The 122,553-nt window shown below is 42.6% G+C and overlaps 4 protein-coding genes across 7 annotated transcripts; 2 read left to right on the top strand and 2 right to left on the bottom strand.

The window, feature by feature from the left end:
• Positions 1 to 6,700: 6,700 nt before the first annotated feature.
• On the top strand, positions 6,701 to 16,428 carry GNG13 (G protein subunit gamma 13). Of its 2 annotated transcripts, XM_075831452.1 has the most exons (5): positions 6,702 to 6,812; positions 6,948 to 7,215; positions 14,400 to 14,645; positions 14,826 to 14,962; positions 15,714 to 16,428. In XM_075831452.1, the coding sequence occupies exons 4-5, from the start codon at positions 14,865 to 14,867 to the stop codon at positions 15,817 to 15,819; spliced, it is 204 nt and encodes a 67-aa protein (XP_075687567.1). In that variant the 5' UTR covers positions 6,702 to 6,812; positions 6,948 to 7,215; positions 14,400 to 14,645; positions 14,826 to 14,864; the 3' UTR covers positions 15,820 to 16,428. The 2 variants fall into 2 exon arrangements, with proteins under 2 accessions (XP_075687566.1, XP_075687567.1); XM_075831451.1 differs by having other exon boundaries at positions 6,701 to 7,215.
• A 4,150-nt stretch (positions 16,429 to 20,578) lies between these two features.
• Positions 20,579 to 64,357, bottom strand: CHTF18 (chromosome transmission fidelity factor 18). 3 transcript variants are annotated; one of them, XM_075830588.1, is made up of 22 exons: positions 64,210 to 64,357; positions 63,275 to 63,502; positions 62,062 to 62,203; positions 60,800 to 60,995; positions 60,579 to 60,677; positions 57,229 to 57,281; positions 56,700 to 56,841; positions 56,399 to 56,611; positions 50,696 to 50,793; positions 50,460 to 50,583; positions 48,719 to 48,861; positions 44,465 to 44,558; positions 43,280 to 43,378; positions 42,146 to 42,276; positions 41,877 to 42,045; positions 40,948 to 41,172; positions 39,644 to 39,793; positions 31,357 to 31,487; positions 27,596 to 27,740; positions 22,705 to 22,833; positions 22,014 to 22,071; positions 20,579 to 20,923 (listed from the first exon to the last, which is right to left on the bottom strand). In XM_075830588.1, exons 1-22 carry the CDS (start codon positions 64,328 to 64,330, stop codon positions 20,790 to 20,792), a joined length of 3,024 nt encoding a protein of 1,007 aa, XP_075686703.1. In that variant the 5' UTR covers positions 64,331 to 64,357; the 3' UTR covers positions 20,579 to 20,789. The 3 variants fall into 3 exon arrangements, with proteins under 3 accessions (XP_075686703.1, XP_075686704.1, XP_075686705.1); XM_075830589.1 differs by lacking the exon at positions 63,275 to 63,502; XM_075830590.1 differs by lacking the exons at positions 20,579 to 20,923; positions 22,014 to 22,071; positions 27,596 to 27,740 and having other exon boundaries at positions 22,711 to 22,833.
• An 84-nt stretch (positions 64,358 to 64,441) lies between these two features.
• RPUSD1 (RNA pseudouridine synthase domain containing 1) lies at positions 64,442 to 72,809 on the top strand. The gene is made up of 6 exons (XM_075830587.1): positions 64,442 to 64,490; positions 65,189 to 65,397; positions 65,557 to 65,680; positions 65,757 to 65,859; positions 66,593 to 66,694; positions 69,855 to 72,809. The coding sequence occupies exons 2-6, from the start codon at positions 65,216 to 65,218 to the stop codon at positions 70,235 to 70,237; spliced, it is 894 nt and encodes a 297-aa protein (XP_075686702.1). The 5' UTR covers positions 64,442 to 64,490; positions 65,189 to 65,215; the 3' UTR covers positions 70,238 to 72,809.
• Positions 72,810 to 74,086: 1,277 nt separating this feature from the next.
• On the bottom strand, positions 74,087 to 106,791 carry LOC142656665 (uncharacterized). The gene is made up of 34 exons (XM_075831590.1): positions 106,703 to 106,791; positions 102,534 to 102,621; positions 100,175 to 100,336; positions 94,792 to 94,953; positions 94,208 to 94,413; positions 94,008 to 94,102; positions 92,973 to 93,088; positions 91,906 to 92,067; positions 91,596 to 91,801; positions 90,792 to 90,886; positions 90,374 to 90,489; positions 89,802 to 89,957; positions 88,693 to 88,898; positions 88,462 to 88,556; positions 87,747 to 87,871; positions 87,228 to 87,349; positions 86,751 to 86,904; positions 85,850 to 86,062; positions 85,608 to 85,769; positions 84,822 to 84,968; positions 84,583 to 84,632; positions 83,943 to 84,063; positions 83,667 to 83,752; positions 83,064 to 83,193; positions 82,325 to 82,515; positions 81,814 to 81,904; positions 81,302 to 81,413; positions 79,206 to 79,390; positions 78,501 to 78,647; positions 76,804 to 76,937; positions 76,586 to 76,719; positions 76,401 to 76,495; positions 75,766 to 75,943; positions 74,087 to 74,786 (listed from the first exon to the last, which is right to left on the bottom strand). Exons 1-34 carry the CDS (start codon positions 106,789 to 106,791, stop codon positions 74,713 to 74,715), a joined length of 4,605 nt encoding a protein of 1,534 aa, XP_075687705.1. The 3' UTR covers positions 74,087 to 74,712.
• Between the last annotated feature and the right edge of the window lie 15,762 nt (positions 106,792 to 122,553).

The raw sequence follows: 122,553 nt of genomic DNA, 5'->3' as shown, positions 1-122,553 counted from the left end.
AAATGACTATAGTTGCCACCAATGTCTCAAAAATCTAATTTGCTGACCCAGTAACGGTTTGTCTGAAATGCACAGAAAACCATGCGGCAGATTACCTCTAGTAGGTGATCCATAAATCCAGGGGAATGGTCCCTGAATCAAGAAATCTCGTTCGGACCTGGGGTTTGGCCCAGATAGACCTTTTTGCTACCAAGGAAAACTCAAAAATGAACCTGTTCCTTTCCCTAGAGGTGTTCTGGGAACAGTCGCCCTGTCTCGGCCTAGGAACATGGGTCTCGCTTCTCCATTATCTCCTCTAGGCCTGATTCCGAAAGTGCTGTTGAAATTTTGCCACAAGAAAGCGACCGTCATCCTGATAGTCTTGTATTGGCCAAAAATAAGTTGGTTCTCCCTGATAAAACATCTGGCTTTGGAAGATCCCATAATGCTCCTTTTCAGACAGGATCTTCTCTGCCAGGTCCTCTCTATGGTCAAGGACTGGAGCAGCTGAAGCTTTCCACCTGGATCCTTTAAGGGTCTCTTAGAAAAGATGTTAAATGCCCTACGATCAAGCGGTGAACCGGTAACAGCCTTTTACCCCAAGAAATGGAAAAAGTTCTCCTCCTGGTGTGACTGATATGCCTGATCAAAGTAGACCTGTCCTTCAAAAGTTCCTTGACGTTCTGCAGAGCAGTTTAGAGTTGGAGCGTCGGCTCCGCACCCTAAAAGTGCCGGTATTCAAGGCGTATACTGGCACTTTACGGGTGCTGAGCCTAAGCCCCAATTCTAAACTGCTCTGCAGAACGTCAAGGATCTTTTGAAGGACCTCCTTTGACCTACTATGATGCCCCCCTCGTTGAACACAGGTGGGTAAAAAGATTTATCGAGACACCTTCTAGATTTAGACCCACAGTCAGGCCCGTTGCTCTTTAGTGGAACTTACGTTTAGTTCTTAGGGATCTGTCCAAACCTCCTTTTCTATCCATATAAAACATCTGTCGTATAAGGTTTCTTTCCTCATTGCAATAACTACTGCTGGAGGTTTGGGAGAGATTCGGCCCTCTCTACGATGGAACATTATTTAAGGATTCTGAAGTATCATTTTGCAACTTGATCCCAATTTTCTTCCCAAGGTTGTCACAGATTTTCACGGGAACCAGATCGTACTACCATCAGTCTGTGAACCCAAAAACTTAAAGAGATTTACGCTGTTGAATGTAAAATGAGCCGTCCAACAGCATCTAGAGACTCCTGTTTACTGATCCAGTTTTCTGGAAAAAAAAACAGGACTCCATAGCAAGATGGAGAAGATCGACCATCATGGAATGCTATATACTCAAGGCGTTCAGATTCCTTCTAATATTCGAGCCCATTCAACTCCGGCTACAACTTCTTTCTGGGGGCAGAGAAGTGGGATCTGGTCTAGCCCCCATTCATTTGAAAAACATTACGGTCTAAACCTCATGTCTTCAAATGACGCAAAGTCCTCCCGGCTGTTGTCCCACCCTATCTCAACCGGTATTCTCCGGTGTGCCGTCGTGGGGGATGTAATGGAAATATAAGAATTAGTCTAACCGGTAATTCTGTTTCCATGATTGCACCACGACGGCATATGTTTTAACCCCCTCTTTTTTTACACTTCCTGTTTGTCCCTTCGTGAGTAAATAAAATGGCGTTGCAGATCCCTTCCGATGTAGTGATACAGAAGCCCCGGTGCGAGGCTGACGGATGGGGTCTTTTAATCTTTCTCTGTTCCTGTCCCTACAGAGGTCGCGGGTCAGCCGCCAGTGTGCCATCGTGGTGGACAACTGGAAACTGAAATACCGGTGAGACATTCTTATATTTTACACCTTGTTACTTTTTATGTTGTTGGAGTAACGGGGCCTGTGAATTCCGGAACAAAAGGAATCCATCAGCAGGAAGGCAGAAAACAAGACGATGTGGACAGGGGAGCTCAGGTGAAGGGGGTGGAGTGAATAGTGTTCATTAATATAGTGCATGGAGAGGTGAGACCTTTTTTGATCTGTGTGTGTGTGTGTCCCCAAACCCAAGGTGGTTTAGCCTGGCAGCGGGGGTGCAGTTGGGTTACTTGGCCTACGGGTGATGTGTGGCGGTGGTCACCATGTAGTGCTGCACCTAATAGAGTAGGGACCCGCTTAAGAGAATGCCGTGAAGTGGCAAGTGGGCTTATAGTTCGACCAAAATGTTTACTAAAAATATCATGTTTATTTTGAATAACGGCAATAGATTAATGAAGTCCATGTGTTTTGTTCCACAGTTTTGGGACATCAGTGTTAAAGGCATTGTCCACATTCAACAATATTTGTTAGAAGGTTCCACCGATAATATGCGGATTACAGGATGTTCTGCTGCTGGGACCCCCTGCGATCAGCGATAATAGTAGGTGTTCGATTTTCCTGCAGCGCCACCACAGGATAAAGAAAGCATTACAGAGTGTTCATTGAAATTAATTGGTTGTCTGTGTAATTCAAGAATCCTTTAACGAGGGACCCAACCCACCCCTCTAACACATATTTCATGTATCTGGTATTTAGGCAGCTCTATAATGGCCTGTGTTTGATCTGCAATGGGAAGAATACAGACCACTGCTGTAGCCCAATTCTGCTGACCGTATTCCAGGGATATCACAGGAATTTGGTTTCCCTACAGCAGCTCGCTCCTATTATTAGCGAGTCTAACGGATATACCTCATGTACAATTCTATAGGTTCATCATAGGACCTGTCACCAGCTATATATAGCAGTCTGTTTGCCTCCTTATTGGCACTGGGTTTATACTTATCAGGACTTCATATCTTCTTGATCGACAGATGTCACTAATATATTAATATTTGACAAACCAAAGTAGTAATCAGCTTATACTAGCAAACAGAGCGGGATCCATGGTTTACGTGGGATAGAAAATAAATCTCCATATCTAGGAAGGATTACATGTTACTAAAGGGAAGGTCTGTTTTATCCCTCTAATACTCCTGCTGGGTAGTAAGTAGGAACCCCCTCTGAACTCTTCCCATATGCTTGTGAAATATGAATTTTCCAAGTATTATTGTTTATATCCCAGGAGGCGGCGAGAGACATACTGTATCCAACCAGCACTAGATATATATTTCCCCCACGTAACGTGTTCTTTGTGCCGGGACAATAACAATATATAAACGTACCGGTGTATATGTCATAGCTGAAAAATAAACAGATTTCATAATCTTCAAGTTATGCTTTTGTATGTAATAGTAGTTATATTCTTGTATATAAGTGGCAGTATTATATTAGTTATATTCTTGTATATAGGGGCAGTATTATAGTAGTTATATTCTTGTATATAGGGGCAGTATTATAGTAGTTATATTCTTGTATATAGGGACAGTATTATAGTAGTTATATTCTTGTATATAGGGAGCAGTATTATAGTAGTTATATTCTTGTATATAGGAGCAGTATTATAGTGGTTATATTCTTGTATATAGGAGCAGTATTATAGTAGTTATATTCTTGTATATAGGGGGCAGTATTATAGTAGTTATATTCTTGTATATAGGGGGCAGTATTATAGTAGTTATATTCTTGTATATAGGGGGCAGTATTATAGTAGTTATATTCTTGTATATAGGGGGCAGTATTATAGTAGTTATATTCTTGTATATAGGGGCAGTATTATAGTAGTTATATTCTTGTATATAGGGACAGTATTATAGTAGTTATATTCTTGTATATAGGGAGCAGTATTATAGTAGTTATATTCTTGTATATAGGAGCAGTATTATAGTGGTTATATTCTTGTATATAGGAGCAGTATTATAGTAGTTATATTCTTGTATATAGGGGGCAGTATTATAGTAGTTATATTCTTGTATATAGGGGGCAGTATTATAGTAGTTATATTCTTGTATGTAGGGGCAGTATTACAGTAGTTATATTCTTGTATATAGGGGGCAGTATTATAGTAGTTATATTCTTGTATATAGGAGCAGTATTATAGTGGTTATATTCTTGTATATAGGAGCAGTATTATAGTAGTTATATTCTTGTATATAGGGGGCAGTATTATAGTAGTTATATTCTTGTATATAGGGGGCAGTATTATAGTAGTTATATTCTTGTATATAGGGGCAGTATTACAGTAGTTATATTCTTGTATATAGGGGCAGTATTATAGTAGTTATATTCTTGTATATAGGGGCAGTAATATAGTAGTTATATTCTTGTATATAGGAGCAGTAATATAGTAGTTATATTCTTGTATATAGGAGCAGTATTATAGTAGTTATATTCTTGTATATAAGGAACAGTATTATAGTAGTTATATTCTTGTATATAGGGGCAGTAATATAGTAGTTATATTCTTGTATATAGGGGGCAGTATTATAGTAGTTATATTCTTGTATATAGGAGCAGTATTATAGTAGTTATATTCTTGTATATAGGGAACAGTATTATAGTAGTTATATTCTTGTATATAGGGGCAGTATTATAGTAGTTATATTCTTGTATACAGGGACAGTATTATAGTAGTTATATTCTTGTATATAGGGAGCAGTATTATAGTAGTTATATTCTTGTATATAGGGAGCAGTATTATAGTAGTTATATTCTTGTATATAGGGGCAGTATTATAGTAGTTATATTCTTGTATACAGGGACAGTATTATAGTAGTTATATTCTTGTATATAGGGGGCAGTATTATAGTAGTTATATTCTTGTATATAGGGAACAGTATTATAGTAGTTATATTCTTGTATACAGGGACAGTATTATAGTAGTTATATTCTTGTATATAGGGGGCAGTATTATAGTAGTTATATTCTTGTATATAGGGGCAGTATTATAGCAGTTATATTCTTGCATACAGGGACAGTATTATAGTAGTTATATTCTTGTATATAGGGGACAGTATTATAGTAGTTATATTCTTGTATATAGGGGGCAGTATTATAGTAGTTATATTCTTGTATATAGGAGGCAGTATTATAGTAGTTATATTCTTGTATATAGGGGCAGTATTATAGTAGTTATATTCTTGTATACAGGGACAGTATTATAGTAGTTATATTCTTATATATAGGGGGCAGTATTATAGTAGTTATATTCTTGTATACAGGAGGCAGTATTCTAGTAGTTATATTCTTGTATATAGTTGGCAGTATTATAGTAGTTATATTCTTGTATATAGGGGCAGTATTATAGTAGTTATATTCTTGTATACAGGAGGCAGTATTCTAGTAGTTATATTCTTGTATATAGTTGGCAGTATTATAGTAGTTATATTCTTGTATATAGGGGCAGTATTATAGTAGTTATATTCTTGTATATAGGGGGCAGTATTATAGTAGTTATATTCTTGTATATAGAGGGCAGTATTATAGTAGTTATATTCTTGTATATAGGAGCAGTATTATAGTAGTTATATTCTTGTATATAGGGGCAGTATTATAGTAGTTATATTCTTGTATATAGGGAGCAGTATTATAGTAGTTATATTCTTGTATATAGGGAGCAGTATTATAGTAGTTATATTCTTGTACATAGGGGGCAGTATTATAGTAGTTATATTCTTGTACATAGGGGGCAGTATTATAGTAGTTATATTCATGTATATAGGAGCAGTATTATAGTAGTTATATTCTTGTATATAGGGGACAGTATTATAGTAGTTATATTCTTGTATATAGGTGCAGTATTATAGTAGTTCTATTCTTGTATATAGGGGGCAGTATTATAGTAGTTATATTCTTGTATATAGGAGGCAGTATTATAGTAGTTATATTCTTGTATATAGGAGCAGTATTATAGTAGTTATATTCTTGTATATAGGAGGCAGTATTATAGTAGTTATATTCTTGTATATAGGGGGCAGTATTATAGTAGTTATATTCTTGTATATAAGTGGCAGTATTATAGTAGTTATATTCTTGTATATAGAGGCAGTATTATAGTAGTTATATTCTTGTATATAGGGGCAGTATTATAGTAGTTATATTCTTGTATATAGGGGGCAGTATTATAGTAGTTATGATACTGTGAGCTGTCACTTGCCCTTTTCTTCTGGGTTAAACTGGGTCAAGTGCATTACTCAGCAGGGGGGCACTAATGAACCAGGAGTCCGCTCCTCCCAGGGTAAACCGGATATGAAATCTTGGTTTCTTCTTGAAGGCGTTATCGGAATATTATAGAAAAGAATCTGGATCTATATTCATATTTTTTTTGCCATGTGATATGACTTTGTCACTATAATTGCTTGTACAGTGTAGTTGCTGCGGGAATACAGTGTATTCGCGGGCGGTAAGTGATAGCGGTGTCTATAAATAGACCGTTCTGTGCAGAGAATCGCACAATATTTATTAACACAAGTTGCGATGTCGTGTGGCCCTGACAGTCGCTTTTCAGTTTTCTCCATTGTTTACTTGATACTTTAGTATTTGTGGCTGCTGAACATGGCGGCTTCTGAGGCGTTGTAACCTGGCGTACGTAAGCGACCTCACGCCATAATACATACGTAGCACCGGTACAATGAAATCTGCGCGCAGCCGGCAAAAATTGCCTAATTCGTTAATAAATATCAGTCATTTTCTACACCGCATTCCACAATGTTATCCCACCATTTTTATTCGCCAAGTTCGATATTCCCTTTTGCCAAATTTGTGAGAATAATAGGTGCGCCAATTCTCCCATTGTGTCCTGTGAATCGATTTGGCTCCTCTCTACATGGAAGCTTCTTTGTCTTCTCCGGGTGACAGCGACCGTATCCTAAACACACGAGACTCGGCCATCGTCTGCTTTTCCTTAGGGAAGCAATTAAGGCAGAATCCCCGGGACAGGTATCTATGGCAGCCGAACATTGGATGTCATTAGCATCCGCCAGCGATAAAACGGTCCAAATATACGGGTGACTAATGAGTCCATCTAAGGCCAACCCTGATTTTTTTTTTTTTTTTTTCTGATCCTTAATGCAGAGTATAGTAAGTGGTGATGAGGAGACGGCAGACCCGGCTCCCTCTCTCCAGAAAACCTTCCTGTTGGAGCAGCTCTTAACCCATCCCCAGAAATAAAAGGCCATCGCTGCTATTAATCCTCCCTCTGCTGCAGCTGGATTGCTGCTACATTAACAGATTACACTCTGGGCAGATTTAGCAGGATCCAGCCTGTATAAAGGCCACCGGAGACACTTCCCCGCGCCGTCCTGAGCTCTGCTGCATCTCTCCGACCATTCTGCACCATCCGGTAAGAATCTCGTTTTCTATTTTTAGGATTTTTGCATCTATGGGGTGTGTAAGGGTGCAGCAGGCAGGGGGTTAATGACTGATGCTGGTTTCTGCCTGTCCGGGCGCAGTCATTTATTCGGGGTGGGGGGGTCTTTATTATCCATCACCCCAGACAAAGTTGTTAGACGCATTGATTTGGTATCACAGGGATTTGTTTTGTTGCCTCTTCTCGCTGTTTCATGATATATTTAGTTATATGGAGAAATTTGTCATTTTATTCTTTTGAGCACCATGACGAGTCGCTCTGTAGGTTTTCCTGCAGTCCTATGTAAAAGCACAGAAAACGCAGTGGGATATCGCCAGGAGTTGTAGCTGAGCTGGTCACATTTGTAGGATCACGCTCTACTTGTGTCTGTGTATAGCTATAATATAACTGGGCCTCCATATTATACATACACCCATAGACCTCTCCGCAAACTAGTGACCAATGGTCAAGGGGGGCAAATATATTCAATAATATTATGTTAGCAACATATTATAGGAATTATTGTATGTCTATCATTTGGTATATTCCATTTATCAACATTATAATGGATTTCGTGTTCTCCTCGCATTCTCTGGATTTCCTCAAATAACCGATAATCACGCTGACGGTCAATTGGTTTCTTTAAAATTGTCCCAAAAGTGAGTAGTCGCCCGGAATGGGGAGTTCAGAGGGATCATGTATATTGTATATACAGCGCAGCCCGATAATGGGTTATTATACCGTATATCTGATAAATATAGACAGCTCAGATCCCTAAAATCTGCATAAACAGGTGCAGCAGAGCTGAGCTTGTCATTTGGTGTTATCACAATGTGTGTTCTGTGGGTTTACATAGGACTGCAGGTAATCCTACTGCATTGTCTTAATCATAGAACGAAATGAGTGGTTCAGCTCTGCTACATCTGTAGCATTTTGTCACTGGAGAGACCTGTCTGGCTGATGCCTCCGCCTCTAATAAATCTACGGCTGGAACTTCCCGGCTGTGATGCACTGCACCATTCTCTCCTTGAGATGTTGGTGAGATGATCACATCGTTTGTATTCTCTGGGTATAGACGCGATGAAATCATCCAGAACCGACGCGGAGATGTCCCTGGTGTTACTGCTGCTCACCCTGCGCACCTTACACCCAGCCGCCTAGTGTGCGGACCCGGCATGAAAGGCAGAGCTGGACTGCTTACATATAGGGGTTGTAAGTCATAATGTCCTATAGTCAGAAGAGAAAATAAAGCCCCCGTCCCCTACTCTGGCTTTCTCACTGTCAATATAGATTGTAAGCTCTTGTGTTCAATTGCCTCCTACTAGTCATACCAGTGTAAATCCTGCTTTTCCCTGCATCGCTGCTTCACAGCTCACCTATTAAACCCAGTGACCCTTCATAATTTGAGGTCCTCCAGAGCTAAAACCCACATCCAGGTGACACCGAACCCCCCTATCCCACCCCCACGAGCGCAACATGGCCAACTCTGGAATCAAATCCCTGTCCCAGTGCGACAAGGAGGCCGCAGGATACAACTTCCACCTGATCCCCAATCGCACAACTTTTCTGCAGTCAATGGGGGGCTCCATGTCCCTTAATGGTGTCCTTATATGTGAGACCATCTGACGACGCCGCTGCAGAATATCTATATATTGATGAGTATATAGATTGTCTAAAATTACTGACATCTCCTGCCCAATGCCCCCAGTATAGGATGTCCCCCTCCTCAGGATACTTGGGTTATTAGGCGATCTCCTCCTGTAATTAGGTGCAGTATCCACCACGTCGGGTTGCGATCACTAATCTCGGCTCTGATTTCAGTCACTGAGAGGAAAAACGACGTCTATTAAAACCTCCCTGACAATTTATAGGCTTTGCATTGTGGGTAATTAAAGGGCTCGTCCAGTTTTGTGTGAGTAAAAGCCTAATCATTGTGTGATAAGTTCTGAAACTTTCTAATAGACTTTTCAACTTCCGTTGCTTTCTGTCAATGAATAGGAACCTTCGTGTTCGCATCCAGAGGCTAAATACCTGTCCAATAGATGCGGGTCCCACCTTTTATCTAGAATGGGGCCCCCTGACCCCCGCCCTACCTCTTGCTCTCCGGCCACTGACTGACAAGGTGGTCGGGAGTACGGAAACAGCCACGATCGCTGAGCAACGTTGTGTCCGTATTCCCCATCACCTAGTCAGTTGCTGGAGAGCAGATATGGGGGGGGGGGGCGACCCACATCTATCAGACATTTATGGGATATGCAATAAATGTCCAAGATGAGAAGCGCTGGGGGTTCGCTACAATTGTACCCAGTTTAGACCATCCTCTGTGAGGTAAAATCTATCAACAACACATTTTTCTTCTGACCTCCGTTTGCTACAATGTATCAGGGCAGGTAAAATATATCGGGACTGTTCAGCTCGCAGAGGATTGTCTAGACTGCATACAATTGTAGCAAACCCTCAGCTGTGAGAAGTATTAGATCTTTACATCCAGAGTCTGAAAAGCGGTAAACAAGAATGTTCCCATTCAGTGACAACAAACACAGATCTTGAAAGTGGTAAAGAATTATAAAAGGTGTCAGAACTTTTATTTTACAATGACTGAGCTTTATTTACATGAACCGGGACGTCCCTCTACAATATAAATATAAGTCGTCCTATTCTGTTTCTGGGAAAGCTGGATAATCAGTCTGGCCGCCATTATATCTTATGAAGTAGTTACATGGGTCAGCAACCATCGGCACTCCAGCAGTTGTGAAACTACAACTCCCAGCATGCCCTGACTGCCAAAGGCTTTATTATTCAAGCCAAAGGATATCAGGGCATGCTGGGAGTTGTAGTTTCACAACAGCTGGAGTGCCAAAGGTTGCTGACCTCTGAAGTACCGGTTACCCAGCTTTACCAGACTTCTGAATGGCAAATCTGCATTATTATAGTGACAATCGAATCCAAAGCCTAGAAAAGTTGTGACAAATCCCAGGGAGAGCGGCCGTATTGTTTACCACCCAGCTTTCCGGGACTGAACCTACACACAGACCTGAGAGAGAGGCTGAATTTCTAGGGCAGGATAGCCATTCAGGACTCTAGGAAAGCTGGGTGACAACCCCTGTAAACCCCTCAATGCCATTTTTAACAGTAAAAGACGTCTCGAATGTTTATATTTTCCCGGGATGTTTTGTTCTTTTACTTTTTGTAGGTCGGATGGTGGCAGTGACGGGGTTAATGGCACCTGCATGCTGCTCTCCCTGTACGACGTCCGTCCGTGGGTTTGTAAGAACAATGTCTACATCCAGTATACAAATACATAGACCACGGGGGGAGGGGAGGGCGGCGAGCAGATGGGAGCCTTACAGCAGAATTTGCATTGGGTGATGTGATGCATTAGTGGCCGCAGTGATGAGACGCCCCCTGCCCCATATGTCCCGTCTCTGCAGCGTGGATGAGGCCTGGCCTATATATCCCTGAACAAAGGGACCGGCCAGATGACTGCACCGTAAACAGATTTATGTCGGTTATATCTAAGGGGGGCATCAGGTTCTTCACCCCTTTTTATCCCCCTCCCCCGGCCTCTCCATCTGTCCGGACCCCTGCTCCAGCCCCTAAGCTCCAGAATAGGGAGATCAGTTTTGATCCGGTTTCCCTGCAGGAGGCGGTTTTTTATTTTATTTTGCAGTAGGTGACAGATGTGATCGCCCCCGTCCTCCCCAATTATCATCTTGGCATTTTTAGGTCCAACATTCGTGCGGCCAGAGCTCCATTATTCTGATACAAAGCTCCAAATCTCCTGCATACATATAGCATTAAACAATAAAATATTAGCTACCTGCAGCCACCACTAGAGGGAGCTCACTGCATACTGTATATACACTACTCAATAATAACACAGTATGCAGCCAGCTCCCTCTAGTGGTGACTGTAGCTAGCCAGAATTGTATCCTTTTACAGGGATATTCTTAGTTTTTATAAATTGCATTGGATATGGCCTAAAATTCAAATCTAATGAACAGGTCTCCCATTTACTTCCTGTTGTGGTCATGTTCCTGCCATAGTGAGGAAACGGCGGGAGATTTGAGGGTACTGATGAACAGGCAATAATCTTACGATGAGTCCTGATATCCCTTTATCTCTAAAGATGTTGGAAAGGAAGCCGGAGATTTGTAAAAAAAAAAAAACAAACACAGATCAGCAACCCCCAAAAAGTGAAGCAACTGTAGAAAAATCTCTTACCGTTTTATGTCTACAGCTCCTATGCAGACCTATGTGTCTCTATGGTAACAAACTACAAACAAGTCATGTGAAGTCTGATCCTGCAGTCCTGTATTACTCCCTTCGGTCGTCTCTTCTACCGTCTGTTTTTCAAGGAGGAGGACAGGAGTAACACAGCTGCGGCATCAGACTAGACCGGGTTTGCACATACACTGCATAGGAGCTGTAAACACAAAACGGTAGGAGATTCCTCATCAAGACTCTTTGCATAGTTGCCATTTTATTTTCGAGATCTGTTGTCGTCAGCATAAGAATATTCTTGTTAATAATCAAACGCCACCTGTACAGACCTAATACTTCTCACAGCTGAGGGTTTGTTACAGTTGTATCCAGTCTAGATAATTCTCTGTAAACTCTGCAGCCCGAATTTCAAGCTGATACATTGCGGCAAACTAAATGTACAGGAAAAAGATCTGTGCTGCTGTTATTGATAAAATTGTAGCAAACCTGCAGCTGTGTGAAGTATTTGGTCTGCGCATATTTTAAGCCTCTGCTTGCCCTCAGTGAATGGAACATTCTTGTTTACATCCCAGAGTTTGGTGAAGAAGTAAAACACCAAGTATATTGGGCAGTGTTTCTGCTGTATCACCTAACAATAGACGATCCTTACAGGCGGAGCGCCACTTTATAGAACGGGATCTGCTTTATGACAAACTCTGCTTCTTTGTGAAATGAATACTGATGGGGTCAGAATGTCACTTCCACATACACGCTGGGAGTTGTAGTCTTGTAATAGCTTGGAGACCACTGGTCTATGGTCTAATGATTAGAATATTGTTTGATACATGGGGGGGGGATTGGGACCCTGATATCAGCGGGGAGGCCCCCTCATGTATAAGTCACTATGGTGGAGTCAGAACATTTCTGGGGTCCCGGTTCTTTGTGTGGGGGAGGGGCCCCATGTGACATTTTCCCGGTTGATTGACAAGTCACATAATACTCGCCCTCAATGTACGAGATATTCCCAAATCTGATCCGTTGTTTATATGAAAACACCGGCAGAACAGGACGATCGTCTCATCTGCTCCAGATTTGTTTTATTTTGTGCCTGTCGGGCCAACAGACGTCTGAGCCGGGTGTGTGAACGTGAGCATCGCAACCAGAGACTACAATCCCCATCGTCACACTTCATTATCATTTATATTCTCTCCGTTAAATGTCCCTTGTCTGCTTAGAGTCGTATCACGTTCCTGTCCAGTGGTCGGGTCCTGTTTGGGATTGTAGTGCTCTATGTATAAAGTATAATATAATCATGTCCAGTGTTGGGGGTTGTAGTGCTCCAAGTAAAGAGTATTATAGACTTGGATTATGATCAGGTCCAGTGGTCAGGTAATGTTGGGGGTTGTAGTGTTCTATGTATAGCACAAATTATAATTGTCTTTCGGTCATGTTGGGGGTTGTAATGCTTTATTTACAGTATAACAGAATTATATTAGTCATGTTGGGGGTTGTACTGCTTTATTTACAGTATAACAGAATTATATTAGTCATGTTGGGGGTTGTAGTGCTCCATGTGTAAATTATAATTTATTTGTTAGGGTATGTTCACACGGCCTATTTTCAGGCTGTAAATGCCCGAAAAACGGCTGAAAAATGGGAAGCAGAACGCCTCCAAACATCTGCCCATTGATTTCAATGGGAAAAACGGTATTCTGTTCCGACGGGCCGTTTTTGAAAAACGGCCACATAAAAAAAAAAGGCCGCGAAAAAGAAGTGCATGTCACTTCTTGGGATGTTTTTGGAGCCGTTTTTCATAGATTCTATTGAAAACCTCTCCAAAAACGTCCGTAAAAAAAAAACGCTGCGAAAAACGCGAGTGGCTTAAAAAACGTCTGAAAATCGGGAGCTGTTTTCCCTTGAATACGACTCTGTTTTCAGACGTTTTTGAGTTTGTGTGAACATAGTCTTACAGTAGTTACCTGTGGTTGGGAGGTGTAGTGCTTTATAATAGAATTGTATTGTCCTGTTGAGAGTTGTAGTGTTCTATGTATAGTATCTAATAGAATTGTATAATGATCATGTCCAGTGGTCCGTTGGTGGTTGTAGTGCTTTATAGTGTAATATAATTCTATTCTGGTCATGTTGGGTTTGTAGTGCTTTATTTATAGTATAATGGAATTGTATTATTGTCATGTCCAGTGGTTGGATCATGTTGGGGGTTGTAGTTTTCTATGTATTGCGCTTAATAGAATTGTATCATGGTCACGTTGGGGGTTGTGGTGCTTTATTTAAAGTATAATGTAATTGTATTATGATCATGTCCAATGGTTGGGGGAGGGGGAATTGTACTGTTCTATGTATAGCTCATAATTAAATTCTGGTCCTGTTGGGGGTTGTAGTGCTTTATTTATAGTATAATGGTAGTCTATCATGGTCATGTCCAGTGGTCCGGTCACGCTGGGGGTTATAGTTCATATTACAATTGTATTATGGTCATTGGGGGTTGTAGTGATTTATTGATCGTGTAATCGTATTCTATACTGGTCATGTTGGGGATTGTAGTATTCTATGTGTAGAGTTCAATAGAATTGCAATATGGTCATGTCCAGCAGTTGGGTAATGCTGGGGGTTATAGTGCTCTATGTATGGAGTATAATAGAATTGTATTGTGCTCAAGTAAAGTGGTTGGGGGTTGTAGTGCTTTATAGTACAATAGAATTGTAATATGGTAATGTAGGAGGGTGCACTGTTATATTATAAACTATAATTAAATTCTGGTCCTGTTGGAGGTTGTAGTGCTTTTATTTATAGTATAATAGAATTGTATCAAGGTCATGTCCAGTGGTCTAAACACGTTGGGGGTTGTAGTGCTCTATGTATAGAGTATAGTAGTGTTATGGTTATGGCTGTAGTACTTGTATTAGTAGAAGTCGTTTTCAGTTTCCTCACTTTGTCCTACTTTGTGTTCCCCGCAGGCTCCTGTATGGGCCACAGTCTCAATCCTGCCCTACATGACAATTAGGGCCGCCCTCGACTGCTACTTTAAAAGTCCTTCCTCGCGTCATCTTTATAAGACGCCGACTGGAACATTCAAATCCTATTCAAATCCTGCCGGTGCATCGTTTACTTGCTTGGACGTACATGCAAAGCAGAACATAAGCAGAGCGGATAAAAGGCTCCAATAACATCACTGCTGTCCCACGTCTGCTGTCCGGCGGCAGGTAAGAGGCTGCCAACTTCTTCGCTACTATCTATTAATATGCACAGGACATGTCATACACCACTGGCGAGATAGGGGGTGCTAGACTTAATCACGTCTCATCATAGAAGGGGACGGCAGGGCAGAATATCTGATCCACTATATATCATGTAAGCTTGTTCTCTGTTGGGTTCTGTTACAGCACATTCTCCTCGGAGTCTTTCCCTCTAAATCAGCAACCATGGATGAAATGGACGCTCCCCAGATGAAGAAGGAGGTAGAGAGTCTGAAGTACCAGCTGGCCTTCAAGAGAGAGATGTCTTCCAAGTCCATACCTGAGTGAGTACAGCGGATGGGGGTGTTTGTCCTGCCACCTTATGTGCATGATGAGACTAGGGGGACAGAGACTGCAAAATTCTAAAAACAACACCTTATACTTACCCAAGGGTCTGTGTTTCTTCCTCCAGGCCAGCTTCCTGCAATGTTTCATTCCATGTGACTGCTGAAGCCAATCCCAGGCAAAAAAAAACCTGCACCAGTTTGGTTTGTTTTTTCACCTGGAATTCCCTGCAGCACACGGGGTATATACACTGTGCTTTAACGCAGCATATACACCCCATGTGAACTCAGCCTTAAGATACTTTCCTAATTTGCAATAGATACTGGTACTTCTTAACAGGAGCAGAAACCTTTTTCACTATAAATGCTATATCCCTTTCTAACGCTGTTGTTTATTACACATATAACATTTGATTGGACTTACAACCTCTATACCAGTATAAGACAAATAATAAAAATAGACATCACCACCTGGTGGTTATAAGTGGTATTGCCTTTACACTGTTATGATTAGTCCCTGTTGCTTGGCTATGCTATATGATGGTAGTCTGAAAGTCATGTTCTGTCTCAGATGCCCAGACTGCAGCTATATCCATTCCTCCATACTTTACACTGCAGCTCTGCTTGTTCAGATTGTGGAAGGGGAGATCACTGACACTTCGGCAGCTTGTTTCTTACCAGGAAGCTCCTTTGTAATTTATCATTTCTTACAATTTTTTAAAAACATTTTTTCCTTTGTGTTTTCTTTAAGGTTATTAAAGTGGATAGAAGAGGGGGTGCCCAATGATCCATTCCTGAACCCAGAACTGATGAAGAATAACCCGTGGGTGGAGAGAGGAAAGTGCAGCATCCTGTAAGGCTCCGACGCCAGGCACTGCCCCCCTCCCGATCTTCTCATCTGCTCTGAATGTAACCAATACTGATTATAGGGTACAGATAGGAAGCTGATCAGATCTGTAGGACTGCACTGCATTGTTCCACTTCAGAGGGATTCCTAGTCACCCGCATTCCTACATTTCCCGTGACCAGTAGATAGAGGGGTGAGGATGAGGACTCTCTTTATTTTCCACTTTCCTTTTAGGTTTACCAGGTTGGCAAAACGCGTGAGAATGCCTGTGCTTTAGTTTAGTGAGATGCTCTGCAGTGAAAGGTTCTGTTGTCCTCCGCTGGGCAGGGGCTACGGTTGCTCGTCACAACTGTATGACCGCAATAAAACAGACACTCATGGCCTTTCCTGCACTGTAGCAAGCATGGGAGGTCCCCAACAGCGCCCCCTGACTGTACCTTCCAGATTATGCACTATAATAAAACAGTCTATGCTTTTCAGGTTGTAAACTAATTAATTTATAGATAAATCGGGGGAAACCCTGCAGACCCCATTTGTATTTTTCTGTCCAAAAAAATGAATGCAAAGAAACTAGAACTGAATAGAAAATTCATATCTAATAAAATCTTGGTGCATTTTTCTTCTACTGTCACTGGTGTCATTTATTCCCTCCAAATATATCATCCCGAGGGGCCGCTGTAAATCTGTTCATATGTGGTAATAAGAAACTTTGTTTAAGAGCAAATCTAGTCTGATATTCTTATACATAGGAGCAGTATTATAATAGTTATATTCTTGTATATAGGAGCAGTATTATAGTAGTTATATTCTTGTATATAGGGAGCAGTATTATAATAGTTATATTCTTGTATATAGGAGCAGTATTATAGTAGTTATATTCTTGTATATAGAGGCAGTATTATAATAGTTATATTCTTGTATATAGGGGGCAGTATTATAGTAGTTATATTCTTGTATATAGGGAGCAGTATTATAGTAGTTATATTATTGTATATAGGGGCAGTATTATAGTAGTTATATTCTTGTATATAGGGGCAGTATTATAGTAGTTATATTCTTGTATATAGGAGCAGTATTATAATAGTTATATTCTTGTATATAGGAGCAGTATTATAGTAGTTATATTCTTGTATATAGGGAGCAGTATTATAGTAGTTATATTCTTGTATATAGGAGAAGTATTATAGTAGTTATATTCTTGTATATAGGAGCAGTATTATAATAGTTATATTCTTGTATATAGGGGCAGTATTATAGTAGTTATATTCTTGTATATAGGGAGCAGTATTATAGTAGTTATATTCTTGTATGTAGGGAGCAGTATTATAATAGTTATATTCTTGTATATAGGAGCAGTATTATAGTAGTTATATTCTTGTATATAGGGGGCAGTATTATAGTAGTAGATATATTCTTGTATATAGGGGGCAGTATTATAGTAGTAGATATATTCTTGTATATAGGGGGCAGTATTATAGTAGTTATATTCTTGTATATAGGGGGGCAGTATTATAGTAGTTATATTCTTGTATATAGGAGCAGTATTATAGTAGTTATATTCTTGTATGTAGGGGCAGTATTATAGTAGTTATATTCTTGTATGTAGGGGCAGTATTATAGTAGTTATATTCTTGTATATAGGAGCAGTATTATAGTAGTTATATTCTTGTATATAGGAGGCAGTATTATAGTAGTTATATTCTTGTATGTAGGGAGCAGTATTATAGTAGTTATATTCTTGTATATAGAGGGCAGTATTATAGTAGTTATATTCTTGCATATAGGAGCAGTATTATAGTAGTTATATTCTTGTATATAGGAGGCAGTATTATAGTAGTTATATTCTTGTATATAGGGGCAGTATTATAGTAGTTATATTCTTGTATATAGAGGCAGTATTAGGCCTCATTTACACGAGCGTGTGCGTTTTGCGCGCGCAAAAAACGCTGCGTTTTGCGCGCGCAAAAGGCACTTGGCAGCTCCGTGTGTCATCCGTGTATGATGCGCGGCTGCGTGATTTTCGCGCAGCCGCCATCATAGAGATGAGGTAGTCGACGCCCGTCACTGTCCAAGGTGCTGAAAGAGCTAACTGATCGGCAGTAACTCTTTCAGCACCCTCGACAGTGAATGCCGATCACAATCTACACCAACCTGTGAATAAAAAAAAGACGTTCACACTTACCATGAACTGCCTGCTTCCTCCAGTCCGGTCTCCCGGCCGTTGCCTTGGTGACGCGTCCCTCTCTTGTCATCCGGCCCCACCTCCCAGGATGACGCGGCAGGCCATGAGACCGCTGCAGCCTGTGATTGGCTGCAGCCTGTGCTTGGCCTGTGATTGGCTGCAGCTGTCACTTGGCCTGAATTGTCATCCCGGGAGGTCGGACTGGAGGAAGAAGCCGGGAGTTATCGGTAAGTCAGAACTTCTTTTTTTTTTTACACGTATATGTATATTGTGATCGAAAGTCACTGTCCATGGTGCTGAAACAGTTTAAGTCTTTCAGCACCGTGGGCAGTGACTGTCTCCTGACGTCGCGTACCCGAACATTTTTTGCCGGGTTCGGTTAAAACGAGTTCGGCCGAACCCGGTGAAGTTCGGTGCGCTCATCTCTAATTTGACACTCCGTTTGGATGTTTGTAACCAGAAAAGCACGTGGTGCTTTTCTGTTTACATTCATCCTTTTGACAGCTCTTGCGTGATTTTCGCGCATGCAACGCAGGACAGTCAGTGTGGCATGCGTTGTTTTCACGCACCCATTGAAGTCAATGGGTGCGTGTTGCGTGAAAAACGCAAGAATATAGAACATGTCGTGAGTTTTACGCAACGCACTCACGCAGCGCAAAATTCACGCATCGTCTAAACAGCCCCATAGACTATTATAGGTGCGTACGACACGCGTGAAAAGCACGCGCGTATAATACGCTCGTGTAAATGAGGCCTTATAGTAGTTATATTCTTGTATATAGGGCGCAGTATTATAGTAGTTATATTCTTGTATATGGGGCAGTATTGTAGTAGTTATATTCTTGTATATAGGGGGCAGTATTATAGTAGTTATATTCTTGTATATGGGGCAGTATTATAGTAGTTATATTCTTGTATATAGGAGGCAGTATTATAGTAGTTATATTCTTGTATGTAGGGGCAGTATTATAGTAGTTATATTCTTGTATGTAGGGGCAGTATTATAGTAGTTATATTCTTGTATATAGGGGCAGTATTATAGTAGTTATATTCTTGTATATAGGGGCAGTATTATAGTAGTTATATTCTTGTATGTAGGAGCAGTATTATAGTAGTTATATTCTTGTATATAGGGGGCAGTATTATAGTAGTTATATTCTTGTGTATAGGAGCAGTATTATAGCAGTTATATTCTTGTGTATAGGAGCAGTATTATAGTAGTTATATACAAGAATATAACTACTATAATACTGCCCCTATATACAAGAATATAACTACTATAATACTGCCTCTATGTACAAGAATATAACTACTATAATACTTCTCCTATACAAGAATATAACTACTATAATACTGCACCTATATACAAGAATATAACTACTATAATACTGCACCTATATACAAGAATATAACTACTATAATACTGCCCCTATATACAAGAATATAACTACTATAATATTGCCCATATATACAAGAATATAACTACTATAATACTGCTCCCTATATACAAGAATATAACTACTATAATACTGCCCCCTATATACAAGAATATAACTACTATAATACTGCCCCCTATATACAGGAATATAACTACTAATATTCTTGTATATAGGGGACAGTATTATAGTAGTTATATTCCTGTATATAGGGACAGTATTATAGTAGTTATATTCTTGTATATAGAGGCAGTATTATAGTAGTTATATTCTTGTATATAGGGGGCAGTATTATAGGAGTTATATTCTTGTATATAGGGGCAGTATTATAGTAGTTATATTCTTGTATATAGGGGCAGTATTATAGTAGTTATATTCTTGTATATAGGAGCAGTATTATAGTAGTTATATTCTTGTATATGGGGCAGTATTATAGTAGTTATATTCTTGTATATAGGAGCAGTATTATAGCAGTTATATTCTTGTATATAGGGGACAGTATTATAGTAGTTATATTCCTGTATATAGGGACAGTATTATAGTAGTTATATTCTTGTATATGGGGCAGTATTATAGTAGTTATATTCTTGTATATAGGAGCAGTATTATAGCAGTTATATTCTTGTATATAGGGGACAGTATTATAGTAGTTATATTCTTGTATATAGGGGGCAGTATTATAGTAGTTATTATATTGTATATGGGGCAGTATTATAGTAGTTATATTCTTGTATATAGGGGACAGTATTAAACTACTATAATACTGCTCCTATATACAAGAATATAACTACTATAATACTGCCCCTATATACAAGAATATAACTACTATAAAATATATATATACATACATTGTATATATATATATATATACATACACAACCCCGGTCTAGGTGAGTTATATGGATGTCCAGGCAGAACCTAGCTCTATGAACCAGAACAACGAAATCTACTTGTAAGAGCCGCTTGTGTTCTGGTGGATAAGAACTGTCCATGTATCAGACTATTTATGGCCACCGTGTAATAAATTTCCCTTGGTAAAACCAGCTGTTTATGTGAGCTGGTTCAGTACCACAGCAAAGGGGGGTCTCATCAGAACCCCGCCCCCTTCCTATAACCAGTCTCTCTTATACACAGTAAGAATGTAACATTCCTTGAAATCTACTTATAAATTTATTTCAATAGAAAACTTACTTATCTGTAGAGTCTCACAAAAATATGAACAGGTCACAAACAACTCAATATCCTTGAAACAATTCAGGATCCGGCGGGCATCAGATGGCACAAAACACCCCGGGGCCATCAACCCGGGCACTCGGGACAGTCTTTCCATTGACACATTGTACATTACTGCGATCATCATCATCATAACAGGTCCTTGATGTAAACGTTCCTCCTCACAGCGTTGGAAACTCCTTCATTAAATCGGAACCAAACATGGCTGTTCCCCACGGCCGTCCCCATCTTCTTCTCTATACAATCTTCTTGGTTGCCACTGGCTGGAAGACGGAGACATCAGATTAAATACAAACCAAATACCAAGCGGTTCTGTGGTCGGAACATTCACATTTATTAAAATCTCATGAAGGGTGAGCGCAACCAAAGATCCAGTGCCGCAAAACTTTTACTCCTTCCTTAACAAAACGGAACAATCTTACAACTTTTTGCTCTACACGCCGGACATAAGAGAACCGTGCGCGACCCCATGCAACTCTATTATACCGCATGAAGAACTTACGCCATTTTTATGTTCTTGTAAATTCCTACATCTTATGACATTGATACATTTATTGTGTTTATCATTATTATTCTGCCTGGCAGAGATGCAAAGAATGCAGAATTACCATTCAGGATTGTGGAAAAGCTGGATGGCAACTCCCTGCCCAAAAATGTAGAAGCAAGTAATGGCTGGATAGAATAGAGATGAAGACGCCTGAAAGATCATCAATAATTCAAAGCAGAGGGAGTGAAGAGTGGACGAGGCGGCCTGAGATTCAGCAGCATTGGGGGAGGGGAGGCTGCGCAGCGCTCTACGGAGGCTCATAATACGCTCCTAGATACCGGATCAATGTATATAAAATATGTACACACCGGAAGATCTAAGTGGTCAGTAGACATTGACTCGTCTCCTCCGTGATCGTTTCAGGCTTTATGGACCTCATCATAAAAATTTGATCGATCACTTTCCTAAGAATAATTGTGAGCGCTAAAGAAAATGGTGGTAACAATGGGTAGTTACTGGGGTAAAGTTAAAGACAAACCATCCCCGGGACAGGAACCTTTACATCCGAAGATACGACACGGGAAGTGTGCGCCATCTATCATTTTCAACAAAAAGGACAATAGCTATTGTCCCCTGTTATCAGCCAATTCAGGATGGGAAGACAAGGACTATATAGCCTTCTTCAATGGGATGAGTGACAACAAGTCTAGAAGAATCCCTGCCCCCTGCCGCCCCCCCCCCCCCATGATCATATCTCCAGTGCAGAGAACCCCCAGATACATTTGCCTCCCTAGGCGTGGGGGATATCACCTGACGTACCTCTCATCCCCACTGACAGGCCCTGCAATGTACAGAACCAGGTTTACCTGTAAATTTTGAAGTCACTTTCTTTACAATTTGGCGTCCAAAAAAATCTTTTTCAGGCTGTAATAAAAAAATAAAAAATGATAATATAATAATAATATAAACGTAGAATAAAAAAAAAAAATTACCATCGACTTCTTTTAGACCTGCTGTTGACTTTTAAAGGAGTTGTCCAGGTTGGGGCTGTTTTTTATACAGATGTATTATCTACAGGACAGGTCATCAGTATATGATCGGTGGGTCCCCACATGGTCCCCACCAATCTGGAGATCTACTGGTGTCTTATTGCAGACCACTTCTAACAAGGACCACGTTTAGTAAGAATTTGGGGTTGGGGTAGGCACCTACAATCTGGGCAAAAGCAGATAATAAAGGGGTTTTATAGAATTATAAAAAGAGGTCTGCTTTCTCCTATAAACAGCGCCACACCTGTCCATAGGCTGTGTGCGGTATTGCAGCTCAGCCCCATTCACTTCAATGGAGCTGAACTGCAATACCCGACCCAACCAATGGACATGTGTGGCGCTGTTTCTAGAAGAAAACAGCCATTTCTTTCTAATCCTGTAAACAATCATCAGGAAGCTGGTGCATATATTTATATATAGTAATCACACATATTCTATGTATATAACGATAGGACATGCCTCAGAGCGGTACAGAACGTCCCTGGGCAGTCGTCTATAGTAATATTACCTTCTCCTCAAACGTCGTAGTCTTTTTCATGATATTTTCCAGCCGCTGTTCGTGGTTTTGTGCCGCTGGTTTGGCTGCAGGTTTTACGACAGACTCTTTCTTAGGTTTCTCCTCTGTTTTGTTATCCGGCTGTAAGACAAATACAGAAAAGGGTCAGCGACGGCATCGAAATCAAGATCCTTCTATGGCACGAAGTCAAAAAGAACTCGTCACCTGTAAATGACCAAACTAACGTCACGGAGACTGCGCCAATAGCTCATTTATTTACGTGGGATGGGTGGGGTTAATTTTTAAAACACATTGCACTGCTTTGTACCACTTTTTCGTTATTTCAGGTAATTTTCCACGCGCAGATGTGAGATCTTGCGCCACGTCCGTGGTCCCACCTGTCTGCATGACACACACACACACACACACACACACACACACACACACACACACACACACAGCGCGTCCTAACAGGCATATGTCCAGGGCAGACCTGGGGGCTTTTATCAGGCCCCCGGCTGCCATGACACCCCATCGGAGACCCGCGATTGCATTCGCGGGCCGCCGATGGGTGACAGAGGGAGCGCACTCCCTCTGTAAACAAAGTTAAATGCCGCGGTCGCTATTGACGGCGGCATTTAACGGGTTAAACGGCCGCGATCTAAGTAAACTTCGATCGCGGGCGTTGGAGCAGGAGTTCAGCTGTCATCAGACAGCAGAGCCCCGGCTCCTGCCTGCACGGGAGACCCGTGCAGGACTTAGACTAGGCTGACGTGAAAAAAGGCGTCAGCCTAGCCTAAGGCCCATTAGTGACCGACGTAAAAAGGCGTATTAGTGGTCACTAAGGGGTTAAAGACATGGTGACGGTTGGACCCCCACAATCACGCTTTGGCATATTCCGGCGTCGTGTCGTCACTTGCTACGGCTGGAAGACCCCTTTAATGATGCGTTTTGATGGGATCTGCAATAAGTGAAGCATGTTTTTATTTGGAATATAACTTTAGCTCAACACGTGAAGGGAACACGATCTAGAGGACACCGTCAGCCTCACGCCATCACTCAACCTCCCCAGCTATTTCATCAGCCGCTGTAGATCAGGAGTTTTGTAAGACACTGATGATCTTAATGAGAACGGCTATGACTGACACACACACACACGCACACAGACAGGCACACGCACACAGACAGGCACACGCACAGACACAGGCACACACTCTGACACAGGCACACACTCTGACACAGGCACACACTCTGACACAGGCACACACTCTGACACAGGCACACACTCTGACACAGGCACACACTCTGACACAGGCACACACTCTGACACAGGCACACACTCTGACACAGGCACACACTCTGACACAGGCACACACTCTGACACAGGCACACACTCTGACACACGCACACACTCTGACACACGCACACACTCTGACACACGCACACACTCTGACACACGCACACACTCTGACACACGCACACACTCTGACACACGCACACACTCTGACACACGCACACACTCTGACACACGCACACACTCTGACACACGCACACACTCTGACACACGCACACACTCTGACACACGCACACACTCTGACACACGCACACACTCTGACACACGCACACACTCTGACACACGCACACACTCTGACACACGCACACACTCTGACACACGCACACACTCTGACACACGCACACACTCTGACACACGCACACACTCTGACACACGCACACACTCTGACACACGCACACACTCTGACACACGCACACACTCTGACACACGCACACACTCTGACACACGCACACACTCTGACACACGCACACACTCTGACACACGCACACACTCTGACACACGCACACACTCTGACACACGCACACACTCTGACACACGCACACACTCTGACACACGCACACACTCTGACACACGCACACACTCTGACACACGAACACAGGTATCTGGGATACAATGTAAACAGACATTCTTATGGGCCTGACATGTTTCTCCACTCTGCATCTTCAGGGATCATTGTCAGGTCACAGGGGTAATCATGAGAACAATGACTGCTACGAGGTACCAAGAACGGAATCTTCCGGCATCCAATGCCCTCAGCAGAACAAGTAATGAGGATACAAAGTTATTGACGTCAACACAAGTTCTGAAATGATACGTCGCTGTCCCGACAATAACCACTAGGGGCAGTGAAAGTTAAATCGTTCCTAGCAGTAAAGCCGGCCATACAGAAGACGAGTGACATTGACCGCACTGATTTAGACGGGATCTGCTGACAATCTAACTGCACTGGGGCGGTCTCCTGTTTGGGGAATTGAGGATCATGCTCATTGTATATTAAAGGGTATCTAAACTTAAACTTCTGACATGTCAGTGACACGTCAGAAGTGTTGATTGGTGGGAGTCCGAGCACCGAGACCCCCACCGATCGCTAAAACAAAGCGGTAGAAGTGCGCGGGTGAGCGCTGGGCCGCTTCGTTTCTGATCACAGCTCATAGACTTTCTCTTGAAAAACTTTTTCTGAGAAAAGCCAATCAGAAACTATGCGGCTCAGCGCCGGGTTCTTCTGCTGCTTCGTTTTAGCGATTGGTGGGGGTCTCAGTGCTCGGACCCCCACCAATCAAAACTTCTTACATGTCATTAGGACATGTCAGAAGTTTGTTGAAAGTTTAGTTACCCTTTAACATACCTGATTTTTTCTCTAGAGATAAACAGTGCCAGGCAGCCACTTCTCTCACCCTTCATGCAAGTTTATAAGGAAGGCGAAACCATGCCCTGCAGAACTTTCTATTGTTTGGTCAGGTGAAGGCTGAATTTGCCACACTATAACCGCCCAGGTAAACTTTACTACAGGACGTGTGTGGCCATTGCAGCCCACAGGGGGCAGCATAACGGATCACTGGTGAGCTCTGTGGCATCTTGAGGAGGTTTGAAGCAGACCTGGAGCAACATCTGCAGGAAGTATTTATGTTCTTGTGTGTAAATGTTTCCACCCTCACTCCAAACACTAAAAGGTTAATTGTCCCGGGTGTATTAGCATTTACGTATTCCTGGGAATTAGATTGTGAGCCCCAGTGACAACAGGGACTGACACGTCATGTACAGAGAGCGGAGAGATAGGAGATATAAATAGAAGCACGCAAATAAGTGCACCGACACAAAGGCTCAATGATAACGCTGCATGACGGGTTGTCCCACACGTTACAGTGACATACCAGAGACCCTGACACCAGAGAATACCAAGATAATAGCTGTTTATTGCCAATTACTGATTATATACATATATCGCACCTATTTACACATTGCTCATATTGAGTTATAGCCTGTATTATATTTCCGTCACAAGTCTGCTAGTTGTCACTGGAAAGTGTCGACAAGCTTGTTGACAGAATGTGAACAGCATAGCTAATCTCCCATAATGAAGGGGGTAGTAAGTATTTTCTACATCAGATTACTGTACAGTGACTGGTGTAAAGACGACAATATCCAGAATGAAAATCTGTGAAGAACATGAACAAGCAGGGAATGCTGGGAGATTTCAGTACTAAAGCCTGCAGAATTGTGAATACAGCTCTGGAGTATGATACAGTATATAACTCAGGATAAGTAATGTAATGTATGTACACAGTGACTCCACCAGCAGAATAGTGAGTGCAGCTCTGGAGTATAATACATGATGTCACTCAGGATCAGTACAGGATAAGTAATGTATGTACACAGTGACTCCACCAGCAGAATAGTGAGTGCAGCTCTGGAGTATAATACAGGATATAACTCAGGACCAGTACAGGATAAGTAATGTAATGTATGTACACAGTGACTCCACCAGCAGAATAGTGAGTGCAGCTCTGGAGAATAATACAGGATGTAACTCAGGATCAATACAGGATAAGTAATGTAATGTATGTACACAGTGACTCCACCAGCAGAATAGTGAGTGCAGCTCTGGAGTATAATACAGGATATAACTCAGGATCAGCACAGGATAAGTAATGTATGTACACAGTGACTCCACCAGCAGAATAGTGAGTGCAGCTCTGGAGTATAATACAGGATGTAACTCAGGATCAGTACAGGATAAGTAATGTAATGTATGTACACAGTGATTCCACCAGCAGAATAGTGAGTGCAGCTCTAGAGTATAATACAGGATGTAACTCAGGATCAGTACAGGATAAGTAATGTAATGTATGTACACAGTGACCCCACCAGCAGAATAGTGAGTGCAGCTCTGGAGTATAATACAGGATGTAACTCAGGATCAGTACAGGATAAGTAATGTAATGGATGTACACAGTGACTCCACCAGCAGAATAGTGAGTGCAGCTACGGAGTATAATACAGGCTGTAACTCAGGATCAGTACAGGATAAATAATGTAATGTATGTACACAGTGACTCCACCAGCAGAATAGTGAGTGCAGCTCTGGAGTATAATACTGGATGTAACTCAGGATCAGTACAGGATAAGTAATGTAATGTATGTACACAGTGACTCCACCAGCAGAATAGTGAGTGCAGCTCTGGAGTATAATACAGGATGTAACTCAGGATCAGTACAGGATAAGTAATGTAATGGATGTACACAGTGACTCCACCAGCAGAATAGTGAGTGCAGCTCTGGAGTATAATACAGGCTGTAACTCAGGATCAGTACAGGATAAGTAATGTAATGTATGTACACAGTGACTCCACCAGCAGAATAGTGAGTGCAGCTCTGGAGTATAATACAGGATGTAACTCAGGATCAGTACAGGATAAGTAATGTAATGTATGTACACAGTGACTCCACTAGCAGAATAGTGAGTGCAGCTCTGGAGTATAATATAGGATGTAACTCAGGATCATTATAAGTAGCTTGCTTTTCGTATTCAGTGTGTAGCTCTGAACTCACCTTTCCTGCATTCCTGGCTTGCTGAAAAGCCTCTGACCGTCTCATTTTCTCCAGTTCAATCTCACGAGCAATAAGCTGCTTGGCCTGGTATGTGAGCGGCTTGCGGACTGGAAGCTCTGGAAACCTGCAGACATCCTCCACGTTTCTGCAAAACAGAATAAGTCAAAATCAAAAGGGAAAAAGGATCGCCTTTCTTCCAGAAACACTGCCACTCTTACCCATAGGCCGTGTCTGGTATAGCATCTCATTTACTGCAATATGGCTCAGCTGCAATACCATATACAACCCATGGGCAAGAGTGGCGCTGTTTCAGAAAGAAAGCCAGTTCCTTTTGTCTTTCTCGTTTCAGATAAGATAAAGGAACAACCTGGCGGGAATTTAAAGAGCAGGTTATACATCTAAAAGACTAGGACTACTGCACAGGCCCCCGTTGGGCAGCAACTGAACGAAGTTGTCTTACATTTTACCTGCACTGAAGTTATATCATTCGCGAGTCCAGGGTGTTTAGTGAACAGAGGATTTTCTAGACTGGATACAATTGTAACAAACCCTCATCTGTGAAGTATTAAGTCTTTACAGTGGTGGATGGATCTCATAATTCGTAGGAGAGATGGTGGCGAGTATAATGTATACAGATGTAGCAGAGCCGACTATCATTTGGTACAATGCATAGATTATAGCTTTCCAAAGGAGTGCAGGTAGAAATCACTTATAATAGTGCAAAAACCGTTACATGACAAATTCAGCTCTGCTATGTGTTTGTTTGTTTTTTAAGTAAAGTTTACGCAACACTGAAGGTTTAGATTCATCTGGAGCCCAATGCTATGTAATGGGTTAAACAGTAGAGGATACTATATTTTAGAGAAGACGACCATCTGCTGCAAACAAATGTGCCGCTAATGTAATACCCAACACAAGCTGATAACAAGTGAAATAGAAAGAAGCGCTGTATAATCTGGTCTCCAGGAGGAGTCACCAGGGGAGATTATGTAACCGGTAGAGGATTAGTGACGGCTCCTCGCCTCTCTGTGCATCCTCTGCCAGGCAGCAAGGTAATAGACCGGATGCAAAAAAATAACTGTAAAACTAAAAGCCAATCCATTAGTAAAAACGGACAATTGCCTCCCAATCCCCTCCACAATCCATAACCCCATTGTTAAAAAGCATCCACCCCCCAAAGCCAAAATCTCCATTGAAGACTCTAAGAAAGCCAGAGGCAACCAATTTTGCCACATTTGGAGATTGTTAAAATTCTGCTGGTGGAGTCACTGTGTACATACATTACATGACTTATCCTGTACTGATCCTGAGTTACATCCTGTATTATACTCCAGAGCTGCACTCACTATTCTGCTGGTGGAGTCACTGTGTACATACATTACATGACTTATCCTGTACTGATCCTGAGTTACATCCTGTATTATACTCCAGAGCTGCACTCACTATTCTGCTGGTGGAGTCACTGTGTACATACATTACTTATCCTGTATTATACTCCAGAGCTGCACTCACTATTCTGCTGGTGGAGTCACTGTGTACATACATTACATTACTTATCCTGTACTGATCCTGAGTTATATCCTGTATTATACTCCAGAGCTGCACTCACTATTCTGCTGGTGGAGTCACTGTGTACATACATTACATGACTTATCCTGTACTGATCCTGAGTTACATCCTGTATTATACTCCAGAGCTGCACTCACTATTCTGCTGGTGGAGTCACTGTGTACATACATTACATTACTTATCCTGTACTGATCCTGAGTTACATCCAGTATTATACTCCAGAGCTGCACTCACTATTCTGCTGGTGGAGTCACTATGTATCACTATTCTGCTGGTGGAGTCACTGTGTACATACATTACATTACTTATCCTGTACTGATCCGGAGTTACATCCTGTATTATACTCCAGAGCTGCACTCACTATTCTGCTGGTGGAGTCACTGTGTACATACATTACATTACTTATCCTGTACTGATCCTGAGTTACATCCTGTATTATACTCCAGAGCTGCACTCACTATTCTGCTGGTGGAGTCACTGTGTACATACATTACTTATCCTGTACTGATCCTGAGTTACATCCTGTATTATACTCCAGAGCTGCACTCACTATTCTGCTGGTGGAGTCACTGTGTACATACATTACATTACTTATCCTGTACTGATCCTGAGTTACATCCTGTATTATACTCCAGAGCTGCACTCACTATTCTGCTGGTGGTGTCACTGTGTACATATATTACATTACTTATCCTGTACTGATCCTGAGTTACATCCTGTATTATACTCCAGAGCTGCACTCACTATTCTGCTGGTGGAGTCACTGTGTACGTACATTACATTACTTATCCTGTACTGATCCTGAGTTATATCCTGTATTATACTCCAGAGCTGCACTCACTATTCTGCTGGTGGAGTCACTGTGTACATACATTACATTACTTATCCTGTACTGATCCTGAGTTACATCCTGTATTATACTCCAGAGCTGCACTCACTATTCTGCTGGTGGAGTCACTGTGTACATACATTACAATACCGGATGCAACTCCGCATCAGTACAGGATAAGTAATGTATGTACACAATGACCACCACCGAAATAACGAGTGCAGCTCTGAAGTATAATATATGACATATGCTTCGAGTTACCCCAAAGTTTTTGGTCAATGTGCGTTTTATTAATAGGATTTTGGTTGCAGCTTATTCTACATCTTGATTTACACATCGGCACCAGTGGTTCAGTGTACAGCCTGGAGAATAGACAGTAATTATAATAATGACATAATTGATGACTCAGTAATTACAGCGAGAAAACAAACATACATGACAGGAAGTGTGGGATTTCGTTTGCATTAGTAAAAATGTCTTTAAAAAGGCACAGGGGTCTTTTTTGTGCAAAAATCCCCCCCCCCCTTTGATGGTCACAATAACGGCTTTCATTTTTTCCCAGTGTGGTTGTAGTATGTGAACAGGGCTTAAAACGAGACCCCAGTAAAGACCGATAGTAATTATCTATTCTTTTTGTTTTATGGACTATTCCTCAGCCGCGGCCGGAATATATTCAGAGGACTGATTGGTAACAGCGGAGGGCGACACCAGCATTTTCATAACACATACACAGTATAATACTGATAATCCGGCATATTCAGGAACCATCAAGGTGCCAGATTGTCAGTATTGTACTCTACATTATCAGAGCGTTCCAAGTTCTTGCTGGATTGGGCGATTAACATATACCCAGGACTCCGCCTCCGAGGGAGAACCCTAAACCCACCCCTGAGGACCTTAATGTCCCGGACGATCAGATAAATCCCTTCTTAGTCCCAAACTAATAAAGGATCGCTGTATACACCAGTGGTCTCCAACCTGTGGCTGTCCAGCTGGTGCCGAACTACATCTCCGAGGATGCCCTGACCACCAGCGGCTATCAGGACACGCTGGGAGTTGTAGTTCCGCACCAGCTGGAGATACACTGACACAACTATACATAATTATATGGACTAAAAGGACATCAATTTAACGTGACTTTTTGCCTCGATCAATAGAGCGCAGCACATTTCAGCTCAGAGTCAGGTTTTGGACAGAGCGGAGTAACAGACTGGAAGGGAAAATCATTACTTGTCTTATTTGATTGCTCAACAAATAATACATTATTGATCGTGTCGGTGCCGGAGGATGTCAGGATCCACGAAAAGCACACAGGAAGGATTCCAGCAGGCGGCTACATGGGAGGAGGACAGGAAATACTCACGGGTCCAGCTTGTAGACGTACTGGCCGTCCATGGTGCGCTCCTGGTGGTAGGTCAGGTTATAGGCAAGCATGGTGTTGATCAGGTCAGCCAGCTGCTGCTTCTCCTTCATGCTGTACAACTGAGTATTCACCTGCAGGAAGAGCAGCCGACATCAATATAGGCCAAATACATCCAGCCACTAACTGCGCCTAACCAGTGCACCGCAGGAGGGGGAGCATATGTGCTGAATATTAAAACCACAAATAAAAGGGGTAGTACAAGATTTAAAAAAATAAAAAATAAAAATAAAAAAGCGACACCCTTGTCTACAGGCTGTATTTGGTACTGCAGCTCGGAATAATTCATGTAAATGCGGATGTCTCATTAAGCCTATTAAGGGATATAATTTTTCCACCCACTCAGTGCTCTCTATGGCCGGTCCGGTGTGGGTCATTCCTTTAAATGACAGCATGCAATACTACATTTCTCCTGTAGTGGCCGCTGCAATATAAATTAAGCTGTTTGCCAAAGGTCTCTGAAGAAACTACCTCTTTAAATGGTCAAGATTAGTATGATGGTACCACCCTGCATCCCCCGTAAAGATCTGATTTTTTTTTTTGGGGGGGGGGGGGCAACTTTAAGAAAGTTTTTGAAATTAGTTTTCATTAAAGAAGTTTTATAAAATCTAAAAAGACCTGAGACGCCGGTTTATGGAACATGCCAGACTATTGGATGGACCAGAAGGATCGAACCATAATTTAATTTTTTACACTCATCTTCTATCTATTCAATCTCTATCCACTAAAGGCCTTATGTCCGGGTCACGAGATCATCACGTCAGCGCCGACATCCGTAAGTGGACATTTCCCTGCGTTATAGTCACCACCCCCAGGGCACTCACTGCAATTCCATTGCCGGACTATTAAATGAGTTTTCTTATAATTCAGGATGGGAATATTTTTCCCCGAACCCCAACATCAAATTTTGGGGATTTTCAGGTCGTCACGTGGAGTTTTACTGAATAATGAAAGATTTTGTAGCATTCTAGTTTATTTAGGACTTGTCTGACACACCAAATAAGACCGGGTTTGTTTGTGGTCTGTAACCATGAAGACACATAGGTCTGCATAGGAGCTGTATACAAAAAACGGTAAGAGATTTTCAAGTTGCACACACACATATATATATATATATATATATATAGGACACAGGACAGAATGGAGATCGCAGCGCAACTGAAGGGACGGGGGGGCAACTGACAGGTCTAAACATATAGCTGCAGAAATGGGGGGAGGGGGTAAAGATTTCCTGTTTACAAACACTTGTTTGCCATCAATTATTCATCCAGGAAAGTCCGCAGACACAGGAGCGGCTCTCAAACATCGATCACAGATGAGCCGCGAACAATTTTTTTTCTTAAAGTAAACATATTGATCCGGGCCGGGTATGTGCGCAGGTCGGTGGAGGGCAGAGATTAGCGACGTCAGACCCGCAGCACATCCAACGCCGGAGCACGTCCTATTAATACTGGTCTGTCCACATATCCGGTCCGGTGGTCTGTACGGAGAGGATCTCACGCGTTTCTTAAAGCGGAAGTGTACCGTGCCGGTGTATTGGAAGCCCCTGTGAACTTGAATGAACTTGATGGACATGTGATTTTTTTTTTTCAACCGCACTACGTAACATCTCTGTCGTGTGTATTGTATTCCAGAGCTGCACGGGTCACATTAGGGCCCAATTACATCGGCCAATTTTGACCGATGCAACGAGTGCTGATCAACGAGACAGCTCGTTGATCGGCGCTCGTTTGCTCCTGTCACACGGAGCTATGGATGGGGACGAGCGGTCGTTACTCCGATCCCTCGTCCCAATACATTATCATCATGTCGGCAGCGCGTCCCCCTGTTCACACACGCGCAGCCGACAACCAGAATATTTTACTTTTTTTAAAACGATACGATCATCAGATGATTGGGCGTTTGCTCGTTCATCTGCTGATCGCTGCCCTGTTTACACAGCGCAATTATCAGCAACGAGCGTTATATGATAATCGCCCAGTGTAAAACCCCCTTTACTTACCTGCATCCGATCACATCCCCTATATGAGGCGAGGGCAGAGCTATATCCTCTCTATAGGGTCTGTACTACAGGAGTGTGATGGCGGCTACCTAGGAAACCATTTGTATTGGAGTTAATTAGTATCATGCGTCTGTGGAGAGGGTAACGTGCTGACATATGGCACCCCAGTATTTCACAAAGTTATAGCGCCATTTTTACCCGGGCATTTCCTGCGTATTGCTGCAGTTTGGCGCATATTTTCCGCTCCAAAATACAGAACGTGTGCATGTCGCCTTAGGGTGTGTTCACACCTGGTGTTTTCACCATAGATTTTTGACCGACATCGTATAATCCAGAAAGTAAAATAGAAAGCTGCTCGACCTTTCATTATATAGTAAAATTCCAATAATTCAGCTCCTCACGGTCCTAAAATCAGGATAAATCGGCACTGGAAATATCGCAACCCTAACAGGATAGTGGGCCGCGGGTGGTCTTGTCCAGCTATGACAGAACTAGGACGCTCGGAGGGGACTGAACAGGTTATTGAATTTAACTTTTGCACCTATTTATTTTGCGGACTCGCCAGTCTGTCCAATAGTGCGGCACATCCGATAATCCGGCACCTCGGTTCTTGGTTAGCATGCAGAAAATTTTCTAATTGGTTCTCACTGCTCGGTATTTTCGTCTCTTGAAACTGTGCGTTATACTGCAAATCTCTGCTGGAAACCATTACCGGATTATCAGACACTCTGGATCATAGGATGCCGGATTATAATGTATTGAAGCTAGAAAGACTCAGCGAGCCACACATGATGCCACGTCCTAATGAGATTCAAATACAGAAGCCAAACAAAGTCATTGAAATCTAGAAGAAAGAACAAGGGGAGGAAACCTCCAGCTCACCAGTCCTGCCCTCAGACTTCGCCCGGATCTCCGTGGCGGCCCACGGTAAATTATAGGAAAAAACAAGAAGTCGATCCAGCGCTGTTTGACGCTTTAAGAGGGAATCAGTGTTCCCATTTTTATTATAGTAGAAAAGATAAAAAAATGAATGAATAGACGCAGTAGCGAGGCAGTTTCAAATGAAGTTTGCTGAAGCCTACGCGTTTCAAACACCATCAGTGTTCTTAATTATGGCTAGTATGCCTTTGAATCTACCAGTATAGAAAGGATTCCAAAAACCATTGCCAAGACTCTGGGACGCCAGCGAAACACAGTGACGGACATTATCCACGAACGGAGAAAACGTGGATCAGTGTGAACCATCCCAGGAGCGGCCGACCAACACTCTACCAAGAGAACATCGAAGGCAAATCCAGGTCGTCACAAAACAACCCAGATGAACGTACAAGAATTGCCGGCCTCACTTTTCTCCGTAAAGGGGGTTTTCCAGGTTCTGACAACCGATGACCTATCCACCGGATAGGTCATCAGTACATGATCTGTGGGGGTCCGAGACACCCAGGCCCCGCACAGATCAGCTGCTCCGGTGGCTCCGTGCACTGGACGACGCAGTTCGCTCCGGCGACGGAATAGCGGCCAAGCTGCAGTACTGTATTCAAGTGAATAGGAGCGGACCTGCAGCACGGCCGCTATGCAATGGTCGGAGCCAACTGCTTCTGGGCTCCGTCCATAACATTATGTGCCACAACATCCGGTGCCCGCAGGCCACCGGGGCGCCTTATCGGTGCGAGGTCCGGGTGTCGGAACCGCACCGATGGAATACTGATGACCTATCCGGTGGATAAGTCATCAGTTGTCAGAAGCTGGACAACCCCTTTAAGTTCTATGTACATGAGTCCAGAATAAGAAAGACACCAGGCAAAAATGGCAGCGATGAGAGAGGCGCAAAACCGTATGAACGCAAAGGCTCATCTCACATTTGCCAAAAAACATCTAGTAGATCCCCAAGATTCGTGATAATATTCTGTGGACTAATGAGTCAAAGGTGAAAGTTTTCGGAAGACACGGGTTTGGTTACATCTGTCGTAAAGCGAACGCCGCACTCCACCATAACAACTTGTGATGGTCTGACATGATGGTGGTAGTGTGATGGTCTGACATGATGGTGGTGGTGGTAGTGTGATGATTTGACATGATGATGATGGTGGTAGTGTGATGATTTGACATGATGATGATGGTGGTGTCATGGTCTGACATGATAGTGGTGGTGGTGTGATGGTCTGACATGATGGTGCTGGTAGTGTGATGGTCTGACATGATGGTGGTGGTGGTAGTGTGATGGTCTGACATGATGGTGGTGGTGGTGTCATGGTCTGACATGATGGTGGTGGTGTGATAGTCTGACATGATGGTGGTGGTGGTAGTGTGATGGTCTGACATGATGGTGGTGGTAGTGTGATGGTCTGACATGATGGTGGTGGTAGTGTGATGGTCTGACATGATGGTGGTGGTAGTGTCATGGTCTGACATGATGGTGGTAGTGTGATGATCTGACATGATGGTGGTGGTAGTGTGATGGTCTGACATGATGGTGGTGGTGGTGTCATGGTCTGACATGATGGTGGTGGTGTGATAGTCTGACATGATGGTGGTGGTAGTGTGATGGTCTGACATGATGGTGGTGGTAGTGTGATGGTCTGACATGATGGTGGTGGTAGTGTGATGGTCTGACATGATGGTGGTGGTAATGTCTGGGGCTGCTTTGCTTTTGCAGGACCTCGATGACATAATTAACGGAACCATGAAATGAAAAACAATGAACGTCCGCCCGTCAGTTCATGACCTAAAGCTCCAGCACAGTTGGGTTACACAGCAGGACAATGATCTGACAAGCGAGTCCACCTCTGAACAGCTCAAAAGAAATAACCTAAAGTTTTGAAGTGGTCGAGTTAAATTAATGCTTGAAAAACCCTCCAATGTAGCCGAATTGTAAACATTCTGCAAAGAAGAGCGGCCAAAAATCCTCCATAGCGAAGTAAAAGACTCATCACAAGTTCTCACAGACGCTTCATTGCAGTTACTGCCGAGGACGGCACAAGCGGCTATCAGGTGTAAGGGGACAATTACTTTTTCACACGGATGATACAGGTCTGGAATAAATCTATATCTTAAATAAATGAAATGATCATTTACAAGCTGCAATCTTGTGTTTACTTGTGTTGTCATTATTATACACACACACACACACACATACATATACATACACACACACATATACATACATACATACACACACACACACACACACACACATACATACATACATACATACACACACAGACATTTATATATAGTGACGTTTGTCAGGTAAAGACCACAACGAGGACGGGTGGATCTAATCCTCTGGAGGAAGAATAAAGGGTCGGCTACTTTAAGCCTGAAAATATGAGTTTTCAGTCTAATTGCCTTGGCCCTTGGCTCACCCGGAGACACAGATTAAATTGCTTTTTGTTCACTTCAATCACAATTAAATTAAAAGGATACGAGCCTGGGGCTTACGGGTCTATAAAAAGAACGAAAAAGAAAATAACCTCAGACCCAGGGGGAGACGATGACCTTGTACGGCACCGCCAGACATCACCGAGAACCCAGCGGGACATGAAGAAAAAGAAGCGCAAGACATGAAAGGGACAAAACCAAGAACTTATGACCTATTAGGGCACCCAGACATCAGGGGGGGGGGTTACACTCAGGATCCCCGGCTGAAGCGCAGACCACACAAGATCCGTTGCGCGTGAACGTACCTTTAGGACTTCTATAAGTCACATTATCAGCTGGATTGTAGTCTGTAACCATAGGAGCTGCGTACACAATACGGCAGGAGATTTTCTATCGAGACCATTTGGAAAGTTGCATCGTTTTTAATTTTAGATACACTGGAGCAAAATTCTAGATTCCCTTTTATAGCAAAGATAATCTGTCTACAATTACAGCACGTGAACATGTGAGGACATAAGACACGGGAGCAAAACCACCATCATCATAATATTCACCAGCACAGGCGCTGCCTTCAGTCGCCAGATTTCATCTTATGTTACATTGTTGCGCTCTGGAACAATTGACAGGTGCTGCGGTTTTGTGTCTGTTCGCACCAGAGCTTCACCCGCAATCATCTCACATATCGCGAAATCACGTCATAGACTAAACACGCCGGGAGTTGTAGGAGGATTCTACATTCTTGTACCCCTCAGTAAACGGACGTCGGCCTTAGGGGGGATTCACACGAACGTGATTTGCGTCCGTGCAGCCCGCATGGTTTTCACGCGGGTCGCACGGACCTATGCAAGTCTATGGGGCAGTGCAGACTGTCCGTGAGTTTTGCGCAGCGTGAGTCCGCTGCGTAAAAAACTCGCGACATGTTCTCTATTTCTGCGTTTTCCGCGCATCACGCACCCATTGAAGTCAATGGGTGCGTGAAAAACCTGCATGCCCCACCCAAGCACTTCCGTGGGACGCGCGTTATTCGCGCAACAGCTGTAAAAGAATGAATGTAAACAGAAAAGCACCACGTGCTTTTCTGTTTACAAACATCCAAACGGAGTGTCATAACGATGGCGGCTGCGTGAAAAGCACGCAGCTGCGCACCATATCAACAGGGCACACGGAGCTGTCAAGTGCCTTTTGCGCGTGCAAAACGCACACGTTCGTCTGAATCTGGCCTTACCTGCAGAATAACCGCTGGATATAAAATGTCCTCCTGGACGTGGAATCACTCATCATGCATCTATCCATACTACCCTACATCCCAGCTACTATCCTCTCCGTTGAGTATTTTGAATAGGAACTTAAAAGTAAAACGATCCATAATGCTTCAAGGGTAACTAAACTTTCAGGAAACCTCTGACGTGTCATAGTGACATGTCAGAAGTTTTGATTGGTGGGAGTCCGAGCACTGAGACCCCCACCTTTGCTAAATCGAAGTGGTGTTAGTGTTCGGGTGAGCGCTCAGCAGCTTGGTTTCGGATCGTCTTTTTTCGGAAAACCGAGCAATTGGTGGACAGACCTTCTATTGAGTCCATACACCGTTACCTCGGCTTTCCAAAAAAAGCCGATCAGAAACAAAGCGGCTCAGCGATCACCCGGGCGATTTTGCAGCTTCGTTTTAGCGATCGGTGGGGGTCTCAGTGCTTAGACCCCCACCGATTAAAACTTCTGACATGTCACTATATGTCAGAAGTTTTCTGAAAGTTTAGTTACCTTTTCACTTTACGGCCATGTCCAGATGTATGCAGAAAAATTCCACCAAAAATCTGCACAATATGAGATTTCCCCACTCAATGGAAATTCACAAAAATAAGTGAAATTCTGCATAATTCACTCCAAGACAAAAGTATGTGAACCCCTCCAACCATTTATTCAGCCACTCATCGCAAACAGGTGCAAAAAATTAAGCAGACAGCCATGTAATCTCCATAGACAAACATTGCTAGTAGTGCGGCGCGGTCATAGGATGCGATCATTTCTACAAGCGGTGGCGGGACGGGTGTAAAGCACGGCGTTACTGGCCCCTGGAGCTGCATGTTCTATGGAGTGATGAATCACGGCTCACTATCTGGCAGTATGATGGTTTGGTTTGATATATGGCAGGAGAATGCTACCTGGCGGAATCCCCCCTTACTGTAACATTTGGTGGAGGAGGTCTAACGGTCTGGGGATGTTTTTCACTGTTTTAGCCCCTCAACGTTGATGCTGCAACAAACAAAAAAACATTTTACAAAATTGTAGCTTCCAACTCCACGGGAACAGTTTGGGGTTCGGCCCTTTCCTGTTCCAGCATGACCGCGCCCCAGTGCACGCAGCGAGCTTCATAAAGACATGGGATGAAAAATTAGGTGTGGAGGAACTGGAGTGAGTGCAGAGAGCCCGGACCACAACCCCATCCAACACCTTTGGGATGAATTACGAGCCGGACCTTCTCCACCATCAGCGTCTGACAACACAAATTCCCACAAACACACGACTAAAACATGCGGAAAGCCTTCCCAAAAGAGTGTGGGGTGCGATAGCCGCAAAAGGGGACCGACTCCATACTGACAGCAATGGGATGTCCAACAAGCCCATACAGGTGTGATGTCAGGCGTCCACATACTTTTGTCCACTCAGTATATCTATGTGAAATCTGCGACTGGTAGAGGATTCTGTACAGCACGTGAATAGTATTTTGAAAAATTCCAATCACATGCATGTGGCATCTCTGATGCAAATTTGCTCCGTCTGAACAGGGTCCTAATAGACTTTAGACAACGCGCTGCCTCCGCCGGGAGATGTGAACAAGTTAGTACTCACCGGCCGCAGCTTTGGAGAGATGACGTCAAGCAGAAGACATAGAGCGTCCAAAACCAAAGACTGAGGTCTAACACGTGACCGGATGGCAGGGGCTATTTCGGACACCATGGCGCTCAGGAGATTCTGCATCAGGTTCAGTTTAGATTGGGCCTGTGTGTAAAACAAAGCAGATACTTTAGAATAAAACACTTAATAAAAAAAACAAATCTGAAATTATAATTTAAAAGAAATCAGAGCCGAGTACGAGGCCGTGTTACTGATCTCAAAGGGGATTTGGTGCCCTCGATTCGGAAACACTGCTGCAAAACGGGGGCTTCGAACAAACGGTTGTGGCTTCAGTACTAACGAAGCATTGAGGTGCCCATAAAAGTCAGCCGAACCCGCGACAATGTAACGTGTATGAGCAGCTTTACTCACATCGAATGACATCGATGACAGAGAAATGCAGCGCCAGCGTCACTCTCCACTCCGGCTAATGAAGGAGCAAATTATTTCAGACTATGTTGAAATAAAGGACCTTTTAGTCCTCAAAAGCAGCGCAGACACATAACAATCAGAGTCCTATTAAATGTCACCATTTCCATAGATTGGTGGTAATACAGCACCATCTACAGGTAAATGGGAGTAATGCAGTCAGTAAAATGGTCACATACAGGAGTGACACGCAGAGTTTTCAGGTGTTTTTCAGGGAGTAAACACCTCGAAATACGCCTGGAAAAACGCTAAACGCCTGCAAATATCTGGCGATTGAATTAACTGGGAAAAACTGCGTTTAGTTCAGACGGCACTTTTTTTTACACCGCTGTTTTAAAAAATAGCGCATAAAAAAATGCTGCATAAAACGAAGGAGCATGTCACTTATTGAGCAGTTTTTGGAGCGGTTTTTCATTGAGCCAATGGAAAAACAGCTCCAAAAACATCTAGAAAAAACGCCTCAAAAACAGCTGAAAATCAGAGGCTGTTTTGCCTTGAAAACCGCTCTGTAATTTTCATCCGTTTTTACTTGTGTGTGTGAACATACCCCAAGAGCGACGTTTCACCTTTGATTAACATTAGCTCTATGGTCTGCATATCTGGCATCTTTGTGATACATCTTTATTACCTTTTTGCTTTTTATATTTTTTCAGTTTTGGAATTTTGTATAAAAATTCTCTAGTTCCTACCTGGAAACAGTCAACAAACTACTGTTGACAGACCCGTTCTTCTAATTCTATCAGTCTATTGCACACGATGAGCGCATAACGGTCTCGCTGTGGGTCTGATTGACTGGTTAATAATGAATTGAGTGAAACTCCCGGACATACCTCATAGTGGCTGTTGGGATATGCAATACGAGGGATATTTGAAGCTGCAAAGAAGAGATGGAAGGCGACCGGGAGGAAGGGCAGGTATCTCATCAGCTGGAAGTTCTGTCCGTGCATTATCGTTGAGTTAACGATGTCTGTGAATCCCAACCAATCCAGAGCTGAAACCACTGTGCCGAAACTGGACTCCTTCACCTTCATGTTTAAAAAGTTATCATATAATCCCTGTAGAGAGGAACTGGGGTTAAAAGTCATCCAGAAGCTGCAGTGTAAAGAATGGTGATCTATTTAAACAAAGACCCACTTCATAGAGCGTCACCATTGTAAATGGTAATAATTAAATATATACATTTTTATCTAAATACCTTCAAATATACAACCCATGGCCCATTTACTACATAAAAACAAAGCGTAGACGGCCATTTTTTTTTTTTATGCAAATGAAAGGCCGGCCACATTTGTCTCCTTTGAAATCCGATAAGGCACAAATAGATCTATATTTCCAAAAAGTGACTGGTCCGCTTTAAAGTTTGACGTGAAGTGGTTTCCCCCTCGAAGTCTGATTGGTGGGGGTCCGACAGGACATTTCCGGTGTCTGTTCCTGGTCGTGCATTCTGTCACTCCCCATGGTTCATACAAATACAGCTAAAAGGGCTCCAGATGGCCATTAAAATAGACGCAAAAGCGCCCAAAAAATTTCAAACGGTGACATAAATTCACCCATTCGCCATTTTTGACCCGCCACGTTTCCGCTATGCCACAACTAACAATAACTCGGTCACTTTTTTCCTGTATCTCCCATAGACTTTCATGGACTACAAACTCCATCTTTGAGCTCTATGAGGGCTCCATGTTGATCCCAAGTATGGAGGTGCCCAGTGGATATGTCAAAAGCCCTAAAAAAAAACTTTGCGGGGAAAGGCACTCACCATAGTCAGTTTCTCGTACTCCCCCGTAGCCATAGTCAGGTGCAATATATGATGAAATCTTTGAGCCAAAACACTTAGTGGAGTTCTGCCCAACAGATTGAGGGGGTCGTTATCGTTTCGGAGAAGCATCTGAAGATCTGGCGTAGTGATATCTTGACCAATTCGCTTTCTTGAGACAGAGGGAAAAAAAATAAAAAAATAGTCCAGCACCAAAAGAACTTTAAAACAGAACTCAAGACCCTAATAGACATTTAGGCGCTTTTTCATACCTTTGCATTTTAGGGAGCTGAAAAATTTCCTGCCATACGGAGAACAAGCCTTTGTTTTGATCCTTCAGTCCGATCTTCATGGTCTGGACCGTGCGCATGTTCAGTTCTTTCTTCCCTTTGCCATGAAGGAACTGTAAATGGAAAACAGTCATGTTATTAAACGGTTTCGATATCACTTGCCGTAAAGCGGCGTCTAGACTTTTCCACCCGGTTTTACAACATTAACCCCTTATATATATATATATATATATATAGCAAAGCATTGTATAAGCGATCAGCAGATCGCATGATGAAGTCCCTGGTGGGACAAAAATTTTTTAAAAAAATGAAAAGCAGTTAAAGTTTATGAAAAAATAAATAAAAGACGATTACAGTAAAAAAAAAACAAAAAAAAACTTTTTCCCCAATAAGTGGTTTTATTTAGTAAAAGTGTAAAAAAATAAAACACATATGGTATCGACGCGATCGTAACGACTCAAAGTTAAGAAATTAATTAAACCGCCGGGTAAACTGCGTCCAAAAAAACCAATGGCAAAATTCCTTTTCAATTCTTTCCTAAAATAAAGTTCATCGATATATTATATGCACCCAAAGACGGTGCAATTGAGAAAATACAACTCGTCCCGCAAAAAATAAGCCCTTATACGGCTGTGTCGACGGACTAAAAAAAAAAAAAGTTACGACTCTTGGAACGCGACCGTGGAAAAAAAAATAATCCATGGTCATTAACACGCAAAATGGCCTGGTCGTTAAGGGGTTAAAGAAGTATTGATTAAATGTTCCGGTTCTATATATTATGGCCCTGCTTGATTAGAAAGGTCATGAGAAATGTGTCTGCCGACCGCTTGGTTGCCATTCTTGGTGTAAAAGTAGCCACAAATACATAGCATTCCTCCAATAAAATAAACGGGGGGAGTAAAGAAAGACGTCATCAACTTCTTAATGATCTCCGATGAAATCCTTGGGAGGTTTACACAGTCATGACCCTTTTATTAGCATTAATAAACCCTCGGCAGACGCATTGGAGGAAAGACAACGACATGACCGGCAGGAGAGCAGCACGGGCATGGAAAATCCTAAACCAACTAGAAGCGTTGTGTTCCCAGAGAAGGAAGCGTGTAGCGGCTCACATACCTGCAGCGTATTAATACAGGACCTTATGTCGTTATCGGTCTTCTCACACAAGGCCATCAGTGCCCCCGTGTCTGTTTTCATGCCCTGCTTAAGAGTGATCTGCAATCCAAGCATTGGTATAAGAAACACAGCGATGGACCTACAGACAGGGATTGTTCATATTCTACAGAATTGTATATTTTCGCAGCTTAATGATTATTATAAAATGATATTAAAAATGAAGCCTAGCTCCTGTGTGTTAGGCTGTGTTCACACATGGCGGTAAATTTGCATATTCTTTGTAAAAATCCAGGCAAAAAAAACAAAAATTTGACTGCAACATGTGAGCGCTTTATGAAGCAGGACAGAGAACCTGATCGGTGCAACAATAAAAATCATAGAATTCAGAATAAAAGGGGTTTTCCAATAATCAATATTGATCACCTATCCACAGAATAGGCGATAAATATCTGATCGTTGGGGGTCCGATCACTGGGATCGTCACGATCACTGGGATCGTCACGATCACGAACTTACCTTGCCGTTCCTGTGAGCCTTAGATGAATGGAGCGGTAGTGTGCATGCTCGGCCCCCACTCCATTAATTTCTATGGGGCTGCCCAGCCCATTCTTGTGATCGGTGGGGGCCCCAGTGGTCGGACCCCCAACGATCAGATATTTATCATTGGAAAACCCCTTTAACACTCTGAATGCCAAACCAGTCCAATAAAAAGTGCCTTCATTGTGTCGCTGTGCAACCTGGACAGACTACGGTACAATTCTGTATTTTAAAAAGGAACACCTTATGTAAAGGACAACATGACATTTTTGGAAAGATCTTCGGTAATTGACTGAAGAACGTCTAAGGGCTCATGCACATGGCCGTGGCCGTAATCACGGCCCACAATTGCGGGCACGGCCAGCCACATTTTCGTGCTGTGCTCCCATACAAAGTATGGGAGCACGGCCTGTAAAAAAACGAAAAATAGGACAGTCTCCATAATTCCCGACACGGTTCTACGGCACGGACACCCTTCCGTAACGATATGCAAATGTGTCCGCGGCCAATAGAATCGGACGGGTACGTAATTGCGGACCGTATTGTGCATGGGGCCTTATACAAACATTACCAGGGAATATGCACCGGGCACAAGTGACCAGGAATTTCGAGCAGGGAAAATAAATTTGACAATAACATTTCACTAACCTCATATAACCTCTGAACCAGCCTGGAAGGCAAAGTCTGAGGGAAATTCAACATGAACGCTTGCTGCCGGAGCTGCCGCAGAGACGGGACATACCTGAGCAGAAGAGAAGAGGTCACAGGTAACCATCACAGGTAACTACAGGGAATCATCACAGGTAACTACAGGGAATCATCACAGGTAACTACAGAGAATCATCACAGGTAACTACAGGGAACCATCACAGGTAACTACAGGGAATCATCACAGGTAACTACAGGGAACCATCACAGGTAACTACAGGGAAACATCACAGGTAACTACAGGAAACCACACAGGTAACTACAGGGAATCATCACAGGTAACTACAGGGAATCATCACAGGTAACTACAGGGAATCATCACAGGCAACTACAGGGAATCATCACAGGTAACTACAGGGAATCATCACAGGTAACTACAGGGAACCATCACAGGTAACTACAGGGAATCATCACAGGTAACTACAGGGAAACATCACAGGTAACTACAGGGAACCATCACGGGTAACTACAGGGAAACATCACAGGTAACTACAGGGAATCATCACAGGTAACTACAGGGTATCATCACAGGTAACTACAGGAAACCACACAGGTAACTACAGGGAATCATCACAGGTAACTACAGGGAATCATCACAGGTAACTACAGGGAATCATCACAGGTAACTACAGAGAATCATCACAGGTAACTACAGGGAACCATCACAGGTAACTACAGGGAATCATCACAGGTAACTACAGGGAATCATCACAGGTAACTACAGGGAATCATCACAGGTAACTACAGGGAATCATCACAGGTAACTACAGAGAATCATCACAGGTAACTACAGGGAACCATCACAGGTAACTACAGGGAATCATCACAGGTAACTACAGGGAACCATCACAGGTAACTACAGGGAAACATCACAGGTAACTACAGGAAACCACACAGGTAACTACAGGGAATCATCACAGGTAACTACAGGGAATCATCACAGGTAACTACAGGAAACCACACAGGTAACTACAGGGAATCATCACAGGTAACTACAGGGAATCATCACAGGTAACTACAGGGAACCATCACAGGTAACTACAGGGAATCATCACAGGTAACTACAGGGAATCATCACAGGTAACTACAGGGAACCATCACAGGTAACTACAGGGAATCATCACAGGTAACTACAGGGAACCATCACAGGTAACTACAGGGAAACATCACAGGTAACTACAGGAAACCACACAGGTAACTACAGGGAACCATCACAGGTAACTACAGGGAATCATCACAGGTAACTACAGGAAACCACACAGGTAACTACAGGGAATCATCACAGGTAACTACAGGGAAACATCACAGGTAACTACAGGGAAACATCACAGGTAACTACAGGGAACCATCACAGGTAACTACAGGGAATCATCACAGGTAACTACAGGAAACCACACAGGTAACTACAGGGAATCATCACAGGTAACTACAGGGAATCATCACAGGTAACTACAGGTAACCATCACAGGTAACTACAGGGAATCATCACAGGTAACTACAGGGAATCATCACAGGTAACTACAGGTAACCATCACAGGTAACTACAGGGAACCATCACAGGTAACTACAGGGAATCATCACAGGTAACTACAGGAAACCACACAGGTAACTACAGGGTATCATCACAGGTAACTACAGAGAATCATCACAGGTAACTACAGGGAAACATCACAGGTAACTACAGGGAATCATCACAGGTAACTACAGGGAATCATCACAGGTAACTACAGGGAATCATCACAGGTAACTACAGAGAATCATCACAGGTAACTACAGAGAATCATCACAGGTAACTACAGAGAATCATCACAGGTAACTACAGGGAATCATCACAGGTAACTACAGAGAATCATCACAGGTAACTACAGAGAATCATCACAGGTAACTACAGGGAATCATCACAGGTAACTACAGGGAATCATCACAGGTAACTACAGGGAACCATCACAGGCAACTACAGGGAACCATCACAGGTAACTACAGGGAACCATCACAGGCAACTACAGGGAACCATCACAGGTAACTACAGGGAACCATCACAGGTAACTACAGGGAACCATCACAGGTAACTACAGGGAACCATCACAGGTAACTACAGAGAATCATCACAGGTAACTACAGAGAATCATCACAGGCAACTACAGGGAACCATCACAGGTAACTACAGGGAATCATCACAGGTAACTACAGGGAACCATCACAGGTAACTACAGGGAATCATCACAGGTAACTACAGGGAACCATCACAGGTAACTACAGGGAACCATCACAGGTAACTACAGGGAACCATCACAGGTAACTACAGAGAATCATCACAGGTAACTACAGGGAATCATCACAGCTTTGGCCTCGTTCACACCTGTGTCAGGGTTCCGTTCACGGGTTCCATTAGACCTTTCCATCATTTGAACCTATGAACGGAAACCATAGCTTCCGTTTGCATTACCATTGATTACAATGGTAACGCTTCCGTTGGTAATGGTTTCCGTTTGTCCCCGTTACGTAAGGTTTCCGTTTCCTCGGCAGAATCAATAGCGCAGTCGATTACGGTAATACTTACTTACGGTAAGACATGCCGCTTTTTTTTTCTCCCACGAGTGGCTGAAAGATGCCCCGGAAAAAAAAAATGCCTCTGCCTTCCAGGAGCTTTCTTGGTTTTGTGTAATAAGAAAAAGCTTAATCACTGGATAAATGAAGTTATAAAACTTTCTAATATACTTTGTGTTTCAGTTCCAAACTATATTCAAGATTCGAGTTTGCTGTCAGTGAATGAGAACATTCTTGTTGAGGCAGCAAACCAGTACATACCTAGTCCTGCTCTGAGCTGAGAAGTGAATAATACAATTATATTCAGTGTAGGCAAAGCTCTGTGAGCTAAACAGCCTGGACTGATCCATTGGAGCAAACTATCAGCGAGATTTGTGCAGCTGCTGCTGGTATATTTGGCTCGCCTGGACTGGATACAATTGTACGCACTTCCCAGCAGGTTTGCAGCCTTTGAATTGAAAGTAAGATTGCTTTCATTCACTGACAGCAAACAAATATCTTGAAAATGGTGAGGAACGGAGACACAAAGTATATTAGAAAGTTGTATAACTTCATCTATATAGTGATTTTGCGTTATTTACATAAAAGGTGAAAAATATTTGAATGTAATATGGTCAAATTAAAGTAGTTATTGTAAAGCAGTGATCCCCAAACAGTGGCTCGCAACGCCCTGCCGTGTGGCTCGGCATAGGAAGCCCGAGTTATAACCATATTCTTTGGCTTCAATATAACATACACATTAACAATATTACAGACGTATCCTATCGCCACAAAAGTGACAATCTGGGTGGTGGAATACCAGTCTGTTAAAGGGGTTATGTGGGGACCAAAAATTATCATCAGTGTAGTCCCTGCAGTACGTGAGAACACTCGCTAATATACATTCTGATATTTACATAGATTTTAATAATGGTTGCACAGCCGTCATTGACGAAGATACGACTCTTCGTCATGTGACCGATACCGCTGTACACTATGTACTCACCGTACTACTGCTTGTACATAGTGTACAGCGGGGCCGGTCACATGACGAAGAGTCGTATCGTCATCAAAAAAGACTGTGCAACTAGACAACCGGGGCCACGTCAGCGCTATAAAAATCTATGAATCAGCGCGACGGGGGACCGGAATTTATATTAGGGAGTGTATCAAATACTGATAATTTTTGGCCCCCACATAACCCCTTTAAAGTTCCAAATTAAATATTTACCTGCAAATTATTATTTTGTGTTTCTCCACGTTTAATATGTTACTTAAAGCGCACCTCCGCTTTTACGGAAAAACGATTGAAGCGCTGGAGTGTATATAATAATGGCTTTTCTTTTATTAGCGATGGTGTATAGTCTGTGCTTCTGGTGGCTGATAACTCTGCAGTTAGAGCGTCCTGCTCGTCTCCGTGACTACCGTATGCAGAATGGCCGTTAGCGCTATAGGATTCTATAGCGCTGGCGGCCATGTTGACAGTCTGTATTGCTGCTAGAAACAGAATCGCTCATAACAATTATTTAGAAAAACGATTATTGTGCACACGGCCGCGCTGTAATCGTGTTTCAGTGAAAGCGGAGGTGCACTTTAAACGTGGCTCCCGGAAATCACTCAAAACTGAATGCGGCTCACGAGGTATAAAATGCTGTAGAGGATACTCACTGGTCATTGCAAATACAGATGATCGGTCTGAGCATCAGACCCCCCCCTTTCTTTTTCTTCTTCGTAGCGGCCGCCTCATTTCCACCTTCTACATCTTTGCCATCCTTACGGTTGATTAAACTTAGCAGCATATTGATGGAGACCTGGAGAGTAGAGAGGAGGCAGAACTACATTAAGCCACCACAAAGTTCAGCTAAACTCACATTTGTGGTTCACATTATTATAATTTTTTTTTTTTTATCAAATCTTTCTTTTTGTGGAGAAAGAAAACAAGAGGAAAGCATCCTTATAGAGAGCATTAGGACAGGGAGGAAGCGTGCGGCACGCAGGTCGCAGCTCCCAATAAGCATGACGATTACAGGATGAAAAACATTGGGTCATAAACATTGCTAACCATTTACAGAGCGCCTGTATCACAATATGAGACTGCTAAGTCATATAAGAGCATCTAAGAGAAATCAAATGAAAATGTATGGTATGAGAGCATAGGAGACGAAAAGGTGGGGGAGGGGGGGGGCAGTGAGGTCTATGAGTCTCCGGTCTAAGCCGGCGACTAAAGACTAGAGAGCCTGGGTGGCAGAATGAAAAGTTAGCCATGGTGTCCACCGTCAGATAGTCAGCGTGTTCCCAGCTGGAGAGCTCCTCCATCCTGCATACTGGGTCCATCTTACCCAACCACTCATTGAAGGTTGGAGGTTGAAGGTTAGATGTGATCATCTAAGTAACCAGGTCATTAGTTTGGGCCGGAAATTGATCGATGGGATCCAGAGGAGGAGAAGAAGAGGGGCGTTAAGGAGGAGCTGTAATGAGGTGACTTCTCGTGTAGTATCAGACACCATATCCCAGAAGGGTTTACTTAATCCCATCAAATGTGGGAAATGTTGGGGTTCGCATCTCCAACATTTGCCGGATAGAATTAAGTAAACTTTATACAAGAAGTCCGGTGTTCTGTACCATCCGGTTATGATCTTATAAGAATTCTCTTGGATCTTGACACATCTAGAGAAGCCTTGTAGGTGTTTCAGAATGAAGGAGGTATCTTCTCTACTGAAGGGGAGATCCAGTTCTAGTTCCCAGGCTAGTCTAAAGCTAGGTTTGGCAGGAGATCCTTCCAAGATCAGACCAGAATAGATCTTAGAGAGTAAGCCTTAAGGGAGAGTAGGTAATAACAGATGTTTCTAGCTGGGTGGGTTCTGGAATGTTGGGGGAACTTCTTTAGAAAGAGATGACATATTGTTCTGAAGGCCGGGGATACAAGAAAGGAAGGCTGGAGGGGAGTATTTCCAGGAAGAAGAGACTGCAAGGTACGCACCTTACCTACTCCAAGAGTTTCTGCAATAGTATAGTCCTTTCAGGAGGCCAGAAAGCTTCATGGTTAGATGTGCAGCTAGTGAGTGTAGGGAGCAGGTGGAGCGGTGTAAGGATTTTGGCTGTCGGGGCACATTTCTGGAGAATCTTTTTTTAAGGACTCCTCTGTTATTCCTCCTGGAAATGTATGAATAAATTGACAACTGGGAGTAACAACTCCTTTACGTGTCCCTAAACACTGTATTGACAAGAAAGAAGGTACCACAATCTATTAATACATTTCCAGGAGGAATACCAGAGGAATTGCGCAATGCAAAAGATGCTCCATCATTGTTATTTAATGGGGCAATACAAGTATTTGCTACAACAGCCGTGTCAGGAGAGCTCTTTAAAGGGATGTAGTAAGAATTGTATGATTTGGTCTCTCACTTACACTTTGTGCACCATCAATTTCATCAATAACTAAACAGTTCGGTCGCTCGTCAAGTCCCAGCACAGACTTCATTTGTGTTGCAGCTTCGATTCGAGTTCGAAAAATCTCTGGACTACGATCATCACTTAAATATAGAAACAAATATGTATTTTTTTTAAAACACAAACTGCAAAAAATAATTATTTGAATATTTGGCTACAGAGTCTTGCAGGACATTATAAAATATATGCGCTCACCTGGCATTCATTTCCACCACATTGTATCCAGCCTGTCTTGCTATTATATGGGCCAGTGTCGTTTTCCCCAGACCAGGAGGACCACAGAGCAATGCAACCTGAAACACGTGTGTTAGAGAAAAGTTATTGCTCTTTATTATAAAAACAGGATTTTTTTTGGAGTATTCACCATAAAATCCTTTTCTCATCCAGTACATCGGAGGGACAAAGACCGAGGGTATATGCCGTTACCACTAGGAAGCGTGACACTAATGTGAACCGGCCGGGTCCCATCCATGATCTGTGGAAAGATAGAACATGTCCTATTTTTCCACGGATCGGAAAGTAGGGTCCTTTTTCACGGACCCGATTCACCCACTAAGGTGAATGGGTCCGTGAAAACTATCGGGTGCCACTCGGATGCCATGAAAAACGGCCCGTGTGGCACTCGGTCATGTGCAACTGCACTAAGAATACAAAAAATGATGGCTCCTACTACAGTATATACTCCGCCTACAGGCACTGAACTAGCCCATCTGTACGGAAACAGAATACAAGGTACAGTAATATCAGAAACATAGAAGATAACTATGTCCGACGGACAACCTTATGAACTTTATGACCAAAAAAGCGGTGGGAGCCGTGTCCCCCAACAGACTGGACTAGAAAAGGATATTACGGTGAGGACTCAAAAAAAAAATCCAGTTTTTCGTTCTTCTCATTGGGGACGCAGACCATGGGATGTCCCAGAGCAGTCCACATGGGCGGGTGCAGTAAAGAAAGGATGTGAGTGAGCACCTGCTCCAGACCTTGTAAGTGTCCGCGGATGACAGGTTATGCACCCTGCAAAATTTAGTGAACGTGTGCAAAGATATCCAGGTGGCCGTCCTGCAGAGCTGAAGAGTCCAAGCCTGATGGCGCACAGCCCAGGAAGAACCGATCGCCCTAGTGTAATGGGCCGTAATCCGGAACGTGGGTCTCAAACAAGAAGTGATTGAAATGCAAAACCCGCAAGGTGCGGACAACATCCAAATTGGGAAGAGGGTGTTACTTAAGGTGCACTGGAGATGGTCAGAAAGACTGCAAAATGAATGAAGGTGGAAGGAGACCACCTTGGGCAAAAAGAGGGCAACGTTCAGAGTACCGCTTTATCTTGATGGAGAGTCAAATACGAAGGATGACAAGATAGGGCCATCAACTTGGAGACCCCCCGAATGGAGATCACCGCCACAAGGAACACCAGCAGGTGAGAAGCTGCAATGACATCTAAAAGAGGTTAATAAAAAACAGAGTGCATTGCATAGAGAACAAGGGTCAGATCCAAAGACCAGGGCCAATAGGAGGGCGCTGTGTGTGCCACCCTTTGTAAAACAAAAGTCCTTACATCGGATTTGGAAGCCCCTAAAGAGTAATGAGGGCAAGCCCATGATCCAACCCCTCCAGGACGGAAGTCAGGATCCTAAGCAAGGAGAAAACCAAGGGATGAAGATGAGATCCTCACACCACTGTAGACACATCTTCCACGTGCGGTGATAAATGCGGGTAGAATAAGACTTCCAGGCCTTTAACATGGTTTGAATCACCCGTTGCGATTAGTCTCGAGCTTTCAGTGCTGCAGATTGAAAAGCCACACCATTAAACGTAGCGACAGTAAACTCAGGTGGAAAAGAGGCAACCGAGAAAGCGGATCATGATGGAGAGGTCGCCAGAGAACACCGGGTGGTAGAGCCATCACGCTGGAGTATCAACAACAGCACGGCCAGTCCAGAGCGACAAAGACTATCGGAATCGCCTCGACCCTGATCCTCCTGAGGAACTTGGGAAGAGGAGGCTGCAGGAGAAACATGTAATCAAGCTGAAGTGATCCCATGGCGCCACAAGAGCATCGACTATGTATGCCTTGGGATACCGAGACCTGGAGATGAAGAGCGGGACCTGGCATGTGAGGCGAGAACACCAGCATGTCCACGTCCCCCATCTGGAATGGTTATGTTTGAACTTCTCATGATCAAGGGCCCCCTCTCCTGGGCTGACACTTTTGCGACTCAGATAATCCGTGACTCAATTGGAATGTGGACTACCAAGAAAGCAGGACCGTGAAGCCCCAGTCCAGACTCTTGGATGCTTCCGCCATCGCACTCTGTTACCGCCTTGCCGATTGAGGTCAGCGACCGCCATTACACGGTCTGTCTGGACTCTGACCGCACTGCCGACCAGAGTCGTCCAGTAACTAAGAAAGGAAGATCGCCCTCAGTTCAAGAGTGTTGATGAGGAGAATGGCTTCTTGGTGGGACCCTAGCCAATGAGATTTCGGATGGCACCACCCCAACCCAGAAGTCTGGCGTCCGTGGACAGGACTTGCCAGCTGGGCAGAAGGAGCTGCCCGGAGGGATCGCCAGGGAGGAGAGCCACCAGAGTAGAGACCGGTGGACGGTCAAGGAAAATCGGCAGTCTAGGGCATTCGGAGTACAGTTCCAACTGTAAAGTAGCGTCCTCTGTCGCGGACGCGTGTAAAACTGGGCAAGGGGAATGACCTCAATGGAAGCCCCCATGGTGCCGGGAATCTTTATACAAAAGCAGAGAGAGAAGCGAGTGCCTCGACGGAAAGGGCAGAATCCCTGCTGTAGCGTAGATAACTTCTTGTGATTTTTATAGGAATGGTGTCAAACAGGGAGTCTCTGACAGGAAATCAGGCAGAATTTGGATTGGTTAATCCATCCGGAATCATTTAGGGCATCCAGAGTAATTAGTAGACTGGTCAACTCCTCCATCCCACACAGGGACTAGATGATGTCATCCAGGTAGGTGACGACTGAAATCCATCTGGAACGAAGAACCGGCATAATCACGGAAATAACCATTGTGAAAATCCATGGGGCCGTCAGCAGTCCCCCAGGTTCCATTGAGGCGATTATCGATCGGAGGGACACCATGCGGAAATTATGGATCTTCACAAATCCGTCCCTTTTGAGTAAAACCCTCAAAAATCCTTGTGTGGCGGAACAGTAACGATGACACCTTGACTGAAAGAGTCTATTGCTTGAAAAAAAACTTACCACACCCAGGTGAACCGAGAGAGCCATGAAGAGTAGAAGTCTGCCCCCCACCCGAGACCTGAGTGGGGGGCGCACCTACAGGCGGAACTGGTCGTAAGAGTCCGGTTGCTCGTGGGCCGAGGAATCTTCTAAATGGACAAAAACTAGATCCCGGCCTACTGAGGTTACAATAATGTCAAGCCCTAGTTTGAGTCAGGAGAGACTGTCCACCGTAGAGGCCAACTTGGAAGATTTCCCATCATCTAGTTCGGAATTGGAATTTGAGAGTTCACCCTCAGACAAGTGATCCCAGTGAGGGTAAGTAGCGGCAGGTAGTCTACCCTCCCCCTCCAGGGTACCTGATGAGGCAGGTGAACGAGGGCAGAACTGACCCGTTTAGGAGGCCTGCAATAGAAAGAAAGAGTAGATAAGAAGCCACCAGCAGGCTGGTCAGCAAGGCGAAGCGAGATGCCCACCATGGACTGGGTGATGTTGGAGAGGTCACCAACTTCCCTCGAGAGGGAATTGGCCCATTGTGGCCAAACTGCAGCACTAGGCGCAGGCATAGCTGGGGGTCGCTGAGCCACAGGGTGAGCGCCCACAGATGCGGACATGCATCGAACAGAGAAGTAGGTGAACCACATGAGAACTTTTGGCCACATGTGGAGCAGGCAAAAAGAACCACATAAGGTTCCGATCCAGATGACACTCCATTAGAAGGGGGTAATAGCCGCCTAGGGTTACCAAGACTGCTCTAGGAAGATGCTCCCCTGCTATACTGGACTGTAGCTAGCTAAGCAGCGGCTATCAGGATGAAGGGGGTGCTAAAATACTATCCTTGGAGGAGACAAACTGTTCTAGCAGCAACAGCAAGAGCGCCAGACAAGTTCCATGAGAATGCATCCCCGTTTGTCTGTGAGAGAGAGAGCGGTGGAGGATCCCGCCCTCCACCCATTGGCTGCTGCCCATCACGCGACCTCCACCCACCAATTGCAAGGCAAAAGCAGGGGCGCTAGTCCCGCCCCCTATCAAGAGCCTGATAAATGCAGAGAAGTGAAAACTGTGCGCCAGTTCAGTGAGGTGGGACACTGGTGGAGAAGAGAAGAGGAACGACCCTTAGGCCCGATAGAGGAGCTAGCGCTCTTGTCCCTCTTATCCTCAGCATGGCAGGGGAACAGTACGATAAAACACCTTGTGCTCAGATGTTAGGGAAAGCAGGAAGACCGCGCCACCGCTGTTACCCCGCTAGAAGGAACGAAGGCAAAAAAAAATATATAAATAAAAATCAAGAAACCCTGCAGTACCAGAAGCGTTGTCTGCCTCCATGCACACTAATCTAAGACGGACGAGCTCAGTGCCTGTAGGTGGGGAATATACTGTAGGAGTCAACACTTTTTTTATCCTTAGTATCACGCCACCTAGTGGCAACAGCATATACCCATGGTTTGCTTTCCCCAATGAGACGAATGAGAGAATTTTTCTTACGGCAGGTGTGATGTTTAACGTCTTCAATTCTCCTGTTACAGAAGAATAACATTCTATAAGGTGTAGAATAAACTTCTATAAGGTGTAGAATAAACTTCTATAAGGTTTCTATGACATTCAGAGATCTGTTCTTCAGTTACAGTATTTTTCGGACTATAAGGCGCAGTTTTTAGCAAGAATAAATCTTGCTAAAAAGTCCCTGCGTCTTATAGTCGGCAGTCAGGGGACCGCTCCTTACTTAACCCCTTCCCGACCCGTGATGTGCCGGCACATCATGGAGCGGGGAGGGGATGATGTATGGAGCGGGCTCACACGCGGAGCCCGCTCCATACACTGCAGGAGTCCGCTTCTGACACGCTGCACTAACGGCCAGGAACAGTGATGGCGCTGTTCCAGGCCGTTTAACTAGTTAAATGCCGTGGTCAATAGCAACCGAGGGATTTATAGTGGTTTTCCCATGATATGTCATAAATGTCAGATAGATGTAGGTCCCACTTCTGGGACCTGCATCTATCTCTAGAATGGGGCCCCCTAAGCCCCGTTCTCTCTTACCCGGCTCCGCTGTCTTCCGGCCACTTCCTGCTTACATGGTCGAGTTACGGAAACAGTGTAGCTCAGCGAGTTACGCGGTTTCCGTAACTCATCCATGTATTGCAGTGTATTGTACCAGCGATCTAATGAGCGCTAGTTCAAGTCCCCTAGGGGAACTAATAAAATGTGTAAAAAAAAAAAAGTTTGATACATTTTCAGGAGTGTAAAAAAAAAAAAACCTTTTCCTATTTTTCCTCAAGCACAATGTAAAAAGAAAAAAAATTGGTATAGCTACATCCGTAAAAGTCCAAAACTGTTACAATATAGCGTTATTTGACTCACAGTGAAAAAAATAATAATTTAAAACCCCAGAATCGTTGTCTTTTGGTCACCATAGCTCTAAAAAGAACGAAATAAAAAGTGATAAAAAAAATCGTATGTACCAAATAATGGTGCTAATAAAAACTACAGCTCGTCCCGCAAAAAATAAGCCCTGACACCGCTCAAATGACAGAAAAATATACGTTATGGCTCTCAGAACGTGGCGAAACTGAAGAAATAATTTTTTTTAACCAATAGTTTTTTCTTTGTAAAAGAAGTAAAATATGAAATGTTATCCTTTTTTCTGTTGTCTAAAACCTGGGTGCGTCTTATAGTCCGAAAAATACAGTACCTTGTTCTTGGGTCTATTGTACTGATCTAGTTCTGCCTCGAGAATCTCTTCTGTGATCTGGGCTTTGGTCTTCCACTTTCCAATCGGCTCCTTCTGGAACTTGTTGTTCGCTCTCTGATCTGGCATTGCTTTGGGCTTCTTCACTGTCTTTTCTTTACCGAACACTACAGGGTCCCATAACTTTAACCACTTCAGGAGGCAGCGATTCGTATACTGAATGAGAAAAGCGAGAGTGGCCCATTAACGGGAGGCAGACAAGATTTTATTTTGTAACATATATAGCTGTTGATTTAACTCTTACGTCATCGCTGAGCAGCTCCATATAATGTTTCGGGGTGTATCTGTCAACCCAAAGGCTGTATGCGGATGAGGCATCACCTTGCTCCTCTGCCACGATGAGCTCTAAACTTTCATTTTCCACCTCTTCCAATTCATTCATTTGACTGTTAACAAAAACAATATCAATGAAAATGTTATTGAAAAGTTGTTTCTAACATCAAGCGATGTGCCATCATTTTCTAATTATGGGGGGGGGGGGGTCAAACATCTGGAACCCCCACAATTCTGAGAATGAAAGGGCTGCAGCGCCGGTTTAACACTGCAGCACCTTAACTTTATTCCCCTGCACAGCGGCGCTCCCAGTCACCCGCTGTGCAAGGAGATGGGGTAGTGCTGCAGTACCCTGAACAGCCAGCAGAGCGCCACTGTTCAGGGAAAACTATGAAGGGGACACAGTACTAAATCGGCACTGCAGCCCATTCATTCTCATAGACGGGAGCCCCACAGATCAGTAACGACAGGTCCACGACTAAAGTCTCTACACCCCTTACCTGTTCAACATTTCTGTGAGGCGTTGCGATTCCTCTAACACCTGCCTTCGACGCTGAAAGACAAGAGATGTCATAATGAACACACGAACCGTACCAAACGACATGCGGCAGATATCACATAGGGGTTGTCCAGGGTTCTAGACATATTGGAAGGAAAATTTGCAGGCAATACTGATACACTGTGTTATGCTTAGTGCTTGGACTGAGGGGTAGGGAGGTGAATGACACAGATACAAAGAACACCAAGGACAGAATACTTGTGTCATACAACGACCCCTCTGGCTCAGCTGGGAAATAGTGCTGTGACGAAGGAAAAAAATTTCCTATTAGTTCATCATTCATCTATTAGAAGGATTATCCCATGAATAATTTTCATACCAAAAGTCCTGAAATGAAGTTAATAGCGGTTTTAAAGTAATTTGCAGTGTTTCTAGCATAAAAAAACTTTTTTCTTAATTTTTTGCTTCTCTCTGTCCCCCTTGGTGCTGCTACTAATCAGTGTTGCTGGTGGAGGGGCACTGAGCGGGATCAGCTGATAAAAGTCCCTTCTTACTTGCCCTGCAGAAGGAGTCTCCTGAGCTATACTGTCATGCTACTGCAGAGGCTCTGCTCCTTCCCTGACAAGCAGGGCAGAAAGCTATTTATATTGGCTGCATTGAAAGGCTCATTAGGCAGGCGTGCAGATTGCTATACACTTTGAACACCAGGTGGCAACATACTATGTAAGTGTCATAACTCTTCACTGGATCTTTAAAAAAAAAAAAAAAAAGGCATGCAAATGGAAAACATTTATGTTCTATACAATGAATATGATATTTAATGGTGAGAAAAACCCCTTTAAAAGATTTGTCCATCTTTGACCACAATCTACATAAATAGTTCAGTAACCTTATAAAGATTACATTACTTATCCTTTACTGAGTCATATCCTGTATTATACTCTAGAGCTGCACTCAGTATTCTGCTGGTGGAGTCACTGTGTACATACATTACATTACTTATCCTGTACTGATCCTGAGTTACATCCTGTATTATACTCCAGAGCTGCACTCACTATTCTGCTGGTGGAGTCACTGTGTACATACATTACTTATCCTGTACTGATCCGGAGTTACATCCTGTATTATACTCCAGAGCTGCACTCACTATTCTGCTGGTGGAGTCACTGTGTACATACATTACATTACTTATCCTGTACTGATCCGGAGTTACATCCTGTATTATACTCCAGAGCTGCACTCACTATTCTGCTGGTGGAGTCACTGTGTACATACATTACATTACTTATCCTGTACTGATCCTGAGTTACATCCTGTATTATACTCCAGAGCTGCACTCACTATTCTGCTGGTGGAGTCACTGTGTACATACATTACATTACTTATCCTGTACTGATCCTGAGTTACATCCTGTATTATACTCCAGAGCTGCACTCACTATTCTGCTGGTGGAGTCACTGTGTACATACATTACATTACTTATCCTGTACTGATCCTGAGTTACATCCTGTATTATACTCCAGAGCTGCACTCACTATTCTGCTGGTGGAGTCACTGTGTACATACATTACATTACTTATCCTGTACTGATCCTGAGTTACATCCTGTATTATACTCCAGAGCTGCACTCACTATTCTGCTGGTGGAGTCACTGTGTACATACATTACATTACTTATCCTGTACTGACCCTGAGTTACATCCTGTATTATATTCCAGAGCTGCACTCACTATTCTGCTGGTGGAGTCACTGTGTACATACATTACATTACTTATACTGTACTGATCCTGAGTTACACCCTGTATTATACTCCAGAGCTGCACTCACTATTCTGCTGGTGGAGTCACTGTGTACATACATTACATTACTTATCCTGTACTGATCCTGAGTTACATCCTGTATTATACTCCAGAGCTGCACTCACTATTCTGCTGGTGGAGTCACTGTGTACATACATTACATTACTTATCCTGTACTGACCCTGAGTTACATCCTGTATTATATTCCAGAGCTGCACTCACTATTCTGCTGGTGGAGTCACTGTGTACATACATTACATTACTTATCCTGTACTGATCCTGAGTTACATCCTGTATTATACTCCAGAGCTGCACTCAGTATTCTGCTGGTGGAGTCACTGTGTACATACATTACTTATCCTGTACTGATCCTGAGTTACATCCTGTATTATACTCCAGAGCTGCACTCACTATTCTGCTGGTGGAGTCACTGTGTACATACATTACATTACTTATCCTGTACTGATCCGGAGTTACATCCTGTATTATACTCCAGAGCTGCACTCACTATTCTGCTGGTGGAGTCACTGTGTACATACATTACATTACTTATCCTGTACTGATCCTGAGTTACATCCTGTATTATACTGCAGAGCTGCACTCACTATTCTGCTGGTGGAGTCACTATGTACATACATTACATTACTTATCCTGTACTGATCCTGAGTTACATCCTGTATTATATTCCAGAGCTGCACTCACTATTCTGCTGGTGGAGTCACTGTGTACATACATTACATTACTTATCCTGTACTGATCCTGAGTTACATCCTGTATTATACTCCAGAGCTGCACTCAGTATTCTGCTGGTGGAGTCACTGTGTACATACATTACATTACTTATCCTGTACTGATCCTGAGTTACATCCTGTATTATACTCCAGAGCTGCACTCACTATTCTGCTGGTGGAGTCACTGTGTACATACATTACATTACTTATCCTGTACTGATCCTGAGTTACATCCTGTATTATACTCCAGAGCTGCACTCACTATTCTGCTGGTGGAGTCACTGTGTACATACATTACATTACTTATCCTGTACTGATCCTGAGTTACATCCTGTATTATACTGCAGAGCTGCACTCACTATTCTGCTGGTGGAGTCACTATGTACATACATTACATTACTTATCCTGTACTGATCCTGAGTTACATCCTGTATTATACCCCAGAGCTGCACTCACTATTCTGCTGGTGGAGTCACTGTGTACATACATTACATTACTTATACTGTACTGATCCTGAGTTACACCCTGTATTATACTCCAGAGCTGCACTCACTATTCTGTTGGTGGAGTCACTGTGTACATACATTACATTACTTATCCTGTACTGATCCTGAGTTACTGCCTGTATTATACTCCAGAGCTGCACTCACTATTCTGCTGGTGGAGTCACTGTGTACATACATTACATTACTTATCCTGTACTGATCCTGAGTTACTGCCTGTATTATACTCCAGAGCTGCACTCACTATTCTGCTGGTTGTTATTGGATTCCATCCACAAGTGTCCTAATTAATGTATGGAATTTCACACACAGTCAGTACCTCATCAGCCACTTGATCCTTAAGGTAGGAAATGGGGACCCCCAGAAGATGAAGCTGCTGGTCAGCTCTCCAACAGAGTCCTGTGATCTTAGAAGTGTCCTAAAATGTAAATATGCATAAGAATAAATCTGGGCATAATATTAACCAGTCGTGCCACATGTCTTAGATGTGGTGTCAAGCGCTCAGAGATGTCAGTATTAAATACTAGGGGGATTGCTCACCTGAACCCCTGTTCTATCCTCATCTTCTCTCAAGGTCATGTAAACTCTCGTGCCGTCGCTCGACGTCACATTGATGTAGTCCTCCAGTACAGGCGGCCGTTTCAAAACGCGCTTCTGATCGGTTTCAGTCGGGGTGATTTGTAGAGGAGCCACATCGCTAACCTCAAGTGCATCGCAGCTCAGAAACTTTAGATTTCTGTAAAGAGGGTACAATAGATATAGGGCTTTTTAGACAAATCCCTAATATAGCGGGCGCTGAAAAATCGGTCCATAAGCTCTGACCTCTGGGACGGCGGCTGCAAAGCATTGTCTATTTACAGGTGTCTCACCCATAGAGGTTGCTGCATGGACAGGATAAGTTGGATGCATCCATATAGAGCCATGGTCATATCCCTGCCTGTATGGACGAGCCACCTATAGACATACAGTACATCCACGCAGTTACTGTACAGATCAGCGCTCAGGTGTGGTGTATAGGACATTAGACCGCTACACAAGTTCCGTTCTGAATCATATTTGGTTAACCTGGAGACCCCCCATTTCCAGTCAAAGGGGTTTTCGCATAATCAATATTTATCACCAATTCACACGATAGGTGATAAATGTCTGATCGGTGGGGGTCCGACCGCTGGGACCCCCACCTTTCACGAGAACGAGCTTGCCTTGCCATTCCTGGTAGACCCATATGAATGGAGCGACAGTGCGCATGCTCGGCCAACGCTTTATTCACTTCAATGGTGCTGCCGAAGATCGCGCTCGGCAGCCCCATAGAAATGGAAGATTATGGACAGATGTCCCTTTTAATGTTTCCCCCCCATCTGGACAGAGTGGTGCGCTGTTGGGTGGAGGGGGGTGTCTGCAAACACGGGAGCGTGATTTCACAAACGCCTTTATGTTTAACAGACATTTGGAAATAGTATACCTGTAGTGGACGAGCCCTTTAAGTGGTTTATGGTGACGCGGAATCTTTAGGATAGAGTAGAGGTGATATTACAGCGCCCAACGTGGGCCGTGTAAACGAGCGCCGATCAACGAGACGGCTCTTTGATCGGCGCTCGTTTGCTCCTTTCACGCGGAGCAATGATCGCTTACGTATAGAGACGGCTCTTTGATCGTTACTATGATTGCTCGTCCCTAAACATTTTCATCATGTCGACAGCGCATCGCCCTGATTGTTGTGCTGCCGACAGAGATGATTTTTTTTCATCAGCCGATGAACGAGGATTGGCCCGTGTGATAGGGCCATTACACACATTTCATACCTGTCCTTTCTCTTCTGGGTGGGATCGGGGGATGCTGGAGGAGTGATGTCATCACTTATTGCTGGGCTAGCCGCAGAACGACCAGTAGCTCCGAAGTCCAGCTTCTTAACGGCCTCCAATTTTGGGCGCTTGGCTTTAGGAGCTGGAAAAATGAACAAAAATCTCTTTTTCTAGTATTCAAACATTTGAAAATAATATTCATTCACTAAGATTTGCAGAATTCGGAGAGTTGTTCCTTGGCATCTGCTGAAAAACGGACTCTCGGTTTCCACTTCTTAGATATTTATGGCATTCTGTATCCACAGGATCCCCGTTCTGCCAGGCGAAGCGACTGGATCTAGGCAGAGAATATATGGAGAGGCGGCCGCCGCGTACACTTGCTTCCCTATAGACTTGAATGGAGAAGGGCGCGCACAGCGAGACCGACCACCTCTCCATTTACTCTCCGCCAACATGCCCGGAGACGTGTGATCCCGACCAATAAGACATTTATGGTATATCCACAGGATACGTCAAAAAACACTACGGTCGTGTGCCGAGTCTTCGTTTTACACAACGCATAGAATTCCAACTTCAATCTCCATTCGCTGTGAATTCCTGAGAAAATTCTTGTTTACTTGTCCAGATCTAACACTTCACTCGCTGCAATTGTGGGAAACATTCAGCCGTGAGAAGACAACCAACATGTGACCTAAACATCCTGGAATCCAGACTGTAAGGGGATGTTCACACGCTGTGTTTCAGGCATATTTAAATACCTACAAACTTCTGCCGATTGAATTCAATGGGAAACACAACATTTAGTTCAGATGGGGTTTTCTTTTTACGCCGCCGTTTTAAAAAACGGCACGTAAAAAACCACCCCGTAAAAAGAAGGAGCTACGGATAGGTGTCTGGGCCGTAGAACCGTGCCGGGAATTACGGAGCATGTCCTACTTTTCGGGTTTTTTACCCGCCGTGCTCCCGTACTTTGAATGGGAGCACGGCACGAAAACGCGGCACGCGCGGCCGTGCGCATGAGGCCTTACAATGTATCAGTGCAGGACAAAATGCTCTGTGTGGGTTTTTAAACGAAAACTACCCCCCATTCACTGACAGCAAGCAGAGACCTTGAAAATAAGTGAGAAATGAAAGCACGATTTACATTTTCATTATACGATGATTGCACTTTAGTTACATAAACCCCTTAGTAAAAGAAAAGCGGACAACATACTGAAGGGAGGATCGCAGACGCTGTCGGACAAGTCGTCCTCCTCGGACAGGTGAAGGAAGGCAGCCTCCCGCTTCTTAGACTTCTCCGCTGCCAGGCTGCCATTAGTGCCCTGGCTGTGGCTGCCACGGTCAGCGACTCCGATGTGATCGCCAGAGGTAATCGCCTCTTCAAACGATAACTTATCGCGGAACTGTGATGTTTTTGGGGGAGGTCGGGAAGGTGCATCATCTGTCAACGATAAGAAAACGTCAGCGCCCATAGTTACAGGAGAGCGGATTATGTCAATGGATGCCACGTAATGTCGTTTCCTCCGCAGCTGGAGTGTAGCGCCACTTACAAAGAACGCCAGCTCTCTGACGGCAGGAGGCGCCTGTTGCTAAGGCTTTAGCATCCAACCGTTGTCTTAGCAACTGGCGTCTCCCTCCATCACATCTAAACTTCAGGCAGCGGATCTGGCGTAATCGTAAATGGAGATCACCCCCCCCCCCCTCCCGTAATCAATTAAAGGAGTTGATGCATTGTGAAAGGGGGTCACCTTTAATGAGTATATGGTATGTGCTTGCCGTCAGTGAATGGAAGCCGTTAACATTCAGAGACTAGAACCCCTTTACAACCATCTCCAGCTGTTTACATAAGTCTGTTACAATGTATACGTGCAGGTAAGAACTATCCGCCTGGAATATAGGTAAACCAGCCCTGCAGCTGTGTGAGCAGGACTAGGTCTGTACAGGTTTGCAGCCTCTGAATGTAAACAATAAATGTTCCTTTTCTGACAGCCAGCAGAGATATTGAGAACGTTGAGGAATTGAGAAACAATGTATATTAGGCAGTTGTAGAACTTTTCACTATTTGAATGATCAAGCTTTATTGACATATGTTTAAGTATAACATTCCTCTCATACGTGACAGCATACAGCAGCGGGAGGCTTCCTCACCTTCCAGCTCCGCCAGCACCTCCAGCTCGGAAGAGAACTGCTCCTCATAGTCATCCTCTATACCGTACAGGTCATACTCGTCCATGTCTCTCACACAGACACCGGCATTCCCGCCAAACATCCACTTCCGGGTGAGGGCATGCCAGTCGTCACGTGTCCTGCCAGCTCCCGGCTCCTGATTGGCTGGGAAGGTGACAGCAGCACTGGGATTGGTTAGAACGCGGCCAGCGTGGTGTAGAGCGCAGTGTGGTCAGGATACAGAGCGTAAACACTGGAGGAGGGTAGGAAGTGTGTGTGTGTGTGTGTGTGTGTGTGTGTGTGTGTGTGTGTGTGTGTGTGTGTGTGTGTGTGTGTGTGTGTGTGTTATATAGTATGTGTGTAATGTGCAATATACAGTGTGTGTATGTACAATATAGTATGTAATGTGTGTGCATGTACAGTATGTGTTTATGTATATGTAATGTGTGTACAGTGTGTGATGTATATGTAATGTACAGTATATAGTATGTTTGTGGTGTGGCTGTAATGTATAATATGAAAGGTGTGTGCATGTACAGTATAGAGTATGTATGTTTGTAGTATATAGTGTGTAATGTGTGTGTGTATATATATAGAATATATAGTGTTTGTATGTAAAGTGGACAGGTGTGTATGGAATGTATTTGTATATAATGGACAGGTTTATATTATGTATATCTGTATAGAGCTGTGTAGGCTAGTGTGTGTATGTAGTTCAAGCTATATGTAATGTATGTGTATACAGGTGCACATGCTGTGTATATAGGTATGTGTGTGTGTGTGTGTGTGTGTGTGTGTGTGTATATAGGTGTTTAGGCTGTATATATAAATGTGTGTGTGCATGTATATGGGTGTATAGGCTATATATAAGTGTTAGTGTATATATAGGTGTACATGCTTTATACGTATATCCTCTATACTCGTATGACACATCCCCTTATGTCTGTTTTCCCTCCTATAGTCTCCGGCAGTCGGTACATACATCTCCATGGAGCCGGGCAATATAGAGAAGCTGTGCCTGCTGTACCAGAGCCCGGACTTCTTGGTGGTGAACAAGCACTGGGACATTCGTATAGACAGTAAGATGTGGTATGAGAAGCTGACGGTACAGAGACAACTCAAGCACCGCTTCCCCGAGCTCGCCGATCCCGACACCTACTACGGGTTTCGGTGAGTTATAATCCCGCGTGTAGCAGATAATGAGATCAGGGACTCTGGTACAGAGCTCTCCCTACACAAAACCCATAACAAAGTCCCTGTTAATTCTCCTATAAAGATTGTAACCCAGCTTTCCCAGAAACAGATGACATTAAACCATTTTTTTCTCAGGTTCTGCCATCAACTTGACTTTTCAACCAGCGGGGCTCTTTGTGTCGCCCTCAACAAGGAAGCAGCAGGGCGGGCATACAAGTGCTTTAAAGAACGCACCGTCACTAAGGCGTACCTGGCCCTGGTAACTATGCAGTCTCCTCACAGCCTTGTCTATTGCATATGTATTCACACCCGCTTACACTGCCTCCTCTGTACAGGTCAGGGGCGTAGTCGCAGAGAGCCGCATGACCGTCACGCTGGCCATAGGCAAGAACACGCAGGACGGACTGACGCACATGATGTGTGTAGAAGGGACGGAAGGTGAGGACAGAACAACACACAGATTTAAAGGGATTGTCCATAACCGTGTCAATAAAGTTTAATCGTGTCCACTCGTGTACCGGGAAGGTCAGGTGTCATGGAAAACGCAGCTGTCAATATGACATCACTGGAGAAACCCTAGTGACATCATTAACCAGGGGTTGCTTGATGGATAGGCAGTCCTGGGTCCTAGAGAGAGTCATGTAGCTGCCTGCTCATATTTCCTGATATTAGGGTGTATGTTAGTATGCCCGGAAATAAGCATTTGGGATGAATAACAATTTGTGTGGACTTAAAGGGAAACAGTCGTTACGTTTATTCTGCCCGTCAGACGGTATGAGCTTGTGGCAGGTTCCCTTTAAGATCCAAAATTAGCTCCTGAAAGGCAAGGTCTACCTTCACAATCATTGCTCAATGCATCAAAAATGATGCTACTATAGGTTTTGATGAAAAGTCTCCCGTTTTGTGTATACAGCACTTATGCAAACCCATATGTTTCTATGGTAACAGACTACAAACAAACCCTATGTAGTCTGATCGTGCAGTCCTACTCTCTTCCATCTTCGGACACTTCCTCCACTGTCTTCTATACCGATTACTAGAGCGCCCCCTTCTATATCAGGTCTGTAGAGACCCTTGGATGCCGTGATATGAGGACCCATGACTATATCGGCTGCTGATTTTCATTTTTCGATTTGTGGCCACTTTGTGACTTTTATTAATGTCCCTCCAGGATGTGAAAACCTGAAGCCGTGTCAGACTGACCTCCTCGTTCTGCAGCGTGGATTATACAAAGGAGACCCGGTCACAAAAGTCTTATTACAGCCTCTGACTGGTAGGTAGTAAGAGTGTAGTCATTCTGTATCTTGTTAAAGGGACACTCCACCTCAACGCCATCTTATTTCTGTTTGGTGTGCAGTAGAATGCAATCTATTGTTTTGTAGTTAGGGTTTGTTCGCACGCTTACCAAAATACGGCTGTAAAATACGGAGCCTGATTTTCAGCCGTTTTTTAAGCAACTTTTTTTTTACGGCTGTTTTTCTATAGAGTCAATGAAAAACGGCTCAAGAAGTAACATGCACTTCTTATTTACAAGGCGTTTTTAAAAACGGCCGCGTAAAAAACGCCCCGTGGGAACGGAACGCAATTTTTCCTTTTGAAATCAATGGGCAGACGTTTGGAGGCGTTCAGGCCCCCCGTATTTTCAGCCATTTTACGGGGGGGTTTACGGCCCGAAAAACAGCTAAAAATAGGCCATATGAACATGGTTCCTGGTTCTGTGTCTGTGTAGGGAGGAGGTGGGAGGGGAAGCTGCAAGTGAGAGCAGGAAGAACCATCACAGCCTGTTCTTGTGATCTCTGTCCCTGTACATCCTCCAGTAACCACATGGCGGTACATGTGATCACACCCCCTCTCCCCGCTTCTTACGATCAGGGAGGATATGTGCTGGGGGTCTTCTTTTTTTCCTACTAAAGTAGTGAGGCCCCATGCACAGGACCGTAGTTATTATCCGTAATTACGGATAATCTGAGGACCCGTTAATTTCTATAGGCCACGGACACCTTTCTATATATCTACAGATCTGTGTCCGGGCCGTAGAAATGATCCGCAAAATATAGAACATGTCCTATTTCTGTGCATCTGTAGTCGTCCATAATTGCAGAAGCGTTGCTATGCGACGGCAGGGGATTCCCCTAGAAAATGGCGCCTGAGCGATCATGTGACCTTTTCAAGGGGTTGGGACTTGTTGGTGACATCATTTGCCGCCTCCCTTTCTTTTGCGCATCCCTAAATATGGATGCATTATGGGCCGTATTTGTGGACAGCGTGCCAAATATGCGGATGACTACGGATCTGTATATGCGGACAGTAAATAATACGCTACGGTCGTGTGCACGAGGCCTCAGTGCACATCTAATCTCACCATTTGTGGACTCCATGACTCGGATGTTTACTGGCACCAGGATCGCGTTGAGTCCGTTCCGGTGATCATGTGAAGATGTGTATATGTAGACATAGACACACGTGACGTGTATGGACAGCTTGGACTTTTATTTTTAGGAAGTGTTTTGTGCGTCTCCGGTTCTGCTTGGGTAAGATTTTTTGATGCAAAGTTGCATGAAGGCGCCCAGTAGTGTAAAGGCCTGCCAGGTACAGTGAAGGAAATAAGTATTTGATCCCTTGCTGATTTTGTAAGTTTGCCCACTGTCAAAGACATGAACAGTCTAGAATTTTTAGGCTAGGTTAATTTTACCAGTGAGAGATAGATTATATAAAAAAAACAGAAAATCACATTGTCAAAATTATATATATTTATTTGCATTGTGCACAGAGAAATAAGTATTTGATCCCTTGGCAAACAAGACTTAATACTTGGTGGCAAAACCCTTGTTGGCAAGCACAGCAGTCAGACGTTTTTTGTAGTTGATGATGAGGTTTGCACACATGTTAGATGGAATTTTGGCCCACTCCTCTTTGCAGAACATCTGTAAATCATTAAGATTTCGAGGCTGTCGCTTGGCAACTCGGGTCTTCAGCTCCCTCCATAAGTTTTCGATGGGATTAAGGTCTGGAGACTGGCTAGGCCACTCCATGACCTGAATGTGCTTATTTTTGAGCCACTCCTTTGTTGCCTTGGCTGTATGTTTCGGGTCATTGTCGTGCTGGAAGACCCAGCCACGAGCCATTTTTAATGTCCTGGTGGAGGGAAGGAGGTTGTCACCCAGGATTTGACGGTACATGGCTCCATCCATTCTCCCATTGATGCGGTGAAGTAGTCCTGTGCCCTTAGCAGAGAAACACCCCCAAAACATAATGTTTCCACCTCCATGCTTGACAGTGGGGACGGTGTTCTTTGGGTCATAGGCAGCATTTCTCTTCCTCCAAACACGGCGAGTTGAGTTAATGCCAAAGAGCTCAATTCTAGTCTCATCTGACCACAGCACCTTCTCCCAATCACTCTCAGAATCATCCAGATGTTCATTTGTAAACTTCAGACGGGCCTGTACATGTGCCTTCTTGAGCAGGAGGATCTTGTGGGCACTGCAGGATTTTAATCCATTACGGCGTAATGTGTTACCAATGGTTTTCTTGGTGACTGTGGTCCCAGCTGCCTTGAGATCATTAACAAGTTCCCCCCGTGTAGTTTTCGGCTGAGCTCTCACCTTCCTCAGGATCAAGGATACCCCACGAGGTGAGATTTTGCATGGAGCCCCAGATCGATGTCGATTGACAGTCATTTTGTATGTCTTCCATTTTCTTACTATTGCACCAACAGTTGTCTCCTTCTCACCCAGCGTCTTACTTATGGTTTTGTAGCCCATTCCAGCCTTGTGCAGGTCTATGATCTTGTCCCTGACATCCTTAGGAAGCTCTTTGGTCTTGCCCATGTTGTAGAGGTTAGAGTCAGACTGATCATTGAGTCTGTGGACAGGAGTCTTTTATACAGGTGACCATGTAAGAGCTGTCTTTAATGCAGGCACCAAGTTGATTTGGAGCGTGTAACTGGTCTGGAGGAGACTGAACTCTTAATGGTTGGTAGGGGGTCACATACTTATTTCTCTGTGCACAATGCAAATAAATATATATCATTTTGACAATGTGATTTTCTGTTTTTTTTTTATATAATCTATCTCTCACTGGTAAAATTAACCTAGCCTAAAAATTCTAGACTGTTCATGACTTTGACAGTGGGCAAACTTACAAAATCAGCAAGGGATCAAATACTTATTTCCTTCACTGTATCTTCTTTTAGGAAATGTATGGGTACGGGGGCAAAATGGCATTTTTTTTAACACAATAATTATTTTCTGATTTTAGGTTTTCATTTGTGTATGTAAAAGTTGCCCCGAAGTCCCTGGCAGTGAAAGGGTTAAATGAAGGCTCACCTGTCTTTGGTGGGATATGTAGCCGCCTGTCGGTCTATGGCCATCCCAGTGTAATTCCAGCAGTATAACCCCAATTTTCCTTCTATTTACCATATCCTTGTATTACAGGTCGGACCCACCAGCTCAGAGTCCACTGCAGCGCTCTGGGGTACCCTATTGTGGGTGATTTTACTTATAGCTTTAAGACGGACACAGACCCCTATAGAATGATGCTCCACGCCTACTACCTGCGCATCTCCACTGACCCAGAGCTCATCGAAGTCACAGCTCCTGACCCTTTCCAGCCAGACTTGGATCCCGGTTGGGTGCCCACAGATACCATTTGCCACCTGAATGAAGCCATGATTGAAATTGTCAGCAAGGGGCTGGTGTCGGATAGCAAAGACCTGAAGAGCAAGGAAAAGGAGCAAAAACCACCAGAGCGCAAGATGGAGACGGAGCAGGAGCGGGCTGTGTGTGATCAATGGTTATCAGAGTGGTCCGGGGAATAACGTCCCTGGTACTGCATTACTGTAGGGTTTATCCCCAGATTAGTGCCCTGCGCCCGTCATCTTGCCCGGGGTGGGATATTCAGCCAGTAAAATTTTAGCAATAGTTTTTAGTACAATCTTATCACCGCTCCTAGGACCACAATGCACTGCTTCCAAAGCATCTTATCTGTCACAGCAGTTCACCAGCAAGATGGCATCTATAACTGCTTGTGTATTTTAAGGCATTTATTACTGTGTGGGAAAAAAGTTGTCAACGAAGGCAACTGCATTTTTATCATTCACACTCGTCTGTGATTTACAGGAGGACTATGGGGACCGTGTGATGGAGAATGTGAAACGGGTCTTACCAGTAAATAGAGGTCCTTCGGTCGGGTAAAAATTCTATTCAGCCACTTTGTAGTTGGAGAACTTCCATAAAAGTTGTCAGTGGTCACCCAGCTTTTCTAGAATCTGGAGTAGCAAACCTGTCTTATTTATCTATATGGTTGCTTAATTAGGTAGTTCAGGAAATTGGGAAAGCTGGATGACCATCCCTGCAGGATGTGTGATGCCGATCATAATAGTTGTCACCGATGTTTCTGGAAATCAATATGTCTGACACTACGGTGGTTGTCACCCGGCATTCCCACACCCCTGGATAGCTAAGCCGCCCGTTCTGTGGCATTCTTATTTTGAGCTCTCCAATTTTAACCTTCTATAGGGGCAAAATGTTCATGCTAAAACGCAACCAGGTGCTGGAGCGTCATAGTGACCTTAAATGTAGGGACCCCTATAGCCCCATTTTGCAGCCCCTTCACCAAATCCAGGTCAGTGATATGACCGAGCTGGAAAAATAACCTCCGCTATATAGAGATGCTGCATTATGGGGGGGGGGCTTCGGCGATGGGATTTAAAAAAAACACCAAAGAGAGAATTTCTGTGTCATTCTCCGCCCCCCTCAGACCCTGCAATATGCATAACACAGTGTATCAGTTTTGCCTGGAGTATTCCTTTAAGCATTCTATTTATTTATTTATTTTCAGGAAAGCTGGGTGATAGTCAATATGGTAAAGTTGTCACCCGGCTTTCCCAGACTTCTTATAATGGTACAAATGCTTCTAGTTAGATTTGTTATTCAGTCTTCTAGGAAAGCTGGGTGACAACCCTTGAGGGAGCCGTAATGGCGGCCATATTGGTTGTGATCCATCTTTCCCAGAGGAAGTCGCAGGCTGTTGGAGCATGCTGGGAGTTGTAGTATCGCAGCAGCTAAAGAGCCACAGGTTGGAGATTACCGTGTCATAGAGTCTTTTGTTTCAGAACTTTCTTTGAGAAACTTTGATGTTGTTGCCCATGGCCACCGATCAGAATTCATCTTTCCTTTTCCAAACTGCACAGGAGACATAGACTCTGATCGCTCTGAGAGTGAATTTCCTTTAATCCAGAATCTGATAATTCAGAAAGTCTGATAATCCGGCGCACTGCTGCATGGTAACTTTGACTTTCACATGAACCTCCTCTCATGCAGTTAACGTTTTATTTTGGACTGTCTACTCACAGAACCATTTTATATATTTTTCTATGAAGGTCTGATAATCCAGAACTTGGGGACACCTATATATTATAATGTGTGAGGACTTCCTGTCTCTTATTCCCTAAACTCCTGGAGAACGTCTCCACTGTGCAGATATATCACGACTCTTGACCCTTAGGCTATGTCCAACTTTTCAACCAATGTTCTTGTTCTAATGAATGTAAAATATTTTAACATTTTGGAAATAGTTTCAATTAAAAATCTCTAGCTCCAATGCAGACCTATGTGTCTCCACGGTAACAGACTACAAACAAACCCAGTGTAGTCTGATCCTGCAGTGATATTACCATTCATCTGTTCCCTACTTCGTGCTAATCCACCGAATGTAAGAAGCAGATAAGTGTGTAAGAAATGTGACTAAAAGATTCAGACTACACACATTTTGTTTGTAGTCTGTTACCATGGAAACATAGGTTTGCATAGGAGCTGTGTAGCCTGATCTTTCAGTCACGCTACCTTCCCACTCCCCTGCTTCTTAGATTCGGTCGGTTAGCGTGAACTAGGGAACAGGTGAATGGTAATGTGACTGCAGGATCAGACTACACAGGGTTTGTTTGTAGTCTGTTACCATGGAGACACATAGGTTTGTATAGGAGCTGTATAAACAATATTAGATTTTTATTGAAGACGATTTGTAAGGTTGCTTCATGTTAGGCAGTAAAAATATATTTCTAGAGGAAGACCTCTTTCTTATTTGCTCTAGTAGGGCATATGGAAAGCGGTGTTTGTCCAAAATGAACAGTACCTTTAAATTCTGGTAGATGGTAGTCACAGAGAACTTCAGAGATGGGGGAAGAAGTGCCAGATGTGAATATTTTTTGTAAACGGAGTAAATTTGTATTTATTCACAATTATTTTTATTGTATTTATTTTCCATGTTGCTGCTATTTTATTGTTTTTTACTTGTATTATTTCATGTGATTTGCTTTGTTTCTATGCAAAATATTAAATGTGTAAGAAACAAATACAGGGAATATGAATAAATCTTATTCATTAACCAGATCCTTGTTTGTTATTTTTATTTATTTTTTGTCCCGTTACCTCATATGGGCATCAAAGAAGGGGTTCCACTGCTCAGCACATCCCTTTATTTATTTCGTTTGGAAATACGCTGCAAAGAGCACCCTCTGGTGGACTCAGCCATGTATTACATGATCGCCTATTGAATCAGACACGTTGGATAATAATTCTCAAGCCCTTCTCGTAGCATTCTCACTATTGGAAATAAACTCTCCGTGAATTGACTTCTTGGTGAGCTAACAGCTAATCTAAACCAGCTTCAGTGTAAAGCATAGGGGAGAGACCTAGTCGCCCATTGAAGTTAATGGGTGCATGAAAACTACGGACAGCACACGGACAACATCCGTGCTTGCGAGTGCGTATAAAAACCACTTGCCACTCGCAAAGCACACTGATGCAAAAACGCAACGCACACGGAAAGATTTACTCTCTTTTTTTTTTTTCCGTGCGAAAAATCGGTCAAGCTCGTGTGAATGTAGCCTACGAATGTGATACAAAACTTCCTTACAGGCCATAGTTATGCCATGACTACTCTTATGTCCAGTAAGGGCATGTTCACACGAGGCTCAAAAAATACAACGTGTGAATGAGTCAAATACGCTAGCGTTTTTGTAAAGCGCTTTTTGAAAAACAGACGGTTTCCGTGTGGTTTTTGATGCGTTTTTTGGGTAGTTTTGTGCGTGCTTTCTGTGTGATTTTTTAGGCGCATAATTAGGACTCCCATTGACTACGGGAACATTTGGCGCGATGAAGAATTCACCTGACGCTTTTTTTTTTTTTTTTACACAACACCTGTTCTAAATACGCTCGCATAAAAAAACCGCGTTGTATGAACTAATAGGTTGATTGAATTCATTGATTTGAATGGGAAGCTTAAACAAAGCTTGTGATACGTATTTCGGCACGTAAAGCATGTCAAAATATGTGCCAAATACACGCCATGTCAACGGGGTCTAATTAGCACTTTCATTGACTATGGGAACATTTGGCGCGTTTTCGTTGCACTTTCAAAGAATTGACCTGACACTTTTTTTTTACGCGACGCATAATTTAAATATGCGTGCGTTACAAAGTGCGTTGTATCTACTATGCGCTTTCCCATTGATGTCACTAGGAAGCTTAATCAAGCATTTTTAACGCGTATTTCAGCGCGTAAAACGCGTCAAAATACGCGTCAAGTATACGCTGTGTGAACAGGGCCTAAATCCAGTTAAACCAAATAGACAAGTGACTTTATGTGAAGCATTTATTTATGGAGACTGAAGGGGAAGCAGTTTTCCTGCCCACAGCTTACTTCCTGTCTGAAATGCTTATGAATAAAACTAGAAATTAGCCGTTTTTTTTTTTATAATTTCACACAACTTGATCAGATTACACACCACACGTAAAGGTGTCATGATATAGAAGTATACATGAGGCCTACAATGAAATAAATTCTTTACCTTTAAATAATTTTTTACAAAAAATCTGATTAATAGATCAGTAAGAGAGAGACTGCTGAGGCTCCTTGTAGCTTCTTTGCCCACAGTTCATGCCATGCTCATAGTCCCTGTGCTGCCAGTAGAGAAGGGTAATAGCAGCCTGGCAGCAGTTACACCATGTTATGCCCTCTCAGACTGCAGTATTAATCAGATTTTTTATTAAAGGTTTAGCTAGAGAACCAACAAGTTCCAGAGCTGAGGAGAGCCACACATGTCTAGCCATACAATTCCCCCTGCAGCGGCCACTACAGGTGAAAAATAGCATTACACACCAGCTGTTCAAATAAATGGCCAATAATGTAAAGCATGGACGTCAGTGACCCGTGTCGGTACATTAACTAAAAGAGCAGTGATGAAGAATTCTTGGAGTCTTGACTTCGAGTCCTCGATTACGAAATAGTTTTCTACATCAGGTAAAATATTCCAAAAACAGCCAATAGGATTGAGAGGCTGTGAGTGAGAGTAGAAGCCGATGAGCCTTTATGGGGGTAAGAACAACACATTACAATCTGGAATAATGGATATATATGTGTTCTTATCCCATAAGGCAGTGTCCCAAACCCTTTTGCAAAACTACAACCCCCCCAAGTGTGGGGGCCTGATGGGAATTGTATATTTCCAACAGCTGGAGAGCCACATGTTGCGGGCACTGTTATAAGGTAAGAGGTTTTTTTTCTGTCCCATTGCAGTCTCAGATGTTTTTACTTTACTTAAAGGCAACTTTACACAGGCAACCCCTTTTATATGGGAGGTGGAGTGACGATCAGTTGATCGACGTGGGTCCAGCCCCCCAACAACCCTTGCAAACAGCTGATTTTGCTTTAGAAAGCCTCAGCCAGCCAGACATCTGCGGCAGCCAATATCGTGAATTCTGAATCTTAGTACAAAGCCCATCAGGCCTAACCTGGCAATCTGACTTCTGGGGTGTTTGCCAGATGGGCCAGTATCCCCTGGAAAAATAGCAGTAGGCTTTTCTGGAGGATCTATACTATCTGTGTCAGCTGGGTTGTCCTTAAATACCAGTCAAGCCAATGCAGTGTTAACTGGAGATGACCATAGTAAGCAGGACAGTGGGGACTCCAAGGAAGAGCCTTCAACAATCTTTACTATAGAAGCCATATAATATATAAGCCCCGCACCCATCCTGCCCTGTAATGCCCCAAAAACTGTCAGGGATATCACTTTAATGCAAATTTGCATAAGCCACACCCTTTTTAAGGTTAATTTTACATGGCGGTCCTGCAAAAAAATGGGGCTATTGGCAAGTAATAAGCCAGATTGCAAGTGGTATTCATGCTGCTGTTTTTCGTTTCACCCACCCTCACTATTTAGGGTCTTGCATTTTAGAACTGGGGGACCCCTTTAATTTTCATTGCCTTTGTGGGTATGTGTATATATATGTCTCCTTATTGTCATTATATAATAGTTATAACTCTAAGAAACCATGAAGATCTTACCAAGAGGACTGGATGTGCTGTAATCTCGTATCCCTCCCTGGATGTCCAGGCCCAGGGTGTCCAGATCAGCCTGTTTTTGTATTTTGATCCAGTTGCTGATGACGCTGTTGCTTTCCTGGGTCTTCAGGTCTGCCGTATTATTGCCAAGTAAACCCTTCACATCGCTGACTGTGAGGCTCTGGGGGACAAATGACACAAGGTTATGACGGCCTCATACAGTATAATCGGCTCCTAAGCTCCCTCTAGTGGTGGCTGCAGGAAGACAGAATTTTATCATTTGTCTATGCAGGGGATCTGGGACTTTGTATCCAGAAAACGGATCTCCGACCGTGATGGAGATATATTATGAAATTCATTTGCACAGAATTTCGTTCCAGGGTGGGCATTCAATTTATATGGAAACAGATGACTAACCACTAACCTAAAGAGCAGCCTGAGTTTCCCTCCTACATCTTTTCATATTCTATTCAGCCATCTAGGTTTCACATATACTGGATTTCCAGAAATGATTGATGAGAGGCCGACCACGCAGCTGCTATGGGAGCGCATGTTTGGAAGCAGGGGTAATTCCCCAGTGCCCACAGCGCCACCACCTGGCAGGATTCAGAAGGGGCAAAAAAAAAATTCAGACTCACCAACACAGCGGATGGATTCAATTTCACAAAGGTTCCTATGTCCATGTTGGGACTATTTGCTGCCAGGGACTTCAGGTTTGCAACTGGCGCTCCACCTGTAGTTGGCACCAGGAATTATATTGATTGTATAACGCCCGGCGTATTGTACTTGTAACACTTTATTGCTTGCACTGATCGTTACTCACCCAGATATGGCTTTATGAGGTTGAAGTAGGCAGATAACTGGTTAATCTCTCCCTGGTAGGACGCCTTTGCTTTGACATACAGAGAATCCTTCACCGTTTGGCTGCAGGCGGATACGTCCAGAGCTTTGGCGTCGCTGTGGGAGACATTGGCGGCAGGGTGTGTTCATTAGGGATGCATTGTATGGAAATGTGTAGCTTAGTGTTTGAGGAGCACTCACCTTATAGCACTGGAGGTGATGAGGTCCAGTTGAGCGCTGTTTAGAAGACAGATATATTTGCTCCCAATGACATTTATTGCAGAGTCGGTTAATGGATTCCCTGAACTAATATATTTTCCAATTATACTTTTGGCCTGAAAGAAAGATGAAAGAAAGATGAAAGAAAAATGGTCAATGAGTTAAAGATGAATAAATATTTAAAAATAAAAAAAAATAAAAATTGTGTTTTGTATTTTTTTATTTTTTTTTCTATTGATTCTTCGATATGCGAAATAATCCCATTCGCTGCAATTCTCAAAGCTGTCAAATTAATTCTATCATTTCTTCTTAGGATATTTCAAGGCAGTAGAGAAGTTCATATAATCTATTTTAAAGTGAATGTACATCTTTTAACTCCATGTTTTTTTAGGTCAAAAATTTTGTGCTGATTATTAATATATCTTTATAGCGATCGAGGCAACGTTTTTCTATTACAGAGCTCTAAATATTGCCTTCAATCCACAGAGCCATAAAGTTAAATTCTGACTGCCACCACCAGGGGTCCGCTAAGTAATTTACTGCATACTGTGTTGAGTTCACTGTATAAACAGTATGCAGTAATCCTCTGAGCTCCCTCTAGTGGTGGGTGCAGACGGACAGAATTTTATCATTTAATACTATGACTTTGCAGGAGATTTGGAGCTCCGTAGCAGAAATATATAAACATATTATTCAGCACAGAATTGTTGACTTATGTAAATACCAAATTGACTTTGTTTCTATCATTTCTGAAACGTATTGCATTTTTTTAAATCTCATTTACTAAATGACTATCTTTGCTCAACCTATTTTGATTGTAGTCCGAATGTAAAAAAAAAATTGATTAAAGAGTATCTGTCAGTGGTTTATTAATGCCCCAACTCGTAACTAATCTAGACACTGTGAAGCTAACTACAGTGTGATTTTTTTTTTTTTTTACTTTTATCATTTGCATTTTTCTAAATATGCTAATATGGCTATAAGAGCCAAATAGGAGGTGACTCTTTCTTTTCACTCTGGGCGGTGTAATGTTTTCTGTACGACGCTGTCCAATCAGCATACAACTTCTCCCTCTTCCCTGCCCAGCAATGCAGCGTGATCATATAGTATCCAGCTTCCATTCCTGACTTTGTATTCAAGTGGTGATATCTCCAGTTGTGTCACAGCTAGAACTGTGATATCATGTGAAAGATTAGAATCTCATCTTTCATATGCCAGCAGAACCACTGCTCTAGGTGGTCCACAGCCTGAGATATGGCTATTTGAAGTGATCCCCTTTCCTCCAGCCTCAGTCTCTCACACTGTGTGAAGCAGCTTCATGCTGATAGGACAGTGTCAGAGGCTGTGAGGAGGCTCCGCCTCAGGAGAATCGCTAGTGTTGACGCCTACTCATTTGCATATTTAGAAAAAAGCTTATAACATTTAAAATAATGAACTTTTTGGGACACAATTTTCAGTGGTATCAGTGTGACAGCGCTTATCAGATTTGCTAGGAGATTGGGCATTACTAAACTAGTGACAGATCCTCTTTAAGGGTGATTCTATATTTTTATGACTATCATTAACATGCTTCCCTATCTAATGTGTATGGATTATCCAATGTTTTTCCCGTTTTGCCTCACAAGCCTGTGTAGAGCAGTCCTGCTGGCCACCTGTGAATGTGTAAGTATTTCATTTACCAGGCTATCCGGAGGTCCGATTGTAAGCAAACTGCTGAGAGTATCCACTGAGGTTATGTTCCACTTGTTCACATCAGCGTCTCCGCAAATTAAACTAATAGCACCAAGGCTGGTTAGGATAGTCTCTGGGTAACCTCCAGGATAGAGCTGGGGAAGAAGACATAATCCATAGTCAGAACATAAAGTACCTGCTGATGATGCCCCTTTGTTTTCAAGAATTCCTTTTTCAGGACTGCTAATAGCAGGATTACCCAGCAGTGGGCGACAAAGAGCAGAAGTGAAAGCCCCTCCCACATTAAAGAGAATATGTAATCTGTGCTTCAATTTAATGCCTGATGGGAGGGACATAGTTTTATTAAAAGTAAAAGTATTATTTTAAAATATCTTTACCATTTAACTTAGGAATGTTTCCTGCTTCATTAATGCTACAATGACGTGTGACTGGAGTCACATTTTAATTATTCATCTTTAAGCCCAGCGTGATACCTATTCATAAGCAATGAACAATGGGCCACATAGATCACCTTGACCCTAATCCTTCTTCATTATACCACAGTGCAAAATGCAAGTAAGAGGTAAGGAAATCCATGGAGGGCGCAAAGGATGAAGTATCAATAGATTGACAAGATATTGGCATTTTCCCAATGGTAGAGGGGGTCATTCAGACTAAAATATTGTATAACATTGGAGATTGGGGTAACTTACTACATCCAGCTTATTCTTCAGGACGGTCAGTTGTTCGTTGGTGAATTGCTTACTGCTCAGTACTGACAGATAATTGATCAGGGTATCGTAGTCTAGACAGGCGTCTAATTCTTCGGCAGTATAACTCAATTGGAGCAGGTTGTCATTAACGTTATCAGCTGTGATCTGTTTGCCAGCAGCACAACCTATAAGGGTAAAATATATACGTTTATTCCTTTTAACTATGGAGCCATTGTAAAGGAAGAGAATTTGCAGTGAATCATAAAGTCTACGTCTGTGTCCCAACTACTGATTAAAAAATTTGATGTTTTACTTTACATCTAATCCTAACTTTTTCCCTTTCCATTTATCTACCTCTCGTCTTCTTTTATTTCCTCTTAGTCTTTTCTTTCTACGGTCCTTTATTATTTCCTTTCTCCTTTACTTAACCTTCCCCTTTACCTTTCACTTTCCCTTCACTTTTCTTCAAACTTTCCCTACTCCTTTCATTTTGAGATTCCTTTCTTTCATTTTAGACTTTCCCTTCTCCTTTTCTTTAGACTTACCCTTTTACTTCCCTTTCTTTTTCCTCCTTTAGACTTTCCCTTCTTTTTTCTCCCTATTAGACTTTCCCTTCTCTTTTCCTTTAGACTTTCATTTCTCACATCCTTCAGTTTTTCCCATCCTCTTCTCTTTCCCCTTCCCATTAATCTTCCATTCTCTTTTCCTTTTTTGCCCATCCCTTTTCCCTTCCCATTATTTCCTAATCCAAATCCTTGCTTTTTCTTTCAATCTCGTCTCTCCTTCCATGCTTCAATTACTTTTCTTTCCATTTTCTTTAAACTTTTGCTTCTCCCTTCCTTTAGACTTTCCCTTCTTTCCTTCAGCCTTTTCCTCCCCATTAGACTTTCTCTTCCCCCTTCACTCTCCCTTCTCCTTTCCTTTAGACTTCACTTATTCTTTCCTATAGATTTTACCTTCTTTCCTATAGACTTTCCTTTTATTTTTTCCTTTAGACTTCCCTATAAATTTTCTCTCCTCTCTTCCTATAGACTTTCCCTTCTCCTTTCCTTTTGACTTTCATTTCTCACGTCCTTCAGTTTTTCCCATCCTCTTCCCTTTACCCCCTTCACATTAATCTTCCATTCTCTTTTCCTTTCTTGCCCATCCCTTTTCCCATCCCATTATTTCCTAATCCATATTCTTCTTTTTTCTTTGTATCTCTTCTCTCCTTCCTTGCTTCAATTACTTTCCCTTCCATTTTCGTTAAACTTTTTCTTCTCCCTTCCTTTAGACTTTCCCTTCTCCTTTCATTTACACTTTCTCTTCTCCTTTTCTTTAGACTTTCCCTTCTACTTTACTTTATTTTTTCACTCCTTCAGCCTTTCCCTTCTTCTGATTATACTTTCCCTTTCCCTTCACCTTTCCTGTAAATGTTCCATTCTTTCCTTCAGCTTTTCCCTTCTCCTTTTCTTTAGACTTTTCTATTTTTTCCTATAGACTTTCACTTTTCCTTTCCTATAGACTTTTCTTTCTCCTTTCCTTTAGACTTTCTCTTTTTTTCCTATGGACTTTCCCTTTTTTCCTATGGACTTTCCCTTTTTTCCTATGGACTTTCCCTTTTTTCCTTTAGACTTTCCCTTCTCCTCTCTTTCCTTTCTCCCTTTTCTTTAGATTTTCCCTTTTTTTCTTATAGACTTTTCCTTTTCCTTTCCATTAGGCTTTCCCTTTTGTCCTTTTAGACTTTCCCTTTTGTCCTCTTAGACTTTCCCTTTTTTCCTATAGTCTTTTCCTTTTCTATAAATGTTCCCCTTTTTCCTATAGACTTTCCCTTCTCCTCTCCTTTAGACTTTCCCTTTTTTTTCTATAGAATTTCTCTTCTCACTTCCTTTAGTTTTTCCCGTCCTCTTCCCTTTCCCCTCTTCCCTTTAATCTTCCATTCTCTTCTCCTTTCTATCCCACCCCTTTCCATTATTTCCTACTCCATTCCTTTTCCTTTCTTTCCCTTCACTCCTTTCATGCTTTCAACCTTCAAATCCTGTTATTACAATGTAAGAGTCTAGGAGTTCACAGTCTATAGACTTGCTAGAATTTCCTCTGTCACAAGTCACACTCACTTGCAGCTCGCTTAGATCTAGTAGGCGTAAGATTATACACAATGGCGACAAACTGGCTTCTGGTCAAAGCAGAGGTTTGTACGGCTTCCTTCATCCAGGACTTCAATGACACCTATGAAAACAGGCAAATGTATCCAAGATGTTTGGGAAATCACAAATAAAAACGCATAAAACATAACATAGGAGGAACCCCCTGAGTCGCAACCCTATGGGAGCAATATAGTCAAAGTCACATAGGCATATCAATTAGCTCGAAAGTTAGGAAATCTAGGGGCATTCCCACCCGGGCCCTGGAGCCACATAAGAAGAAACTAGTATTATTCATGGCACATGGTAGGTGGGGGCCCTGCTACACATTCTGCATTGGGGTCCAGGAGCTTTAAGTTACTCATTTAATAAAATCCATTGTGCTATGAGGATTGAAAATGTGGAAATTCGGTTAGCTGGAAAATTGTATTGGATGTGATATATTTGATATTTGTACATAATAGTCACTGTTGCTGAATACTTACACTGGAAATATTTTTCAGGATGTCTTTGGTTAAAAATCCACTGATTCCTCCAAGTGATTTTAATGTGTCTTTTGTCCATGTGGGGGGAGCCCTTTAAATGAACAAATTTGATAAAATTAGCTGAATATATTTTTCCCATCATTAGCTGTAAATTTAAATTAAAACTTAAAGGGGTTTTCAGGTTCGAAAACCTATTCGGGATTTCTGAGTTAATATAGGGTACAGGGTCTGTTCAAGATCCTCATTTCATGGGCAGAGCGGTTACAAAGAGCTTCTCTTATTCTGGAGGACCTGTCCTGTCCTGCATTACACAGACAAGCCATTGATATGAATGGGCGCTATGTAATGCTTAATTTCACCTGTGGTGGCGCTGCAGGGAAACTAAACACTCACTGACCGATTTCCCCAGATTACAGCTGATCGCTGGGAAACCGTAAAATTAGTTTATTGTCAAAGGACCCTTCTAAGAAGTAAGGATTGTCCAAAGCAGAGAATCCCTTTTAAGACTTACCCAAATACTGAGTTTTCTTTGCCTAGAAGGGTCTGAATGGCACTTTGTTGTTCAGCAGTGAAGGACTGGCACTGAGATAACTGGGTCAGAATGCTTGCAGAGGAATTTGTAATGTATGACGGGCTCAGGTCACAGGAAAGCTGACCCAGCACCTGGATATTGTTATCCGTCAGAGAGGATCCTGATATATTCTAAAAAAATAAAAATAAACAGGTGATAGGATCAGCGTGGAAAGGAACTGCTAGATCCCCTCTCAGATAAAGAGTTTCCCAGGTTAGGTCCTGATCTCAGGTTTAGCTTTGCACCAAGGGTCCAAGAGTGACTTCTCATTCTTGAGCCCCATTTTTTTGTGCTATTTAAGTTCTTACTATAACTTTTTGCTGATACAGGGCTCCAAATCCCCTGCATAGAGTAAAATCATAAAATTCTGACTGCCAGCAGCTACCACTAGAGGGAGCTATTTAACTAAATAATAAGACAGTATGCAGGAAGCTCCTAAGCTCCCCCTAGTGGTGGCTGCAGGCAGCAAGAATTTTAACATTTAACTCAATGTTTATGCAGGGGATTTGGAGCTCTGTATCAGAAAAATGGAGCTCCGTCCACTATAAAGATATATTATGATATTAGTCAACACAGAAGTTTGGACTTAAAAATAACAGGATGAGAAGAGGTGAATATTCACATAAAAAAAAATGCAATGCATTTAATTTGTGTCTAACCCCAGGTAGAGGAGTCTTACCATACAGGACAAGGAATTTGCCAGTAGATTACTGCGCAGCTTGGAGCCTATAGACAGGGTGCTGATGTTTGCTTTGCCAACATTGGTGAAGAATTCAGTGCAGTTTCCAATCGAAGAATAATTTGCAGATCTACAATGATACAAACATCACCAATCATCATAAACTCTCATATATACTGCACCAGCAGCCAACCAGACATGTTATAGAAGAGAGATAGATCTATAAGGCTGGACATTGTACACAACATCTAAGTCCACTACAGTAACTGTACACACAGAGTATATTTCGTTTGACATGCTCTCCTATATTTGAAGCTTGTTAGGTTCATGTTGCTTAGCAACCACTTGGCTTCCTGTCTAGGTGACCACTATTTGAGTACATGTAGCTATATATAATATGAAGAAATCTATCTATCTATCTATCTATCTATCTATCTATCTATCTATCTATCTATCTATCTATCTATCTATCTATCTATCTATCTCATATCTATCTATCTATCTATCTATCTATCTATCTATCTATCTATCTATCTATCTATCTATCTATCTCATCTCTCCATACATCCATCCATCCATCCATCCATCCATCTATGAACTTACTTTAGGAATAGGAAGACTTCATTGGGGTACAAGTTCAGATCTGTTGGATAGCCATTCTTGGTTATTTGCCTGCTCAGACAATTCAGCTGGGAACAGATGAGAAGATGTAGAGCGTTGTAGGTCTTATATCGGTGATGTGGTTAGTATTACAGGTTTGCGGATGGTTAGGATGCAATTTTGCAAAAAGGGTTGTGTGTTTGGTTTCTATTACATCGTGTGTATTTGTGTTGGGGGGACATTGTAGTGACATTAGGGCTTTTTCACAGTGTAATTTACCTGATCTTCACTCAATGAAGCGTTTTGGGTCTTCATAGCCTTTCCCAGCATCTTGACTTGGCTGTTGGAAATTTTACTAGGGGTAGCGCAGGTAAATCCTTGCAGGACTGATGAGGAAACCCTGCATACATGGACACAATTTGAATGCAAACTATATGTATGTATCTAACATGTGTCTACAGGTTGTTATTAAATTGTCCCCTCAGCTCCTTCCGAAATTTAAATGTCAATATTTTTTGGGGGGAATTTGGAATCAATGATAAGTGTTTATCGACAGGTCAATAGAATAATTTTCCTTTTCCTCCACTTTCCCCTCCCCTGTATTTGAAGCTTAGGGGTTCATGTTGCTTAGCAACCACGTGACTTCCTGTCTGAGTGACCACTATTTGAATACATGTAGCTATATATACAGAAATGGTCATAAGAATGTTCTATCTATAATACAATAGACTGAGTTATGCTGACTTGTTCTAGGTTCCTCCCACAACAGAAAGTATCTATCTATCTATCTATCTATCTATCTATCTATCTATCTATCTATCTATCTATCTATCTATCTATCTATCTATCTATCTATCTATCTATCTATCTATCTATCTACATATATAACATGATAACTGTGGGTGGATAATGCACTTACAGAGCATAATCAGTGGCTGTGTTGGCAATGTCATCAAAAAACATGGAAGCCTGAAAGAAGTAGAAGACGCGATTATTTCACGGCATTTCATGACTATATGAGGCAAACAGTAATAATGGTAGCCGTGGTTGCTCACGCTGGCCCCATCTCTCATCCCCTTCTTTCAAGGTACAAGGGAATCTGCCTGAGGGTCATACTTACCTCCACAAACCCCATGAGCCCAACATACTTGATCTTACCTGATCTGGGCTCCACGACTTGCCATTGACGTCTTGAAGAGATGGCTTCTCTGATTTAAAGAGCAGGGAAGATTTGGGAATAAAGCTCGCCAGGCTGGCAGGCACGTTTTTGACAACATTGGATGAAGTCGAGTTGGCAGCTACAATCTAGAGAAATAAGTAGAACATTAGATTAGAGAAGGAGAGATGTCCACATGTCTGTTCTGGTTTTTGGAAACATACAACATTTTTATTATAAACATCTACATAAAAAATATTTATATATTGCATTTCTCACACTGGCCACAATAGGCTGACACTTCCTGTTACCTGCAGCACATTTGTCAGCTTTGCTGTATAGACTGGGAAAGAACGAGCAGAGTCATCTCATTGTCATTAAGAGGGTTAAGCTGTATTGTACTGCTTGAAGCCTAGATAAGGTAGGATAGGGTTTACTTTTAACCAATTATATATATATATCATGATATATAGGATATATAGATGGGGTGGGGTGCTGGCTTTGCTTGGACCATGGAATCCATCTTAGTACATAAGCATAGCTACAAACACACTCTCATTACATGATCAAAGACGTTTTTGTGGGCATGGACTCAGGAACTCTAATGGAAAAAGAAGGACTCTTCTAAACATAGAGTATGGCTTGGAAAATCATTAACTTTTGAGGAGATATGGCAGCAAGTATTGAATGTCAACTTGAGTCCGACCAATGTTGTGACATCTCAACTTTCCATGGAAGATCCAGAGAAGACAGTAGAAAAGGTTAAGACAGCGTTATAAATGTCTTACCTGTTTGACAAAGCTATTCTGCAAAGTTGGAGGAGCGCTAGAGAGTTTGCTTGCAAATTGTGCATCCTTCACGGCGTTGAGTATCAAGGCCGGGTCCAGTTCTTGCAGCTTCTTACTTGGCAATCCCGTCACTAAGCTCCCTAGGCTTCCCAGGTTCTGAATCTGATGAAGCAGAGTTGACTGGGTTACATATTGTAGAGTTGAGACATATACTAACTATCTATGTATTACTAATGTATCACCTGAAAATTGGAGTTCAGGAGCTTGTTCATTATTGATCTGGTCTGCCCGACGTTCCAGCCGGTGACGTTACCCAGTGAAGACACGCTGGATTGTAAGTCGCTGTCACTGATTTTGTTAATTTGTCCCAGGGACAGGCCCACAGCGGTTTGTCCCAAATTTTCAAGGGTATCAGATGAGAAATTGTTTAGTTTGCTAACCAGTGAGATCGACACCTGTAGACGAATATGTGCAAATGTGTTAAATGAGTTCATATTATTTACATTTTATTTATATCACTGTTCACACAGGAGGGAACACTTAGTAGTGAGGGATCCATATCAAAATCCCTCTTCTCATGTGTGCCTGTGGTGGCCCCCAAGCCAGACATGCTTGATTGTCACCAAACCTAGCTTCCCCATCCACTAGATAGATAGATAGATAGATAGATAGATAGATAGATAGATAGATAGATAGATAGATAGATAGTTTTATGCTGGTTCCTACCATCCCCAGATATATGTAGGTTTAGTCCCAGTTCTGGGTGTATGTGCAGCATAGGGACCCACCTCATAGAGGTCGCCTTGTCGTGGCAGGTGGGCTCTCACAATTTGATCAAAATGTGCGCTAAGAACCTCCCTATTGTAAGTAGATTTAGCAGTAATGCAGATTTATTTATATTTAGCTGCTTAGGTGGCATTAGTATTTGCAGTGTGCGGTCACCATTTTCTTGTGTGCTGTATATTTGCAGTCACAGGCGTTCTTGCACCTGTATACACATTTTGTTTCATTTTATTGGAATGTGCTGTTCAAACTTTTGTGTTTTTTATATAATAGATAGATAGATAGATAGATAGATAGATAGATAGATCTTAGTTAGTAATGCTGCAACAGAGACTTGGCTGTCTTGGAAATTGCCATTACCTGCACATCCTCGGGGGTGGGGATAGAAGCAGTTTGCCCTGGGGGGGTATTAAAACACTTCTTATTTATTTTTTTGGTTATGTCCAGGGTGGCTGCTGCATTCAGATTCTTCAGAGCTGCTGGATTCAGGTAACAGAGGAATGTGTCCGGGATGCTAGAAAAATACGGCAAGGGTTTGATAAGTGATTACCTTCATCTTATCCTTAAAGTGATTGTCCACCTTATATGACCATGTTGTTTTTATGTCTACATTTCTGTGCTATTTCTTAATATTTCTTTATATCATAGGTTTGGATTTTTTTATTTTTTCTGGCTGGCTGCCTGCAGTAACCACTAGGGGGAGCTTATTGTATACTGTTGTATTATTGAGTTCAGTTTATGAATCTGCTCCCCCTGGTGGTGGCTGCAGGCATAACAACAGGCAGGTATACCTATTCATTGATAGATCTCTGTTCATGGATATGAATATTTTTTTACCTGGTCAAGTTGAAGGTTTGACTTGAGGTGAAGAGGGAGGTGAAATAAATTGCAGTGTCTTTGGGGAATTTTAGCTGGCTTGCAAGTTGTATGCAAGATGGATCACTAGCAAAGGTTTGCAGCTGTAAAGGGAACAACAAGCAATGTCTGATTAACCAATGTGACAATTACTTAAAGGGTATGTACATTTTTTGCAACCATTGCTCCAAGGCATATAAAATAAAACATCTTGATAAAATTTGATTTCAAATATCTTACTATTTTGAGTCCACAGTTCCTATGCAGACCTATGTGTCTCCATGGTTACATATTGCAAATAAATCCTGCGTAGTCTGATCCAGCAATCATGCGTTACTTTATTTTCTAATGTCTGTATGTTATCAAGAAGAGGGGGCAGAGGCAGTGGAGTAAAACGACTGCAGGATCAGACTACACAGGATTTATTTGTAGTCGGTAACCATGGAGACACATAGGTCTGTACAGGAGCTGTAGACACAAAACGGTAACCGATATTCTTACCATGGAATCATTAGCAAAAAGAATCAAGTCTTCTTCACTTGTGAAAGTCATAAAGGAGCCCAAATTATTCACAAGCCAAGCAGAGGCGTTGGCATCAGTTTGGTTATAACAAGTGACTTCATTACCTAAAAGAGAAAAAACACACAAAAGCAGAATAGTGAGTGCAGCTCTGGAGTATAATACAGGATATAACTCAGGATCAGTACAGGAAAAATAAAGTAATGTATGTACACAGTGACGCCACCAGCTGAATAGTGAGTGCAGCTCTGGAGTATAATACAGGATGTAACTCAGGATCAGTACAGGATAAGTAATGTAATGTATGTACACAGTGACTCCACCAGCAGAATAGTGAGTGCAGCTCTGGAGTATAATACAGGATGTAACTCAGGATCAGTACAGGATAAGTAATGTAATGTATGTACACAGTGACTCCACCAGCAGAATAGTGAGTGCAGCTCTGGAGTATAATACGGGATGTAACTCAGGATGAGTACAGGATAAGTAATGTAATGTATGTACACAGTGACTCCACCAGCAGAATAGTGAGTGCAGCTCTGGAGGATAATACAGGATGTAACTAGATCAATGTTTCCCAACCAGGGTTACCCAAGAGTGAAAAAAACGTTCAAGGATTCCCCCACGGTAATAAGGTTAGGAACCACTGATGTAAAGGTAACCTATATACTATAAGCTCATGATTAGCGGAAGTAACCTTTCTTCTTTAGGTACGGCTTGATAAAAAGCTTATAGATGTCTCCTTGATTTTTGGAATTCATTTTTGGGAAACTGGAATCCAGACTACTGATTCTACAAAAAGAAAAAAAGATAAATTATAATAATTACTGATTATTTTGTTCTGTAATTACATTGTGTTCATACGTGATAATTGTAATAAGACCATGATGCTAGTAACTTATACAAAAAGTTGTCCTGGATCACTTACATGGGTTGGTAAGAGGAACAGGAGATGTTGTTTGGGATGAGACTAAGTTGGTCTTTGCTTATTTCTGGCAAAACCACTCTTAGTCTATCTTGGAAAAGCTGAGTCCAGTCAGAGCTGTTGTAGGAGTTCAGGTTCGGCTTCAAAATTTGGAAGGTTCTGGTCAGAAGAGCCTGGGACAGGTATGGACTCAAAGAACTGATGTTATTCTGTGGACAGAAATAGTCTTGTTTATTGAATAACATTGTTTTATAAAATGTGATGTCTACAACTTGTATTGAACATTCTCAACAAGGTCCATGGAAGCCACTTTTTGTCCCTTCGTAAAAGAAACTTCCACCCAAAAGTGAAACTTTCTGTGGGAACAAGGTTGTCAGGTCCCACTCACAGCCTACAGGACACATATGCAGATCAAAGGTAAGGAAGAAATTGATGCAGATTGGATCCAATGTTGAAGATTCATTTCTGGGTGGAATGTTCTTTTAACTCTCTCTGGTTTTAAACCACAGGACACCCCTGCTATAAGTAAACCAAAATTCTGGGATCTTCCATATTCAGTCTTTAAAATGAACCTCCATTGTTGGGCATCACTACATTTTTAGATCAGAATATTCTGTGGTGATCGATTCCATAATGTATCTATATAGGGGTTACAGCTAAGTGTTTCCGAGCTCCAAAGCTGCTGCTTCCCTTCACAGTCATAGAGTTAAATGATAAAATTCTTGCTATCTGCAGCCGCCACTAGGGGGAGCTCACTGAAGACAGCTCCCATTGAACCCAATAATAAATCCGTCTTCAGCAAGCTCCTTAGCTCCTCCTAGTGGTGGCAAGAATTTTTATTTTTTTATAAAAAAAATTATTTTATTTTTCCCCCCATTTAATTGAAACCCAAAATTTTTTTAATGGTAAAACCGCATGGATTTAACACATGATTTTGCGGTGGTTTTTGCTATGGCATTTCCTATGCTACTGTGATGTGGCTTCCTGATGCACCCCCAATAATCTATGTGAGCATAATTAGTAGTGTGTGCACCCCCGATGTCGGAGATCATGAAGCAGTTATCGGGAGGTGGAAGCTTTGCGCAGCCTATGCAAATTTTTTGAACACTTACTGATACAGCAGCCGTGTTCAGGGAGTTTAAGAAGCTTTTTCCATCTGTTGCATTTTGTATCATTCCAACGATCAAGGCGGCCACTGCTGGATTAATGGTGGGGTCCAAGCTGAAGTGTACAATTTGTTGCATGGTGAGAGAAGGCAGAATGTCCGCCTGTAAAGCGGCACAAGAAATAAGTTGTTACAAGACTTGACAGCCGGCCATAGACAATTGGTGACTCGATGGGATGACAATCAACTAATTTTTTGCCCAACTTGGTAAATTCCTCTGCCATGGCTGATCACTCCATTGATCTCTATGGAGACAGGTAGACACCTCTAAAACCTCTTACCAGCCCAAATGAGAACAAATCAGGGCCAACTCCAGATAAATGTAGAGCATCTATTTATGTTACAATTAGAAAAAAAATTGCTTTGAATAAAACAAGTGGACCAAAAATAAATTTTAAAAAAGCAACCCCCACACTTGCCCCCCTTCCCAAAAAAATCAATCTCTGTCCACTTTCATTAAGACCAAAATAAAGATACTAGAATCCTGTTACTATATCCTGTCGGTGTATTGGTACTTACTGCACTAAAATTTCCATTAAGGGCCACAAGGTCTTTGTAGTCAGCAAATTGGGAGAATTTTCCAAAATTTAGCTTTATTAGCGCACTGACGTTTGTATTTTGAGCGCAGGCTGGACCTTTGAAATTAGAAATAAAGCAAAAGATTAAATTAAGGACATTTTAATTGCTTTTTTACTTATGCTGTTTTTATTAAAAATTTTCTTAGGTTGTTATTTCTCAAGGAAATAAAAAAAAAACAGCAGACAAAAATATAAGACAAAATAAAAGCTAAAAAAAGAAACATCAATGTATAAAAATGCTAAAAAATATATAAAATGTAAAAAAAATGTATAAAATAACATCTAAAATTATTAAAAAATATATAAAAAATGTGAAGTAAAATTAATTTATAAATTATAATTGACATGATTATTCTTACCTTTTTTGGTCAGATAAGGTTTGATCAGAGATTTATAAATCTCCTCTTGTTTTATGGAACTCATTTTTGGGAAACTAAAGTCCAAACTCTTGAGTCTGATAAAAAATTAATAATACACAATGAAACACCATTTTTTTTTTCAGTGAAAATTAATCCAAACGTATTGACAAATTCCCTCGAAGAATATTTTAATTTCATATTCAGTACAATTCTAATAAACTGCCTATAGACATTACACACAGTATTTTTCGGCGGATCCTATCAGACCACTTCCTTATGTAAACCCAATTGTTTTTTCCCCGATAGGTGGCGCCAAAGATGATCATCCCTTCCCCCACCAACCTAAAAATTTATGTAAATTAGGGAATTTCCCATTGTAATTTTTGTCAAATTGTAGATTGTATGTGGCTTTATTTAGTTTCCACCTTGAGAACAAAATCTATTTTTTGTAAGGGGGGGTTTGTAATTTATTAAAGTTGAGAAAAATGAATGGGGAGATTGCTTTAATGGGGCATCGGAGTCCCGAAATCTTTCCTGCTTTTTACGAAATTATAAAGAAGAGGAGTCTACTTCACTGATCATTTGCAGCTTTTTAGCCAATCACATCAAGAGTAGGGTTGCCTATCTATCAGGACCACACATGACCAGTAGAAGGGGACTGCGCTCTGTCTGGGACTCCGATAAGGAAAATTCACATTGGCAGCCAGAATTATTATGGGGCTCCAATCTCCTCCAATCATCTGATTCCAATACAACTCTCATCATTGGTATAGTGCCAAATGCACTCATATATCCAATACTTACATGGCCTGGTAGGAGTCACAGGACATGTTTAGTGGTATGAGGCTGAGCTGTTCGGGAGAGATCTCAGGCAGCAGAAAGTTTAGCTTATTTTGGAAGAGCTGAGTCCAGTCTGAGCTGTTGAACGTTGAGATGTTGCCTTTCACGGCTTCGAAGGTCTTGTTAAGCAGAGCCTGTGACAAAGCGGGACTCACCAAGGTCATGTTTTTCTGCAAGATATTTTGTCACCGGGTAAATATAAAAGATCGTTACTCCTAAATATAAAACCACGTTGGTGAAGATTATGTTGAAGCCAAGGAACGTGGACACTTACCGAGACGATGCCAGTATTAAGATAAGTCAAGAAGTCATATACTTCGCTGATGTTTTGTAGTGTGCCAACAATGCTGGCTGCAGCTGTGGGGTCACTTGAGGCGTTCAGCTCCAAGCTAAAGTTAGCCTTTTGTAGTATTGTGAGGACGGACAGCACATCCAGCTGTAGAACGTGACAAATAAGTCATGAATCAACGTTGTGTCTGCAAAATTCTAACTAAAGCTCCCCCTAGTGGTGACTGTATAGAGACAGAATTTTTTCGTTTAACTCTATGACTATGCAGGGGAGTTGGAGCTCTGTTTTAGAAATACTGAGCTCTGACCACTATAAAGATATTTTAATAGTCAAATCTACGGACAATTATGGGCCTATTTATGTAAAAACAGAAATGGTGCCCAATGGGGAACACCCACTTTAAAGCTCATGTTACAGATCCCTGCAAAGAAAAGCCAGTGAGTACATTTAGACCCATCAAAGTGCTGACGGGGTGAAATATAGTGGATCGTAAATTTATATACTCTTCCCCAATCTCCTTGTCATGTCAGGAACATCCAGAAGACTCCCTCGCTCCCCTAATACTGATTCAAATAAGGACATTGGCACTTCTAACTATTCAAGACTAACGATCCCCCATTGGCATCTCAAGGGGCATATAGTGGGCACGTCTCTATTTGGACTTCTTATAGATGTTCTGAATTAAATGGGTCTGTCCAAAAAAAAAAACACCCCTTTAATATTTGTCAAGGTCAAAGGGTCACTTTAAAAATAGTGTTCATTTTTTTTGGGAAAAAAAAAGATAACCTGCCCTGCCCTGAGCCGATTGTTAGTGGTTGACCTTCTGAATACCCGATTGTTAGTGGTTGACTTTCTGAATACTCTAGAACATCTGACTATGGGTCTATTTTTAATGCTTGATCTTCCTGCACCAGCTTTGCCCACTACTGAAATAACAGAGCCTTAAAAGGCCCATTCATAGCAAATACATGAAACTTTAGGGTGTCTATTGTACAATATATCTAAAAAGTTATTCTCCAGCCTTAATTTTCTGCTTAGTGTCTGTTACTCACAGCACTGAAATTCCCGTTAAAGGCCACCAGGTCACTGTAGTCGGCAAATTGAGAGAACTTCCCAAAGTTTTGTGTAAGAAAGTAGCTGCTGTTGGAGCCCTGAGAACAAGCTCGACCTAAAAAGATCAGAAGACATTAATGATATGAAGATTTCAGTCTGAGTAATATTGAGGGAGCCACCTAGAGCCAACTGTACCCAAGTGTCTAGCTCCTAGTGGGAGGGAACCCAACTACGCATGGGCGGTCCATAAGGCTACCAGCTGTATGTGGACACCGACTATATATAACAACCACAAATTGCAGAGATGACTCTATATGGATCACAAGCTTAAGTTCCACCTTATATATTAAATAATAAACCAGCTTTACTCAGTTGACTAAGACCGATATAGCTATCTTTATTACTAGTCCAAGTCAATGCTATGGGCAGCTGGGGCTCCATCACTCCTTGCTTGAGACTTAAGCATTTAACTAAGTTGACTTGTAGGTAACCAATGTAGATAACAGTAGGGGCGTAGTTATGGGGATGTAGAGGTTTTAGTCGCACCCCCTTGTACCTGAGGGGGTCCAAAAGGACTCTTTTCCCCATATGAAGAGACCAATACTACAAATAAAGCATCATAGTTGGGAGACCCTATTATAGATTTTGCATTGGGCCCAGGAACCTCAACTGATGCCTCTGGACAACAGTATTAGGATTCATGCACACGACAGTGTGCGCCGGCCGAGTCCCGTCAGTAATCCGTGAAAAGATAGGACATGTCCTATCTTTCCACGGGTCGGAGAATCGGGTCAGTTTTCACGGACCCAATTCACCCGCTAAAGTGAATGGGTTCGTGAAGGCTATCGGGTGCCACTCAGTTGTCGTTAAAAAGGGCCCGAGTGGCACATCGGTCGTGTGCAAGAGGGCTTATTCTTATGCTCCAGTCTTGGATGTTACCCCGACCGTCTCTTCTGTATATTTCTCTACGTTTCTGCTTATGACTGATATGACTGTATACGGTATCCAAAATTTCATGTCTCATTGATTGTTACCTGACTTTTTCTGGAAAGGCTTGATGAAGGATTTGTAAACATTTTCCTGTTTCACAGGAACCATTTTATTGAATGTTGAGTCCAGACTTTTGATTCTGCGTAAAATAAAACACAAGTAGAAAAATAAGGATATCGTTTACCTTATTAACCAGTAGTCATACGATCTAAGTGCGTTATAGTATTTCTATTATAATTTTTACATGGCTTGGTAGGAGTCACAGCTGATATTTTGGGGTACAAGGCTCAGTTGTTCTGGGGTAATTTCTGGTAGGACAACAGTCAATTTATCCTGGAAGAGTTGGCTCCATTGCTGCATTGTGAACATGGAGACGTTGGACTTGATGGCTTCAAAAGTCTTATTGAGCAGAGCTTGTGCCAACGGTGGACGCAGAGCACTCATGTTCCTCTGAAAAGGTAAGAAGAATTGTTGTCAACTTTTAAGCAGCAATATGGGTGTACTTAAAGGTAAACTCCACCCACAACCTTTCTTGACCTCTTGCTTGGTTCACAAGGTCATTTGGATACTTCAGAGTAGGACCATAACCACTAAGTCCCTCTTTTCATCAAAGTGCCAATGAAAGGGTCAGGAAAACACAAGCCCCATCCACTGACTCTTGTTTAGAAGGGCTGGGGCGGGGCTGTGACAACCTAATGTTCTCAGGGAAATTGTGTATTTTGGGTAGAGTTAGCCTTCAAGAAAACAAGTGAGTTGAACGATAAATTATTTAGTATTTTGATGGTCAACACGTCTCATGAGAGTGAATAGAAGTTATTTCTCCCATACCAACATGGCAGCCGCATTGATGTAACCCAGGAAGTCATATACGTCATTGGCGTTTTGTATGGTTCCCAATACGTCGGTAATTACAGCAGTGTTATTGGTGGAACCTAAGTCCAAGCTGAAGGTTGCGATTTGTAGTGGAGTGAGGAGAGGCAGAACATCCAGCTGAAAAAAACAACATATGACAGTAATGAATGGCTATGTACACCTTTAACAAGTCTATCAGTGTGTTTGGTGCAACTTTCTAATCACTTTTTATAAAAAATTATTCTAACTTTTTGAGATACAGCTGCTTTGTATCCTGTATATAGAGCAGCTGTATCTTCCACTGAGATTTGAATCCATCAGGTCAGCTGCACTGACGGGTTCTGTGTCGGCGGGTCCTGCGTGGATCGAGGTGTTACCGATCACATCTAAGTTCATAACTTAGATTTGATCGATAACCGGTGGATTCTGCGTGTCAGAGACACCCAGGACCCGCTATCACTGAACCCGTCAGTCCTTCTGACCTGACGGATTCAGGTCTCAGCGCTTGATACAGCTACTCTATATACAGAATACAAAGCAGCTGTACCTCTAAAAGCAAAACTAATTTTTAATAAAAAGTAATTAGAAAGTTGCACCAAACACACTGATAGACATTTTTATTAAATGGATGCTGTAGGTCCTCCAGACCTGCGTTTGATTTGGGACCCTCCTCTATCAGTCCGGTATGACCTAATCGGGTATATTCAAGGACTAGTCATACACACCCCTTAAATTGTTATATCTTTTTACGTGTTTCTGTTACTTACGGCGCTAAAATTTGCATTAAGCGCAGCAAAGTCACCGAAATCTGCGAATTGGACAAATTTTCCAAAGTTCTGTCTCATCCACATGCTGGTGTTGACGTTCTGGGTACAGGCCGAACCTAAAATGATCGATTAACAGGTAAGAAAATAACGATAATCAATGACATCAAGATAAAGCTAATAAATCAGCTCTATGACTGTTAAAGGGCCAGTGACCCCAAAAGTCAGCAGCTTATAATAGTACAGTAGCGTTATAAGGTATCAGTCACATATATGAGTGTACATGTCTCTGGCGGTTCTCAGTACCGGAGATATGTAACATAAAGCAGTGATCATGGGGGGCAGGGATTTTTTTGCACTTCTTGTCATTGAACAACATTACAGTCATCCGATTCCAATGGAAGTGGCTGATAACAGGGAACATTAGATGACATTCAACCGCACAGCAAATGAACCTGATAGACTATTATTTACCTTATAGTCTCTGACGGCTCTGCAGGAAGGATTTCAAAGCTGTGTAAAGCTCTTCTCTAATCCTATTTGTCATGTTGGGGAACACCACGTCCAGATTCTTCACCCTATTAATGTCAAGAGATTATATGTACATTGTGTAACTGTCTGGGGAGATAAAATATTAAAGGAGAAGCACCGCTAAGGTGTATTGCGGTTTCATTTTTTGTAAAATGAAAAGTTCTAAAACTTTCCAATATACTTTCTGTATCCATTCTTTTTGGTTTTCAAGACCTCTGCTTTCTGGTATTCAATAGGAACCGTTATAGTTTACTTTCAGTGAAAAAAATCTGTCCAAGGCCCAGTTCACACTGAGTTTTTTTACGCTGATTTTGACGCGGAAACCGCGTCGGAATCGGGTGCAAAAAAAAAACGTTCCGAAACTGCCTCTTATTGATTTCAATGGTAGGTGGAGGCGTTTATTTCCATGGCGTTTTTTAGCCACTCACGGTAAAAAAAAAAGCGGAATGCTCTTTCTTGCCGCGGTTCCACCTCTGACCTCCTATCAAAATCAATGGGAGGTAGAGAAAGCGCTTTTTGAGTCATCTTTTGCTCAATGGCTGCAGCCGAAAAACAGGGAAAATTGTGGCAAGACATTGCAAGCAGGTCAAAATCTGCCTAAAAAAACCTCTGTGTGAACAGGGCCCAAACGACGTGATAAACACACAGGTTTATCGCTCGTAACAGTAAAGCCTTATTCACACGAGCGTTGATTACGTCCGTGTGATGGGCGTTAAAACAATGGCCGCCACACGTTTTTCAATGGGGCCGTTCACACGGCCGTTGCTTCAACGGACTGTGTGAAGGGTCCGTTGAAATATAGAACATGTCCTATTATCTCCCGTTTTCACGGATCCCTCGATAGATTCAAGACTATATAGTTAAGCGGGAACTACACCTCTTATTGAAGTGAATGGGAGGAGGAATATTGAGATCTTGAAAACTGTGATGATTGGCTACAGAAAGTATACTGGAACATACCCCTTTAATAAGAGGCTAGATTAAACCACATGTCTGTTAACGGGGGGAGCCTGAGCTGATATAACGTCTGCAGCAGCTTTACTACACATTTTACATCCTGTACTTGAGTTGAGTTTGCTAATATCTAAAAGGAGTTCACCAACATTAGACATTTGTGGCAGATGCTGCCAATTATGGCTGGTTCTGCCAACCATCTAATGCTTATGGCCCCCGTAGACGCCATCATTGGCATGATCAGCCAACAAATATCTAATGTCTAAGGCCACTTTTATCCCATTTGTGTAAGGGCTCATGGACCTCACAGATCCTGTACAGGACTCCCTTTTACAAACCCTTAGCGTATGTTCACACGACCTATTTTCAGATGCAATTCAGGCGTTTTACGTCTATTACGTCTGCAAACATCTGCCCATTGCTTGCAATGGGTTTTAGGGTATGTTCACATGCAAACGCAAAATTCTCCTAAAAACAGCTCCGTAATTTCAGATGTATTTTGCGTTTGCGTGGGAACATACCCTTAGGCTTGCCATATGGCATCACGAGGCACCACAATGCCTACAGGGGAGAATACCTCGTAATATAGTAACAAGAGCATGCCACGACTAACACTCATGCTGTACTATGTGTTATACAGGTGAATTTCTCTCTAGTAAGTAGTAAATACCCTGCAGGTGACACTTACAGTTCCTGGAAAGCCGCACAGCTCACATTTTTGTCTTGCAGACATTGGACCAGGGCAGGGTTTACGCTGAGCAGGAAGGGCTGGACGTCACTGGGGATCCATTGTTGCGGAACTGCGGAGCCATTCAGGTTCTGAGTGATTTGGCTCCAGATCCCAATAAATAACAATTCCCTCCAGGCCAATTTGAGACTAGTAAACTGGTCAAAGTGAACAGAACATGGTGAGAGTGACCCGTGTACAATCTATTTTTGCATATCATTACATTGTATACGGCACCGTTGAAAGATTCAAAAAGTTTATTTAAAGGACAGGTCATTATTTTCTACCTAATCAAATGAAACATGTCCAAACATCATACCTGCCCACAGAGGTACATAGAGCACCCTCTATACCCTCTACGGTACACGCACCCTTGTTTCCGCCGTATATTTTTTTCACATAAAACCTTTTTTTATTTGACATGTGACAACTTTTCAGCCCATAATATAAGCAGAGTTATTACACGTGTCTGGCCGGCTATCATTTCCATAGTAGTAAGAATTTTTTTTTAGCCACCAATTGCCCCCCTGGACTAATATAGATACCTATGTATGTTACTTTGGGAAGAAAAGACAGCCCCTTTAAAGGGCCAGATGTCCAGTTCTAATATTCCCCCCAACCTACAAGAGAGTCTATTGTGAGATCTGGAAATCTGATAATCCAGATATTCTGATAATCTGGCACCTGTCAGGCTCGTTAATTCTAGTCTACAGGTATTTTACTGTATATACAAGTGGCAGGTACAATAGACAAGGCCTCCACCCAGGCTGAGTCACCGAAGATTATAAATAGTTCTATCTTGTGAGCACAAATCTTCTGTTTTCTCGATGTACAAAAGAAGGCATTTCGCCTTGAGTCATTGCCAGCGTTATGTACGTTTTCATGGAGAAGTTCTGTACACGCCTTCCAAATCCCATTGTGTAAATGTCAATGAACACACACATTACCTGTGAAGAATGGCGGAGGTTTCCCTTTCACGTTTCACCTATGTTTTTGTATTGTGTATTCAGACAATTATTATCGCTGAATTTTCTGGTCATTTTTACTGTAATAGCCTTAACTACAGATGTAGAAGTTTGTCATCTGGCACATCAAAAGGTAAACCTATTGAGATATCTTAAAGGGATTCTCCAAGACTTCAATTTTCATGGCCTTAGGGTAGGTCCAACTCCAGGCACCCTGCTGATCAGATTAATAAAGCTTCCCTAAATGGGACTGAGCTGCAGTACCATGCACAGCCACAGCTGTATGTCCGGCACTGTGCCTGGGTAAATAATGAATGGGACCTGTCACTTTCAATCTGCTGATTGGGAGTTGGATCGTCCCGATCAAGGGTAAGTCTTCACAATATTTATGTCCCAAAAAACCCTTTAAATTGATCATGAATAAACAAGGTAGCCCTAAAGACCTATATGACAAACCCAGCTCTGCTGCATCTACGCTCAGAAAGTCTGGTTGATAATTTACATCTATGGTAACAAAAAAACTGATATTTAGAGGCATGGGTGGGGGGGGGGGGTTCAAGACTTGCCTAGTAGGGGTTGTGCGCTTTGGACAATTCCTTTTTGTTAAAATTGTCCCCTGATAATAAGCAGATCATAGGGTGTCAATCAGCAGGGACCCCCAGTGATCAGCTGTAATCTGTGTGGGAACCAGGCAGCAAGTGTTCATTTCCCCTGCAGCACCACCACAGGTGAAATGAAACATTACACAGTTCCCATTGAAACCAATAAGCTGTCTGTGTCATATATGGTGGTCCTGGGTCCTCCAGAGAGAGACACTTTTTATAGCCACTCTCAATTTTAAATACTAGATGTGGGTCCTAAATGCAGGATCCCCCTCTAATTCTTTATAATTTCCTAATAGGGTATTCGAAAATGGGTTTTCTAAACCAAGCAAACCCATTATCCAAGTGGCCATTGAAAAACATTGTCATTCAACAAGAACATTTCCAGACCTTCGATACAACTAATGCTCCAGGTTTTTTTTTTTGGGGGGGGGGGGGGATTAATGGTTTGGTCCACTCTCAGACAACTCTTTCTTCTCTTAGGGCATGGTTAGCTAATACGATCTCCAGTGGGTTGCCGCTCTTGTGGAGGGCCATTATAAAGTATGGCTGCCATACTAAAGAGCGGCCATAGCTCATCTCTGGGGGTAACTTAGTCCCATAACTGATCGCTCACACACCTTCATTCATCTTATTGTCTAGTTGGCACCATCCTTTTAAGATTTTTATACATACATTGGTGGTTCCTGACTTTTGTCTCAGCTTATGATGTCATTCAACGCCTTCAACTTTCCAGCTGATCCCATTTCCCCCCAAAAAACTCAGGGCGGCCTGTGGGGAAGTTGTCCTCGCAGTACCAGCATAATTACTACTCACGTTGCTGCTGAGTTGGGAAAGCCCAGCGTTGGTTTTATTGTTGTTTAATTTGGAGAAAAGCAAGGAGAAGTAGCTTGGATCCAGCGACAGTAGGGTGTCATTATTGTAGCAGGAGGACAAGTTAACCAGCAGATTATCCGGAAGAGCGGCCAAGATGGACGTCTAAGGGGAGATGGTTACATGGTAAATATGAGCTGTGGTATCAATGGGCATGACGATTGTTATCTGCGGTGAAGGTGGCGGAAAATACTCACGTTAGAACAGGCATATTGCAGAAAGGTATTATTACAGATGTCACCTTCAAGGTTTTTTCTGAAAGAGAACGGAGATGTCACTGAAAGTCTTGACAGCGGTGACGAGGCAAATCCGGTCAAAGTAATGTTCGGATATAGGATAGATACTTATGAGTAGGGCTGGATTATACGGGGGGTTCACGGGGCATGTGTCCCAGGGCCTCCGCCACTTTGTGGGCCTAGGAGTCTCCAACGCCCATCAAAATCACAACCATATAAGGAGAACTGGTTACCCGGCTGGTGCAAGGGAACCCCATATCTCAGGACAACGGGGTGACCTGATAGTTGTTTGGTGATGCTCTGCATCCAAGAAAAAGTGGAGAGGTCACAATGCATGCGTGTGGCTCTCTTCATTAATGTCTAAGTGAGTCACTGGCTCTGACTGTCTCCATAACTCCCAAAGACCATGCACATGTACAGCCTCCTCTCCTGTAGTGGTGAGATTGGGGCCACCACCAATTTTTTTGTTCAGAACCTCCACAAATCTTATGCCCTGCATTGGAGAAGATGACATTGGTGAAGTCTATGATCTCAGACCCCCACTGATTTCCAGAAAGAAGAGTATATATACTTATATAAAACTATTATATAAGTTGGGTGCAGGACCCACCTCTCAGACCCGGACCCCACCTGACCACCTATTGCCGCCTATATTATAGGTGGCTGCCCATGACCCTCTCCACTGATATATTTATGGGAGTTTTGGATAACCAATCAAGTTACTGTATGTGGTCACCTCCTCACTTCTTCTTGGCTGAATAAGATGTTGAACGGCCATCAGGGAGGGTGGGTGGCGGGGGCCCCAGGGCCCGTGCCTCATGCATGTTTTATATATTAGCTTCTCGGACTCACATCAGTTACAAAACGATCGAAAGGAAAAAATAAAAGCATCAGGTACTCACACTGTTATATTTGCACAGATTGAAGTTTCTGCAAAAACCAAAAACACATATATCAGTGTAATCCAACCTGTGGCTCCCCAGCTGTTGTGAAACTACAACTCCCAGCATGCCACAGCTATATATCATCATGGGACAATAAACAGAAACATAATTAAAGTTAAGCTGGCCGTATACAATAGAGTTACGTTGGTTGTATACTGGGATGTACCTAAGCCCCCCAACATATGCTAAGAGAAAACACTAAGCAATTGGATTTTTATATTTTCAATCATATCGTTTCCTTGAAGATAAGCGGCGCCATATGTCTAATAGATGCTTATCTCCCATCCCCCATAAAGGCTTGTCCAAACTTGACTGCCCGCCATTTAATGTATATAGCCAGCTTTACTTGTAGAGTTAATAATTGAAACCTACCATTTACTGGGCCAACGGGGCACTATGGGAATAAACAGAGACTGGCGTTAGTAGGATTTTGCAAAGGAGAAGAATGTAATGATAATAACTACAATAATACTAATAATTCTACATTTTCTGCTGGGTTTATAATCCTTGCCTGTTTCTATACAAATGTAGCAGAGCTGAATTAGTTAAAGTCTTCAAGACTGCGTTGCATGTGCCCACAATAACTAATTTAGTGCTCATGCACACAGCAATGTCACATCCTTGTCCTTGTACAGTGGCACACAGTGACCAAAAAAAACCTCTAACTCTAAGGGGCAGCATTGCTTGTATGTCATTGGGAGGAGAAGGGTGGAGTTCCCATGTGGTTGGCCCTAGAGCTACAAACATCTCACCCTGTCACATGCCTGGGTAATCAGTCATAAAATGTGGGTCCACGCCTTCTATTCATATAGTGTTTTTTTTTTCCAATTTGAGTGCACGCTATTGTAGTTTTGTTACTTGCAGTACCACCTGTCACCATCAAACTGTTCTATAGACTCCAATGCAACAGCGCCACCAACTAAGAAATGTAATTTTAGAATATAATCATCTGTGCCTATTTGTTAAAAAAAACAGTAGACAAAGGAAGGTAGAATGTGACCACTTAGTCATTCAACTTCATGATGGACATGTTCAAAAAAACATGTCAAGAAAATAAACATCTTGAAAGAATGTAATGTCGTGTTCTGCATAGAAAATAAATCTTGGCAGGTGGATTCTTACCGTATTGACAGCAGCCGACAATGTAACCAGAAGCCCTGCAAACAGAAGAGGGATTATAGACATTTTGCCAAACCCTCCATCCAAATTCCTTCAACAAAATACAGAAAAAATATTGTCTGACTTTTCCCACATAAGAGTGTAACTCAAAAAGTCAACTTTAGTGTGACCTATTTCCAACAGAGAACAATTATGGGCAAATTACATTACTATTCAAAAAAAATTCAAAAATATTTACAATATCCCAAAAACCAGCTGGGCCGGGGGCTAAAAAATTTAAAAAGGTTAAGTCATTTAAGTGGTTCTCAGTGATTGCCCTAAATATCCTAATTATGGTCACATGAGCTTCAGGACCATGATACTTTGAGGCAGGTTTAACTATCTTAGCCCAATTAGTATCTTTGCCCAGGCTATGATAACTCTGTTCCCCTAAATTGCCATGTGGGGCAAGGGACAATCTTTTTGAGTGCCACAAAATGACACCCAGAGTATCTTTTTAGTAGGTAACTGACATAGTGCACAATCTTCATATGGTTGAGATGAAAAATAATGATTTTCAAAAATTGTAAAAAGTTTCTATGTACTGTCTAAAAAATATAGGGAAACACAGGGGCATAACAAGTAAGCATGGGGCCCTAGAGTGAAGCACTAGGGCCCTACCTGAGCAGAGAAGGGCAGAAAAGAGTTTGGCAGGATTCTTCATGCTGGTGTCCGTATAAGCTGCCTGTAATAAAGAAACATAATAAGATACAGAATTACGTGACAACATGGTAATATCCAACTTTTTCCTAAAATGTGTTGGTCGAGCATTCTTCTACGAGGCTAATACTACAGGTAATGGGTCATCTGTCAATGGTTGTCCCACATCCAACATTATGGGCGAAGTAGCCAGTTATATAGCCCCGTGGCTGTTTTGTTGCTGTTGAATTTTGTTGATATGACGTAATTATTTGGTCAATGGGTCAACTATAGTGTATAATATTGCGCAGGAAACGTTCTTGTGTAGCCTTACCCAAGTTCGGAGTAAATAGAGGAGCTAGGTGGCCAATATTCGCAGAATTTTTTTGATGGGGCAAACTTTTTTGACTTTTTGTTAAAGATGTCTATATAGGCTCTTATTTCTTGGCTACTCAAAGGTTTAACGGGCTCTGAAAGACTACAGTAATTTGTCCACAATGGAGGATATAGACAGGAGAACACCTCTTGAACAACATCTGCCCATACTTGGACCTTCTAAGTGGTGACCACCATCCTTAATTTTTCCAAGGAATAGAGCTTTCCAGTAATGAGACATGTCAATGAGACTTCGTAAAAGTCAGGCTAATGGAACCCCTACCAGTCCGGAGAAGGAGCTTGTCCCAGTTCTATCTCTTAAAGAGGACTTGTCATCTGGCCAAAAACTGCAGCTGACATCTCAGTTAGATTGCTGGCGCCTCACAGACTCTGGCTCTTTTTTTTTCTTCTAGCCTCCTCCATTGCTGAGATATCGGTGCCATTAATTTTGGTGCCCGATATGCAAAATTAACGTCACCGATATCTCAAGAATGGTGGGGGCTAGAAGAAAAAACAAAACAAAAAAAAAAGTGCCGGAATCTGTGAAGCGCCGGCACTCTAACTGAGATGTCTGCTGCAGATTTTTGGGTGCGTGACAGGTCCTCTTCAAAGGACAGGCGGCCATACACACTTCGGCACTCCTTATTTAAAAGAATGGGAGTCATGGAAGCCTTTGATGGTGAACACTTGCAGGTTTCCCTAACTCTCATTTATTTAGGTGGAGAGGAGCAGGATATGTACCTCCACCTCTCCACTGATATTGGGGAGCACTAAAAATTTTGGGGACTTGCTAGACCTCCACTTATTTGACTTTTACCCCTCCACTCGAGACCCATTCTATGGCTCAGAACGGGGAACAGCTAAGAGCAGTTCCTTCTCTTGTGAATCTGTGTTTTTGGAAAAGCTCAGTAATAATAAATATGGCTTCACCCAGCTTCCCATAGACCCGATAGGTAACTCTGCCTAGTTACACAGGAATATATAACTGAATAGCTGGCTACAGGATAGGTAGGCAGCGCCCACGTGAGGCGGTCTAGCAACTGGCAAAACTGGATGCTGAGGCTGCCCCACCAGGGGGTACGAGTTTGGGTGACCCTCAGTCTGGAGATAGGTGCGGATGTTGTTAATCATTATGACGTATGGCTTTTCTGATCTAATGCTGTGCTGGAGATTTTGAGGGGTTCTACTATAATTCAGAGAGGGGAAAGTGTATCAAGAAAAGGACTCTACCTAATAATCGTAATCATTTTTTAAAGGACCGGGTCCATACTTACCTGTTGGTCTATGCTCACCACTATGCACTGCCCTTACGGACATGAGTATGGATATATTATGTATAATCCCTGACTCCCATCAGCCTAGGTGCCCGAGGTTTATATGATATATGCGCTACATATGCTCATACAAATCATATCTACTACAACTACATAGGTACTACAAGCAGAGGAAGGGGAGCTCCATGTCAAGATAACATTTTGGCCCTTTTCAGGAGCTTCTTGACACCAACACTCAACACTAACCAATTGTAAGAGGAGATCCTAGAGCCCTCATCCCATTTTCATGACTCCATTAAAATGGGGACAATATCATCTTGGAAGGAACCACTTCTCTCCAGGGACCCCATAACAGCCATATGACCCTTGACTACATTTTTTTTTTTTATAATATAATTTTTTATTGTTGTTGACTTATATAACAAAATATTCCATACTACATAACAAAATAACGAAGAAAATATTCAGAGTTCACAATATATTAAACAAAATATTAGGTACTACAGACACAGTCCCAAAAGTCAATGCTGGAAAATCAACAATCACCCCCTAAAACCCTGGAAAATATCGCGAGGAGAGCGAAAGAAAGAAAAGAAAAAAACAAAACATTACTCCTCAAACAACTACTAACACATTTTAAACCAGCCCTAAGATCTTTTTCTGTTCGGTGGATGGTTCCATTATCCATCTGTTCCAGATCTTATAAAAAAATTCCCCTTCCTCTTTACTTAGCGTCACGTAATATGATCTTTCTAAAAGCATCACTCTTTTCACCTTATGGTGCCATTCTACTTCTTGTGGGAAATATTTTGAGATCCATTTATAAATGATAACCAATCTTGCCAGAAACAAAATCTTTCTAATTAGTTTGCTACAACCACAGTCTTTCAGAAGACCGGAGATGCCAAAAATAAATAGCATCAGTTCCATTGGAACCTCTTTCCGAATTAATTTAGAAATAGATGTTGCCACTCCACTCCAGTATCTATGTAGCTTGGGACAACTCCACAACAAGTGGATTAGATCCGCTTGATGTATACCACATTTCCGAAAATTATCATTATTCCTTAACCCCATAACCTTTAAGAGCTTCGGGGTATAACAAAGTCTATGATTGATCATAAAACAAATAAATCGGTGATCGTGATTTAATGATGTTTCTCCGATATGCTTATAAACTAACCCCCAATCGATCCTAATCCCAAGATTCTTATCTAATTTTCTTTGCGATTTAGTATGATTTCCTTCATCCCCTAAAAGGATCTTTTTATATAGTGAGGACAAAATTCCTTTCTTACTTTTTAAACATTCTAATGATTGAAAAGGTGTAAGAACAAACCGTAATTTATATTTAATGGCCAAAAAGGCGTGTTTAATCTGATAATATCTAAACAGAGCATAATCAGGGACCTTGTACAGTCTCTGCAGTTCCGTAAATGTTTTTAGTTGTGCATCATTAAATAAATGTGATATCCTTGTGATGTATACAAAAAGTTCATCCCATTGATGATTAATATAAATTGCAACCATCTTCTATAATCTAGGTATCTAGGCACCTGTGGAGCAGATATATCTGACTATTCAATAGGATGTCGGTAGACTACAACTCCCATTGGGAAATGCAACCACAACCATTTGATTAAAATCATTAAATCATTATTAACAATTTGAAACCTCCCCATAAAAGAAAATGACAGATACTCAAGTTAAAGATGTTAGGAATTCAGGGACAAATTACAAAAATGTTCACATATATTTCTAAAAAGTGTTTGTGTATATATGTGAATATTGATAATAATCGATGTAGGCCGTTCCATTATAATTGGCAGGTAGTGTGCATCTTACCTTGTCTTGCAGCTGCCAGCGCTAAAGTGAAGATGGTTGTCACCAGAGATGCTTTCATATATTAATACGGGTGGGGAAGGAGTGGTCATTGTGTCATTGTGCTGTACAGACTCCTACATAAACTTCAACTTTACTCGTCTTCAGGGAGAGAAGAGGACTGGAATGTTGTAGTTCAGGGTCCCAAACCTTTCCATTGTCCCAAGTCAAGTCAAATGATTTACCATGACTGCCTCATAAATATGGCGTGTTGGGACAAGCCAAGCGTGCATGTTATTTCTATGGAGGTATGGAGATAAGCACCGGCCAGACATTTCAGCCACTACCCATCTTCTTGGCGAAAAAAGGCATTGGACTAATTACAATTTTTTGTATAATTTTTTTTAGAAAATTGGGCAACGAGCTTGCCATTTTTACACAGTTTGTCTTCAGCACACATAATACCCCTATATAGTGCCACGATAATATTGTCATATAAAACCCATACAATATCACCCTAGAGTGCCTCACTAATATGCAGTAGCCAAATAAAACTCGCTTAAAGAGCCCACATAATACTGCCATATAATTCCCCCCTAATATTGCAATCCAATTACCAAAATAATGCCGCCATATACTGTTCAATAATACTTGGTGGTTTTAGTTTGCTCCTTGGATTCCCATCCTCGGGGGCCTCCTAGTATATGGAAGTCTGCCAGCCCCTAAAACCCGGTTGTATCAACCTTGTTTCCCCAGATGGAAGATGTTCGGCTGGGCACCAGACATGTAAGATTGTTGGCAGATTACATTAAAATGGTCAGTATTTTTTATATAAGGTCCGTTTTAGACTTTCAGCTATAATTTTGGACAGATAATTGAAACCATAGGAAGTCATTTTGGAGACTACAGAGAAAAAGCCTTTGTCACCCAGTCACAGAAGCTACATACAAGTATACACAGACTCTTCCATATTGTTTCCTTTGGGTGTCCTTACTCCAGGTCTGCCAGTTTTGTGTATGTTATTACCCTAGTCATTTTCTCGTGCTTTATGTGCCTCTTTGACTTAAAACACAAAGTTAAGTAAGAATACCCACAATTCCACATGCATACCCTAGGTACCAGAAATACAAACTACTTCTCTTAAAGTGACACCATGACAGACACCTTTAAATAAGGGCATCTAATAGCTATCCTAAAAAACACAAGCCATCAAGTGCTGCTATACCTTCTGACCATCCCACCAATCACTCCCCCTCCTCTTGGCTGATTTGGCCAATGATCGGGCCAACGAGCATTCATCTAAACGATCGCTACTGATCATTGCCCTGTGTAAACACGGCAACGATCAGCCGATGTACGAGCAGACGCCCGTTCATCGGCTGATCTGCTCGTTTATGCAGACAATAAAATAATCGCTAGTCGGCAGCACATCTTCCTGCAGGACTACAGGGGTCACCATGCCTTAGTGGAGACCAACGTAGTCACCCAGTATTCTGCCACACCAATTGCTCCTCTGCCCTCTGCATGTTTAAGGGGACCCTCACTGCCTCCTCCTGACAGGTGAGGGCCCCTGCCTGTCAGACATTTACAGCAATTACTGCAGGGAAGGGAAAAACATTTTAAAGGGGGTTTCGGGTCACCATTGTTTAATGAAAAGTTCTGCAACTTTGTAATATACTTTGTCAATTGTCAGTACTTAGTCAACTTGTTACATTTTTCACCAATTTTAAGATTTCTGCTTACTGTCAGTGAAAGTGAACATTCTTGTCAATATCCATAGGCTTAAATGTTAAAGGGTTTTTTCAACAGAGACATCATTTATGACATATCCACAGGATATGTCAGATAGATGCGGGACCCACCTCTGGCACCCGCACGTATCTCTAGAACGGGGTCCCCTAATCCCGGTTCTACCTCTCTGTGTTTTGGCTTAATCGTGTGATTTCTGATCATGAATTATGAAAACATTGTATCTCGCTGAGCTACGCTTTTTCCGTAAGTCCCTTAGAACTGAATGATAGTTACAGAAACAGCGTAAATCACATGCTAAGCTGCTTCTGTAACTGCCATTCACTACTGTGAGAGTTGTTTTTTCCGTAATTTATGCTCGGAAATCACACGATTCAGCCACAACACAGAGGGTTAGAACGGGATTTAGGGGGCCCCGTTCTAGAGACAGGTGCGGGTGCCAGAGGTGGGACCAGCATCTATCTGACATTTATGATATATCCTGTGGATAGCCTCAGAAAAAGCGTGGCTGAACAGCAGCACACGTCTCCCGAATTTTAATCAATATGTTCTTTTATTGGTCAAACATCCAGTAAAAAATGGCAACGTTTTGACCCGTGACAAGTGGAGGGCCTTTCTCAATTTGGAAGAAGTGTGCTGCTGTTCAACCGAGCTTTTTCTGAGGATTACATTACGTCAGACTGGGTTTGTCTGATCTTACAGCGTGTCACCGCTCCTGATATCGGGATTTGTGCTGCTTCAAATATTTTATTTTTTTGATTATATCCTGTGGATATGTCATAAATGTCTCTGATAGGAAAACCCCTTTAAACATGTATGGACCTAATATTTGTTTGACAGCTGAGAGTTTGCTACAACTGTATCCAGTCTAAACAATCCTCGATTTAAGCAGTTTGGACTCCAGACTGATACGTTTTACCTGCACTGATACATTGCAGCAAATTATCAGGACAGAAGGGATATTTGGGCTGCTGATGTATTTAGCTTATAGAGGATTGCCTAGACTGGATGCGTTGTAAGAAACCCTCAGCTGTGAGAAGTATTATGTCTGTACTGGGTTTTAGCCTCAAAACAGTGGCGTAACTACCGCTATAACAGCCGTAGCGGCTGCTACGGGGCCCGCAGCTTGAGGGGGCCTGCGCCACCCGCCAGCACGGGCCCCCCCCATGGCCGGAGGCTCTGCTAGCAGCTGCTATGGCTGCTACAGCGCGACGCCACTGAAGGGGTTGTTCCTACAAAAGACATGTGTGATCGCTGGGATGCCCAGAGATAAGGAGAACGCGGTACCGAAAGTCCCCCGAACTTCTCCATGACAAACCTCAGACTTCCGGGGTCTGTCTGCAACTCCATAGAAATGACTTGCGCACCGGTCGCGCTTGTGCGCATGCGTGACCAGCGCTTCTTTAATTTTTATTGAACTGCGCAGACCCCTTGGGGGGACTTAATCTCAAGCTAATATTTTCCCATAGGGAGTAATAGAAGTCATGTGCAACTTTCATTCAAGTGACTTTGAGGTGTTTTTTTTGGGGGGCTATATGGCGTTATCTACAGGGGGTCTGTATGGCGTTATCTACAGGAGGGGTCTGTATAGCGTTATCGACAGGGGGGTTCTGTATAGCGTTATCTACAGGGGGAGTCTGTATGGCGTTATCTACAGGGGGGGGGGCCGGAAGGCGTTATCTACAGGGGGGTCTGTATAGCATTATCTACGAGGGGCTGTATGGCGTTATCTACATGGGGGACTGTATGGCATTATCTACAGGGGGAGTCTGTATGGCGTTATCTACAGGGGGGTCTGTATGGCGTTATCTACAGGGGGGTCTGCATGGCGTTATCTACAGGGGGGGTCTGTATGGCGTTATCTACAGCGGAGGGCTGTATGGCGTTATCGACAGGGGAGGGCTGTATGGCATTATCTACAGGGGGGCGTCTGTATGGCGTTATCTACAGGGGGGTCTGTATGACGTTATCTACAGGGGGAGGGCTGTATGATGTTATCTACAGGGGGAGGGCTGTATGGCGTTATCTACAGGGGGAGGGCTGTATGGCGTTATCTACAGGGGAGCTGTATGGCATTATCTACAGGGGGGCTGTATGGCGTTATCTACAGGGGGCTGTATGGCGTTATCTACAGGGGGGCTGTATGGTGTTATCTACAGGTGTGGCTGTATGCCGTTATCTACAGGGGGTCTGTATGGCGCTATCTACAAGGGAGGGCTGTATGGCGTTATCTACAGGGGGGTCTGTATGGCGTTATCTACAGGGGGGGCTGTATGCCGTTATCTACAGGGGGTCTGTATGGCGCTATCTACAAGGGAGGGCTGTATGGCGTTATCTACAGAGGGGGCTGTATGCCGTTATCTACAGGGGGGTCTGTATGGCGTTATCTACAGGGGGGGCTGTATGGCGTTATCTACAGGGGGAGGGCTGTATGGCGTTATCAACAGAGGGGGTTGTTTGCCGTTATCTACAGAGGGGTCTGTATGGCGTTATCTACAGGGGGGCTGTATGGCGTTATCTACAGGGGGGGTCTGTATGGCGTTATATAACAGGGGGGCTGTATGGCGTTATCTACAGGGGGCTGTATGGCGTTATCTACAGGGGAAATTTGGGGCTGTAAGAAGTTATCTACAGGGGGGCTGTAAGGCGTAATCTACAGGGGGCTGTGTATGGCGCTATCTACAGGGGGCTGTGTATGGCGCATCCTACAGGGGGCTGTGTATGGTGCTATCTATAGGGGGGCGCTGTGTGGTGGAATCTATAGGGAGGCGCTGTGTGGTGGAATCTATAGGGAGGCACTATCTACAAGGGGGGGGTTGTGTGATACCCAGCGGAGGGGGGCCCCAGTCAAAAGTTTGCTATGGGGCCCAGTCTTTCCTAGTTGCGCCCCTGCCTCAAACTATTTCTATTTACTGGCAATGAGCAAAGATCTTGGAAATGGTGAGGAAGTGAAACACAAAGAATATTAGAAAGTTGCTGTACTTTTTATTATAAAAATGATCAAACTTTATTTATATAAGGCTGAACATCCCTCTTGGTCTACACAAATAAGGGAATTGCATTGTAATTTCACAATATTCTGGCTCCCTTAGCAGGTACCAACCCTATCCATAGCCACTACTAGCCATATTCCAAGTGCTTTAAATCACCTCCCTAGTTCTCTTGGCAGATGCCCATCCTGATCACCCCTCGTTCTGACCCTGTTTTTGTTTCTACTTGATAACCTGTAGAGGATGTTACCCTGAATACTTAGGGTTTTCTCTAACTTCACTGGGTTGTTTTTTTTTGCCACCGGCTATGGATTTTAGCCTGTGGGAAACATATACAGGAATGTTCATATACAGCACAGTAAAAATCAACATACTGTAAAGTAGGTTCATTTACATTGCCTAAAGGCCCTTTTACAATGGGCGATTATCATGCAGACGAGCGTTCATATAACGCTCATTCCCTATAATTGCCCTGTGTAAACAGGGCAGCGATCAGCAGATGAACAAGCAAACATAATCATCTGCTGGTCGTATCGTTTTAAAAAAGTACAAAATTATCGTTGTCGCTGCTAACAAGTTAATAATGTATGGGGACGAGTGATCGGAGCAACAACCGCTCGTCCCCATCATAGATTTTCTGTGAGTCTCTCAAAAAAGTAGAAAAACAGACAAATCTCTCTGTCTGGCACTGTTTATGGAGAACTCTCTGGCTGGCACTGTTTATGGGGTATTCTCTGTTGACACTGTTTATGGGGTATTGTTTGACTTGCGCTATTTATTGGGGTATTTTCTGTCTGGAACTGATTATAAGGGCTACTCTATGGCTGGCACTGTTTATGGGGTATATTATGTCTGCCACTGTTTATGGGGGTATACTTTGCCAGACACTATTTATGGGTGGAGATTGTATGGCTAGCACTGTTTATCTGGGTATTCTCTGGCTAGCACGGTTTAAGGGATACTCTGTCTGACACTGTTTATGGGGATATTCTCTATCTAGCACTGTTTATGGCGGTATTCTATGGGTGGCATCATTTATGAGTGGAGATTCTACTGCTTTAACTATTTATGGAGGTACTCTCTGGCTGTCACTGTTTATTGGCATATTCTCTATCTAGCAGTGTTAATGGGTGTATTCTTTAGGTGGCCCTGTTTACGGGAGTATTCTCTGGCTGGCATTGTTTTTGTAAGTACACTCTGTGTGGCACTGCTCATGGGGATACTCTCTGGCACTGTTTATGGGGGTGTTCTCTGGCTGGCGCTATGGGGTACTCTTTGCCTGACACTGTTTATGGGGGTATTCTCCTTGTGGCACTGTTTATGAGGGTATTCTCTATCTACCACTGTTTATGGGGATACTCTCTGGTTAGCACTGTTTATGGGGATACTCTCTGGCTGGCACTGTTTTTAAGAATATTCACTGTCTGGCACTATTTATAGGGTATTCTCTGGGTGACAATGTTTATTTTAGTATTCCCTGGCTGACACTATTTATGGGGTATTCTCTGGCTAGCACTGTTTTTGTAAGTACTCTCTGACTGACACTGTTTATGGGGTTGCTCTTTGACTCAAACATTTAAGGGGGTACTCTCTGTCTGCCACTGCTTATAGGGATATGGATCTGGTTGCCACTTTTTTTGGGGGAATTCTCCGGCTGGCGAAGCTTATGGTGATACTTTCTGGTGAGCACTTTTTACGGGGGTATTCTCTGGCTAGCACTGTTTATGGGGGTATTCTCTTGTCTAGCACAATTTATGGTATATTCTTTGGGTGACAATATTTATTGTAGTATTCTCTGTCTGACACTATTCATGGGGTATTCTTTGGCCAGCACTGCTTATGGGGGTATTATTTGACTGGTACTATTTATGGGTGGAGATTCTATGGCTAGAAATTGTTTATGGGGGTGTTCTCTGGCTAGCACTGTTTAGGGGGGTACTCTCTGTCTGGCACTGTTTATGGTTGTATACTTTACTTTATGTGGCACTATTTGCAGGGGTAATCTCTGGTTGGCACTGTTTATGGGGTTTCTCTCTGACTAAAACAGTTACTGGGGGTACTCTCTGACTGGCACTGTTTATGGGGGTACTCTGGCTGACACTGTTTATGAGGGTATTCTTTGCCTAACACCGTTTATGGGGGTATTCTTTGTCTGCCACTATTTATGGTGATACTCTCTCTGACATTGTTTATGGGGTTACTCTCTGTTTAGCACTGCTTATGGGGATAATCTCTGGCTGACACTGTTTATATGAGTATTCTCTATCTGGCACTGTTTATGGGGGAATTCTTTGCCTGCCACTGTTTATGGGGGAATTCTTTGTCTACCACTGTTTATGGGGGTATTCTCTGGCTAGTACTGTTTGGTAGGTTCATACTGCATTTGGGCATTACATTTAGCGGGAACATTTTAAATGGTTTCGCTAAATGTATATTCAAACATATGCAACTGTATTCCTATGTAAAGACCCGCAGGTGGTGTACGGCACCCAGTAGGGGTGTTTCAGAAGAGATGGAATAGATATCAGGAGATTTGCGCTGCTCTACCATAATTCAGGGATTTGTGCGCAATTATAGACCTAATAGGCCGCAACTGGCTGACTTCACTGAACACTCTGACCTGCCACAATTGTGATGAATGCCGTATCTAGAGACATTGGTTATTGTTAGGAGCCTTTAAATGATGGGGATGTCAGTAGAAAATATGACCGTCTCTTCAGGTATTTCAAGTTCTAGACGAAACAACTAATATCCAGTAAATATGACTGAACTGGTAAATCAACATTTTTCTCTACCAAAAAGACAAAAGTTCTGGTTATTGTCGCCTTTTTGTGACACGAGCGAGCATGACAGATGCCGACCAAGGGCAGATATCTGTGGAACAGTTGATCTGCCATGTTGGATGTTGGGTACAATCCTTAGAACGTCGGTCATGCCAAACGACAGATCTGCCTCCCATTAATACAAGCCCAGACCAGTCCAAAGATCACGACAGAGATCGATCGGTTTGTCGTTTTCACTGGCCTTGTTGTCCAAAATGTCGACCTTCGCAGGCCGACAAGTAGCTCAAAATCAGCCGTCCATAATCCCATATAAAGCTTGAGATCTATTTTATTCGATTCAGGAGAGAACAAACTGATCAAATTGGGATCTCCGGGACTGTGTCAATAAATTTTATTGAAGAAAAAACACAAAAATGATCGGTGCTTGTAATATGTATCATATTCGGGACACTGAGCCCTGTATTCGGCTCTGTTCACATGGAGCGTGTTCATGGATGAGGAACGTGTATATAGTAGAGTATAGATGCCTCATCCATGGATATCTGTGAAAAAAACAAAAACATCATTCTGAACATGTCCTTTATGCCCTCAATAAACTTCTATATCCCCTACTGCGGTCCCCCTTATATAAAGTACTTGGAAAACTTTCCTTGTTGTAAACCATTCGTGGACACCCCTCCCCTTCAACTCACTTGCACACCCGACTGTCATGAGTGTCCACATGGTTGTGTCCGTTTTGTTTGTATTGAGTATACGTGTAAAATTGTCTCTTATATGTTCTTATATGTTTCCTGCACTGTGTTCGGTCCGGTAGTTGCGGCCGAAATCCGTCCGTCAATTACGGACGTAATTAGTGTGTGTGCACATACCCTTAGATTTGCACTTACCCCAAGATGTATCTATGGTGTAATATGGAATGATGTATTATGATATTATTATATGGCAGTACTATGGAACTGTATAGTGATATTATTTAACGGGTAACTAAATGTTTGACAAACTTCTGACATGTCATAGTGACATGTCAGAAGTTTTGATTGGTGGGGGTCCGAGCAATGGGACCACCACCAATCGTTAAAACAAAGCTGCAGAAGCCCTCGTGTGAGGGCTCAGCCGCTTCGTGTTTATTCGGCTTTTTCCGGAAAACAATGTATCGGAGCACGGACTCAATAGAAAGTCTATGAGCTCGTACTCCGATACATCAGCTTTCCAGAAAAAGCCGAACAGAAACGAAGCGGTTGAGCGCTCACATGAGCACTTCTGCTGCTTCATTTTAGCGATTGGTGGGGGTCCCAGTGCTCAGACCCCCACCAATCAAAACTTCTGACATGTCACTATGACATGTTAGAAGTTTATCAAACGCTTAGTTACCCTTTAAAACGTGCATGGCAGTATTACAGCATTGTATGGTGGTATTATTTGGGCGTTGTATGGCAGTATGATGGCACTGTATGGTGGTGTTATTTTGGAATTGTATGAGAGTATTAATGCATTGTATGGGAGAATTATATGGGCGTTATGTTTCAGTAATTTATAACGATAAGTCCTGGTGATTTACAAGAATGGAAAACATGTAAAAGCGTATTTGGCTAGGACAATCCCTTAGCAGAGTACGGGACGCTTGCTGTCAACACAGTGGAAACCTAACTGATTGGAGCTACGAAGGGCCCTATTTGATATGAAATGATTTGTAACCTGGTTTAACAGCTTAGCTGCCGACTAAATGTATATAATAGGGTACAAGATGGAGGTTGATGGCCATAATAGGTAGTTCTGGGGCCCTGACATTTTTCCCATATAGGGCCTAAATGTTTCCGATGGTGGCCTTGGTTGGTTCTAGCACTAAAGGGCTACAAATCCCCTGCTGCCCTATAAAATTCTGACTACTTGCAACCACCACTTAGACGATCTTAATAACTTACTGCACATGGATATTATTGTGTTCAGAAGAGTCCCTAACGGTGACGACTTTAGGTCTTCACAGCTCTTTTGGAGACCAGTGGGATCACCATCTGCAGAACTGCTGGTAGTTAAATAACAAATTCAGCTCTGCTACATCTGTTCTTGTAGCTGATTGCAATGTGAGTGACAGCAGTGTTGAGCCCTCACTGTTTTCAGACCGATTTTGCATGTTGGCTGTTGTAATCTGATGATGATGCCCTGAAATTGTAGGACCTTTCCAGAAATGTGGACCTAACCCAAGGGGCATAGTTGAAGCTCTTGTGCCCTGGTGTACAAGTTTCGAACCTCCTAACCGAACTGGAGATGACCTCACATTCTGTTCTAGGTGATTAAATCACACTGTATAGAATCTATATATAATATATAACGATCTAGTATTAAAGGTGATATAGGTCTTTATAGCGGGATCCTATGAGCCCACTGGGTGTAGGGACCTGGTCACAACTGTTATCTCAACTATCTCTATAGCTACTCCACTGCTGGGTACATAAAGGCCACGATGTATTAACCATATGACCACGAAGTCATCAATATAGACCAGTGAGGTCATCAATATAGACCAGTGAGGTCATCAATATAGACCAGTGAGGTCATCAGAAGAAAAAGAACACGTATGAATTCCATGTCTTCATAGTATAAATGTCAACTATTTAAGGCTCGGGCTTTTCTTGATTTTCCATGTTTCCTAGACTTCGCACCTTACACAATCTCTTTAGCAGGGGCGTACATTGAAGAGGGAGGGGCCTCATAACAACATCAATTGATTGGCTGTGGGACCGGTTCCTGCTCTTGGGAGAGGTGTGGCTTGGTGCTGTGATACCCCACCCCCCCCCCCCTTGCCTTTATTTTGTCTTCCTGATTTCTAAAGTCATTATGGTTGTTGAGACCTTTGTTGTATTTTTGTTTTCAGTAGATGAAGCTTGTTGATTGGTGTTTTTTGCAGTACTTTTAATTAGAATTAGAGAAATATAGGCCAATATACTACCAATCGGAGAACTGCGCTGCTGGTTTTTGTTATTTACACTTGACCTTTTGGTGTATAGAAAGACGTATTGCACTAATCTCACTGTATGTTTGTACCCCACCTATATAGTGGTTATTCTTAACCATTAATTGCCATTAACCGGCAGTCTAGGGTCTATGCTGGAGGTCGGGGCTGTCCCTTGAGTAGGGGCATCGCTCTGATTAAGTAGGGTGACCTGTTTGGTTATGCCAGGGTCAGTTGCTTGTCCCTACAGCATTATAACCCCCCCCCCCACACACACTTTTTAACTCCTTAACGCCGAAGGACGGATATATCCGTCCTCAGCAGCTGCTAGTTCGCGCAGGAGGACGGATATATCCGTCCTGTGATGGCGCGGGTACTGAGACTGTACCCACGCGATCAGCGGCAGGAGCACGGCTGTTATAGACAGCCTGGCTCCTGCTGCAACTGCCGGAATCGAAGCGCGCGCCGATTCCGGCAGTTTAACCCATTAAATGCCGCTGTCAATAGTGACAGCGGCATTTAATGTGTTTGACAGAGGGGGGAGCTCCCTCTGTCACCCGATCGGCGCCCCCGCAAACAAATCGCGGGTCGCCGTCGGGTTTCCATGACAGCCGGGGGTCTAACAAAGACCCCCAGGTCTGCCTTCAGCATCTGCCTGTTAGGCGATGCCGGAGGCATGACCTAACAGGTTGCCTGTCAGTTTTACACTGACAGGCAATAATGCTTTGGTATACTAAGTATACCAAAGCATTATATATGTAATCAGCAGATCGCATAGTGAAGTCCCCTGGTGGGACTAAAAAAAAAAATGTAAAACAGTTAAATAAAGTTTGTGAAAAAAAAATAAAAATAATTACAGTCAAAGTCAAATAAAACTACTTTTTTGGCCCAAAAAGTGGTTTTATTTAGTAAAACGGTCAAAACAAAATCACACATACACATATATGGTATCCCCGCGTTCGTAACAACTTGACCAATAAAATGAACATATTAATTAAACCGCCGGATGAACGGCGTCCAAAGAAAACGCAAAAAACAACGTCAAAATTCTCTCTTTTCTCCCATTCCCCCCATAAAAAATGAAATAAAAGTTAATCTATAAGTCCTATGTACCCCAAAATAGTACTAATAAAAACTACACATTGGCCCGCAAAAATCAAGCCCACATACGGCCACATCGACGGAAAAATAAAAACGTTACGGCTCTTGGAATGCGGCAATGCAAAAACAAGTAATTTTTTTCTAAAAGGGTTTTTATTGTGCAAACGTAGAAAAAACATATAAAACCTTTACATATTTGGTATCCCTGTAATCGTGCCGACCCATAGAATAAAGTTAACATGTTATTTACGCTGCATAGTAAACGGCATAAACTTATAACGTGAAAATCAATGCTGGAATAGCTGCTTATTTTCAATTCTCTCCTAAAATAAAGTTAATAAAAGTTAATCAATATGTTATAAGCATCTAAAAATGGTACAATTACAAAATACAACTCGTCCCGCAAAAAACAAGCCCTTATACGGCTATGTCGACGGAATAAAAAAAGAGTTACGACTCTTGGAATGCGACCGTGAAAAAACAAAAAATAATCCTTGGTCATTAACGTGCAAAATGGCCCGGTCATTAAGGGGTTAAAGGATATTTTGCTTTTTTTTATCATAATGAAGTCAAAGTAACATTTTATTGTATAATTTTTGGGATCAGTCTGGTTTTTTTTCTGTGACTAAACTTGTTTATTACTCATCATCATATGATGTACGAGAAGTAAAGGCGACGGAATGTACAGAATATTTGTAACTATTATTGTATCTCTTTGTATCTCTGCTCCTCATTCTCTGTGGTGACCTTTAAGTGAAGTCTTTCTTGGGTCTTGTAAACTCAATAGCTGTCAAAAATAGCAGGGGAGTGTGAACACATTGTCAGGGTAGACACCATTCCCAACTATCTGACACATGGGGCAGCACATGCCAGATTATTAGAATTGCTGGACCATTTACATAACTTTTCCAGCCCATCTCCATTCCTGTAAATCACCAGGGCTTATTGTTATAAATTACATGTCCAGTTATGGTCTTACAAATTCTATATGTCCCACCTATGGGATATACTTACCTGCTATTCATTTTCTTCAATATTGTCTGCTTACATCTACTCCATCAAGGCACAGCTATGATCAGTGACTCCAGTTTAGCTCCATTGCCTATTGGAGTCCGCAGTAGTCTAAAATCCACCTCTTGTTTTATCAGAGGCTCAGCCTGCTTTTATGTCTACCCCCATGCTTTACACTGCCGCTCGACTTCTTCACATTGGCTGCTGTGTTTAAAGTTCAATACAAGTCAGAGTATGGCGAGCTGATTTCAATTACAACAAGGACAGACCACCATTGAAGATTATCAGGTAACTTGAATGAGTGGGCATATTAATTCAATAATAGGATGGAGATAAGCAGCTGACAGAAAACGTTGACTCTGCTTATATTTTTGGAAAACAAAGTATTGACCGAGTTAAAAATCCAACCTGACTGATCCTTAATTCACCAGATAAGAGAAGTTGAAGGTAAATCAAGCTACCCCCATTTACTTTGCTTTGTCGGAGGACCCTTGACAAAATGTCTAATGTTTGCGGATAGTTGAGTCCTAGTCATGCAATGACTTTCCTTATCCCATGCTTCTAGAACTCATTTATGTTTCATGTTATGTGACTTTAGGAGGCTTGATTCTATGAAAAAAAGTGCACAAGCCAATTTTAAAGAGATCATACACCTTCAATAGCTGTTGGCTGAATGCTCGTTTGGTCGAAAGCTATTCCTCCTCATCCCCCCACACACATGCACGCTCGATTCGGCCGAGTATATGTGTTCTCAACAGGTAGGGGTGAATCTCCCTTGAGAACAAAGGATCGGTATGTTGAAATTCAACATGCTGATCCTTTATCCCCCACGATATCTGCGGATAACACACATTAGGCGGTCGGCCAGTTCCACCAAAGTCGTCAGGTTCGGCCAACGTTAGTCTAATGTGTATGGCCACCTTTACCTTCTGCCTTGTCCAAGCAATTTTTGCATTCATGCACTTTACTAACAACTGGACAAAGGCACGTCAGTGAATCCCAAATAGGATCCACCACAATGTAAGGACAACCCTGCCTGTCGCCCAGTGTCTCCCAACAAGGATACCCTTCACGTTAAGCCCCAGGCAGCACAGTCAGATCGGGCCTTCCATTCCCCAAGGAAAAAAACAAACAAAAAAAGACAACAATTCATATAACAATGAAGGTTCTGTGTCTATGACAAGCACTGTAAGCAATGGTGCAATAGTCTGCACAGAGGTCATTGCGCGGGTGATACAGACCCCATTATGATGTCACCTTCTGTCTCCATGACACTTCTTCTAGTTCTTATTACATTTCCCTCCTTTGCCGACACATGAGTCAACACTAACTTCCAAGTATTGTCATTTTCAGGGGGAGATGAATTCAGAAATCCTTATGATAAATAATGCCGCCCTCTAGTGCTGAATAGTGATAACCTTTTTTTTTATACACAATGCAGAGATTTAGGGGTCTGGGGTCTATATTCATTTTGGGGTTGATGAAGGGGAGCTCATATGAACTATTTGTGGTTCAAGTGGCGTCACTTGACTGAGTGTCCTATCCGTATAAATGGGGCATAAGGTAAAGAGATATTTTGCACCGGGTCTTACCATGTTTTTTAGAATCTCCCAGAGGTACTTTACTATCCACTTACTATACAGTTACTTTGTTTTTCAAAACGCCCAGTAATTGATACATTACTTCTAGGTGCTTTGGCTTCTAAATATTAAAGAGGCTCTGTCACCAGATTTTGCAACCCCTATCTCCTATTGCAGCAGATCGGCGCTGCAATGTAGATTACAGTAACGTTTTTTGTTTTTTTTAAAACTAGCATTTTTGGACAAGTTATGACCATTTTTATATTTATGCAAATGAGGCTTTCTAAAGTACAACTGGGCGTGTTTAAAGTAAAAGTACAACTGGGCGTGTATTGTGTGCGTACATCTGGGCGTTTTTACTACTTTTACTAGCTGGGCGTTCTGACGAATCAGCATCATCCACTTCTCTTCGTTAACACCCAGCTTCTGGCAGTGCAGACACACAGCGTGTTCTCGAGAGATCACGCTGTGACGTCACTCACTTCCTGCCCCAGGTCCTGCATCGTGTCGGACGAGCGAGGACACATCGGCACCAGAGGCTACAGTTGATTCAGCAGCAGCATCAGCGTTTGCAGGTAAGTAAATCGACTTACCTGCAAATGCCGATGCTGCTGCAGAATCAACTGTAGCATCTGGTGCCGATGTGTCCTCGCTCGTCCGACACAATGCAGGACCTGGGGCAGGAAGTGAGTGACGACACAGCGTGATCTCTCGAGAACACGCTGTGTGTCTGCACTGCCAGAAGCTGGGTGTTAACGAAGAGAAGTGGATGATGCTGATTCGTCAGAACGCCCAGCTAGTAAAAGTAGTAAAAACGCCCAGATGTACGCACACAATACACGCCCAGTTGTACTTTTACTTTAAACACGCCCAGTTGTACTTTAGAAAGCCTCATTTGCATAAATATAAAAATGGTCATAACTTGGCCAAAAATGCTCGTTTTAAAAACAAAACAAAAACGTTACTGTAATCTACATTGCAGCGCCGATCTGCTGCAATAGGAGATAGGGGTTGCAAAATCTGGTGACAGAGCCTCTTTAAATAGTAGCTGATTTGGTTTTGTGACTAAATACTGGTAGTGAGGGGTTAGAGAAACCGACTCTGCAGCACCACCTTGTGGTCATAACTGAAACTGTAGGTTTTAACATTTTGGGGTCAATATTTTTGGCTTGATGTGAATTATTTTCCCCTCTGGACACCATAGTGAATGATATCACACAAACCTTTTGTTGTGTGACCAGATAAAATGCTGCATTTAAAGCAGTATCGTCCTACAAATGATAATCTATATAAACTCCCCGGTGGATTTGCATACTCAACCCTTTCTCTGTATGACTGTGTACAAGGTAAACAATGGTCTCACCCTTTAATTTGACTTAACCTTTTAGTTGCTGTTACTGACAGTATAATGGTATATTGTATAAAGAATGTGATATAGAATAATGTCACAACAAGGGGAACCCAAGGACTGAAGAGTAAACATACAGATGAGACTACATAATGATCAGTGCTGCCACCTACAAGCAAGAGGCAGTACTGCTCTGGTCTTCTAAGTCATTTGTCGTGTTCTTATGTTCTTGAGATGAATAAAATGTAAATATTACAGTCTAGTAAAAAGTGTTTCTCATATCATCTATGGCCACTTAATTATTGCGGTATTCCTCTTTTTGGTCCATTAAGAACTCTTTGGTGTAAAAATAGGTTAAATAAA

Source organism: Rhinoderma darwinii, chromosome 6 (assembly GCF_050947455.1).
Source record: "Rhinoderma darwinii isolate aRhiDar2 chromosome 6, aRhiDar2.hap1, whole genome shotgun sequence".
Lineage (NCBI taxonomy): Eukaryota > Metazoa > Chordata > Amphibia > Anura > Rhinodermatidae > Rhinoderma > Rhinoderma darwinii.
The sequence above is the reverse complement of the archived record's forward strand: the minus strand, read 5'-3'. Positions and strand labels throughout refer to the sequence as shown.

What these genes read in the sequence shown, in the direction of transcription:
- GNG13 (XM_075831451.1), top strand. Translation starts at nt 14,865, where the DNA reads ATGGATGAAATGGACGCTCCCCAGATGAAGAAGGAGGTAGAGAGTCTG. An exon ending in TCTTCCAAGTCCATACCTGA is followed by an intron (nt 14,963 to 15,713) that starts GTGAGTACAGCG and finishes GTTTTCTTTAAG; the next exon opens with GTTATTAAAGTGGATAGAAG.
- CHTF18 (XM_075830588.1), bottom strand. Translation starts at nt 64,330, where the DNA reads ATGTTTGGCGGGAATGCCGGTGTCTGTGTGAGAGACATGGACGAGTAT. An exon ending in CCTGTATTAATACGCTGCAG is followed by an intron (nt 42,277 to 43,279) that starts GTATGTGAGCCG and finishes TTCCATTTACAG; the next exon opens with TTCCTTCATGGCAAAGGGAA. An exon ending in TACGTCTACAAGCTGGACCC is followed by an intron (nt 27,741 to 31,356) that starts GTGAGTATTTCC and finishes TCTGTTTTGCAG; the next exon opens with AAACGTGGAGGATGTCTGCA.
- RPUSD1 (XM_075830587.1), top strand. Translation starts at nt 65,216, where the DNA reads ATGGAGCCGGGCAATATAGAGAAGCTGTGCCTGCTGTACCAGAGCCCG. An exon ending in GACACCTACTACGGGTTTCG is followed by an intron (nt 65,398 to 65,556) that starts GTGAGTTATAAT and finishes TTTTTTTCTCAG; the next exon opens with GTTCTGCCATCAACTTGACT. An exon ending in CTAAGGCGTACCTGGCCCTG is followed by an intron (nt 65,681 to 65,756) that starts GTAACTATGCAG and finishes TCCTCTGTACAG; the next exon opens with GTCAGGGGCGTAGTCGCAGA.
- LOC142656665 (XM_075831590.1), bottom strand. Translation starts at nt 106,791, where the DNA reads ATGACCACTCCTTCCCCACCCGTATTAATATATGAAAGCATCTCTGGT. An exon ending in TTAATGGAAATTTTAGTGCA is followed by an intron (nt 89,958 to 90,373) that starts GTAAGTACCAAT and finishes GCCGCTTTACAG; the next exon opens with GCGGACATTCTGCCTTCTCT. An exon ending in TTTTTGCTAATGATTCCATG is followed by an intron (nt 87,350 to 87,746) that starts GTAAGAATATCG and finishes TTCCCTTTACAG; the next exon opens with CTGCAAACCTTTGCTAGTGA.